Source organism: Metopolophium dirhodum, chromosome 1 (assembly GCF_019925205.1).
Source record: "Metopolophium dirhodum isolate CAU chromosome 1, ASM1992520v1, whole genome shotgun sequence".
Taxonomy (NCBI): Eukaryota; Metazoa; Arthropoda; class Insecta; order Hemiptera; family Aphididae; genus Metopolophium; species Metopolophium dirhodum.
This window is the reverse complement of record NC_083560.1, coordinates 75,907,188-76,024,662: the sequence shown is the minus strand read 5'-3', so window position 1 is coordinate 76,024,662 and position 117,475 is coordinate 75,907,188. Positions and strand designations below refer to the sequence as shown.

Here is a 117,475-nt window from a genome sequence, read left to right as displayed (position 1 = left end):
TATTATATGTTTATACATAATAATATATTATAACTGATGTACTGGTATTTAATAAATAAAATTGATGATCATAGTGTTCGTTACTGACTTCTTGTTCTATAATCACAGAAATTAATTTTATCCCTTATCGATAATATATTATACTAATGTAAGAAAAATATGTCGACGAGTTTAACGTATACGTTAGTTAACTATAGTTTAATAATTTGAACAAATATACCATCATGGATGGTGGATATTAAACTTAATAATAACTCATAAGTATATAATTTGGACACCATTGTATACGAGGTGAGGTGACTGGTGAGATGAGGTGAGGTTAGTTGCGCGTCTCGTAATATATTACATATTATATATTCATATATTATATTCATTAGGATTTGATGGATTTAGGTTCAGCTGGTTCAGGGGTTCTCAAAAAATATCTTAAATAATATATTATTTATTAATTTATTTTGGAGGAAATTTGAATATAACCTCTGGTGGAAAACTATGATGCCCCTAGTGGCATATTTAGGCCGGGGCCACCGGGGCCCCAATGTATGACTAAGTTGGGGGACTACAGGACTTTAATCATTACATTAAAATAAAATACTGAACATTTTTTTAAAATTAAAATTATGTATTTATGTTGAATATAATTTGATTTGAAAAACGATACAAAATGTACAGTGGTGGCGTTTATTATCTTGTATATTATCTAATTATTTATACGTCATTGGTTTTTCAAACTGGCGGTTAGTTATAAAATTAATAATTTAGGTATTTTATAAAATCAATGCTTGTACGCTGTAATTGCAGCACAGCTATTCTAAGAATATTCTTTCAAAGGCAGCCACCATCATGTTGGCTTCGCAGCTCTGCTATAATCTATTGATGAAATTATTATTTTGTACATCGTACGTCGTCGTCTCCTTACAATCCTCGAGCCTAGCTATACGGTTTTCCGGAAAGGCCGGACTGCGCAGTTTAACCGGCACAGTTTTACCTAATTTCCGATTACAAGGACGCGTATCCATCTTACACCCTCCGCGGTTTATCGCATAGGTTAGACTGCGCAATTTTGCCGCGATATCTGAGATATATATATATATATATATCCGATATCTAACCCGGTAGACACACAGACTTTGGCACACACGCTCCGGTGTTATGATTGCACAGGCCAAAATAATCGTTTTCCCGTAGAGTGTATTATTATTTATTGTGGAAAAAATTTCATTGGCACCGGGTGCCTTAAAGAGGACCTCTGTCTCTTATGGCCCTAGGGCCACCAAGTTTCCCGCTGCGCCACTGGTCCCGCCGGGTACCTATATGCAGACGCATACTCTATAGAATCCCATTGCGCATGCCTATGATCGATATCATGATAGTTCGACCTTTGAAAATGCCATTGAATACGTAGGTAGGTTCATCTCTGCAATGATAGGACTATGCGTGAAAAAGAAAACGTTAAGAATATTAAAATAGAATAATGTCACCCACCTCTTAATTTAAATATAATATTGAAGGAGTGAAGTAGAATACTGTTCTATAATATATTTGTATACATAGATAAGCATAAAAATATACGAAATAAACTTAAATTAAAAACCATTGAGATAAAAATTATAATTTGGGGTTGGGGGGAGCTATAGCCCCAATGCTGTCCACCTGGATGCGCCACTAGGAATGATTCTATATCGGTTAAATATATTTTATTACATCGTTGTATTCAAAATCAAATGACTGTAGGCACAAATGTTTATAATTAACATCATATAATGTAAAATCATATTTACTATGCATATTGCACATGCTTATAGGTAGATGGTATTTTCAAAATAGTTTTACTCTTTTTGAGCAATTTTTAGAATTCGAAATTTTATTAGGCCCTTTCAAACAAAAATCATGAGTTTGTTTCAAACACACCGCTCAGTACTTAAAATTAATAAAATATGATTTTAATATTTTGAGGAAAACAGACATGACTAAAGTTCAGAAAAATATGTGGATGAAAATGGAAAGTAGGTACCTATCTTTTTTTTCTGAAGGAAAACAGTATCTCAGTTTTAGAAAAAAATGGTTCCACCCTGCAAATGATACCTCCCTACGTATCATGTATATTGTATATAATAATGAACAAAATATAATATTATTAGATTTAAACTTCGCTTTTCCCGAAGAATTTAGGCCAGCGGTCCCCATTACGCGACCCCCATGTGGTCCTTTAATACATTTTGTGGGGGTCGCACTAAAACTGAATTTAACATACTAAAATCCGTCATTCTACACTTGAGTAAATAAAATAATATTTTTTAAGTTTTATAACTTATAATTGCTATTATTCAAAATGTATCTAGGAACTTGTAATCTTTACACCGGGTTCCGGAGAAAAAAATATGCCTTCGGTCAATATTATGCACAAATATAAATTACTGCATGCGGCCCCCAAGTAATTTTCCAAAAAAATATTTGGCCCTCTACAAAATCCTAGTACGGACTGCTAATTTGGACGTACACGGATACGTCATCATCCCTGCTACACATTAATAGACAATTAATATACCGATCTAACGATATTGGATTTATACGTCGGCTTTTATAAACCCTAGTTGAACCCGTCTCCGATTTTTTAAGCTAACATCAAAATTATGAACAGAATCAAGAAGTGGGAAAACATAAAATCAACCATTGCAATCGAGTTTGTATATTATTTATTTCAACTTGTTTCAGTTAAAACGGAAAACGATAGAGAGGTAAATTAATTTTAACCTGAGCGAAGTCTGGTATTACCGGCTACAGCTCGTACCTATTATTATACATCTAAATTAAAATGATGCAATATGATGGGTCATGGTTGCACGCCGTACACTGAATGTTACTACGTGTAAACCTAACCTTTTATTTCATCACTGTTTTTGAACCGATGAGTTCAACCCGGTGCAAACGATAGTTGCTCCCGGTAGGGATAGCAGCCGGCGAATTGCGCCTAGAGGGTTTTTCAACTAAAAATTATGTGTTCCTAAACTTGTAAATTGCAGTCTTAGTAAGTCCCTATACCGAAATAAAATAAACATTATTCATTAGGTATTTAAGAGTATAAAAATGTACCTATTTTGTTATAAATGTACACAGGCATAATAAATATACCTTTATTGTTTATTAAACGTTAGCATTATAATAATTATTAATTATTGTGTGATCAACATATATATATATATTTAAGTATAAGTACACTATAAAAATATAAACATTAATAACTATCAATGTTTACATTCGACACGTCATTTAACAATAAATTAAATTTTATACTTTTTAGCTAATATAGGTAAGTGTGTTTACATGTTGCATTGTTGAAATAATATTATAATGATCTTCAATTTTTTTATTTCCCCCCACCCTTTCTTTTATATTTGTTTTCTTGTTTTACCGAAGTACCTCTTGCGACGTCTACGACTTCTATTATTTATAAGTAAAATGAAAGTAAATAATATATGATTATCGATTGATTTTGGTTTGTGTTTTTACTCTGATAACATTATATAGCTATTCGAACTATTTGTTAAATATATATAATATATTTTAGGTCTTAGGGAGGCGCAACTGGAGAGTACCCATTTAATTGTTATTTCTACTGTAGTGTAGGTCTGACCTAAATCTAACCTCCAGTAAATCCTTGCTTACATAAAGCATACTACCCAGGGCACGCAGGACCTTTGTCAATGGCGCATTTAGGGGAGTGGGTGACTTAGGTCCCACATTTTAGGGGCGGGAAAAATTAAACATCTATCTAGTGATCCAAATAGTGGTGCAGCAATTATGTATGTAGGTATACCTAAAAAAAAATTTGTTGAGGCAATTTATTGATCACACTGCAGGTACTATTAACACTAAGCATTATCGATACATGTAATTATAAATATGAATTTTATCTCAGATAACCATATTGTTAGGTAGGTTTTTATAGCTATTTCAAAGTAGCAATGTACAGCTAACAGGTCACATATTTTACCTAGCCACCTAGGTATACCAAACAAAATTTCATAGTAAGTCAAATATAACGGTATAGCTGATAACATATGTTCTTCCTGTCCCTTAATTTTTTGTACGACATAGTTTACGACACATAACAGAAATCTTTTCTGTTATATTTGACTAAAAAAAATATACTTAAACGGTTTTCATACATAGGTACTTACTCTTTTGAAGGTACCTATAATATTGTGGCTCGGCATTTGAGGAATTCCAAAAAATAAATTCATAAACTACAACCTAAAAATAACATTTAAAAAACCTAAGCACTCACTTTGTTGTATAGCTTAGATTTTGAGTGTACTTTGTCATTGATTAAGTTACTGGCAGTGTAAAATATGAATTCAATGAAAATAACTAAAATTGTTATAAATAAAAAATCGTTTATCCTTCTTTAATTAATATCAAATTAGGTAGGTATACGTCGAAATTTGAACATCAAATGTCAATAAAAAAATTTATATTTTCAAATTGCTGTAAGAGGAATCTTTTATTTTACTTCCTATATCAAACATACACCTATATACAATAGTTATTGTTTAAATATTAGAATTATTGTAAATGTATGTAAAAATAACAAATATATTATTTATATATTAGGTAATATATTACCTATTGGCTGTCATTCTGTCTATAATAGAAGTTCGCAATGCCAATCCCTCCCATAAGCGAAGGGGGAATGAGAGCTGTAAAATGTTTCCTCTGGGCGCATATAGTGCCTAAAATATTGTGCTACTGCCTGTCGTCGATACGCCGCAAGTTTAGTAGACACTTGTTGACGGCGGCTGTTGCCGCCACGGCCGTAATGCCGTCGCGTATACGTCACACGACCTCGGCGACGGCTCACGATCAAGATCAAGAGATCGTGGATCGCGCCACACTGAACCAGTACCTTCAACTTGACCTGCTCACCGAACGGGTGACCCACTTATCGTGTCGTTAGCACGTAGAAAACAAATTTACTCGTCTGGAATTCCGATTGTGGTCCGCCTGCTGGTTGAATTGTGTGTGTATGTGTGTGTGTGTGTGTGTGTGTGTGTGTGTCATATGTTATATAGGTATTCAACAGACTATTTACACACACACACTCATGTATACGCTATATATATGTATGCAATATACATGTTTCGTTTGTGTCTACAATTTTTTTCTAATAAATATATGAGGCATGTCCGCGCAAATCGTTATTATTTATTTAACGCCTAGCTGTAGTTGCATTGTTATTTTTACAAAGAAAACGGTTTCGTTATAAGCTGATGACCGCATGTTTTTTGAAATGTTTTATAAAATCCACGACGAAAAATAAATGCAAAAACAGGCCAAAAATTACTGATATTGAATCTCGATGTGCGGGTCTAAAATGTGATTAAATATAAAATAGTAAAATTTTCCTATTTTGTTTCTAAGAAATAACCCAACCCTGCATCCCAAGTCGTTTTTATATTTAATTATGACCATTTGTCAAAAAACATCAAGTCCGACTTCGAGAACGAGTGACATTAAAAAAAAAAAAAATAAATAAATAATATAAATAATAATATATTCATAACCAGTTGTTATCGGTGCATCTATGTAAAAATATGTAGGTATATTATATTATTATGACATTATATATTATGTTATAAATTTATAATACTTATAATATTTTGAACTGTGAACTAAAATTATGAGATACAATTTGTAGATATTCAAACCATTAAGTCTAATATAAATCCATTATTATAACTATTTAGTATTTATAGCTTTCTCTAACACAATAATTTTTTTTTTCATTTTGAGTTTACATAGTAGAGAAGTATCATTTAGTTTTACATAAAGAAGGCCTTACTAGTGGAGTTTCCATATATCAATTACAGGTAAGTAAATAAAACCGGCGGAGTTTAAACCTTTTCATTACCTTTTTATCTAACCTTTTTATTCTGGCCGAGTTTACAATCGCCCGTCACACATACATCAATATGGTAATATATAGTACGGTGGCACTCGCAGATCAGAGGGTGTTGACGCTTTTAAAAGTTGATAAGTGTAATTTTTATTAAAAACACTTTTATTTTGAAAAAAAATTTGAAAATGTGCATGTTGTAATGCATATTGTTCCTAATACCATAAAATATTATACCAGCTGAACTTGTGAGCGTCCCTGGTAGTCTGTATACGGTATATTATATTATATGGGTATGTAGATGAGAACTACGCATGTATTATATAATAACAGCTAATAGTATACCTATAAGTTTATTTTTATTTAAAACCGTATAAGACATATCTTGTTTAAACTTGATGGACTATTTTTAAATCAACAGAAAAAAGCCAAGTTATTTCAACAGAATAAACCAACTAGGTACCTAGTTTTTTAGACTTTTCAACTATAGTTAAGGGAAGTTTGAAGCATGAAATATTTCACAATAACGTGAAACATTGCAATTTTTTTAATACAAATATTAATGATGGTTATTTTTTTATTTATCAATTATTAATTATATTATAGTCCAATAGTAATAGGTATAATCATTGATATTAATGGAATATGAGTGCTGTGGACTGTGGTTGACATATTTTTTTATTTTTTTATTGGGTAACCCGCGGCAACATGGTCCATTGGGTGTGGGGGAGGGCACTGTAGGTTTTTAAATTGGGTAGGTTGGTACACGTGTGTGTTGTGTTTTGGCAGAATTTCTAATAGGGCACCCGTAGGTTTCTACCGTGCCCCGAGTGGGGTGATGGCGGTACTTGTTCTCCGGACACCGTGACTTGCCCGAAGAAAAATGCCACCCGCGGCCGAGGTATCGAACTCGGGTCGGCCACTCCGTGATGAAACGGAAACCCGGCTAGTTAGTCATCTTATCTTATCAGGTACAAGTAGGGTTGGGATTTTTTTTTTAACTCGCGGTTATGAGTTTGTGGTCTTGTGTTGAGTTGTGCACAGACGGCATAATAACGCACGTTGTAGTATGTATAATATAAATGTGACGTAATTATTTTACGGACACGCCGCGCGACAGTCATTAGACATTAGGTACAGGTATCTATAATATTATGAAATTGTGTTCGTACTGCAGGTCTCAGGTGTCTAAATAAGTAATAGCTATAATAAATATTATATATTTTATAAGTATATTATATTACTATTATATTGGCTGAAAATCCGACTGGTCGAAGAAGCGATAATAGTAATAAACAAATAAAAATACACGGGTGCGAGGCAAAGTATATGTTGCAATATTCGATTTATTTTATTGGTAGTTTTCTACGGGCAATTGCGTTCCTTTTCGTATGCTGTCCCAAAACCATTGTGCGCACACGGCGGTAGCGTTCAAACTCTTCTTCTTCTCCTCCTCCTCTTCCATCATAGGTTTCTGTTTTAACACACGAGAAATTGTTCAGTATAATACGGTTCGGATACAAGGGTTTAAGTTTGGGGACGCGGGTGGACTCGGTCCCCCTACCTCCGATTGCACTAATATAAGGCGTCCCCTTTAACTAATTCTTCAAACGGTACGCTGAGACATTGAAGCTTAATCAAAATAACTTCTCCTCCGAGAAAATTAATCATTTATTTTCAAAAATGTATCATTTTATATTTTTCATTATTTATAAGTATATATTTTTTAGTAAAATAAAAAAAACATTAAAAAAAAATGATGAGCTTCGCAACTTATTAATTATTATATATTGATCACATTTCGTGGTGAAATAAGACAATATACTTATGTCTCAAAGGAAACATAATTTTTATTCCAATCGATATTGTTTTGTTATATTTAATTGTGTTAATTTATAATATGTAAGTGTTAAAAAACTATTTTGTCTTAAGAAGTCTTAAGAATAAAAAAACATAAAATTTATATGTTTGTATTTGTATTTGATTTAATGTACCTATACCTACAGGCATTATGATTCTATATAACACATTAATACCTATGGTCTATGCCCTATGGATATTTTTGCAACCTATTAACAAAAGAAATTTATATTTCAAGAAAAAAATCTTTTGGTTCAATAAATTAATGATCAGTTCATGTAATGTCTGTAGGTCTAAATGCATTTAAATTTAAACATTTTTTCTCCATTTTTGTAGCATAAACTGTCTATATAAAAATACGAACTTATTGATATTTTTTACAAGTTATCCTTTTAATGGGTATTTAAAACCGTTACATTTACATACATAGTATTAGTAATATTATAGGAATTGAGAAAATTAAAATATATTAATGACTATACTATGTTTTCAACAGTCCTTAATTTATCGAAAACCGTACCTATAAGATGCATTTAATTTTTTATTTGTGCATACAAATTTTACAAATCAAAATTACAAATATTTTGTATTTCTTTTAAATTAAAACTGTTTATTTTTTATGGGTTATTTTGTTTATAATATTTAAAAATATCTCGGTATCAGAAATACATGAATTTTAAAACTGATTATGTACCTATTATGTATAATATTATGTATTAATATACTTACTTCAGATGATCGATTGTGCTCTTTTTTTTGAACTATAACATGTGTAGGTGCTAATTCGTCTGGTGAATTTAAAGGTGTACCTCCATAGCTAAATGTTTGTATTAAGGTAAATCAAATTAAAACAAAATAGTTTTATTATTATAATTTTTTTTTTAACAACAAATCTACATATCCTATTATAATGATCGGTTGATCACATATCAAACGTTAATGGTTTGTGATTCGAGCATTACAACATAGACATATTTCAATGATAATATTGTTAAACTATGTAATGCCTATTTGGATACATATTCTATATCGTAGTAACCTCAAGATTTTGTACTAGGTATATAAAATCAATACTATAAATCGCAATTAAAAGTTATAATAGTTTATAACATATTTTTTTTGTTATATAACTAGTGAATATTGATAGTAATTAAAAAATGTAGAAATATCGTTAAAAATAAATAGTTGCCTACAATATTGTTTAAGTTAAAAAACTCATATTTACTATACGATACGTCCGCAAATTTTAATATGTCGATTGTAGGTACCGGATATGTATACTACCTAATAATGTAAAATAACAATGTATACAGTGTGATCCGGGGGAAGTGACCGGCCGACGTCATATGAAAGTACCAATACAAAAAAAGAACATACAAGAAATACCCTTTAAAGAGGTCTAATATTAGATTCTGAGCGAAGCGATGAATGTATTGATTCTACAATGATGTGTGTTTTTTTTTTATTTTTTTTTTATTTTTGTGTCTGTCATCACCTTTTAGGACGGTAAAAGTGCTTGGATTTTCTTCAATAGTAACTTTTCTGATAGGAAAGTGAATCTAGTTGGTACTTTGGGGGGTCAAAAGTAAAAATTTCCCAGTAGTTTTCACAAGCGACGTGAAAAACAAAAGAAAAATTAAGGAAAAACGGGAATTTTTACGCAAAATCTGTTTTCGAGAAAGATTTTGGTTTTTGGTGTAACTTTAAAACAAATGACCGTAGGGACATGACATTTTGACTGAATGTTTATATTAGCATTTTCTATACACCATAAAATTTACAAAATATTTTGACTCTTTTTGAGCTGTTTACGGCCATTGTCAGTTTTCAATTTTTTTAGTTTTTTTTTCTATAAATATCAATAAAATTTTATCTGTTAAGTAAAAAAGCTTGAAAATTTAATAGAAGGCTCCTAGGTTATTGTTTCAAAGGCAGATGAAAAAAATTAAAAATCCTTAGTCACAGTTTTTAATTATAAGCATTTAAAGTTCAAATTTTGACAAAATACGGAAAAATCACGAAAAATAGCAAATTATTTTGATGAGAATTCATAAAAATTTTCTTTTTAAATCTAAGATTTGAAAATGTAATATAAGATTACTCATAAGTTTGTCTACCTTTATCAAAAAAAAAATGTCTAGAAGAAACTTAAATTAAATTTTTATGAGCGTCTGAAATTTATGTTTTTACAACATTTGATATTTACTCGATTTCTCATGTAACAATTTTCTTATTTTATTGTAATTAAAAAACGAATGACTGTAGATACTTGAAAATTTCACTGAATGTTTATATTAGCATTTTCTATACACCATAAAATGTTGAAAATATTTTGACTCTTTTTGAGCTGTTTACGGATATTGTCAGTTTTCAATTGTTTTAGTTTTTTTTTTCTATAAATATCAATAAATTTTTATTTGTTGGGTAAAAAAGCGTGAAAATTTAATATAAGGCTCCTGATATATCGTTCTAATAGCAGTTGAAAAATATTAAAAATACATAGGCACAATTTTTTTTTATAAGCATTTAAAGTTCAAATGTTGACAACATTTATCAAATTTATAATTTATTAATTATTTTGTAGTTAAAAATTTATAAATTTTTAACTTTTATGGCTAAGGATTGAAAATTTAAAACAAGGCTCCACGTAAATAGGTTATATATAAATTACTTTATTCACAATAATATCATCAAATATACTTGGTAAAATCATAGGCTGACTGACCGTTTTCGCTCAGAATCGTTTTTCTTATACAATGATATTATATCATTGAATTCAAATTTAACACCATCCATTACAGTGACCCACTTGTAACCTACCGTACAGCAGAGCGACATACACTTATCCACCTTTTTTTATTTTTAAGTTATGAGGAAATTTATCTTTTTTTAAAATAACCAAAACTACGCCACGCATTTTGTTATGTATCTTTAAAACTATTCAACATTTTAACGTAATTTTTTTTAAATTTTAAATCTATTTAATTATCCTATCAACTAACATATGCAATTAAAACAGAAATTTACTTTTATTTAATTGAAAAAAAGTAAACATTTTTTATCAAAAATTACCTATAGTATTTTTAAAATTAAATTGCGTATTACTCCAAATAATTTAGCATTTACTACGGGTTACTTTCTAAATGTTTACTTTTTTCAATTTAATTAAAATAATTTTCACATTTCTGTTTTAATTGTGTATGTTGGTTAATAGGATAATTATTAAGTAAATAGCATTAAAAAAAAATTACGTTAAAATGTTGAAAAGTTTTGAAGATACATAACAAAATGCGCGGTAGGTTTGGTTATATGTTAAAATAAAGGTAAATTTCCTATGTATAACTTAAAAAGAAAAACTTATAGACCCCCTACTTTAAAGGGTATTTCTTTTTCATTTTTGGTATACTTTCATTAAGCTATTATGACGTCGATGCGTGGAGACCGGAGAAGAATTGTTTTGGAAGCCGAGAGCCATTATGGCCTGTAGAGTGTAGGGCTTATATGAGTAGTACTTAGTAGAAGATAATTCAATTTAACGAGGCACACGCAGTGATTACAAAACGCAGAGAAATTACATTGTGTTAACCAGTTGCCCTTACCGACTATTTCCGGCATTTTAAAAATGTAACAGTTGCCCTCATATATGATAATAATAATATAATATACACGATTTCAATAAAAACCGTAAAAAAAAAAAATAACAACGACTACCAATTACAAAAATATTAAAATGTATTGAGCTTAGTTTTTAGTGTATTTTATATACACTTTATTTATTACTGGGAAACATTTTACGTAAATATTATAAATACATTTATATTATAACATTTATAACACACAACAGCGATACAATCGTTATAAATCAGATAAGTTTGTGTTGTATCATAACTTATAAGATATTATATTATGTTAATATTACGTAGTCGCCAGTGGGTGTCCACGTAATTTTGTGTATAAATTACGGTGTGTTATAGAAATCAAATTTTGAAATAGTCAAACATTGAAATATGGAAAATAAAGTTAAGTTTATCACTTCGGAAAAAGAAACACCACTAGTACAACTGAATCTCCATAATTAATACCGACTTATAGCACTTTTTAACTTATCTGTGTAGCCGTGTAGATATGTATAAATGGTTTATCCTGCTTTACATATATATTAGATTCATTATTGAACAAATGTATTTTACCTATTGGGGTGAAATTTCTTGTTGTTATCATGCTGTGTCTGGTCGATTCATTATCAATGGCACTTTAATATATTAATATTGTTAAGCAAAAACCGATATCGAACATACAATTTATAAATATAATTGAAAACAAAAAATGGCGACATTACACAGAATATCGTACGTAATAATCGTGTTGTTTTGGGGGTCATGTTGATAACCCATTGTTTGGTTAAAATCGAACGGAATCGTGTTCCCCAAAAGGTAAAACGTACAGAGTCGAGTTTTACCGGTCAAATCATGCATACCTACGATAATAATTGCGTCCGACGGAAAATACGTAAAAATAACATTTAGTAATATACGAATATACCTATTAGCTATAATGTTTTTATTTATGAAGCAAGTCGTAATAACGATATAAGTATATAACTTATTACCTAACTAATAATAAATAAGTTTAAAGTTGGGACATAAAAATTAAACAGCTAGGGCTTAGTACCGATAAAAGTAAGAAATTTAAATAATAATTATTAATTTATTAATACATTAGTATAACATGACGTGGGTATACATAATTTATTTTTATTATTTTTATTTATGAAGTTTAAATAAAAAAAAACAATATTTTTAACCATACCAATATTATGAGTTTATATGACAGTAATGTTGTCAGTATGATACAAATAAACAATGGGAAGGAAAATATTAGTTGGGAATTGGTAACATACATTTTAATATAAAAAATACATGGACGCAATTTACATCAAAAAGGTATATTATTGGGATGTAACTTACTATTACCTATACGGCTATACTATAGGTTACCTAGGGCGCTATATTCTCAAGAACACCATGGTCACTGTGGTCACTCTCGTCGTATGTTTGATTGACGAGTGTGTATACTTGAGTTTAAAATGTATACAAACATTTTTTAATTAACTGTAGAATAATAATATGAAATTAATTTGTCAAATAGAAATGTTTTCGTAAATAACCTAACGTATAATATTTAGTGAAAATTTCATTGTACCATAAAAAAAAATCGTTATGTAGAGAGTTTTGGCTGTATTTAGAAAACTTAATTTTAGGTACGTCTGTAATGAATATTGTATTTATTATAAATAATATAAATACTAATAATTATTATTATTATAAAATCTACATACATTAGGTATATTCTATATGCAAACGGGTTTTTTTATATTCAAATGATAAATTCCCAAGTCTCTGGGAGTGGTTCTTCGTCGGAACTACAATTGTTTGTTTAAAATAATTTTAAGTACCAAAGACAAAAATAGACACAATTGTATGAATAAAAAATCAAATTTAATTAATCTTATTCACGCTCGTAACTCAATTAGTTCATTATGTACAGGAACACGTTTTGAGATCTTTATTCAGGGTGAATAAAATTATAAAAGTGACTATTTATAACTTTATATCTACTAAATGTACACACTGTGATCGTTACACAAAACGTATAATGAGGATTTTTGTAGTTCCGGATGCTGACATGCTGTGGGACGTAGTTATATTATATACATATACATCTTACATATTAAATTATCCAGTAATCTTTACATTGTATACCTACGTACGAGATAAATGTAACAGGTACCTATAATAAGTAGGTAACGGTTTAAAAAGGATACGCAATAAAATATCGTAAAAACGTATTTTTAGAAATCGAATCTGGCACAACAACACGGATTCCATTAAATAAATCAGGCAAACGCTAAAAAGTAAAAATAATAAAATACAAACGTACACTAGTATTGCAAACCGCGTATAGGTTAAAGTCCAGTGGCGCACACTAGAAAATAAATAAGGGTAGCATCATGCTACTGCCTAATAGCATGTTGAATGGGGTGCAATACGATTGCGCGCGGTCCTTATCGGCGGTGCCTTTTTAGGCGTACGATTGCGCGCGCTAAATTATTTTAACTTCTAAGCAACGTTGCCAAATATATAGGTGCACGATAAATATCGAAGGAAGAACTTAAGAAAATAGAATTTATGTGTAAGTAATACGAAGGGTATAAAAAAATAAAACGACAGAAAATTTACATAAGTTTTTAGCCATGTTGGAAATCGGTATCGCGATAATATAATAATATCGGGCTTTGAAATTTAACTTAAAAATATTAAATGTAATTTGTCAACTTTTTTTAATTTTTTACTTTTTAATTTATTTATCTATTCGAATATTTAACCATTGTTTATGAATATTTTTTTTTTTATAATAATAAGTATTTAAGTAAATGTAATTAAAAACTTCCTAAATGGATGAATTTGTATCTGTATTTAAATATAAAAATGAATTACGAAATAACTGAAATTTGTTACAAACAATTTGGCAACGTCGCATCACATTTCACGCGCAATCGTACGCTTTTGAATATTCAAAATCATGTTCTTTGTTATTCTGGCACTGTACGCAATCGTATGCACAAAAAGGTAAAACGCGCGCAATCGTACTCCACCGGTTGAATGGGAAATATATCACCCACCAAATTGTTTTCAAAAACAGACTCACGGGGTCTTCGCCCAGCACGGAAACACCACACCCCGTTAACTTCATTCTTCTAAGCATTATTAATTATTATTATTACAATGTTTATTTACTGTAATATATTAAATTTCAAACTAAATTGTAAAAAAGGCCTCAGTTTAATAATATTTATTTATTTATTTACTTTTTTTTTAGTTTTCAATTTATATTCTTAACTTAAAATATTTTTTTTGGTTTCTAACATATAATAATAATAAAAAAGTAAGAAATATTAAAATATTGAATGTACAATTAAATAAAATGTACACTTGTGTCAGTGTGCGCCACTGGTGTGAAACATTTTGGTGATTTAAATTATTTAATTACAATTTACCAAAATGTACTTTAATATATAATTATTACACAAATTAATATTTTGGTGAAAAAATATAAAATTAAAAAAATGAGAAATCTTACCCTCCGCCGATCATCAGAAAGTTTAGCTCTTTTAACAGGAATTTCAGTATTCATTTTTAACGGAGAAGATTCTGTAACAGCTGTTTCCAGAGTTCTCTAGAATAAAAAGAAAACTATTACGTTTTGTTCTACAAATACATTTTTTTTTGTTATTACAAGAGTTTTTTAACTATGGTTTACACAATAAACATAATATACTATAATGTAATGCATAATTATAACTTTGTATACTTATTTAACTAAAATTGTTTACAAAATCGATATACTTATAACATTATATAATATATTCCTAGTACTCATAGAAAAACTGAAAAAATTAAAAGGTTTCATGCAATAAGCCGTTTCACTATAAATAATATATCATATTTTTTATTTTTTGTTTATGATTGTATTTATTATATACAGTGGGTCCCGTTTTAAATGTACCACTAAATATCTCAGCCCGATAATCTTAGATTGAAATACGGTTTGCTGCAATAGCTAAGGGGTACTGAAGTACACATTTAAGGACAAATTTCAAATTTTTAACTCTTGTAGTATGCGCATGCGCAATACAAATTTTTTTTTTAAATTGCAACACCTATTTTTGTCACCGGATATGGATAGATTATTTTATTCTAAGTAATTTTGATCTATTGACCATAGTTCTAAACCTAAAATTAAATGAGTTACAGCTTTTGGAAATTTTAAAATAATTAAATTTTTTCGATTTTACCTAAAACATTACACGCTTGAATTTCATACAAAAGTAAATCATTTTTGAACTAAAATGAAATGCATTTAAATAATTTAATACAAAATTACCTAAAAAAAAAGTATAGCTAATTTAAATTTAATTAGCTTAAAAATAAATTTACCAACTAAATTGACAATGACGTTGTAATTTGCGTTATTATTGTACGATAAAAGTTATTGAATTATTTCCAGTTTTATTATTAGTACTTTGATAATAGTACATTATTTCTAATTTTATTCTTAGTACTTCGATAATTATTGTGGATATTGTTTTTATTCTTAGTACTTCGATAATTATTGTAGATATTGTTTGATTATCAAAAATGAACTAATACACGTTCACTCAGTATTGTACGTTCATCGATGACACTTATAACTTTTAACATAATACTATGAAAGATTTTTCTTTTTTTCTTCTTTAAAATGTTAAACAATAGTGAAAAAGTTGACACTCGCCATACATTAAAATCATATCAACTTTTTCACTATTGTTTAACATTTTAAAAATTATCATAAAAAAAATTTGTATTGCGCATGCGCATACTATAAGAGTTAAAAAATTGAAATTTGTCCTTAAATGTGTACTTTAGTACCCCTTAGCTATTGCAGCAAACCGTATTTCAATCTAAGATTATCGGTCTGAGATATTTAGTGGTACATTTAAAACGGGACACACTGAATACAAATAAACAACTATAATGCTACCTACTATGATAAACTGATGCTTTTCTAACCGACAACGATAATTTCAAATATAATACAAATTGTTAATATAATATAATATACTACATTGTATTTATTATATATTTAATATAAGTGATAACTATTTTATTTAATTAATAATTAATAATTTTCTGTACCTTCATTTTATTTCTTTTTTCAGGTGATGACTGTAAGTCATTGTCAGAACTAGTGTTCTTTTCCGGGCTTAGGTTTGAAAAAATACTTAGATTGTTAGTTTCTTTGGATGCTTCATATAAATTCTATAAATAAATTATATATAGTTAAATAAATAGTTAAAACACTCAAATTATAAAAGGTACCTAATAGTGTCTCAACTTACTTGCAATTCAGTTAATGATGTTGCAGTTTTCCAATCTTTGTCATTCCTAATTTTAGTTACTCTAGGGAATCTAATTGATATACCATTAGCAGTGTGCACCTCAGCTTGAGAAAATTCTGCTCCTGAAATTTCCCAAACTGGCATTTTCTACAAATAATATAAAGAGTTAAAAGAATTATGTTTTTATAATTAAAAAATAAATTAATATATTTGTGCGTAGAAACATGATTAGAGTCTTAGGTTTCCCGCTTCAAGCTTCCCATTAACATTTTGGCAAAATACTGAATTAATTAAAATAAATTAATTTGTTTTTGTGAACAGTTATTAATTTGTGTAGAATATTAACGTCTGCAACAATAATTATGAATTAAAAATAATATAGTAAAAATTGCTAAATTTATTTTGACTTTGCCAAAATTTATCAAATAACATTATAATTGTTCTTAAATAAATCTCCGCCATACTCTGTGTAAAAAAACTGCTCTAAAAGTTGTGATATTATTCTATAGGTAGCAGATTATTTTAACATAAATTATATCTATAGTTCAAAGACTTAGCTACCTATAAAATTATATCATAACTTTTAGTGCTGTTTTTATACTTAGCGGTTTTTTTTACACTGAATATGGCAGAGTGTTTTTGTTGAGATATTACTTATTTTTTGTTGATAGCTTATTAATTTAACAATGGTGTTTTTAGAGATAATAATAGTTATAGTAGAAATTAATATTATTATTATTATTTTTTTTGTTTATTGGTTGCCTAGGTGTCGAATGTAACACGGGGAATATTATCTAATAAAATGTTAAAAATACGCTACAATAATTTCTAGTTAAATTGGCTATAACTCTGTTGATATTGTTCAAAATGATTTGAAAACTACACCATGCTCTTCTACGTAAAATTTCCAATTAGATTAATGTCTTTCCAAACTTCATTATTTAACTACAAATTAGCTATGTTTCCTCAAATAATTTTTTTTCGAGAATCATGCTGCTTCTTTCGTGTTAATTTTGCCTATATTACAGAAATATCTCTGAAATATAGAATGATTTTTAACATATAACACACATTATTCCAAAAACTATTAACACTTATAAATATAATTTTTTTAAAAATAACATTATCCAAAAACAATTATATTTTTATATTTTATATCATTATCATATTTTAAATTGCTTACAATTAAAAATTTGTGTTGTAATATAATAGCATAGTATTTATAAATATATTTATAATATTATTTCCTATATGCTTAAGAATAAAACGCATAATTTATACACTCACCAACCAGAGGGAATACATTTGAACGCCATCAGTTTATAACATCTCTAAGTTATTTAACAAAACAATTCACAACAGTACCTAATCAATTATAATAAATGTTCAAATTTCTAAAAATATTTAAATCCAAAACCTCCAATTAAAAAACCTAAAAAAGACGATGACAAACATCATTGATTATTTGGTACCTATGTCATGGATGTGTAAAATCAAAACACTTAAATTTGAACTCAATGATACATCTTTGCATATGAATAATGATTCTGATTGGATATGATATGAGGTTCTCTACTTTTAAGGATATTTAATAATTAATTTATATTACTATAAGTAACACAGTAGGTTGAACTAATTTTTGCCGAAACATCACATATAATAGGTACAGTGAAATCTCAAAATAAACTGAAATTTTACACACTATTCCGAGGTGTCTGTTAGTGGAAGTTTCACTGTATTATAAAATATAACATAATAATAAATCATATATTATAGGTATTATTATTGTTACCTTATAAGTCAATACCAATGCATAAATAAGAGTAAATCGGTTTGTGGTATCAATAATTTAAAATTAGTATTAAATCTTATAAAAATTGCATTATGTATAAAAAATAAAAATAAAGGTAAACATAATGTCAAAAACTAAAAAGTTTTGAGCCCTTACGATAAATAATTATTGAATTAAAATAAAATAACTTGAGGCTAAAGCCATTAAACAAAAGATTGATAGTTTTTATTTAATATCCAATTTCTTTTAAATTAAAAAATAAATTATCATTTATTTTTAATATTTTAATAATATTTGCTGTAAGAGGAACTTAAGAGGAATCTTATAATACATTTTCAAGTTTTTTGACAGAGTGACCATTTTTACCAACATATATAAAAACAATGAATTAAAAGAATTCAAAAATTTGAAATGCCTATAAATAACTTAAAATTAGTCTAAATATTTAGACATTTTTATTGTGTATTGAAAATGATAATTTTAGTAATGGTGTATAGTATAATTATAGCGTAAGTCTCTTAAGTAGATAGTACGAAAAAAACAAAAAAATATTTGAAAATATCAAAACATTTTTTTCTAAATTATTTTTTTTCCATACATACTTTAGGATCTTCTGCTACAAAATCCGGGATCATAGTTTTAGTGCATTTTAACCACTCTGGAACTTTTTCTGGATCTTTACTAATTTTGATCATTTTTAATTCACCCTAAAATAATTAAGAATTAATATTATATTTAACAATAAACAAGCAATCATTTATAATAATCAATTCATCAACAATATAATAAAAATATAATTGAATCGATTTACCATAATATTTAAATAAAGATGTGGGTAAAAGTAAATTTATGTAAATTTTGTTTATTGAAATTGAATGAACCCCCCCCCCCCTGTCTTAAATATTTTTACTAGTGTATTAGCTTTTATTTTAGCTGTTCATTTATAATTTTTAGTACTATTTAGTATATAAATGTTATGAAAATAATAGAAACGGACATACATTCAACATTGTATTGTGTTTGAAAATATGAATAAAATAAAATAATACCTAAAAAAAATTAGAATCACTGAATAATTGGTACATTTATGTAACTTTTTATTTAATATTTTTTTTTAGGTAAATTATACATCTTTATAAAAACTCATACAAATTAATACAATAATAAATGTAATACCATTATTATCATAAACTATGAGTAAGGCGATTCTAAAATGATTCTAGGAGCATGTCAAAAATTACAAAATCCATTCGTATTAACTTAATTTGTTTAAATTTAGTCAAAAAAAAAAATTTTGTAGTAATTCATTAATTTTTTTTGTAATAATAATATTTAATATTAGTATCTTAACCCAGAGTCAAACTAATAATAATATACTAAAATATTTAAGTGGTTATTCTGAAATTATATGTGAAATATTTAAAATTGATTTTGACAATTAATTTTACCAAACAATAGGTAAATATTTAAAATTTGAAATTTAAATAAAATTCTTCTTTACCTGTAATCTTTCTAGTGTTTTATCATCGTGACCACCATGTACTTTTGTCACCGTACACCATTTTTTTTTAGCTTCATTATAGCAACCCATTAAAAATATTGACATCATACCACCTGTTTATTCAATATACACTATATATCCCAATGTTTCAATTTACAATTTGTGTCATAATATATACCTTTATTTCCAGTACCAAACCAAGCACCAAGAACAACAAGATCAGCGCTATCGGCCATAGATCCATCAAATAGGTAGTCTTTTTTTATTTTTTGCCAATGTCGCTTTCCAGGCTCATAAACTCCCTGAAATTAAAATAAATGTATAAAATATATGCAAAACAAATACATATTAATACATTGTTTATGATATAGTTTATGAACTATACTTCGTTCTAGGAGAGAAGGTACACGTTTTTTTGTTGGTCGATGTGCAACTCTCACCACTTTTGTCGTTTGGTTACAATCATCAAATGTTCGGCAGTTCGACTAGTGGTCAGCAATGACTCACTCACTGTTGGTGGTAAGGAGTGGGAAAAATTTCCATCAGTTGGATCCGCGAAACGTGTATTTTCTCTCGTGGAACAGAGTATAGATACTTAGATATTATGCCATGTTAAACGACCTTAATTTTGAGAAGTTTAAAACACTATTTATTTTTTAATTGTTAAGAGTCTAGAGAGCATGAATATCACCCACTTAAAAGTTCTTAGGTACTAAAAAAAAAATTAGGCATAGTAAAATTAAATTTATAAAAATAGGATTTAAATTAAAAACTAATAAAATGTTTTTCATTGCTTTTATTGACTTGTATTTGTATTTGAATATCTTAAAATAATAATATCTATTTTTAATTATTGTTTTAGTAAAAGATAAATAATGATAACAGTCAATTTTATATAACATTCAAAAAATACTATTGAATACTCAATGAAATTTAAGTATGAGATTTAGGTAATACTCCACAAAATAATTCATTCTAAAATTGTAACAGTAAATTCATCACCAAAAAAGATTTGAGTTTTTAAATTGTATTTTACAAGGATTATTCATATAATAAAAATATTTAGAATGCAATGATTTATTATTGATCCCTGGTAATCATATATCAACTGATAGTTGTCGCTTCTTGAGTTCTTTAAATATTATATTCTATATACTTGAATGTTGATGTTAATGTTTATACCAAATCAAAAAGAAAAATCTGACCTTTAATTAATAATAAATTATAATTTAATTTAAGTCATTAATACACTTACTGTTAGATCCTTTAATACTAATCCTTCTAGGCCTTGTTTCAATACATGTTCTACCATTAACTTAAGTTCTTTAGTGTTCTAAAATAAATGTTGAAAAAAATTATAATCATAAGTTATTATTTTACACGATTGTGCATTTTAAAATATTATACTGACGTGCAATTCTTTAACTTCTGAAAACATGATATGTCCCTTGATTGGAGTCATATTCTGCAGCAGAATTTTTCTTCGTTCTACAATTGTTCTGAAATGCATTAATTTGTTCTATATTATAGATGACAAAAGTACAATAGTACATATTATTACGGGAAAATAGTTAAATGTAAACATTAATTTCAAATGTATTAGTATTTGTAATCTCTTACCTATCTAATAATGATACACCATTGTAATACATGCAGTCAAAAACAAACAGGCAAGGATTAGCATCTTCAAATTTACTTTTCTATGAAAACAAATAATAACTGTATTAGTTAAACTTATAAATGTCACCTTTATAAGAGAAAAATACCTTGTGAATGCCTAAGGTACCAAATGGTAAAGGTTTATTAGTTTTGTGGTCATACATTAGTACTTCACAATCTAAAATAATCTCTTTTCCATGCTGAAAAGCTTTAGGAATGTACTGTTTAAATAAATCAACCTAAAATTGAAATTTATATTTAAAAATATTCAATAATTAAAATGTTGACAAACAAAATTAATATATAGAATAATATATGTATATAATATAATATTATGTCTAATGTCTATATAATAAAGATTTTTTTAATACGTTTATATGTGAAGATATTTACTTTATGTCCCAAGACAGGTTTTAGACTTCTTGAAAAAAATTTAAATTGTCTTTCACTTTTATGCAGTTGAACACGTTCACCGTCATATTTAATTTCTGAGTATATACCATTAGGACACTTTTTAAAAAAGTCATCCAAATTTTTGCATGGTTCAGCCTAAAATAATGAAATATGTGAATGGTAAAAGTTAACAAAAGTAAAAGCTTACAAGTTCAATGGAAAACAACTTACCAACATTGGTAAAATTGGTGTTAACAAAGATAATTTAATGTTCATTTTTCCATTGCTAGCTACCTTAGATGAATCACATGAACATGCATTCTGTACAACAGATTTTAAATCATGTGAAGTTTGGTATGCTTCATATGCATCAGAATGAAGAGCCCCTAAACTGAAAATAAAATATAATTACAATTAATGTGGGTCTAAATAAATATATTACCTACAACTGTAGGTATATGCTAATTATACACAATACACATTGCACATTTTTTTAAAGAATTATTTTAATTATTATTATTATTTATTCATCTATTTTATAGTGTTACTGTTAGTGTCTTACTGTAGTTGTTTTTGAGGACATTGAGGTTTAGTAAAATATTGTCAGGTATATATATGTTTATATATGTTATAAATGTATAACATATATAAACATGTATAAATATTAAATATACCTAACCAAATTGAATTGACTTTAAATAACAAAAATATTTTGATTGTGTTTGTGTATAGTGAGATCAATAACTAAAACCAAGGTAATTAAGAATCTACTATGTAGGTAAAAAAAACGCTAATAGGTCTTAAAGACTCTTCTTGACTGTCATTAACAAAACATAACATACAAATACAAAAAGTTTTTTGTCCAACTGTAATGAAAGAATAACATTTGAATAAGTCATTTAATTGGTTTAAATAATGAAATCATTATTTACATGGTGTAATAATTATGAATTATTTTAGCATTACCTACATATGTATTTTACATTTTTACCAAAAGTTTTAAATGAAAAAATTTTTGTACGTATATTTAGATAAGATACAGAGTATAGTATGCCCTAAGCAGTTTAACAGTCTAAGCTGAAATTTTTTTCGTAAATATTATATTTAGACACATGTCTACAATATCATCGATTTATAGAGTGACATTTGCTAAATTAACTTTTGACGTAAGCGCATACAATTTATGCCACCCTGATAAAGAGATTTTTACTTTATCATTATGTAAATACTTGTTTGGCTTAAAAAATAAAAAATAAAACAGAAAAGAAGAAGTAGTTAATTTTTATACATGTTTTTGTGATACTTTATTACAACAATGGGTAAATTTATGAAGTAATTATTATTTAAAAATTAAGAATTTTTAACAAATATTTATGATATTACAATAATTTAATTTAGTACTTATTGAAAAATATAACAAGAAAACTTACTTTGAAATATTCAAAATCGTCATAAATAAGCCCCAACTTTTCATGACTTAATTCAGAGCAATGATTAATTTAGAGCATATTATTATAGATTTTTAATTATGAGACGCATATATTTTTCATATCATATAAGATTTCTAGTAGTATAAGTGTTAAGTGTATACGTAATTTCATCGCGTGACACGTATGTAGGTATACTTAGTGATTATTACAATTTTTTAATATAAATAATATCATTGATTGTAAATACTATTAATAATCAATGATAATATGCATCATATTAAAAACTTTGTAAATTAAAAATAAAAACATTGGCTTAAATAGAAACATTAATCTAGTGGCAGTGTCTAGAATTGTATTCATAACCAACAGCATATAGTTATATAGTATATACTTCAAAATCTATAAAGCTATATTTATCTTTTTAAATACATTGTACCTATCATAATTTGTTTCTAGTTTCAAACCCTATTATCCACCGGATAAAATTATAAAATAATATTTGTACTTTTACATTAATCTTAATACCTACATTTTTCAAAAGTAATTTTACTTGAATATTTTTTGCCGTAGCCGGAAATTTGCACACAACTCCCCCCACCCCTGCCATGGTTTCGGCGACACTTACAAATTATAATGTTGGGATAAACCAATAATAATCGATTAACTGGAACAACAATACAGGTTACGTCCAACTAAAGTCACGTCCATAAATTATAATATAATATTCATCATTTCAAGACAGCATTACAAACCTTTAACTAAATTTTTTTTAAAAACTAGAACTTCAACAATGGTTTTTTTCTTTCGAGTCGAAAAATATGTATCGATTTGCTACAGAGGGATATGATTAGACATAGACCTTTTACTGCAAATGAAAACATACAATGACTTATTCATGTATTATTCTCGGAATCTCGTACGTAATATAGCTAAATCCACTAGGATACATAAAGTACAACATATTTTGATCTATCGTTTCAATAAAAGCCGTAACAAAAGTTACTATCGAGTATCGATAACATAGGTAATATCAGAACCGATATATAAATTATTAACTCTACACATGTAGAGTCGTTTAACCTGTCTGACATGAGATGATAAACGGCTTGAATCTACTTATCCACACGCCGTAATAAATTACAACCGATCGAATTCACGAACCAAATTCACATTACAATAATAATGTATAAAAGCGAAAGAAATCTATATTATAATATTATGTTTATATTTCACTATTTTCGATTAGGTGGAATGTCTGTTTATGTATAGTTGTAAACATTAATCTATAGGCGGTCTGTTGAGTTTACTTGTCATTAGTTGTCAAGAATGAGTAAAGTTTAATGGGGAATATATAATAAATATAATATATTGTTATACAATATTCATATGTTATAAGAATAGTATTAATTCATAAATCATAACAAAGGTCAACGAATTTTCTAAGCATAAAAATTATAACTAATTCGTGCAGTAGCGTACGCAGGATTTTTGTTCGGTTAGGGTTTCACCTGAGTAAATAATTTACATAATTTTTTTCCAAACAGTTTTTAATTTTTATACAACAAATTATAGTTAGTTTAGTATATAGATTTACAGTGTTTAACCGGGTCATCTACAGAGTCTCCTCGGGCCGTAATAAACGTGGTAATAATCGATAGACAATGATACACCATCTATTGTGGCAGACGTTTAGGAATGTTCTAGATTAGCCAAAAAAAACTGAAACTATGATTATCAACTTTGTTATATTCAACAATTAATTTTATATCTCTTAAAAATGACCAACAATTGATCTGGATATATAAAAATAGTGGTACGCAGATAGGATTTTTTTGTAGAAAAAAGAAATTTCAGGGGGGGAGGGAGGGTCGGAACCTTAGAACCCTATACCTCAACATACACCACTGAATTCGTGAATTCGTTACAATGTCATATAGATGATCTATAATAGATCACAAGGTGATCAAACTAAGTCAGATGAGTATAACTTATGAATACAAAAAAATCTAAGCCGAGTTTCAACTATAGGTACGTATTATTCAATGACGACTGTAGAAACTCGTCCGGTCAGATGTTATTTTAGTTTTTTACACATTTAACCAGTAAAAAAATACGACTATATACCGTTTATATCATGAACCAATTAAGTATGCATATACTTGGTAGAAAAAGGCGATAATATTCATTTGCATATACTATGCAGATATGTAAATGCATATAGATAATTGGCGGTCTAGAAGTTATAACCTAGGAGAAGGAATATATGTTAAATCAAATAAACAACACATTCAAAATTCGATCTTCATCAAAATTTAAAATAATATATTTTGCTCCGGAATATGAAATAAAAATGTTTTTTTTTTTTTTGGGGGGGTTTTCCGGCTTTTAAGACCATCGGAATATGAAATAAAAATGTATGCTTCGTTAAGTAAAACTTAAACAAAGTTATGAAAAAAAAAATTATTTTTAAATATCTTCAGTTATTTAAAAAAATTAAAACAAAATTGTGTTGATTATTAAAATAATCTCGGAGAATTATTAGAATTAAAAACTTGAATTTATTAAAAACCTCAATCCATCATAAATATAAAATTTAAAGATTGGTTGTTAAATTCGTTATACGTGGTGGTTAACAGCGGTGACCACCTATTGTATCCATACCACCTATAAGTCTATAAATACACACTAATGCACAATTGTACCTATACCTACTATTTGGTATATAGACCCATTTACCTACCTAACGAACAGATTTTCTAGTTGAAAGTTACACAAACCACCATAAAATAAACAAAAATATTTAGTGGTCAGTCCCTGTCCACAAAGAGATTTGCATATTATATACTATAATATACTCGAATATATTGTAAACCTACTGTAGGTCTAGGATAATTATACTTGTAAGCCATATAAGCATATATGATACAGCAAACTACAGTAGGTTTTCTAGATGTTTCAATTGAATTTATAGGTACACATTAAAAAGTATTTAACTCTTATCAAATTATTATTAAAACTCACATAAATTTTGGGCCGCAATTAATTCTGAGATCGTGCATCACTAGTCGAATTATCATTTTCAAATCATTCCCAGTACATCTGCAAAATAAATTATTTGTTTTAAATCTAAAATTTAATTTATTCTAACCTTGATGGGCAGGTTAACTTACAATGTGGCGATTGATTTGAAAAGGGCCGATTGTGCGACTTCTGTAGTTTCAATTGATAATTTACCGAGAAAACTGTTTACTTTAGCTAATGTCAAAGTTGATTTTGATGCTGGTTTTACATCGACATTGTTACTTTTTTCAAAAAATATTCTTATCGTTTCAGCAACATCTCCCTTTTCCAAATCTTCCAGCATTAAGTTTACATTTTGTTTAAACAACTTAAAACAATTAAGATATATTACGGAATTTAATAAAAATAATTTTACGTAGGTAGTATTGCTGTTCATAAAATATATGTGTAAATTTGTTTTTTTTAAGAAGTTAGAGTAATCATTATAATAACAATGTATTTATGAAGTAATGAATAAAATAAAATAAAATAATTTTTTTTACTTGACTATATAGTTTAATAAGTTGTTTTGATTGTAGATTGTAAATTCTTTTTTCTGAATTGGGCAACAACATTTTACACCATAAAAACATACTTTCTGCACGGGTCTCATTTGAATGTTCTGTATAAACACAATTAGTATTTTATCAAAAATTTAAAAAAAAAAAACAGGTATACAGGTATCTTATCTAAACCGGTATTAATACAATGATCACAATCATAATAAAGTTAAATATCATTCAATTTTAAAGTATATGCGATAAAATATTTCTATTTTACGTAGATATTATAATATTAACTCTAAGGTATATTTTAATTAGGTAACTGTCAAAATATAAAATTTAAATTTATAATACGCTCAAGATTCTAATTAACTGAGTATATTATACAAGATCAAATACCTTACGCCATTAACATTTTTAATAATATTGTATAATTAAATAATTAGATAATGAAATAGAAGCTAATTTGCTTTTTACGAGTTCACCTAAATATAAAAACAAAGACGAACTCTGAAATGCTTAAACCAAATTTTCAAGAGAAAAAATACATATTGAAATATTAAAGTACCTAATAACGAAAAAATATATAAAAGCATAAAGTAATTGTGTATACTTATATTATTTATTATCTTGAACATCTATAAATATATTACAATTTATAGAACATACCTTTGGATAAAATTTTATCGATAAATTCTTTAAAAATAGCAGTTTTTTGAAGATGGCTATTTTCCTGCGAGAGACTCAAACACAGTTTTCGAAAGTCTTTAAAATAGTAATCTTGCGTTTGTGGCAAGGACGGCACAGGTTTTGCTTTTGGTTTCTTTTTATTGGGTGTGTCTTTTTTGCTAGGCTCTTCGTCATCGTGTGTTTTAAGTTTCTCTTTAGGAACTAATATATACAAAAAAATATAGGTACTCACATTTATACACTCTTGAAACTAATTCATATACTTTTAAAAACTAATTATTTCAATATCTTACTATCGGGGAAAGTCATCAATATTTCGTTTTGGTGTTCCATGGACAGTCCGTCCCAGCCACCGATATCGTCCACACAGGTAATTTTCGCTGTCGACGCTCTCTGCTTAGAAAATACAGTTACTAAACACTGTGGATGATGCCAAGCCATCATTTTCCCATCACCAAATGGATTCGCAACAACTTTGGCGATCCTCAACGATCCTTGATTTAAGACTTCTTTACACTTTTTACATTTTGCCCTGTTGCTCTTAGATTTTTCGGCAACGAAAAGCTTGTCCTCGGACGGTTCTTCCATATTGTCAAGCTATAAAATAAATAACTAAATTGAATTGGAATAATTTAATTTGAGCAAATGAAAATATAAAGGGAAAATAACCATGCTAATGTAAGGAAATAAAGTTAACCCATATATCGACTATACCGTTCAGCGAAATTAAATTAGTTAAGCAGTCACCAAAGAGATTTCATTGGTTTAAGTCTGAGAAATAAAAATCCAATAAAAAAAATCCAGACACGATACGGAGACGGGCACTTGTCTCACTTCACATTATGGTTATAACAAAAAAAAAAACCGTCAGAGTTTGAACAGTTTTAAAATAATATTTTTAGCAATAGGTACAACGAAATAAACAAAATAATATACCGTTTTCGTTCAATTCACGTGTTAGTCGTAAATGACATTACTCTAGTTTTCTGTATTTTCCGTTATTTTATCAAAACCTATTAGACCATTTCATTTAAATGATGTACTGTTTACCATACCGATGATCAATTGAAAAGTTGAATTATAAAGCTTTTTGTTCAATACACGTGGTTTTCCGTGAATGAACTAAAATGAACTATCTATATAGTAATATATAGTAATGTACCTAACTAATAAACATATAAAGAAAACTTATAAATAATTAATATTCTTGCTCATTTTAGTTTCCTATAAAACAATATTATATGTTTATTTGTGTATTTTTCAATAAGCTAATTAGTTATAATTAAATTGAAGTAGGTAATAGTGTAATATTATAGAATAAAATAGAAGTATAAAATTACCCAAGACAAATATTAAAAATATAAATATATAATTTGTACCTTGTTTATTTTAATTTAATAATTTTTGTAATATGCATAATATGAAATGTTCATTAATAATAATAATAATATTTTATTAACGGAATAAAATTTCAATTTACAATAGTATCCTAATGAGTAATGGCAGTATATGCGTGAGTTATAGTAAAAATGTATACAAATAATAGAGAAAATATATATATATATATATATATAATATATACTTGTTAGAAATTAAAAATATAATAATCTAAAAATAGCAATTTAAAAAATTTAAAGTCATATTGAACAGGTCCAAGTTATCGAAAAAGTTTCCACATGACATTAATATAATAGCAGGGTAGTATGACATGTAGTTAGTTTTAATAAATGATAAATAAAAAGGATGTTTATTTCTTGAATTATTAACATTTACTTTGAAGTTAATACCTACGTTCTAAAATTTCTGGGCAATCAATAAAATTATGTAGTAGTTTAAAAAGAAATTTTAAATTTAACATTTTAAATCTACTGTTTAAGGGAGCAATATTAAAAAAAAATACTAATATTAATATACCCTGAATGAGGACGTTTTTCAAAATTACATTTAAAAGATAAATATCTAAAAAATTATTTTGTATACTAGATAGACTCTGGTTTTGACAAATACTATCTGAGTGCTAAATTAAAGAGACATAGTCTATATGGGAGCGTACTAGGGAATAATATAATATTTTTAAAGCTAAACTATCGTTGAAATCGCTACACATACGTTTTAATAATCCCAGTTTCATAAAAGCTTAATTACGAATAAAATCGACATGATTGCTAAAAGATAATTTCAAATGAAATTCCTAGGTCTTTAATAATATATTTACGTGTTAGATTTGTATTAAGTAAGATATAACTAACAAAGAGAGTAATTTTTTTTTATAGAGTACGATATAACGGAGCTTCCATTATTGATGCACAATTTATATAAAATATCTGAGTCGGCTTGAAGTTCCAATGATTCATCAATACACTTGATTTTTTTAAATATTTTAGTGTCATCAGCAAATAATAGACATTTTGAGCAATTTAGAACTTTATTAATATCGTTAATGAAAAATGAAAAAGTAATGAGATAAGTGATCTCCTTAGGGAACACCTGATAACATATTTATTGAGTTAGATACACAATTTTCGTATTTAACAACTTGGATACGATTTGTTAGAAAAGAGTTAATTAATAATGAATGGTTAACCCTATCGAATGCCTTTTCAAAATCTGTATAAATTACGTCTATTTGAGCTTTATCGACAAATGAATCCAAAATTGATTGATTAAATATCCATAAATTAGTAATTGTTAAATGCTTAGGACGAATGCCATGTTGTTCACTAATAAGAATATGATCACAAAGGGGGGAAATAGTTTCGTTAACAAGTTTAGAAAAATTTTTAGAAATTATAGAAATCCTAAGAGATTGGTCGATAATTTGTGACTTGAGATTTGTCTCCTTTTTTAATATAGGTGAGATGAAAGAATACTTCCATGTGTTGGGAAATATACCTGTTTGTATTGACTTATTAAATAAAAGGTTATAATTGGTGACAAAATAAATGCAGTTTCTTTAAGAAAATTTTGTGGAAATATTATCAGGACCTGTGGAGTAATTAGATTTTATGGACCATAATTCATTAAACACCTCCATAAGAGGAATATTTATTGAATTAATAGAAAGTAAAGAGTTTTCAGAAATATTATAATAACATCAAATAAATACATAATTGCTAAAATACCACCACTCAGGACCGTTTATAAAATGCGACAAAAATAATTAATTGAAAATAATAACACATGCGCTCAAGTGACCAATCAAAACAGTCACAATAGCCTCACCACTTAACATGCGGAAATTACCATTATTTTATTATTTTATTTCATTCACTTTTAATCGATTAATTCAATAATAACCAATTTCATAATAAGACTAAAATAAACAATGTTTCACAAAATATTTATTTACACCTTAACTAGTATTGTAAATAGGTACCTAGTATAGGATGTATTTTTTCAACATAAATATCAAAATGACCAAAAACCAATCATCCAATAACTAAAATATGATCATTTTTCTTATATAAAACCCATATTTTACTTACATTTATTATCACATATATTATATTATTATTTATATTGATCTTATGAAAACAAATCCTCGGGGAAATTTCAACTCAATATCTTCGACTAGCATGCGGACTGAATGATTTATGTTACAATTCAACTATGCGTATATGCAACATTATTTATACAAAATAAGTATTACAAATTATATAATATACAGTATACACATAGGTAAAATTACATATTTTTAAGAATTAAGTAATATTTTGTATATTTGATAGATTTTTTTTATATCATATTTAAAATGTCATTGTGGCGAGTACTACGAATGTTAGTACAGTTATGTACGCGCGTAACAATTATTATTATTACAACAATTTTTTGAAAACTATATTGCAAAGAAAAGTTTACTATTTCTAACTCACAGGAAAAATAATACTTAAAAACATCACATTATACTCTAAAAATCAAATGAGTACCTATAATAAGACGGTCAACGGAGATGATCATATTGAAATTATCTCCTATTGAGCCAAGGTCAAATCATAATCAATTAACATATTTACTTTCTTTAAAATTTAAAATTTACCACTTTAGTCTTAACAAGTCTCGTGGGCCGCAAATTCTACATAATATTGCCTCTATACAATTACAAAGATATAAGTTTGTATGTTGTATCGTATACAAAAATTCCGTTTATACTACACATTTAACATGATTTAATAATGTAATGGTTAAAGGCTATTCGTATTTCACATAAAAGTAGTAGGTACAAACAAGGCCACGGGTTTAACATTGGAGAGATGACTCCTTGGCTAGTTACTCACAACCTGAGTGAATACAATTTTCCTTCGTAAATACGACACAGTTTAAGGATTCCTTTTTTTCTGGTGATGTCAGGCAGTATATGATTACAATTTGTATACCAATAATAATATTGTACCTATAAATTGTATGAAAAATGTAACTTACAAGCATATTTTGTGCTCTTATATTATTAATAGAATAAACTATAAATACACTGCGATAATTATTTTAATTGCACTTGAGGTAGGTAGTTTAAATATGGGTGAAATATAGTATTTGAAAAAAAAAACAATTAAATTATTTTATTTTATCTCATCTATATATACCTAACTAAAAATAATTAGATCAAACAAATCTCGTTCGTTGTTTACTATAATGAAGCAAATGCATACTTAAAATACTAAAATATCCAAAATACCAAAATATACTTTTCAGGCCCGTTCAAAAATACCTATATTTTATTTATGTTATTTATTTTCTCGTTTTTTTAAACATGAACATCCTTTATACTTCACAGAAACGTTGTAAAAATATTAGAATATAGGTACTTTATAAAAATAAAGCTTTTTTAAGTTCCAAAAACAATATGGTACTATTTCTATTTCTGATTATAAACCACGTGCATTGTCCCTGAATAATTTCATATATTCGTGACTTATATAATAATATCTACGTGCGCAGCACTCACTAAGCCGTCGATATATGCACATCTTCAGAGGTAATTATAAACGTATATAATATAATATACATATATATTATATATATGTACAGTGTAGGTATGTAATAATATACTATATATGTGATCTCGAAAACTTTAAACTACGTTCTCCGATGCGGCAGCATAGCCATAGTCGTGCGTCGGAGTTCAGCCACCAACTCCCGAACAAGCACCCCCACACAACTAAACATCACAACGAACCGACAAACCACCACTAATACCACCGCACACACGCCGGTATTAAGAGTGTTATATATAATTGAACACCGTAGTCGTGGCGTTAACAACAAACGGGGTATACATCATTAATTTAAGGCTAGGGACTTATAGGAGTTTGAATGTTTCCTAATATTCATTAAAAACATAATTTATAGACCATAGGTAGTGATTATATAAATTCGTTTCATAACACCAGGAGACTAAAGCATTTTTTTTGTGATTTCTAAATATTTTACATTATGTAACTCATTTTTACGCGTGTTGGTGCATATTTTGTTATTTTAAGTGCTTATTTCACATACGTTTTTAAATTAGTATTTAATTTTTCTTCAAATTGGTAAAAAAAAAAATATAAATACACGTCATGAAAGAATATTAAATTTATATCCATTTATAGTTTAAATTATTAACCACCGATATTATCTTATATTTACACATGCAGACTCCATGCCTACAAGTATGTTTTGGGCGTTATTCATTGGGGCCCTAATAACTCAAAATTTACCGTAGTAGAGCATACATAATTTGGGTAAATTTACCTTTAACTTTGTATTGGAAAAACAGTCTGTCAGCCTATAATATTACTAAGTAGGTATATTTGATGATATTATTGTGATTAAAGTAATCTATTTTAACTATTGTGCATTAGTACAACAGTAAGTTAAATTCATTTTTGCTAAAAAAAATTACATTTGAAAATGTCATTGTGTATAAAAAAATATAATAATATACTTTAAATTTTCAAGTTTTTTAATCCAACGAATGTATATCATATTTCCAACGAATTGAAATTTATAGAATAAAAATATTTCAAATTTCAAAAGTTAATAAATTACTCAAAACGAGTCCAAATATTTCAAAATTATGTTTAGAAAATGATATAATAAAAATTTGATGAAAATCCAATGTCTATCTCCTAACTCTCGTAAAAAATAAATTTGACTTTCCGGTAAACAGGGGCGTACCGAGGAGGTTTTTATTGGGGGGGCCAAAGTTAGTAGTTTGGCCAACTCTAAAAATTGATCCAGGACAACTTGTTTTTGTTATTTTGTCGTCTTTTCATCGTTAAGCTGTTACAATGTTGAATTATTTAAGTAAATTAAACATTCAAGCTCTTATAATATATTCCATTAGGTAAGTACCACATTTGCAATAAAATAATAAATAATAAAAAAAAAAAACACAAATATTAAATAATAAAAATTGGGTGTCGCTCTGCTGTACAGTTAGTGGGTCACTGTAATGGATGTTGTTAAATTTAAATTCAATGATATAAAATCATTGTTTAAGAAAAACGATTCTGAGCGAAAACGGTCAGTCAGCCTATATTATTAGTTATTACCAAGTATATTTGATGATATTATTGTGAAAAAGTAATTTATGTATTTACCTATTTACGTGGAACCTTGTTTTAAATTTTCAATCCTTAGCTATAAAAGTTGAACATTTTATACATTTTTTACTACAAAATAATTATTAAATTTTAAATTTGATACATTTTGTCAAAATTCAAACTTTAAATGCTATAAAAAAAATTGTGCCTATGTTTTTTTAATATTTTTGAACTACTATTGTAATAATATATCAGCAGCCTTGCTTTAAATATTCATGTTTTTTACCCAGCAAATAACATTTTATTGATATATAAAGAAAAAAAAAATTAAAAAATTGAAAACTCACAATGTCCGTAAACAGCTCGAAAAGAGTCAAATTGTTTTCAAAATTGTATGTCGTATAGAAAATGCTGATATAAACATTCATTGACATTTACAAACATCGTTTTTTAATTACAATAAAATAAGAAAATCGTGACATGAGAAATCGAGTGAATATCAAATGTTGTAAAAATATGAACTTTAAACGCTCATAAAAATTGAATTTGTCTTTCTTGTAGACATTTTTTTTTTTTGATAAAGGTAGACAAATTTATAAGGAATCTTGTATTACATTTTCAAATCTTAGATTTAAAAAGAAAACTTTTAATGAATTTCTAACTCAAAATAATTTGCACATTTTCGTCATTTTTACGTATTTTTATGTTGTTTTTCCCGGCGCTTTTGAAAACTATTGGGAATTTTGACCTCCTCAGTGCACAAACAATATTAATTTTCCCATCGAACAAGATACTGAAGTTGAAAATCGAAGCATTATTTCAACTACTTATCGTGTACACACCACAAAAAAAAAATACCACTTCATTGTAAAATCAATATACATTCATCGCTCCGCTCGGAATCTATTCTCATTTTTCCGATAATAGACAATAGGTATTATTGATTATTCTAGTCCAGACAGTATTAGAAAATAATAATATTAGTACATTCGCAGTCAATATCAGTATATCACTATCACAATCGTATATAAATTATCAGTTGGCCATTATGTACAGTTATTGAGTTTTTCATAAATGTAAAACGGCCAACTTAAAAGTGAAGAAACCAATTATTGGGGGGGGGGGGTATTATGACAACCCTACCCCCCCCCACTAGATTCACCCCTGCCGGTAAACTTAATTTTTGTTAAATGTATAAAAAACTTAATGGGAATCTTGTATGAAAATTTCAAATCTTAGATATACATGGCCAAATTTTTATGAATTTCTAATTTGATATAATTTGCCAATTTTTGTGACTTTGATGAATTTTGTCAACATTTTAACTTCAGACGCTCATAAAAAATTAGTGTGGATTCACGCTCAACTTTTTTTTTAATTTTCACTAACGACAATAAATTTATGAGGATTACATTTAAAGTTGTTTGACTGGGCAAAATTTTTTTTATCGACATCAATTTAGAGTAAACTAGTAAAACTCGAAATTGTCTTATGCCAATAAATTGCTCAAAAATAGTCGCAATATTTCGATATTACTGATACATAAAAATTGCATATATAAACATTCAGTAAAAGTGTCATGTATCTACAGTAATTTTTTTAGTTACACTAAATAATAAAATAAAATGTATACATTTTACGAGACACGAGATAATTTAATCAATTAATGTTAGTTCGGTATTGCTGTACGTTCTAGTTTTCCCCTTTTGTGCTATCTTTAAATTTGAGATTCTTATTTTATTTTATTTTATAATAATTAATGGGTTTGAAACCCTTTTGAAAATGTTTACAAATTACATAATTACAATAACATTCATAACAGAATATCTACCGATATGGAGATATAATAATTTATCCATATACACACACTACATGTATAATTATATATATATATATATAATATATAATATTAGTATACGGTATACTTAAATCTGTCGTTGTTATAGTTCATCTTACGTGATTCGTTGTCAACATCTGGTTTTTTGTAAAAACATATATTCGCCTAAATATGCATACTATGTTTCAGAGTTCAAAAAATCAGTGTTTTTAATTCATTAATAAGAATTATTTTAAGGACAATATGAAGTTAAATGTTGTGCCAAAAAACGTTTTATCATCTCAAAATATCTAAAAGCCTTTACAATTTGAATGCATATTGATGTGATTCATCATAAGGACTCATTAGTTATCATACAATAATATAATATACTTACAACCACCTACATAATGTAGTTAATTCCAGATACTTCATTATATTAATATAGATCCATAGCCATAATCTGGTGTTACGAAAGGTTGACCTTCTCTGCAGACAAAAAAGTACGTGAGGCAATTACATCTACAGATTCTATTATTATTCTAACCGACTTTCCCCTACACAACGCTAAAGAGAAAGGAGTCTTAATTGGAGTTCAAGGCGAGTCAAGCGGACGAGTCAATCCAATTCAAACTAGGAAATTGATTTGGGAGTCAGTAGTTCAATTCGACTTCACGGATTCCACGGAGGCAGTTACGAATCATCGTTGGAAGATAAGTCACCTTTCAACAACTCCAAAGACAACGAATTTATAACTTTAAGACAGGTAAAGCAGACACATAAGCCAAGCAACAAGTACTAGAGTTATGTAAGTTATGGATTAGTTAAGTTTTAATTTAGATGAGACAAGAAGCGAGAATTTCCAGTATAATAATAATAAAACAAAACGGAAACCCGGACCACCCACAACAGTTGATCATCTTCCTAAACATCTTAAAATTAGGTAAATAATTGTAAGCCAATACAACTCACCCAAGTTCATATAGACATCTGGCGACCATTAAAGTTACCCATTCTGGTTTAAAAATAACAAGGGCAAGTAAATGTAAATAATACTAAAAATGTATTTTTGAAGGCGTCATGTTTTCCCAATCAATAAAATTAATACATATTATGGAACTTGTAAGCGACACTGACGTAAGAATACAGTTCTAAAATCCCTGATCTGTTTAGAAATGTGACGTAACAGTGTCTAGATGAATTGATCAGGTTATAATTTAAAGTATTTTTAGTTAAAAAAGCTTTAAAGCTATCGTTACAGAAGCTAAATAAATAGATAAAAAATAAATATATACGTAGTATAAACAGAACAGGGCGACTTAAAACGCACACATAGGCTGCACACGATATAACTGCCGGACAATAATAAAATTACAGGAAGCAACACGATTCACGAAAAATATTTCTAGAGAAAGCATACCAAATTTGTAGTTAAATAATGAAGTTTGAAAGTGCAATCATCTAATTGAAAATTTAACGCAGAAGTGCATACTGTATTTTTCAAATCATTTTGAACAATATTAACAGAGTTATAACCAATTTAACTAGAAATTACTGTAGTATATTTTCATCATTTTTAATAGATAATATTCCCCGCGGCCCGCATTACAATGCAGTGTCTGACTGTCTGACACCAATGGCGACTAATAAACAAAAAAAAAACACTCATTTATATTATTGCTATTATAACCTGCAATCATTTCTAAGCGTATAAACTTATTTTATAAAATAATTTTTAAAATAAAGAAAAAAACATCGTAAAAAAATATGTTCCCGAAATAATATGGTATCAACAATAATATTAATGATATCCCAACTAAAACACTCCGCCGAACTCCATGTAAAAAAAATATGCTAAGTACCTCTATAAAAATACGGCTTTAAAATTTGTGATATCATTTCATAGCTAAATCTTTGAGCTATAGATATCATTTATGCTAAAATAGTCTGCTAAATAATTGAACTTATCTTGGTGACTTAAGATAAAAATTTAAAAATATTTTATCATAATGATTACTTACATAATAATTCTACTATAATAATTGAAATAGGTATACCGTATACGTATAGTGTATTACTTATCAAGAGTTGTAAAGTCACCAAGCTAAGTTCAATTATTTAGCAGACTATTTTAACATAAATTATATCTATAGTTCAAAGACTGACCTAGCTATACAATTCTATCACAACTTTTAGAGCTTTTTTTTTTAAATAGGTACTTAGCGTTTATTTTTACATTGAGTTTGGCTTAGTGTTTTTGTTGGGATAACTATTACACCTTATAAGATTATTGCATGCAAAACGACCAATATCGCGGTATAATATACATATATAATATTAAGTAACTATGTACGATTGGTAAATATTATTCCTTGGAGAACGTAAGCGGCATGTAAGAGCGGAGACCTTCCGTAATATTATATTAATACTAGGTCTGTTGTAGTAGTGATATTAATATTATATTGCCGCCGCCGTCGTCGCGTGCGTTTTAATCGAAAACCTATTTGGCGGGGATCGAGGATAATAATACAGTTGTCGGCAACAGGTAGGCGGTAATCGCCGGGATGAGGGTCGTGAATCGAGGGAAGTCCGGCGGGAATAGAGCCAACTTTTCACGCTCGCCGCCGCCGCCGCCACCGCTACCGACGCGGCCTCTGCGTGACAACCGTTTTTAACGGTACGACGGGCCACGGCTGCCGTGTTATAAAAACTAGGGCCGCGGCATTTCCAGCGGACATTTTCTCTTTGACCGTCCAACCCTCCCCAAATTTTACAATACTTCATTATAATATAATAATTTATAGTAATTTAATAATATCATCGTTATAAACTTATCATTTATCGTCGTGATTGACGTTATTGGAACGCTTGTTTAGCGATTACATTTTTTCCCCTTTTTTTTTTTGCTTCACTTACGAATATATATTATATATTCTCGAATATTATAGAATAATTATACGCGCTTTAGAATATATTGTAACAACATTATAGCAATTAGCAATATACATCCCGTGACGAGTGCAGTCAAGCCAATACATTCCGACAGACGTACACTGAGGTAAATATACCTATAATATACATAGATATTATATAGGCATACACGATTTCCGAATAATACAAGTATTTTAATTTTAAGAAGCTAATGAAGATCTGTACTGTATGATTTCACATTTTTTCAAGACAATTATTTGATTTCATAACTGTTTTAATATTGTATTAATATTATCTAGTATCCTAATTGATTTTCGGTTTTATAATAAAAAAAAAAAATTAAATGAATACATTTTGAGCAAGTATCATGTCATTAATAATACAGTTAAGTAATAACGACAACAATTATTTTAATATAGTTGAGTAAAAATATACATTTTTAAGAATGGAATATAAATATTTTTTAAAAATGTGATATTAAAATTAATGCGTATTTCGTTAGCAGATACCTACTTATCAGCTGAAAAAGAAAATTTCCGAGAATTTCATAAACACTGTCTAAACACCACTGTTATTAAGAAATTCCCATCACTCTCTGCATATAGTTTACTGATAAATTTTCCAAACATTTTCTTTAAGTTGTTTAAATTTTAAGTTTAGACAACTTGTAAGAGGTGCATTAGTGACTTAAACCTATCATTATTTAGGGGTATCAATTTTCATCAAAACTCCAGCTAGAGACAAAACTAACTTATAACATTATTTTACATATTTAAATAGAAGAAAAGGTGTGCAAGTGGGTGTTGCCCTGCTGTACAGTAGGTTACAAGTGGGTCACTGTAATGGTTGATGTTAAATTTGAATTCAATGATATAATACCATTGTATAAGAATAACGATTCTGAGCGAAGACGGTCAGTCAGCCTATGATATTACTAAGTATATTATTTGATGATATTATTGTGATTAAAGTAATTTATATATAACCTATTTACGTGGTATATTGTTTTAAATTTTCAATCCTTAGCTATAAAAGTTTAACATTTTATAAATTTTTAATTACAAAATAATTATTACATTTTGTCAAAATTCAAAATTTAATAGCTTATAAAATAAGTTGTGCCTATGTATTTTTAATATTTTTTAACTTCTATTGTAACAATGTATCAAAAGCTTTGTGTTAAATGTTCACGCATTATTACCTAACAAATACAATTTTATTGACAATTATAGAAAAAAATTTAAAAACATTGAAAACTGAAAATGTTCCTAAACAGTTCAAAACAAATCAAAATATTTTTATGTATACAACGTATTTTATGTATATACGTTCATTCGTTTTAGAGTTACAACAAAAACCAATTTTGCGTGAAAATTCCCGTTTTTCCTTAATTTTTTTGTTGTTTTTCACAACGGTTTTGAAAACTATTGAGAATTTTAAAATTTGACCTTCTGAACGCAACAACTAGGTTCACTTTCCCATCAAACAAGATACTGTTGAAGAAAATCGAAGCAGTTTTACTGCCCCAAATGGTAATGACAGACACACAAATTAAAAATTAAAAAATATAAAACCAACACACATCGTTGTAAAATCAATACATTCATCGCTCAGCTTAGAATCTAAAATATACTGTTAAATTGTTTTGACAAAATATTTAATATTCTATATAATATGTCACTATAATATGACTTATTGAATGCAAGATTAATAAAACTAATATTACTATATTTCAGTTATGATAACCAAGGCTGGGCATTAACAAGTTAAAAAGTTAAAGTTAAGTTATAAAGTTAATTTTATTTTAACTTTTTAACTTAACTAGTTACTTTTGGCTTTTCATTAACTTAACTGTTAACTTACTAAATTTATTTCTTAATTAGAGTGAAATTAACGAGTTAATTTTTCATTTTAAGAAGTAAGTTAAGTTAATTTTTTTTGTTTTTAATTTTATAATATTTCACTATTTAGTCTATTTTGTTTTCATGCCAAAAAATATGTATCGTAAATTGTTGAAAGTTAAAAATGTATATCATTCGAATCTAACGTATATGGAAATACTGAGTGAAGTATTAACACTATATCCAATAATTTAGTTTTGGGTTGGAAAAAAATTAAGCACGCTAGCGTTGTATAAACAAATTAACTTTTTTTTAACTTAATGAAATGTTAACAAAAAGTGTATATTAACTTTTAACTTGACTGAATTAACCTATAGTTAAATTAACTTTTAACCTTTTGTAATTGGTGCATATTAACTTAACTTAACTGAGTTAAAAAAAATCATTAACTTGCCCAGCCTTGATAATAACATTTATACGCCTGTTTCAAAAATGTTCACCTACAATTTCTTTTTACACGTCCCAAACGTTTGGAAATCTAAATCTTAATATAACACTATTATAAGAATTGCATAATATATTAAGCTGATCTTCGCTATATATAATCGCCTTAGATTAGGTTAAGAATAGAATAGAATAATATTATCACATTCAATTTTATTTTCCCTATTATACATTAACATAGTGTTTTACCTTTCCCTAAAACCTGCATCTACTAATTTACTGTTCCTAATTAATTGTTAATAATCATATTATGCGGTTTTTACTTTCTATAATATGGTTCATTTAAAGAAGATTATAAAACTTTAAATTTCAAGAATCATAGTTATTTGAGAAAGAAGTAAATATTTCGAATATATATAGTAAACATCATATATATAAAATATATATATATATCGCATAGTAAACACCATAAATTAGGTTTATTTATAAAAAAAAATCATTCAACGGACTTACACAAGACCGAATTATAGCGAAGCATACCATAACTTATAAGAAAAATACTAACAACAGGTTTTCTATAATAATACGAATATGTGATATATACATACTAGGTACTGACGTAAATTTTGTAATGTCACATTTGTTAATTTTCCGGGTCTATTTCAAAAATATATATTTTTTATAAATCTATAACTATATAAATAGTTTAGTAATGTAACAATAATGACAATAACATTAATAATTATTTGATATAATTTTATAAATATTACTGCCGTAAAGTGGTAGGTACATTGTACATAAATTATTTTCATATTAATAATCAGAACTTGTGGCGAATATAATATTGATAATCCAATTATTATTTTGTATATGATAATCACACATTATTATAGCAAAACTTTTATCTCTTGAACTATTGGTACGATGATAATCTACAATTGTTAAATATACCTACTAGAGTTAATTAAATCATTATCGAATTTTAAAATTAAAATGTTATAGGTATTGATTTTAATTTGATATTATGTTTTTTAGAAACTAATCATAAATATATTATGTAATGTAATTTTTTGCATAGGACAAATTTAGTCATGTACGACAGACATAATTAAATGATAATTTAGTGGAAATTCTTTAATAGATTTCAAATTAACCATCAATATAATAAATACATAGTTAACTAAAATGCATACTCATTCTAAACAATATAAATTTTACAATGTGTTATTATTTTGTTTATACGTTCTGTTGTTAAGTATCAAAATAAATTATAATTTCATCTCATAATTAGTACACGATTGTTTTAAATGGATAATTGGGCAATGTTGTTCAACTGAATAGAGGTAGGTGGTGGGTCCGATGGTATCAAGGGACTCGTCCCCTCCACCCAATCACAAACGGTCAAACACTACCAAATTATATTAATGTTAATACTTTTAATAAAATAATAACTTTTGTAGTATTTACTCAATGTTATCAATTAGTTATTTAAAGCAAAAAAATATTTATTTATTTAAGGCTCTTAATCTGATCGCAAACCTAATAATATTCATTAGTCAACTATTATATTATAAAAGTGACGGGTAATAGCTAATATATACATTAAACAAATTAAATATAATTAAATAGTATGATAGATAGTAGACAATTTTACTAATTTACAGCATAGATACAATCATGTAGAATACATTAAAGAAAGGTACATAGTACTTGCCATATATCAACGTATTTTTTTTTAAAGATAATTTTAACAATTAACGCGAGGCATTGATACTTTTTTCCAACAAAAACGTACAGTCAATTTGGTTTTTATGAATTCTAAATTGTAAATCTCGGGTTTAATATTGTAGACTAAGTTTTCCATGGGATTTTCAATATTTAAATGTTAAGACAAATTTAATTTGTTTTAATTCAGGAAGGAATACATTACGGTTGTAGACTTGAAATCTTAACAAAACACTTATACTAGCAATTTCTAGCAATGATTTAATTTTCAAAATCATTTAGCTTTTTTTACAATTTATAGACAGATATTAGGTACCTATTTGAAATTATGTTGATAAAATGTTAGTTTCTAGGTTAAACACTTGTAACCATTTAATACAAGATTTGTCAAAAGATTTCTACAGAAATTTAAGAATATCAAAAAAATGATGGCCGTATTTATTTAAAGTACAAATTCAAGAAAATATAAATGGGATATGATGTTATACCATTATATGCATATATTATTGTTTTCTATAGAAAATGCTATTATTAAAATTTATTTTTTCACCTATTCATAGCTTTCTGCGGACTATGGTACGTCAGTATTTAATTATAAGATTGGCGATATCTTTAGCAGAATATAGTTCAACTAACCAAATTGAGAAAATAATAATAATAATATAAATATAATATAGGTATAAGCAGGTAGATAGTGACATAATAGTGGTTAGTTGTCACAAATTCCATAATTTAACTTAATATAAGTGTTTGGTTTTTTTATATGATATTTTCAAGATTGTAGGTATTTTAATTAATTGTGACAAATGCCAAAAAAAAAAAACAATTGTTTAAAAAAAGATGGAATAGTAAAAACTGTGAGAACTAGCCCGGTTTTCCCTATATAAAATAAATTATGTTTAGAAATAGATTTTAATATATTTCCTCTGCTTAGAATCGTTTTTTTCGTATACCTAAAATGATTTCAGTGTCCTACTCAAAAGCGAGGTATACTCGAAACCAACCCACTGTACAGCAGTGATTACCCGATTTTTTTCGATATTATTTAGGTATATAGACAAAAGTTTTCAGTTTAATCCTCTTAACAAATGTGCGATAAAACAATAGCATATAGTAATTATCTAAGATATATTATAGATTCTGAGTGGAACGATGAATGTATTGATTTTACAATCATGTGTGTTTTATTTTTATTTTTTATTTTTTTTTTGTGGCTGTCATTGTCTTTTAGGACAGTAAACGTGCTTGGATTTTCTTCAAAAGTATCTTTTCTGAAAGGAAAGTGAAACTAGTTGGTAATTTGAGGGCCAAAAGTAAATTTTTTTAGTAGTTTTTTTTAGAAAGTATTTTTCCAGTAGTTTTCAAAAGCGCCGTGAAAAAACAAGAAAAATTAAGGAAAAACGGGAATTTTTAACAAAATCTCTTTCGAAAAAATCGAATTTGGTTTTTGGTGCAACTCTACAAATGACCGTAGGTACATGAAATTTCGACTGAATGTTTATATTAGCATTTTCTATACACCGTAACATTTTTCAAATATTTTGACTTATTTTGAGCTGTTAACGGACATTTTCAGTTTCTATTATTTTTAGTTATTTTTCCATAAATATCATAAAAATTTATTTGTTGATTAAAATAGCTTAAAAATGTAATCAAAGGCTCCTAGTATATTATTTCAAAGGCAGATGAAAAAAATTAAAAATCCAGTCACAATTTTTTTTTATAAGCATCTAAAGTTCAAATATTGACAAAATACGTAAAAATGACGAAAATGTGCAAATTATTTTGAGTTAGAAAGTCATAAAAAATTTTCTTTTTAAATCAAAGATTTGAAAATATAATACAAGATTCCTCATAAGTTTTTCTACCTTTATCAAAAAAAAAAATGTCTACAAGAAACTCAAATTACATTTTTATGAGCGTTTGAAATTCATATTTTTACAACATTTGATATTCACTCGATTTCTCATGTAACGATTTTCTTATTTTGTTGTAATTAAAAAACTAATGACTGTAAATACTTAAAAATTTCACTGAATGTTTATATTAGCATTTTCTATACACGATAAAATTTTGAAAATAATTTAACTCTTTTCAAGATGTTTGAGGACATTGTCAGTTTTCAATTTTTTTAGTTTTTTTTTCTATAAATATCAATAAAATTGTATTTGTTGGGTAAAAAAGCGTGAAAATTTAATATAAGGCTCCTGATATAATGTTATAATAGCATTTGAAAAATATTAAAAATACATAGTCACAATTTTTTTTTATAAGCATTTAAAGTTCGAATTTTGGCAAAATTTAATAATTATTTTGTAATTAAACATTTATAAAATGCTTAACTTTTATAGCTACGGGTTGAAAATTTAAAACAAGGTTCCGCGTAAATAGGTTATACATAAATTACTTTATTCACAATAATATCATCAAAATATATACTTAGTAATATTATAGGCTGACTGACCGTTTTCGCTCAGAATCGTTTTTCGTATACAATGATATTAATCATTGAATTCAAATTTAACACTATACATTACAGTGACCCACGGTACAGCAGAGCGACATCCACTTACCCGCCTTTTTTCTTTTTTAATAAAATAAAATAAAATTCAATATCTACAAATTATAAATGTTAACTCTAACGGCATTTTAACACAAGTTATTTAGTAAATAAAACACAGCATTTGTTTTTAGTCATACTTTCTAATTAAGACTATTAGAAGTTAAAACTATTATAAGTTATAATAATGCATTTTCTTATATTTACTTAACTTGTTAAGTTGCAGTTAACATACAATTTAGTATTTACACGTCACCTTCACTAAAACCATTTGAATCCTAGAAAATGTATTCAAACTGAATAAACAATAAATTTAAATTTAAAATTACAAATTGTTTTGTGTAAGCTATTCAACGATACTTATAAAATAAAAAATTACGCACCACTCATGCGGAAAATAGAACGAGTATATAAGGCTTGGCTTGGCCAGGTGCTTGTTTCGTAGGTACTGTAAATGCCAGTTTGCAATTGCGATTTTTTTTAATGGTAAACATGTACCTACAAGTAAGATGCTTTGCATTTTATGTGAAATCGAGTATAAAAATAATTGGTTATTTGGCGCCAGCACAGGATTGGGACCACTTTTCATTCGAATTTCGAACACCTCGACGCTAAGTGATTGTCCATCGCTTCTTGGATAATTTGTTTTCTCCAGTTCCATTTAAACAATGTTGTGTACCTATCCAGTTTTGAGAATAAGACGTAATGTTACACCTTTGGACACATTGATTGAATAGCGTAACATTGAACTAACGTTATTCTATTCAAAACTCGATTTGTTAAAATTAATTAAAAATTGAATATTATACACAACGACGTGACAATTTTATTTTATCAAACAGACCATACAATAATGTACTATAGTAAATATAGGCAGCAAAATGAATTTAAAAACTTCATTACTTATCTTAGTTAGGTAGTTGCTATACTAGGTAATACCTACACATTTCCATACTCAGGATTTTTACTGATGATTACATAATATGGACTTTTCTTTACCACAAACCCCTCTTATTGACCAATAATAACCTAACCAAATTCTCACCAAATGTTTTATAATATAATTTTTTTAAATATTATCGCCAGGTCAAAACCCTTGAAAATTTCGGTAAAGCACGATTGAGCATAAAATGATTGAGCATATACCTTTTTAGCAACACGATTGAGCATAGAATATTTTAAGCGATGTTGCTACATTCACGTGGCCGAAATTTCGTAATTTATTATTTAAGAAGTTAGAATATTGATAAAGTTCGTTAAAATCACGAAAATTTGCAAATTATTTTGAGTAAAAATTCATAGAAAAATGTTCTATTTACATCTAAGATTTTGAAATGTAATACAAGATTCTTCATAAGTTGCCCTAACTTTAATTTAAACTATAACTAGATGTGTTAAATTTGAATCCAATGATTAATCATTCTATACTAAAAACAATTCCGAGTGGAGAAGAGTGTCAGTGTATATTTTATTTATATTATTCTAGGCAGGTTGAACAAATTTATGATATAATAGTTATATTACAATTGGTTTATTAATATGATATAATAGTTATTATAATATTATTGTATTCTATATTATTGTTATTACCTTATAAGGTAACACCGATGCTCATCATTAGAACCGTGTAAATAGTAATTAGTCTTAGATGATTTAAAATGTCATTATGTATAGAAAATAAAATAAATAAATAAATGTATTGATTTCAATATTTTTAAATTGCTGTAGAACAACATATATGAGGAACCATGTATTAAACTAAAAACTATAAAGCCAAAAATTCAAATGTCTATAAATAACACAAAATAAGACAAAATATTTTGAAAAAAATATCATATCTAATAGTATTATAAAATATTTGATAAAAAATTTAAGTATCTACAGTTATCAATTTTGTTAAAAACTTGGTTTTGACCTTTTTTTAGTGATTTAGGTTTTTGTTTTTCCTAACCAATGATTCTAAAAGTACCAATTAGATCAAAATTTGCTAGCATAAGCCAACCTCAAAGTTTAAGATTGAATCATTATCACTGTACCCAAAGTAGACATTAGACAAAGAAAACACACACATCGGAATACCAAAAAATACATTCATGTTTCCTTTCCAAATCAAAAAAAGTAATAGTTGAAATAATCCTAGAAATTTTTTATAAACCCATAAAAACTATAAATTATGTGAAAATAAGACATCAACAATTCAAACAAAAATACAATAGACACTTTTTAAGTTAAATAATTAGAAAAACTGTCCTTTTAATAAAACAAATATTTAATAAATACTGAAATTATACATAATAAATAGCCAAACTTAACTTAATAAAATTAAAAAGGCACTGAATATTATTATTTTAATAACCTTTCATTGTATACAAACCAAGTTATATAAACTACCTATTTGTGTATTTCAGACGAAACTTGTTATTCTTCTTCACATTTCTGTAATAAGCCTACATATATTCTATATACCTACCTACCAACAAAAAAACATTCCTTATAATAAGTTCCTACAGTAGCAATTTAAGGAGATTTAATTTTTAACAATTTCCGTAGTTACATAATAAAAAAACAATAAACTCCAAATTAATATCCTTATTTAATTTTTTGACAGAGCAGGATTAGAATAAAAAAAACAAGCAGGATGAAAATATAATTAAATAATCATCCAACGTATTTAAATTCAATTGTTTAAGAAAATTAAAATTATATCATACTTACATTTTTTTTTTATATTTTGAATAAATTGGTATTTAAAATTAATTGTATAAACCTAAGACAATTACAAATAATACAAATAAAAGAGCAGTTTCACATTATAAAATACTAACCAAAATAGAGGCAAACAGTATAATAGAATATGCAAGTATGTTAAAGTCATTCACCAGCAATGTGACCATGTCTCCTCTAAGTAGAAGCATAAATAAAAAAAGTTAAACTAAGATTAAAAAAATAATATTACATTGCCAGCAAAGTATTTTATTTAGACAATTTAAAGAATCTCTAATCCACAAAAATATATATTCAATTTTTAAAAAATGTATTGTTTATTTTAGTGGCTTACCAATTTTACTACCTAGATAATTTAAGTTATATTAGATTAATTATTAGAGTATAATTATTGAATAAATTCAAGATTGAAGTGTTTTAAAATAATGAATTCAATATTATTATTTATTTGTTATTCTAAGTTAAATTTTTAACATTGTTAGTTGTAAACATATTGATATATTAGATATTCAGATTCAGATCCTTTGAAAAAATAAATTTTTATTTTAAACTATTGTTATAACTTGTTAAAAATTATTTTTAAGTTTTTATTTGTAATTAAAATACATAGTTAACCTAGAGAGGAAATGATACAAATCAAACAATCAAAAATTTCAAACTATATAATAATTAACAGTGGCAGTCAATATTTTTCTCTTAGAGAGTGATAATGTGTTTACACAGAATTTGTTTAACTAAAAAAAACCAACCCAAAAAGCCAACTGAGAAAATGTAGAATTGAAAGATAGGGATATAAGGTTATATTAAACTTTTAGAATACTCTCTCTACTAAAAAAAATAATAATCAAAACCACAGATATCTACACCATGTATATAACAGTGATTAAAACTACTAACTAAAAAAGCAGATAATCGTAAATTTCAGCGTACTTTAATCAAAAGTCATAATCTTAAATATTAAAGGGACGCAAACATTTTTTTTCTTTAAGACTTAAATGCTGAATAACTTATTGAGGACAATTAGATGACAATATCTTACTAACCTTTCATCAACTCACTCGAACACAAATTTAAATACAATTTACATCTAACATTTAAAAAGCATTAAATATATAAAACTATTAACTTCTGTTTCTACCAATTGATTATACTCATAAATCATAATGGACAAAAATAAGTCCTCGGGTGTACAAGATTAAAACTATTGTAAGGAAAAAATAAGTAAGTCATTAAAAAAAACAAATTAACTATTCAACGTTATTAAATGTATGCCATGAATCATACATAACCAGCAGTCACATAGATGTATTTAACTAAATCTATAACTAAAATGTACTATGATAAATGATTAACTTATAAATATACAAAATTTGTTAATATCTGAAATAATAATGTGTGATTATTGCTTGAGTGCATATGCACATTTACATTTAAAATTATTGTCTATAAATATCATTTGAAAGCCTATTCAAGCTATAAAAGAAGACATAAACTGAAAAACTAAAATAATGAGAACGAGATTAAAGATAAAGTTTTTGCAATCTGTTTTATTTAACTTTGTCATAACTATAAAAACATCTTAAAACAAAATTTTTTTAATACTCCATGAAAATGAAATAATAAAATATACCTACAAAAGTAATTGAAAATGCATAATACCAAATATTTTTTAATCGATAAAATAATTTTATACGATAGTTAATAACAATATATTAATAGTATAAAAGTCTCAATTTTAAAGTTTAAACAAAGAACAAAGAATCATATTCAATACAAAGTAATGAAAGGAAAATTATCAATTGACTTATTAAGTCTTTTGTTTTTAGCGCTAAAATATTTATACTGTTTCAAAAAAATAACCCATAAACAATAAAAGTCTATATTATTAATCACTCAAAAATTTTTATATCTGTTGGTAAATATATGATTTACAATATACACAATGGCGGTTCATCTAAAAGATGGGCCATGTGCAAAAGTAAAAAAGGCTCTCTTCCCCTTTTAATTAATAATGTGTGTAAATATATGTAAATATAGGTACATACATTCTAATTTATGTAAATATTTATATTCTAAAATAGTAAAATCATATGCAAATCAGCAAGTATTATCCATTTTTATTGAAATTGAAATTACATTCAAAATAAGATAGAATTGCACACAAATAAGTAATAACATAATATTCAATTGAAATTTTGTTTGCGTGCTTTTATTTGGCATAATTATTAAATATTTTTGTTAAATTTAACTAAAGATATCGATCGTTTTCAATAAATGGAATTTCAAGTCCACTTAATCTTTCTGCATGCATAGTGCTTCGTAAATATTTTTTTATTAATTTTAATCTTGAAAATTAACATTCTGCTGTTATTACTGTTACATTTAGTGTCAAATATACCATACACACTGTACATATTTCAGAAAATGTTGTTGTCAATGTTGAGATCTCTATGACAAGTAATTCAGTAACTGCTTTTACCGTTATTTGTTTTATAATTTCTTCTTTAAAACTTAACCTGAACGATAACATTTGACCAGCAAGAGCAGTAAAATATAATTAATAATCATAATATTCTACCAATTTATTAAGGGAAATAAGTAAAGAAACTGTTGTGCTTCAGACTGAATAACTTTGATACAAAATGTACAGTTTCCAGAATTTTACCAATGAAAATGACACTAAGTATATATTGAAAATCTACCAAATTAATTTTTGAACAATTTGCTTTGAGTGTTTCATCTTTATTTTTGACTTTGAACAACAACTCACGAGACTACTAAGAGTCACAAAATAATACAACTAACTGAAATAAATAATACGTAGCGATAATATTTTAGATGTGTAGATTTGTATATGTTTATATTATACATATTATAAATAATAATATAGACATATGTGTGTAGAAAGGCCAATAAGCAATAAGGCAATGACAAAAAACCACGGAAAATGGATTGCTATTATACGTTTAGGGTCGTAATTTTAAGGTCGCCATAAATTTTTGTTTCGCAGAAGTAATGATAATACAATTTGATACAGCATTTATAACAATGATATTACTGATATCAGATTGAGAACCATGTGAACAATTTTTTTTGTACATAATTGCATTTATTTAATTTTTTTTTTTGGATTGTTAGGTGATAATGGGCCCTCCTATCCAAGGGACTGAGGTATTTGAACATATCATACGTTTGTAAGACATGCCACTGACTATACAGTAAATTTGTATTCCAAACACAATTATAAAAATGTAGGGTTGTACATTTTATTATTCTCTTTCATCCAGTTAGTTTCATTGGATATAATTAATATAGTTAAAGCTAAAATTAATTATACTTATCATTTGTTTTAAATGTCACATGCCCATTTAAAACTAATTAATTATATTATTTATTACAATAGGTAACCTAGGCATAAATTATAATAATATTTAATATTAATGACTGTCTTAATTAATTTGAATACTAGGTTCAAATTATTATACATATAATTATAGTTTATTGTATCAATATATACAATTAAGAATGACAAATTAATAATAATACTTATAAAAATTGTATATTTACAGACGATAAGAATATGGCAACAAATTGGTGGAAAATAACGGTCTTGCAAATATTGATAACTACTGTTATCTGTTCAACTGGATTGGAGATTGGTGATGATTCAAAATTGTCAAATGAAAATATGATTTCATTATTTAAACAGTTTTTAGAGGTAACACTGAGTAAATGAAATTAAAATAAACTATACCTAATAAATTAAACCTGCTACTTTTTATTTATTTGTTGAGTTATTATAAATAGGATATAAATAATCAACATGCAGTTAAAGAGAATGATAAAATAGAGAAAATAAAAGATTTTTATCAACCATCGGCATTAACATCATTAAATGGCAAATATTTTGACAAATTCACAGAGAATGAATTAAAAAATGAGGAGTTACAGCAATCGATATTTGATAACCTCCAAAATATAAAAAGTATTGATCATTTTAACAAGAAAAGTGGTAAGAAAAATCATAAGCCATAAATCGTGTTGTGAACTTTAATATAGTACCAGGCGCATCATTTGAGGAGATCAGGGGGTTGTGCATTGATATCTATTTTTTCTGGAACCAATTCTTCTACCTGCCCAAAGTAAAATAAAAGTGCCAATATGTATTTTAAATTTCATATTGAGTATTTGTATTATAAAGTTCATACATTTTTTAGTTTTCAAATACATTTTTGCAGTGGTCCAACAATTGACCAACAACCAAGGCAAAATGTATAACAGCGATATATTATATTATAAAGACAAATATTAATAAAAAAAAAAAAATTATAGATAGCATAATGTGATTGTTTGTAGAAATTACAACTATGATGAAAAAAATGTCCTAATCGTTAAACAATGATAAAAATAAATCACGAAAATTTATAATTTTCTTTCAAAATGTCAAATGTCAAAAACAAGTCTAAAAATTACATCCTATATTTTGTGCCAAGAGAGAACATTACCGTTTGGCGCATGCAGACTAACGGCAGCGACCAGTCCGAGGCATAATTTCCCCCACTTTGTGCCACAACAGTATAAGTTGTATATATATATTATAGTGTCAAGTGATGCAGAATGTTCGAACATTAACTTACCACTGTCGTTGAGTAGGGAATGGTTTGGATTCAGACGAGTTTTGGTTGGGTCATGGAAATTTTCTCTCCTGGTTACAGAGTATAGTAGTTGGTATTTAATATACAAAGTATACAAAAAGTTATATACAAAGCTATAGGCCTGGAAATTATTTAAAAATGGCATACAAACATTTTGGCACTACAACTGAAAAATGAAATGATACGCCTGTATAGAATAAATGTATGAGTATACCAGTATACCATGTATTTATTGATTTATATTATACCTAATACGTAATTCACTTTTACAGATAAATCAAATTTATGTTATTTTAAGATTTGCAACAAAAAGAAATCTGTAGACGACTATGACAAATTCATCCGTTATGTGACAAAAAGATATTATAATCCACAACAGTTTTAAATTGTCAATTTTTGATTTTATTGGAAAATAATTAATTTTAAGTAAATGTATTATTCCAATAAAATAATAACATTAATAATAAATAGTTTGATACTGTGAAGATTCACTTATCATAATTCATTAATTATATTATTATTATTCATACTTATATACAAATAATTAAAACATAGTAAATATTTAATGTATTAGTTGTCATTTAGATATTTAGATATTACGAGTGTCATTGATGAACAGAACTAAAGATATCTAATAAAGTTTAAATAGTTTTTACTACAATAGTATTATATTCCAATTTTCATATTTTTAATCATTATGCTTGAAATAAAATAAACAAAATTATTAATTTATTAATTTATTAATTAATGTAAAATATACTAGAATGTATCGTGGACAGTGGTACAAATGGAGATATTCTTATTTTAATATTTTATTTTCAGACAACTTTAGTAGATGGTATTTTTAATACCTGAGTTTAAGAAGGAACATAATATAGATAATAATATTGAGTATCTCTTATTGTTCTCACTATTAATTATGGGTACTATGTAAATAAAACCATATCAAAACTAAGTAGGTACCTACCTACCTATTTATTTATCTTTTTTGAAATGACGACCCCTCGGGGAGACTTTTGCATTACTTCTGTGACATTGTCATACCTACCTACCTATTTAAACTATGTGACAATAACAAATGAGCAATTCAATTATTGTACCTACCTATTTTACATCATTAAATCATTTCTGTTCCTAACTTACAATAACAGAAAACCAGTAATTACCATGTGTAAGAACCTAATTTTACATGAGATAATGGGTTGTGTAGAGCAAAATGTATCGAACATTTTAATAATATTTTTCATATATTTGGTACCTATTATGTTATTTAATATTTATGCTGAATTGTTTACGTGAAATTACTGAGCTATAATTGTATTCCTAATGCAGAAAGATATTTAAAATTAAAATAAAAGATTGTACATACGTAGGCTGTGTAGCTGTGTAGGTATATATTAAACCTATAAATTATAATAAAAGCAGTAAGTGTGTTAGTGTTACCTATTCGTGTTTCTCATATAATATAAAATTGAAAGTGCAACACAATTATAGAAGTTTGAGGTATAACACACAGGTCCACTGTCACGAGTGGATGGAAATTATTAAAAACGTGTTCGAAATTTCGAATATTGAAGGTTGAAAACGATTAACGACTAATGAATAAATAAGAAAATTCGAAAAAAAAAACATACTTTACATGCTAAACAGTAAGTACTCACCAGTCACCGTCACCGGAAAGTATCCAGTAGGTTACTTATTTATCAATATTATGGTACTCACTAGTCACTAGTCACTACAGACTACAACAACTGTTACCACGGACTAAGATATAATAAGATTATTAAGATATCTTACAGACTACACGCCGCAGTTATCACCTATTGACATTAATCTTATCAATCTATGAATTATAAATTGATAAAGTTAACAGACCAAAAAATAAAAAATGTTAAGGCGCTAATGTAATTTTGTCCACAAAAATACGCTCTACAGTCTACGGGAATAATGATCTGGTCCTCTCATGCACGCCCGCAGACAAGTAGTTCACTAGGTGCAAAATAATTTTAGTGATAATATAAGCCAAATATATATATTCCTAAATTCCTTTATTCACAATAATATCACCAAATTTACTTAGTAATATCATAGGCTGACTGACCGTTTTCGCTCAGAATAGTTTTTTTTATACAATGATATTGTATCATTGAATTCAAATTTAACACCATCCATAACAGTGACCCACTTGTAACTTACTGTACAGCAGAGTGACTAACCTTTTAGATTCTGAGCGAAGCAATGAATGTATTGCTTTTACAATTTTTTTTTTATTTTTTATTTTTGTGTCTGTCATCACCTTTTAGGACAGTAAAAGTGCTTGGATTTCCTTCAACAGTAACTTTTCTGATAGGAAAGTGAATCTAGTTGATACTTTGGGGGGTCAAAAGTTTCCCAGTAGTTTTCAAAAGCGACATGAAAAACAAAAGAAAAATTAAGGAAAAACGGGAATTTTTACGCAAAATCTGTTTTCGAGAAAATCGATTTTGGTTTTTGGTGTAACTCTAAAACAAATGACCGTAGGGACATAAAATTTTGACTGAATGTTTATATTAGCATTTTCTATACACCATAAAATTTTGAAAATATTTTGACTCTTTTTGAGCTGTTTACGGACATTGTCAGTCTTCAATTTTTTTAGTTTTTTTTTCTATAAATATCAATAAAATTTTATCTGTTGAGTAAAAAAGCTTGAAAATTTAATAGAAGGCTCCTAGGTTATTGTTTTATAGGCAGATGAAAAAAATTAAAAATCCTTAGTCACAGTTTTTATTTATAAGCATTTAAAGTTCAAATTTTGACAAAATACGGAAAAATCACGAAAATTAGCAAATTATTTTGAGTTGAGAATTCATAAAAATTTTTCTTTTTAAATCTAAGATTTGAAAATGTAATATAAGATTACTCATAAGTTTACGGACATTGTCAGTTTTCAATTTTTTTAGATTTTTTTTCTATATATATCAATAAAAAATTTTTTGTTGGGTAAAAAAGCGTGAAAATTTAATATAAGGCTCCTGATATATTGTTCTAATAGCAGTTGAAAAATATTAAAAATACATAGGCACAATTTTTTTTTTTATAAGCATTTAAAGTTCAAATGTTGACAACATTTATCAAATTTATAATTTATTAATTATTTTGTAGTTAAAAATGTATAAAATGTTTAACTTTTATGGCTAAGGATTGAAAATTTAAAACAAGGCTCCACGTAAATAGGTTATATATAAATTACTTTATTCACAATAATATCATCAAATATACTTGGTAATATCATAGGGTGACTGACCGTTTTCGCTCAGAATCGTTTTTCTTATACAATGATATTATATCATTGAATTCAAATTTAACACCATCCATTACAGTGACCCACTTGTAACCTACTGTACAGCAGAGCGACATCCACTTATCCACCTTTTTTATTTTTATTTTCCTTGAATTTCAATAAAATTGTTATTTGTTGGATAAAATAGCTTGAAACTAAAATACAAGGATCCTAATATATTTTTACAATGACATTTGGAAAATATTAAAAATCTAGTCACATCTGCCTGTGTTGGTCATATAATCATCCTTTGTAAAGTGAATTGAATAAATCAAATAACTTTTTGACAAATCTTAGGGTCCACATGTTTCTAATAGTTTATGAATTTGTATTGGGCCAATATTTCTATACATTTTTGACAATTAAAAATACAATTAAGCCAGCAAAAATTATTAGGATAGTTATTTTGCTATAAATACAACTTCATAAATAATCAGATTATTTAGGGGCATAATATACTTACCTGTTTAAATTTTTCGTGAATTTATGAAATGAAATCGTGAAAGGTGAAGTTGTACGATAACTCATAAGTATTACAGTATTACAGTACAGACATTTTTTGATACCATTATTACTGTAATTCACAATTTTAGCATTTATTACTACTGTTAGAACTAACACTATTGTAAGTATTGCTGATGTTATGGACTAAGGAACTTCATAATAATTATGTTAAACAATAAACAATATTATATTATAATATAGGTAAGTAATAAATAATAATTAATAGGTAATCAATAAAAGCAGGATTTTATACTGGATTAAGGAGTAAAATAGGCAACTATTATAACGATCTCGAGGGGCAATAATAACAATTTGTTCGCCACTATTTTAGCATTGTTCTGTGATTTTAGTAGGTATACAGTGTATTGTATTAGGCATCGAATATTCGTTTATATTATTAATTGGCAGTACTAAGCACGGACCACGGGGCACGGACTAATGAGACAAGCTAACGACCCGTGTCCCGTAACATTTACGTAAACCATAGAATATCGACTGAACTTAAATAAATGAGAAATTGGCGAATTGACAATGAATGAATGAAAACAATAATCTAATCCAACCTAAGAAAGCAGAAATACATTAGAAAATTAAAAATTGAAACCTACATTACAAACTGATTAAATACGTAAAATGTAAACGATATTCTTACATAAATAACAAAATACGTCATAATAAAATATATTATACTATGACAACATTTTTAAATTCTTGTTTTGTATATTATTATAATTAATAATATCGACGTAAATGCAAGCAATTAGATCCCGAGAACTCAACAGGTTGACGCGTCCTCGGCGAGGAGCGAAGGTGATATAAATATATAATATAAAAATATTATGCTTATCAATGAATCGTCGTGATCTACGATGTTTATTGTAATCAAGGTGTATTGTAATATATCAGCTGCTGTGTCTACGACGTAGATGATTAAAGAAGTTACATTTTAGCATAGAATATTTTAATATTTTATCTCATTTATATTATATTTTTCGTAACGTTGTTATTGTTAATGTGTATTGCCAATTGTGTGTAGTGTGTACCAAGAAAATATGTAATTATTAATGTATTGAGTATTTTATTAGGTATCACCACGGATTATATCTTAGTTTGTGGGTATCACGGATAACCTAAGGTTGAATTTTTTTAATTACTTTTCATACCACCATAGATAATATAAGAATATTATATTTTCTATGCATACCACGGGCCAAGATATCTTAGCCCGTGCTTTATAATCAGTACTCACATACCTTATACGAGAATAAACGCTAGACACTACATACTAAATACAAGTTGGTGTATTCTACATTTAATGTCATGCATTTGCAGTGTTTCCCATTAATAATATAATTATTTGATAATTTTATATTACACATCGATTTGTTGATGTGCTCGGGATTCGTTAGAATACCTATAATCACTTAGTCTACAATATTGTCCAATGTACTGTAAGTATCTATAATTTTATTTCCTTATGAATTTTATTAGTCAACTTAAGAGGCTGACATATTTGGTTGTCTTCGTCTTACAAGTGCGTAACATAGAAAATTATAAACTCAGCAGATCACGCTTAGCTTTGTTTGTTTAAAAATTAGTATGAATTAACCTCTAATAAAATTTAAAGATAAGATTATTACCTAAGGCATCTAATAGTCTTTTTGTTATATTTTAATTTTAAATCAAGTTATGAGTATTTTAAGATGTACCTACAAATAATTTACAATTTAACTTGCTTTAAAATTAAAATATTATAAAAAGCTTATGAGATACCCCATCATAATCTTACATTTAAATATTATAAGAAGTCAATTAACTCTAATTTTTAAACTAACCGAGCTAAACGTGAACTGCTGAGTGTTCAATTTGGTATGTTACGCACTTGTAAGACGAGGACAACAAAAGTATGTGTAGCGTCCTCGTCAGTTGACAACTAAAATTTGTTTGGAAATTTTATAATATGACATTTAAATTTTATAATTTTATCAATTTTATTACTCTCTAATTTTTAAACTAACAAAGCTTAATGTGGTCTGTTAGCGTCCAATTTTCTATGTTAAGCACGTCTTATAACTAAGTATATTTGATGATATTATTGTGAATAAAGTAATTTATGTATAAACTATTTACGTGGAGCCTTGTTATAAATATAAAGCCTAGCTATAAAAGTTGAACATTTTATAAATTTTTAACTACAAAATAAATATTAAATTTAAAATTTGAACTTAAAATGCTTATAAAAAAAAATTGTGCCTATGTATTTTTAATATTTTTCAACTACTATTGTAACAATATATCAGGAGCCTTGCATTAAATTGAAAACTGACAATGTTCGTAAACAGCTCAAAAAGAGTCAAATTATTTTCAACATTTTATCGTGTATAGAAAATGCTAATATAAACATTCAGTGAAATTTTCAAGTATCTACAGTCATTTGTTTTTTAATAACAATATAATAACAAAACTGCTATATGAGAAATATAGTGAATATCCAATATTGTAAAAATATGAATTTCAAACGCTCATAAACATTTAATTTGACTTTCTTATAGTCATTTTTTTTTTTTTTTTTTATTAAGGTTTTTGTGATTTTTCCGTATTTTGTCAATATTTGAACTTTAAATGCTTTTAAATAAAAACTGAGACTAAGGATTTTTTAATACTTTTCAAATGTCATTGTAACAATATAGTAGGAGCCTTGTATTATACTTTCAAGCTTTTTTACCCAACAAATAAAGTTTTATTGACACTCATAGAAAATAAGACTAATAAAATTAGAAACCAGAAAATGTTTCTAAACAGTTCAAAACAAATAAAAATATTTTGAAAATTTTACCGTGTAATTTTACACTGATTATTATAATGTTATTTCTTAATTGTAATCAAATAAAAATGTTGAAAACAGATTGTAACATATGATACAGAACATGTTTTAATCTAAATTACTCTACAGAATACAATCACATTATTTGAAAAATATAAAATATATAAAGAACTGTAACTATAATCTTTAAAAAGTATTCTATTCACCTTATCATATTATGTGTTAAGAATTTAAATCTATTTAAAAAATATTTATTGGGCTTAGTGTGTAGCAACAAGTAAAGTAAGGTCTAACAATGATAATGATTTTGATCCCTATTTACTTTTATTAGGTATTTATTTCAGTCAACTTGAAACTTGTACTTCACTTTTAGCAAGTTATGTCCCCCCCAACCATAACTTAATTACATATATCATATATGTTTTAGATCTTAACATTTTAACACCAAAAATAAATAAATACATAGTTATTAGTATGAAGCATAACATTTAAAACTATTTTAAATTACTTGGGCAAAAAATGTTGTCGTTAATTACATTTTGTTTGTTAATGCAAAATTCCTCCCATTCAAAACCATTTATTACCTACTTTATTTTAAGTATAACTTAATTTTAAATCTTGCACAATCTTCCACACATCCTATACTTTCTAGTTTTCATTTCTCCCACATTTTTAATACAACTTGAAAGTATTTAAGTGTTGTAATGTTAATATAATTACCTACCATTTAATATAAAGATTAATAAGATTAATATTATTTTTAAAAAATGTTCAGGAAATAAACTTGTGGTTGGTGAAAATATTTGATTGATTTTCAATATGGATAAAAATCTCGACCAAAATCATGAAGAAAACCTTAAAGTAAATATAAAATAATTAATATAAATTTATAATATTCACTTATTTAATCATATTTTTATCATGTTTAATTAATAGGTTATTTAAGAAAATAAGTTTTTAAGTTTCCTATTTGATATCTCACGAGATATCTCATAAAGTCATACTTAACTGTCATTGTACTATACTATTTTTATTTAATAATTTATTTGCCAAATAGCCAACTGGCGTTTACTTTCATTAAAACTAAAAAAAGATTAAATCAATTTAATATTATCTATACTTTAAAAATATTAAAAGAAATGAAGTACTTATTACATTATTTTTTCAATTGCAACATTTTAAAATTTATGTGATAAAGACAAATTTAATCTATTTATCCACATATATTTATTTAGCTGTTTGTATTATAATTTAAAAATGTATTTATTTATTTTTAGAAAGGACAAGCATTATTGAATCATTTAGAAGAAATGCAATATTCTTATTTCTACGGACGTCCAGAATGGATAACCTTACAAAAAAATGATCTGAAATTATTTTTAGCATACATATATTATGGCCATCCGTCTCCTAGTAATGCAATTGTTAAAAACAATTATGAAGATGAGATTAGTTCTGAAGAGTTATTTAAGTTATATACAAATGAAATTAAAAAGAAAATTTTAGATATATATGAATTTATAGAGGAAAAATATATTAATCCTAGTCTTATTAGTAATATTGAAGTGGGCATAACTATGACACATAGTATTTGCAAAAAAAAGTGCAATATCTGCCAAAATTTTCCTAAAGAAGATATACACAAATGGTTATTACTAAGATTAAAATTGATCAGCAACAAATTCATTTTTATTGATTTTCAAAACAGCAGAACATACACTGGCTGGGATGAATACATGGAAAATAATAATCTTCCTGAAGGATTTATGTTCTATCCTAAATCAGGGTTTTATGATGCTTCAAAAACATTGTATCAAACTATAACACCAGCTTCCAAAACAACTGAAACAATTTTAGAAACAGTTGACATAGCTTCATCTATATCAAATTATGTTGGTTGTATAACATTGGCCTGTGGTTCTATATTTCTTATAGGATCACCTATTGCTTTTGGATTAATATTAACGGGGTCTTCATTAATAACAGTTTCTTCTTTGTATCAAGTTAGTAGACATGTTCAGAAACTAATTGACTTGTTTAAACATAATATTAATAAATGCGGCACACATACCTGGAAAAGTTTGATTGGTTTAGCGATTTCCGCAATTGGTGCCATAACAGCACCAATGTCTGCAATAGCTGCAATAACATCCGAGGTGAATTCAACTATTCAATCAACTGGAAAGGCTCTTACTATTTTTCGAAAAAGTGCTTGTATTACTCAATGTACATTGGAAGTCTTCCGTGCTACTCTAGATTTCATAGATAACAATTTTAAAATAACATGGGATAGTGTGTTAAAACTACGTTTAGATGTGTTCATTGTTACAGGAGTATTAATGGCTCCAAGTTACATATCAGATATTTTAAAGGTACGTATTGACATGTGTTCTAAGTAATCTACATTTTTAAATAGAAGCCGAAATCATATGAATTTGTATGTTTATATATACATTTGCGGAGAGATGAATGTATTTTATAATTATGTGTCTTTTTTTACGTCTAAACATTTTTTCTAGTAGAAAGAAGTGTTCTTTTATTTATATTTAAGATTTAAAAAATCAATACAAGATCCCAAATAAGTTTTCTTACCTTTAAAAAAAAAAGTAGTATTGGAAAGTCAAATTAATTTTTTATGATAGTTTAAAGTTCAAACATTGGATATTCACTCGTAAATAAACAAATTATCATCAAACGATTTTCGTTTATTTGTTGTATTTCAAAAACAAATAACTGTAAATACTTGAAATTTTCACTAAATGTTTATTTATCATTTTCTATATTATATTATGATAAAAATTTTAAAATATTTTGCCCTATTTTGAGTTATTTATAAACATTCAAAGTTCAAATTTTTATTTTTATTAAAATCAGAAATTTGCAAATTATTTAGTTATTTAAAATGTATCAAATGTTACATTTTTATAGCTAAAGATAGAAAATTGAGAACTGTTTCTCGTTATTAGTTGATACTGATTTCTCTGAGTTCTGACTGTTGTTCAACTAGTGGGTTTGATATTTTATTTTTTAAATTCTTTAATTTGGGTTTTGATGTCTGATTAAAAGTGATGTTTAAAAGCTGTAAGTTGTGGATTTATGTGGAATTATTATTATCATTGTGTTTTATATAACACACATATATAGATGGTGCTTTTACCCCTAATTGTACCTTACGGTGGCTTTCGAAACATTTGAGGACCACTGATAAGGTAGTCGATACCAGTCCAGTATATCTTAGTATGAGGTTTTATCTAAAGTGTTATTAAACTATATTTTTTGTTTTTTTACATATTATTGGTTACATATTTTGTGTTTAAAATTTAATTGACTCAAATTATTTTTTTTTAATTGACTTACCTTTGAATACTGATTTTAATTTGTATAGTCTTTACTCTTAATAGTTTTTATTGTCAAATTTCAATAAATATTATGATGGATCTAATCGAATAATTTTTTTTAGGTATTAGCCATGCAAACCGTGTGGGTGCCTATTTACAAAACCATTGAACAAATTCCTTACTGTTTGGGCCAATACATCTGGAACTCCGTTTACTTCTTCAAAAATCATTTTGGTATGTTCGTGGAAAGTGTCACGAAGTTTCTTGCGGAAAACCTCACGGCGACCAATTTGTTGTTAGCGTGGAAAACTATTCGCTTAATTTTTGACGGCTACCAAAACCAAACTTCCAATCTGGACGTCAGTGGCCTGTTGTGGCACTTGGTGGACGACATCGCTATGCACGAAAGTGTGAAGTATGTGTTGCGCGGCCAGCACATGGTGGATCTGCTGGACAAACTGCGCGTATGCGCGCCGAAGAAACGGATCGACCGGGTCCTGATTAAGTATTGCGTGGACCACGTCCTAGGGGAGGCGAAGAAGCTGTCGGAGATGCGCGATCATTGTATGGCTGAAATAACCAGGCACGGCGAGACGCGCGCGTGGAAGGTGGACGAGGAGTTTTGCAAGTGTTACGGGCTCGAGAGGTGCGCCATGGACCAGTACGTGCTGAGGGCTATCAGCCAGGTGAATGTGGCCACTCTGATGGCCGAGTATGAGAAGCACGCATCCCGCCCGGAAAACATGTTCGACAACGAAATGGTTGTCAACGAGCGCAACAGCGCCGGTTGGTCGGCCAAGGGGTACTCGTTTGTGGCGCCGTGCAGCATCCTGGACTTGGAAATGTGTTTGCGGTTCGCAGTAAAGGTCAATCCGCAGCCGCATCAGTACCTCGATCACAAACTCGTGCAGCCCGAACCCGGCGTGTCCCTGATGTTCGGGGTTTCCGCTTATTCAGTCAATATCGTGTTCTTCGGCATCGACCTGGTTAATGGCGTGCCGAAGATGAACATCTGCTTCTTCGAGCAAGATCGTGATTCGGGCTCCTCCATCGGCAACCAAAAAGGTTTTAAGAAGTTGCAAGCGGCTTAAGTTATTACTTTTTAGGAGAGCTCACTCTTGGTCGACGGCGTCATCATTGATGCCACATTTTTTAGATCTGCCAAACTTAGCTGTGCCCTCACTCTCTTCTCTTGGCCATTCAGTAGTTTTGCCGTTTTACTGGCTCTACCTGCTCGATGAAGACTTATCAAACACATAATTTAATTTTATAATAACTATATATTTTAAATGTAATTTTTAAGTGTTGAATATTTTTTTAAGCTTATTGATTTTCAAATTTATTTTTGCATAAGTATTTTAAATTAATTGTTGCTTTACATATTAATTAATCGGGAATATAATAAATTTATATGAAAAATGTTCTCAAATTTATATATATATTTTTTCAACACACAATATTTTATTTTACAATAACATTTATTATGTTGTTTTATTTGTCATGGATGTCTGCTATAATCGTTTCATATACTGATGGAATTATAATCTCAATCGTTGATGTTTTATTTTTATATCAACAGTATCTGTAAAGACCATTACCATAATATTAATACAATAATTATCTAATGATTTATTATATATTTTAAAAAATATGAAATTAAATATATAGTATTTATTAAAAACACATTTGTATCCATTATCATGTACTGCTGTAAAAAAATGTTTACAATTAATGATTGTTTATTAACTTATTTTAATTTAATTTTTAAATATTAACATATAACCATGAACATAACGCAGAAAAGGCCAATCCCCAGCCGCATCAGTACCTCGATCACAAACTCGTGCAGCACAAAACCGGCGTGTCCTGATGTTCGGGGTTCCCGCTTATTCGGTCAATATCGTGTTCTTCGCCATCAACCTGATCAACGGCGTGCCGAAGATGAACATCTGCTTCTTCAAGTAAAATCGTGATTTGGACTCATCCATCGTCAACCACGAGGTTTTAGGAAGTTGTTAGCGGCTTAAGTTATTACTTTTTAGAAGGGCTCGCTCCTGGCCGACAGCATCATTATCGCTGCCACATTTCTTAGATCTGCCAAATTTGCCCTCACTCTTCTCTCGGCCATTTAGTAGTCTTGTCTTTTTACTGGCTCTACCTACTCGACGAAAACTGATCAAACACATAATTTAATTTTATAAAAACTATTTATTGTTAACGTAATTTTTAAGTGTAAAATATCGTTTTTAATCTTTTTGATTTTCAATAATTATTTTGCATACCTATTATAAATTGACCATTGCTTTACATTTTAATTTGCTGGGAGTATAATAAATTTACATAAGAAATGTTCTCAAATTTATAAATATATTTTTTTAACACACAATATTTTATTTTATAATAACATTTATTATGTTGCTTTATTTGTCATGGATGTATGCTATAACCATTTTTTATACTGGTGGAATTATAATCTCTATCATTGATGTGTTTTATTTTTATCAACAGTATCTGTATAGAACATAGACCTATAAACTAATGGAAGCGCCATTATCATAATATATTATACAATAATTATCTAATGATTTATTATATTTTTTTAAAAATATGAAATTAAATGTTAGTAATAAATATATAGTATGTATTTAAAACACGGTTGTATCCATTATCATTTACAGTAAAAAATGTTTTTAATAATTGATTGTTTATTAACCTATTGTAATTTTATTTTTTTAAATGTTAACATGTAACTGAACATTGGAGTAAAATGTTGACTCTATTGTTCAGCATATAGCTACTAGTGATATTATTTACTTAATATTTAAACGATTTGTAAACAATATTATTTTCGGTTATTATCTATTCTTGACATGAGTCAGACAAACACATGATTATAATATGATATGACGATCAACTAAAATTTTATATTAAAATTAGTTGATATATCTTTTTATATAAGATAATCATTTTTATTAATTACGTATATTTAAATTAAAACAAACTGCAAAATATTTGGTACCTACTTATTAGATAGGTCCTGCTAATAATAAGTTCATTATTACTAATAACTATATTATATTAAACTATATTAATTATGAGAACGTTGTACTCGCATGTGTTGTTCTGTCTTACTATTGAAAAACAGCAACATTTATGTTTAATAGTTCCATTTTTGTGTCGACAGCGTAAATATTTTAATGATTTCACTATAAGTAATTTTTTATTACAATGATCTAAACATTCACTTGTTTAGTAATATTTTATATTTTAAGTTAGGTATGACTGTATGAGTTTACAAGTTATAATAATTAAAAATGCTCACAATTTCCTTAAAATTACCAAAAAAAGGCCTCAGATAATTTTCTTAGCTTTCAGTTTAAAAATGTATTTTATTCACTCTATTATTAAATCAAAATCACACAATTGAAGTAACCAAACCTAAATTTGCAATGTTATCCATTTGTAAGACTGAGAAAATACTAATTGTGACTGTGGTATCAATCTCATAGATCTTTTATGGTATTTGCTCCTACTCTTCTTAATTTATGGTTGTCGTGAATTTAAAAATCATGTTCTTGGATTTAATTGACATTTAACCTAAATGTATAAGTTTCCCCTATATAGATACCTAAGACCAAACTGTTTTGGTAATTTGGGTGGACAGGAAATATGTTGAAATTAAACTAGGCAAAACCTCGGGACACTGGGTATATAATATAATAAATTGTATTATGTATTATATACATGTAGTTTGGTATAATTATCTGTGGGGGCTATATAGGACTAGAAAATTATAAAACATTTAAAACTATAATTTTGGATAAAATGTAAAAAATAAAAGAAGGTAGACAATAAAATATATTAAAACTAATCCTGATACACTAGATACGCACGCAGTAGGTACATATTATTTAATACATCTATACTGTACCTAAACTAAATTGTAATAATAATTTCATAAAATGAAAACTTAATTTTATGATATTATGCAGAAATTGTTGAAAAATACTGTAAGGTGCAAAGCGGATTGCAGTCAAATATTTAAATGTTGAACATATAATATTAGATAATCAAATAAATGTTAATGAATACCTATAATGTTACCTCTTGCCCCTTCTATAATACGTGAAAAACAAAAGAAAAATTAAGGAAAAACGGGAATTTTTACGCAAAATCTGTTTTCGAGAAAATCGATTTTGGTTTTTGGTGCAACTCTTATAACAAATGACCGTAGATACTTGAAAATTTCACTGAATGTTTATATTAGCATTTTCTATACACGATAAAATTTTGAAAATAATTTGACTCTTTTTAAGCAGTTTACGGACATTGTTAGTTTTCAATTTTTTTAGTTTTTTTTTCCATAAATATCAATAAAATTTTATTTGTTGGGTAAAAAAACGTGAAAATGTAATGCAAAGCTCCTGATATATTGTTACAATAGCAGTTGAAAAATATTAAAAATATATACCTAAGCACAATTTTTTTTTTATATATAAGCATTTAGTTAAAGTTCAAATGTTGACAACATTTATCAAATTTATAATTTATTAATTATTTTGTAGTTAAAAATGTATAAAATGTTTAACTTTTATGGCTAAGGATTGAAAATTTAAAACAAGGCTCCACGTAAATAGGTTATATATAAATTACTTTATTCACAATAATATCATCAAATATACTTGGTAATATCATAGGGTGACTGACCGTTTTCGCTCAGAATCGTTTTTCTTATACAATGATATTATATCATTGAATTCAAATTTAACACCATCCATTACAGTGACCCACTTGTAACCTACTGTACAGCAGAGCGACATCCACTTATCCACCTTTTTTATTTTTATTTTCCTTGAATTTCAATAAAATTGTTATTTGTTGGATAAAATAGCTTGAAACTAAAATACAAGGATCCTAATATATTTTTACAATGACATTTGGAAAATATTAAAAATCTAGTCACATCTGCCTGTGTTGGTCATATAATCATCCTTTGTAAAGTGAATTGAATAAATCAAATAACTTTTTGACAAATCTTAGGGTCCACATGTTTCTAATAGTTTATGAATTTGTATTGGGCCAATATTTCTATACATTTTTGACAATTAAAAATACAATTAAGCCAGCAAAAATTATTAGGATAGTTATTTTGCTATAAATACAACTTCATAAATAATCAGATTATTTAGGGGCATAATATACTTACCTGTTTAAATTTTTCGTGAATTTATGAAATGAAATCGTGAAAGGTGAAGTTGTACGATAACTCATAAGTATTACAGTATTACAGTACAGACATTTTTTGATACCATTATTACTGTAATTCACAATTTTAGCATTTATTACTACTGTTAGAACTAACACTATTGTAAGTATTGCTGATGTTATGGACTAAGGAACTTCATAATAATTATGTTAAACAATAAACAATATTATATTATAATATAGGTAAGTAATAAATAATAATTAATAGGTAATCAATAAAAGCAGGATTTTATACTGGATTAAGGAGTAAAATAGGCAACTATTATAACGATCTCGAGGGGCAATAATAACAATTTGTTCGCCACTATTTTAGCATTGTTCTGTGATTTTAGTAGGTATACAGTGTATTGTATTAGGCATCGAATATTCGTTTATATTATTAATTGGCAGTACTAAGCACGGACCACGGGGCACGGACTAATGAGACAAGCTAACGACCCGTGTCCCGTAACATTTACGTAAACCATAGAATATCGACTGAACTTAAATAAATGAGAAATTGGCGAATTGACAATGAATGAATGAAAACAATAATCTAATCCAACCTAAGAAAGCAGAAATACATTAGAAAATTAAAAATTGAAACCTACATTACAAACTGATTAAATACGTAAAATGTAAACGATATTCTTACATAAATAACAAAATACGTCATAATAAAATATATTATACTATGACAACATTTTTAAATTCTTGTTTTGTATATTATTATAATTAATAATATCGACGTAAATGCAAGCAATTAGATCCCGAGAACTCAACAGGTTGACGCGTCCTCGGCGAGGAGCGAAGGTGATATAAATATATAATATAAAAATATTATGCTTATCAATGAATCGTCGTGATCTACGATGTTTATTGTAATCAAGGTGTATTGTAATATATCAGCTGCTGTGTCTACGACGTAGATGATTAAAGAAGTTACATTTTAGCATAGAATATTTTAATATTTTATCTCATTTATATTATATTTTTCGTAACGTTGTTATTGTTAATGTGTATTGCCAATTGTGTGTAGTGTGTACCAAGAAAATATGTAATTATTAATGTATTGAGTATTTTATTAGGTATCACCACGGATTATATCTTAGTTTGTGGGTATCACGGATAACCTAAGGTTGAATTTTTTTAATTACTTTTCATACCACCATAGATAATATAAGAATATTATATTTTCTATGCATACCACGGGCCAAGATATCTTAGCCCGTGCTTTATAATCAGTACTCACATACCTTATACGAGAATAAACGCTAGACACTACATACTAAATACAAGTTGGTGTATTCTACATTTAATGTCATGCATTTGCAGTGTTTCCCATTAATAATATAATTATTTGATAATTTTATATTACACATCGATTTGTTGATGTGCTCGGGATTCGTTAGAATACCTATAATCACTTAGTCTACAATATTGTCCAATGTACTGTAAGTATCTATAATTTTATTTCCTTATGAATTTTATTAGTCAACTTAAGAGGCTGACATATTTGGTTGTCTTCGTCTTACAAGTGCGTAACATAGAAAATTATAAACTCAGCAGATCACGTTTAGCTTTGTTTGTTTAAAAATTAGTATGAATTAACCTCTAATAAAATTTAAAGATAAGATTATTACCTAAGGCATCTAAAAGTCTTTTTGTTATATTTTAATTTTAAATCAAGTTATGAGTATTTTAAGATGTACCTACAAATAATTTACAATTTAACTTGCTTTAAAATTAAAATATTATAAAAAGCTTATGAGATACCCCATCATAATCTTACATTTAAATATTATAAGAAGTCAATTAACTCTAATTTTTAAACTAACCGAGCTAAACGTGAACTGCTGAGTGTTCAATTTGGTATGTTACGCACTTGTAAGACGAAGACAACAAAAGTATGTGTAGCGTCCTCGTCAGTTGACAACTAAAATTTGTTTGGAAATTTTATAATATGACATTTAAATTTTATAATTTTATCAATTTTATTACACTCTAATTTTTAAACTAACAAAGCTTAATGTGGTCTGTTAGCGTCCAATTTTCTATGTTAAGCACGTCTTATAACTAAGTATATTTGATGATATTATTGTGAATAAAGTAATTTATGTATAAACTATTTACGTGGAGCCTTGTTATAAATATAAAGCCTAGCTATAAAAGTTGAACATTTTATAAATTTTTAACTACAAAATAAATATCAAATTTAAAATTTGAACTTAAAATGCTTATAAAAAAAAATTGTGCCTATGTATTTTTAATATTTTTCAACTACTATTGTAACAATATATCAGGAGCCTTGCATTAAATTGAAAACTGACAATGTTCGTAAACAGCTCAAAAAGAGTCAAATTATTTTCAACATTTTATCGTGTATAGAAAATGCTAATATAAACATTCAGTGAAATTTTCAAGTATCTACAGTCATTTGTTTTTTAATAACAATATAATAACAAAACTGCTATATGAGAAATATAGTGAATATCCAATATTGTAAAAATATGAATTTCAAACGCTCATAAAAATTTAATTTGACTTTCTTATAGTCTTTTTTTTTTTTTTTTTATTAAGGTTTTTGTGATTTTTCCGTATTTTGTCAATATTTGAACTTTAAATGCTTTTAAATAAAAACTGAGACTAAGGATTTTTTAATACTTTTCAAATGTCATTGTAACAATATAGTAGGAGCCTTGTATTATACTTTCAAGCTTTTTTACCCAACAAATAAAGTTTCATTGACACTCATAGAAAATAAGACTAATAAAATTAGAAACCAGAAAATGTTTCTAAACAGTTCAAAACAAATAAAAATATTTTGAAAATTTTACCGTGTAATTTTACACTGATTATTATAATGTTATTTCTTAATTGTAATCAAATAAAAATGTTGAAAACAGATTGTAACATATGCTACAGAACATGTTTTAATCTAAATTACTCTACAGAATACAATCACATTATTTGAAAAATATAAAATATATAAAGAACTGTAACTATAATCTTTAAAAAGTATTCTATTCACCTTATCATATTATGTGTTAAGAATTTAAATCTATTTAAAAAATATTTATTGGGCTTAGTGTGTGTAGCAACAAGTAAAGTAAGGTCTAACAATGATAATGATTTTGATCCCTATTTACTTTTATTAGGTATTTATTTCAGTCAACTTGAAACTTGTACTTCACTTTTAGCAAGTTATGTCCCCCCCAACCATAACTTAATTACATATATCATATATGTTTTAGATCTTAACATTTTAACACCAAAAATAAATAAATACATAGTTATTAGTATGAAGCATAACTTTTAAAACTATTTTAAATTACTTGGGCAAAAAATGTTGTCGTTAATTACATTTTGTTAATGCAAAATTCCTCCCATTCAAAACCATTTATTACCTACTTTATTTTAAGTATAACTTAATTTTAAATCTTGCACAATCTTCCACACATCCTATACTTTCTAGTTTTCATTTCTCCCACATTTTTAATACAACTTGAAAGTATTTAAGTGTTGTAATGTTAATATAATTACCTACCATTTAATATAAAGATTAATAAGATTAATATTATTTTTAAAAAATGTTCAGGAAATAAACTTGTGGTTGGTGAAAATATTTGATTGATTTTCAATATGGATAAAAATCTCGACCAAAATCATGAAGAAAACCTTAAAGTAAATATAAAATAATTAATATAAATTTATAATATTCACTTATTTAATCATATTTTTATCATATTTAATTAATAGGTTATTTAAGAAAATAAGTTTTTAAGTTTCCTATTTGATATCTCACGAGATATCTCATAAAGTCATACTTAACTGTCATTGTACTATACTATTTTTATTTAATAATTTATTTGCCAAATAGCCAACTGGCGTTTACTTTCATTAAAACTAAAAAAAGATTAAATCAATTTAATATTATCTATACCTTAAAAATGTTAAAAGAAATGAAGTACTTATTACATTATTTTTTCAATTGCAACATTTTAAAATTTATTTGATAAAGACAAATTTAATCTATTTATCCACATATATTTATTTAGCTGTTTGTATTATAATTTAAAAATTTATTTATTTATTTTTAGAAAGGACAAGCATTATTGAATCATTTAGAAGAAATGCAATATTCTTATTTCTACGGACGTCCAGAATGGATAACCTTACAAAAAAATGATCTGAAATTATTTTTAGCATACATATATTATGGCCATCCGTCTCCTAGTAATGCAATTGTTAAAAACAATTATGAAGATGAGATTAGTTCTGAAGAGTTATTTAAGTTATATACAAATGAAATTAAAAAGAAAATTTTAGATATATATGAATTTATAGAGGAAAAATATATTAATCCTAGTCTTATTAGTAATATTGAAGTGGGTATAACTATGACACATAGTATTTGCAAAAAAAAGTGCAATATCTGCCAAAATTTTCCTAAAGAAGATATACACAAATGGTTATTACTAAGATTAAAATTGATCAGCAACAAATTCATTTTTATTGATTTTCAAAACAGCAGAACATACACTGGCTGGGATGAATATATGGAAAATAATAATCTTCCTGAAGGATTTATGTTCTATCCTAAATCAGGGTTTTATGATGCTTCAAAAACATTGTATCAAACTATAACACCAGCTTCCAAAACAACTGAAACAATTTTAGAAACAGTTGACATAGCTTCATCTATATCAAATTATGTTGGTTGTATAACATTGGCCTGTGGTTCTATATTTCTTATAGGATCACCTATTGCTTTTGGATTAATATTAACGGGGTCTTCATTAATAACAGTTTCTTCTTTGTATCAAGTTAGTAGACATGTTCAGAAACTAATTGACTTGTTTAAACATAATATTAATAAATGCGGCACACATACCTGGAAAAGTTTGATTGGTTTAGCGATTTCCGCAATTGGTGCCATAACAGCACCAATGTCTGCAATAGCTGCAATAACATCTGAGGTGAATTCAACTATTCAATCAACTGGAAAGGCTCTTACTATTTTTCGAAAAAGTGCTTGTATTACTCAATGTACATTGGAAGTCTTCCGTGCTACTCTAGATTTCATAGATAACAATTTTAAAATAACATGGGATAGTGTGTTAAAACTACGTTTAGATGTGTTCATTGTTACAGGAGTATTAATGGCTCCAAGTTACATATCAGATATTTTAAAGGTACGTATTGACATGTGTTCTAAGTAATCTACATTTTTAAATAGAAGCCGAAATCATATGAATTTGTATGTTTATATATACATTTGCGGAGAGATGAATGTATTTTATAATTATGTGTCTTTTTTTACGTCTAAACATTTTTTCTAGTAGAAAGAAGTGTTCTTATATTTATATTTAAGATTTAAAAAATCAATACAAGATCCCAAATAAGTTTTCTTACCTTTAAAAAAAAAAGTAGTATTGGAAAGTCAAATTAATTTTTTATGATAGTTTAAAGTTCAAACATTGGATATTCACTCGTAAATAAACAAATTATCATCAAACGATTTTCGTTTATTTGTTGTATTTCAAAAACAAATAACTGTAAATACTTGAAATTTTCACTAAATGTTTATTTATCATTTTCTATATTATATTATGATAAAAATTTTAAAATATTTTGCCCTATTTTGAGTTATTTATAAACATTCAAAGTTCAAATTTTTATTTTTATTAAAATCAGAAATTTGCAAATTATTTAGTTATTTAAAATGTATCAAATGTTACATTTTTATAGCTAAAGATAGAAAATTGAGAACTGTTTCTCGTTATTAGTTGATACTGATTTCTCTGAGTTCTGACTGTTGTTCAACTAGTGGGTTTGATATTTTATTTTTTAAATTCTTTAATTTGGGTTTTGATGTCTGATTAAAAGTGATGTTTAAAAGCTGTAAGTTGTGGATTTATGTGGAATTATTATTATCATTGTGTTTTATATAACACACATATATAGATGGTGCTTTTACCCCTAGTTGTACCTTACGGTGGCTTTCGAAACATTTGAGGACCACTGATAAGGTAGTCGATACCAGTCCAGTATATCTTAGTATGAGGTTTTATCTAAAGTGTTATTAAACTATATTTTTTGTTTTTTTACATATTATTGGTTACATATTTTGTGTTTAAAATTTAATTGACTCAAATTTTTTTTTTTTTAATTGACTTACCTTTGAATACTGATTTTAATTTGTATAGTCTTTACTCTTTATAGTTTTTATTGTCAAATTTCAATAAATATTATGATGGATCTAATCGAATAATTTTTTTTAGGTATTAGCCATGCAAACCGTGTGGGTGCCTATTTACAAAACCATTGAACAAATTCCTTACTGTTTGGGCCAATACATCTGGAACTCCGTTTACTTCTTCAAAAATCATTTTGGTATGTTCGTGGAAAGTGTCACGAAGTTTCTTGCGGAAAACCTCACGGCGACCAATTTGTTGTTAGCGTGGAAAACTATTCGCTTAATTTTTGACGGCTACCAAAACCAAACTTCCAATCTGGACGTCAGTGGCCTGTTGTGGCACTTGGTGGACGACATCGCTATGCACGAAAGTGTGAAGTATGTGTTGCGCGGCCAGCACATGGTGGATCTGCTGGACAAACTGCGCGTATGCGCGCCGAAGAAACGGATCGACCGGGTCCTGATTAAGTATTGCGTGGACCACGTCCTAGGGGAGGCGAAGAAGCTGTCGGAGATGCGCGATCATTGTATGGCTGAAATAACCAGGCACGGCGAGACGCGCGCGTGGAAGGTGGACGAGGAGTTTTGCAAGTGTTACGGGCTCGAGAGGTGCGCCATGGACCAGTACGTGCTGAGGGCTATCAGCCAGGTGAATGTGGCCACTCTGATGGCCGAGTATGAGAAGCACGCGTCCCGCCCGGAAAACATGTTCGACAACGAAATGGTTGTCAACGAGCGCAACAGCGCCGGTTGGTCGGCCAAGGGGTACTCGTTTGTGGCGCCGTGCAGCATCCTGGACTTGGAAATGTGTTTGCGGTTCGCAGTAAAGGTCAATCCGCAGCCGCATCAGTACCTCGATCACAAACTCGTGCAGCCCGAACCCGGCGTGTCCCTGATGTTCGGGGTTTCCGCGTATTCAGTCAATATCGTGTTCTTCGGCATCGACCTGGTTAATGGCGTGCCGAAGATGAACATCTGCTTCTTCGAGCAAGATCGTGATTCGGGCTCCTCCATCGGCAACCAAAAAGGTTTTAAGAAGTTGCAAGCGGCTTAAGTTATTACTTTTTAGGAGAGCTCACTCTTGGTCGACGGCGTCATCATTGATGCCACATTTTTTAGATCTGCCAAACTTAGCTGTGCCCTCACTCTCTTCTCTTGGCCATTCAGTAGTTTTGCCGTTTTACTGGCTCTACCTGCTCGATGAAGACTTATCAAACACATAATTTAATTTTATAATAACTATATATTTTAAATGTAATTTTTAAGTGTTGAATATTTTTTTAAGCTTATTGATTTTCAAATTTATTTTTGCATAAGTATTTTAAATTAATTGTTGCTTTACATATTAATTAATCGGGAATATAATAAATTTATATGAAAAATGTTCTCAAATTTATATATATATTTTTTTAACACACAATATTTTATTTTATAATAACATTTATTATGTTGCTTTATTTGTCATGGATGTATGCTATAACCATTTTTTATACTGGTGGAATTATAATCTCTATCATTGATGTGTTTTATTTTTATCAACAGTATCTGTATAGAACATAGACCTATAAACTAATGGAAGCGCCATTATCATAATATATTATACAATAATTATCTAATGATTTATTATATTTTTTTAAAAATATGAAATTAAATGTTAGTAATAAATATATAGTATGTATTTAAAACACGGTTGTATCCATTATCATTTACAGCTGTAAAAAATGTTTTTAATAGTTGATTGTTTATTAACCTATTGTAATTTTATTTTTTTAAATGTTAACATGTAACTGAACATTGGAGTAAAATGTTGACTCTATTGTTCAGCATATAGCTACTAGTGATATTAATTACTTAATATATAAACGATTTGTAAACAATATTATTTTCGGTTATTATCTATTCTTGACATGAGTCAGACAAACACATGATTATAATATGATATGACGATCAACTAAAATTTTATATTAAAATTAGTTGATATATCTTTTTATATAAGATAATCATTTTTATTAATTACGTATATTTAAATTAAAACAAACTGCAAAATATTTGGTACCTACTTATTAGATAGGTCCTGCTAATAATAAGTTCATTATTACTAATCACTATATTATATTAAACTATATTAATTATGAGAACGTTGTACTCGCATGTGTTGTTCTGTCTTACTATTGAAAAACAGCAACATTTATGTTTAATAGTTCCATTTTTGTGTCGACAGCGTAAATATTTTAATGATTTGACTATAAGTAATTTTTTATTACAATGATCTAAACATTCACTTGTTTAGTAATATTTTATATTTTAAGTTAGGTATGACTGTATGAGTATACAAGTTATAATAATTCAAAATCACACAATTGAAGTAACCAAACCTAAATTTGCAATGTTATCCATTTGTAAGACTGAGAAAATACTAATTGTGACTGTGGTATCAATCTCATAGATCTTTTATGGTATTTGCTCCTACTCTTCTTAATTTATGGTTGTCGTGAATTTAAAAATCATGTTCTTGGATTTAATTGACATTTAACCTAAATGTGTAAGTTTCCCCTATATAGATACCTAAGACCAAACTGTTTTGGTAATTTGGGTGGACAGGAAATATGTTGAAATTAAACTAGGCAAAACCTCGGGACACTGGGTATATAATATAATAAATTGTATTATGTATTATATACATGTAGTTTGGTATAATTATCTGTGGGGGCTATATAGGACTAGAAAATTATAAAACATTTAAAACTATAATTTTGGATAAAATGTAAAAAATAAAAGAAGGTAGACAATAAAATATATTAAAACTAATCCTGATACACTAGATACGCACGCAGTAGGTACCGTGTTTGTGGGTGAATAGAAACTGATGGGTGAATAGAAACAAAATTTCGAAATAAGTTTCATTGACCAATAACTACGGTCTAAGTATAACTATTTTTATAAGTTGTTGATGTATTACATTAGTTATGTTATGAAGAATCGAATTCAATTGATACATTTTTACCTCCATAATAATTGTCGATAAGAAAATTGATAAGAGTAAAAATTATTTTACCTCCAAAGAATGTGTATCAACTTTGTTATCATGGTTCTCGTGAACAAATTGTGATAACTCCAAAATTTTTTTTTTCACTTTTCGGCGTTGTTGTGGAGAATTAATTAACGTAAGTATCAATCCTGTTTAATGAATTGCTGATTTTTTATAATTTTTTTAATCATAACATTTTGTTTTATGGGTGAATAGAAACATGCCAAAAGTATATAAGCCAGATCCGCGCGGCAAGCGTTATCAAAAACCTAACAAATCTGATTTAACTAATGCTGTTGCTGCTGTCAAATTCAAGAAGATGTCCTACAGAGAAGCTGAGTCAGTTTACGGTATCAATTATTCAGTTATTTACAGACATGTTAAAAACCCGGAGATCAAAACACAAGGAGGCCAAACATCACTTTCTAAAGAAGAAGAGAATTTAATTGTATCAGGTATTTTGTTATGCGCTGAATGGGGTTATCCGTTTGGCAGATTCGATTTAAGATTATTAGTTAATGGATACCTTGAACGCCGGGGAAAAAAGGTTAAAAGGTTTAAAAATGGTACTATGCCTGGTCGAGATTGGGCAGATAGTTTTCTCACCAGACATAAAAATATTTTAGCTGTTAGAATGTGTCAGAATATAAAACGTTCTCGGGCAGGTGTTACAAGAAGTACAATCAATTCATATTTTGATAACCTTACAAATTCACTTGATAGTGTACCACCATCTAATATATTAAATTACGATGAAACAAACTTAACAGATGACCCCGGTCGTCGAAAAATTATAACTAAACGTGGTACAAAGTATCCAGAAAGGGTAATGAATAGTAGTAAAACATCAAATTCTATCATGTTTGCTGGTACGGCAGATGGTATATTGCTCCCACCTTATACTGTTTATAAGGCAAAAACAATATCTGACAGTTGGCGCTTAGGTGGTCCAAAAGGATCAAGATATGCATCAAGCCAATCTGGATGGTTTGACAGTTACTCATTTGATGACTGGATTAAAAGTATTGCTATACCATACTTGAAAAAATTACCTGGGAGAAAGATATTAATTGGTGACAATTTATCCAGTCACATTTCAATGGAATCAATTAAAGCTTGTAAAGAACATAATATTTCATTTGTTTTTTTACCTGCAAACTCTACTCATCTTACCCAGCCACTTGATGTTGCCTTTTTTAGGCCACTGAAGTGTCATTGGCGTATTATAATGGAAAACTGGAAAAATGGGGATGGAAGGAATGAGTGTTCGGTACCTAAAGATCGTTTTCCACGACTTCTCAATATTTTGATGAAAAAAATATCAGAAAATTGTGCTAATAATTTAAAATCGGGTTTCGAAAAATGTGGAATATACCCTCTAAATCGTGACAAGGTATTAAATATGTTGCCAGTAGAATATGATGACCCAGATGTTTCTGATCATGTCAACAGTAGTTTAAAAGAATTTTTAAAAACTATGAGAAGTCCTGAAACAACAAATGTGCGTCAAAAGAGAAAAAAATTGAATGTTCAACCAGGACAAAGTGTTGAGGTTGTGAGGAGTTCTAATTCTGAACATGAAGATCAATCTGATTCTTCCAGTACAGTTGACCAACCAGAAGATGTTGTTGATTCTATTATATCCCCAGCAGTAATTTCAGATGATAGCTCAGATGAAGAAGATGATAGCTCATATGAAGAAGATGATGGTGATGTAAATATTGAGACTTTACCACATGTTATAAAATACAATCAACGTTTTGACAATGTCCATCCTATTTCTCAAATGGCTGATGTAAAAGATGGAATGTGGTTACTAGTTAGTTTCGAGGTCATATCAAAAAAAACAACAACTAGTAAGAAAATTTATAAGTATTATATTTGTAAAGTTTTAAAATGTGATCATGGTGAGTTTATTGGTACATCTTTAAGAAACATCAATACAAGAGACCATTTTGGATTTATATATGGGTTCCCAAATGTTACAGACGAATTTACATTTAGTTTCTTCCAAATAATTGGTAAGCTGGATGACCCTAAACCATATAAAAGAGGTTTATTTAAATTTAAAATTAACTACAAATCATTATAAGTATTTGTTATATAAATTGTACATTTGTACTTACCTATATTCTCAATACCAAGGTGGGTATGTTTAAAGTATCCAAAGAAGGCTTTACTTTAATAAGTTAATATAAGAAAAATAAAGGCTATTAAATTCAAAGACTGAATTTATTATTTTATTTGTTAAATTGCTTAAAATGTTGTTTTGTAAGTTTATATAATTAAATTAGTTAATATAAGAAACTTAAAAAGACTATTAAATTCAAAGACTGAATTTATTATTTTATTTGTTAAATTGTTTAAACTGTTGTTTTGTAAGTTTATATAATTAAATTAGTTAATATAAGAAACTTAAAAAGACTATTAAATTCAAAGACTGAATTTATTATTTTATTTGTTAAATTGTTTAAACCGTTGTTTTGTAAGTTTATATAACTAAATTAGTTAATATAAGAAACTTAAAAAGACTATTAAATTCAAAGACAGAATAAATTATTTTAATTGTTAAATAAAAAAAAATACTGTTATTAAAATAAAATATGTTTAAAATGTTGTTTTTCATAAAATAAAGGCTATAAGTAAGTTATTTGAACGCCTTTTTTTTTAAAAAATTCAAAATTATGTTTCTATTCAACCTCAATACAGTTGAATAACAAATTCTATGAAAACTAAGCAGCTGTTTTTTTTCACCCACACCTGCGGGTGAATAGAAACAGCGTACTTAAAAAAATTTATAAAATCAAATTTTATAGTTGGATAACCGTTGAAAATTCTATCATGTAGTACTCGGTGAGACCCAAATTTTGATGTAATTCACAGCATTGTACATATTTTAGATCCAGAGATATAACACCTGAAAGGTGTAAACCTGTTTCTATTCACCCACAATTACGGTACATATTATTTAATACATTATACTGTACCTAAACTAAATTGTAATAATAATTTCATAAAATGAAAACTTAATTTTATGATATTATGCAGAAATTGTTGAAAAATACTGTAAGGTGCAAAGCGGATTGCAGTCAAATATTTAAATGTTGAACATATAATATTAGATAATCAAATAAATGTTAATGAATACCTATAATGTTACCTCTTGCCCCTTCTATAATACGGTCATACGACAATACGCGGAAAGCTTTTCCAAACAAAGAACAGAAAAAACAATAACTATAAAGATAATAAATATTTATATTATTAATTATAGTATACTCCTACAATCCTCGAGTATCCTCAAAATATTACTCCTTCGTCGTATCGATAACGATTTACTTTGTACTATGGCTAAATTTAGATATAATTTTCCAAATAACTGATGATAGAAATAATATTAATATTATACATGTGTAGTATATAACAATAAATGTATAGATTTATAATTTTTTAGTATAAAATGTCAATGTGTTTCGCGGTATTAATATTATCATCTTAAAAATTAATTAAAAATCGCGGGGCCCTTTAACAAGCGCGGGTCCCTGGACATATGTCCCATTTGTCCTCCCCTAGTGCCGGCACTGAAACTAGGTACCTACTATTGAGGTCTCAAATATGTCACATTTGTTTAGTTGGTCTGTCAACTCTATCAATTGAAAAGGTTGTATGAAACAAATTGGACATGGAAGAAATAATACAAGAGTTTGCAGCATTAAAAGCCAGAAAAATTGAAATGATATAGGTAGGTAACAAATAAAAATGTTGTAAAGAAAAAGTATTATTTTAAGTAAGTTTATGTCAACAAAAATTTGAACTATTTAAATATATTAAAAAAAAAAATTCTTCTCCTTTATAGTTGAATGAAAAATGATTTAGTGAATTATAACTTAAAACTTATAGTCAGTAACCAGCTAGTGCCAAGTTTGAAGTGGACATGAATATGTTTGAGGATATTACGGTTAATGAGACAAGGGGTAAATAGAGAGATTTAAAACGAAAGGGCGGCAAATTTGGATTTTGCTTGTGTATAAATTTTGTCTAGAGGCGGCCCTAATAAGACACTTTAGATTCTGAGCGGAGCGATTGATTTAACAATGATGCGTGTTTTTTTTTATTTTTGTGTTTTTCATTACCTTTTAGGACAGTAAAATGCTTAGATTTTCTTCAACAGTATCTTTTCTAATAGGAAAGTGAATCTAGGTGGTACTTGGGGGGGGGGGGGAAGGGTTAAAAGTAAATATTTCCCAGTAGTTTTCAAAAGCGACGTGAAAAACAAAAGAAAAATTAAGGAAAAACCGGAATTTTTACGCAAAATCTGTTTTCCAGAAAATCGATTTTGGTTTTTGGTGCAACTCTTATAACAAATGACCGTAGATACTTGAAAATTTCACTGAATGTTTATATTAGCATTTTCTATACACGATAAAATTTTGAAAATAATTTGACTCTTTTTAAGCAGTTTACGGACATTGTTAGTTTTCAATTTTTTTAGTTTTTTTTTCCATAAATATCAATAAAATTTTATTTGTTGGGTAAAAAAACGTGAAAATGTAATGCAAAGCTCCTGATATATTGTTACAATAGCAGTTGAAAAATATTAAAAATACATACCTAAGCACAATTTTTTTTTATATATAAGCATTTAGTTAAAGTTCAAATGTTGACAAAAATTATCATATTTAAAATTTAATAATTATTTTGTAGTTAAAAATTTATAAAATGTTCAACTTTTATAGCTAAGGATTGAAAATTTAAAAGAAAAGTACTAAATATAATAAAAATATTAATGAAATAAATACATTTTAATACGTTCTAGTAAAAATATTGAATAATAAAAATAGGCAAGTCTGTTCATGGTACTAAATTTTTATTTAACATTTATTTTTTATATGATTGACGTTTGGGCTGAACGGCGATTGTTATTTTAATCAAATCAAATATACGGCAATTAGAATAATTTGTTATTTTTTTACTAAATAAATTAAACTTTAAAATTTGGTACCTAACGACTTGAATTTTTTTTTTACTTGGTGAATTATTTATTCTTTTTTAAGTTGGTCACATTTGTTGCACTTCTAGGCTTGGCGATTGACAACCCACTGACGCAGTTGCTGTCGGTAGACTAAAGTTTTAAAATACAACGATCCAGAGTGGAACGCCCGGCTCGTATTATTATTTTTTATTAATTTGCGACCGATCGCTATGGATCGCTATGACCGAACAAAGGAAGTGCTTGGATTGAAAGTAGACTGAAAAAATGCTTGCTATGGTATATTGAACAGATACAAAAAAAAGTCGAGTAAGTGGGCGGCGTATTTCAATGTATTATTATGTAATATGGATGGTGTTAAATTTGAATTCGATGATAAAATGATATCATTGTAGGTATACGAAAAATGTATTCTGAGTGGAGACGGTTTGTCAACTAAGGATATTTTATACTATATTTTATACAATATTTATATTGTTGTTATTAATACGGAAGCCGGTACCTATAAGTTGAATTAATATAATTTGCATAATATCATATTTGTATAATATGTATATATGTACCTATACCTAATGATATACTTTATAAACTACTATAGTGGCTTGGTGTGGCACGGTGGGCAGCCTCAGTTAGAAACGTGTTCTTAGATCAAACATCAACCAATGTCGCTAGTTCCCGGATGGGTGACCACCCTGGTTTTAGTAACAAATCCTCGTCACATATACACGTATTCTAACCAACCGTACCATACCGTCCATACCCCACAGTTAAAAAATCTACTAAATAACCTTCAGGCCAATAGCTAATGATCATAGATGTTGAAACCTTACTCAATAAAAGCATAAATATATATATACTTTAGAAGTTTCAAGTACCCACGAAAAATATTTTTAAATTACAACACAAAACTGAAATCGTTATTCTTCATTTAAATATCTAAATACGTCGAAATTTGAACTTAAAATAACTATAATAAAAAACTGCGCTTATATATTTTTTAAAAATGTCGGTTACAATATGAAGTAGGTAATGAACCTTTTTTTAAATTTTCAATCTTTAGCTACCTTTACAAATTTTAATCTTAATTAATTCGTTTTTAATTGTTGTCAATGCAAAATGTTTTCGCTGTGTCTATAGTTTTGAAAATCGGGCTTTGATATGACTTGCAAAATGTTTTCTTCTTTTAAATAAAAAAAAAAAATTAACGAAATCTGACTAATTTACAGGTGTGAGAGTTTTTCCTGTAAGACATGTTTTTGTACTAAAAAACGCACCGGCTCCGATACGCCCCTAAGTTATTTACCGTATTTTTCATAGTAGATATCGATTATCGGATCCATCCACAGAATATAATAATATTGGTTTAATAATAGTATTACAAATTAGCAATAAATTACTATAATAACATTTAGATCCATCTAGAATATAGTTGATAGTATAAAGTGTTTTTTTTTTATACATTTGCGATTTCAAATATACTATATACCCTAAATGTTGTAATTTGTTTTAGTAAAAATATTTTTCATTTTAGTAACAGGTAAGTAGATGTATAATACTATAATTATAATATTATGTTAAAATATGTAGGAATGTGGGTGAGAAAAAAAATTATAAATATAGATAAATCTACTATTTAGTAGGTAGGTAATGTATTTTAAAGGTATTTGAATCGACAGGGGTGTGGGTGGAGAACAGTGACGTAGCTATCACAAGTAAAAGTTGGACAGTGCCTTGGGCCCCCAAAATATTACATGTTTATTTTGAATTTTTACAAAGATAATATTCGTTAAGGGGGAGGGGCTAGTTTATTTACTGCCTAGGGGTCCTTTGTCATCTAGCTACACCAGTGGGGTAGAGCCACTCACGGTTCTGTTTCAATCAAATATGTAAAATTCCTATACAAGTCAAAAACTGAAATTGCGCCTATAGTTATAAACTATAATATGTAGGGTTTAGATTTATATGCACTATCTATCTAATAATATATTATACACCAAAAATGACTAAATATGCTTGTAAAAACCACGTTTTATATAAAAAAGTATGTTTTTGAATTTTTTTATTATTACAATAGTGTGCAAATATGAAAGGTGAAAGTATGGAAAATAAATGAAAATGATAAGTTAAGCCGTTAAGATTTCCAAAAGGATACAAATTAATTGTTATTAATTTAGTGCCAAGAAAGCCGAATTTACCAAACTCGGACCAAAATAAATAATATTGTAATTTTGATATAGATGACTAGTAAGTATATATACGTAAATATTGTATGCATAATACATATAATATTATGATATATAAAAGTATATAATTTAGCCAGAGGTGTAAATAATAATAATAGTCCTTGGACTATTATTAATGATACCTACTAATAAATTCATAATTGTAAAAAATACTTTTTACAAGTACCTTCAACTTTCAAGTACAGTTAGAGAGATTCAGGGATACAGATACTTAAATTGAAAAGTTGGTACCTAGTAAAACGAAGTATTTAACATTCGTATTCGTCATTTGAGTAGGTAGGTACTTAAAAGTATTCGAATACTTTTATTCATGTTGGTACCTTTACAAGACTGACTATATATAGTATAATATATATTTACGTACCCATATATATATAATATATTATACTATAATATTTTAAACCATGGTATACAGATGTACATAGGCGAGTGCAGACCTGAGTTTCAGGTACACCAAGTGCATACAATACTTTTTGTACTTTTTCTTAATTTGGGTCTTTCTTAATAAGTCAATTAACTTTTATAAATTATTTCAGATAGAGAAGTATTATTTTAATTTTTGTTATTATATATTATATTTAGATGCAAGTATACAACAATCCACCAATTATTATTTATTATAAATACATAATTACTTATAATTACATACATATGCCATTTACTTACATTATTAAACTCGTTATATCTAAATCTACATAAATACATAATATTATTATGAACTTATTTAATTTTTTAATAATAATTAATCATATGTTTCCTCTAGTCAAACTATGATTTTAAATTAAACCGAACTTTAAATTATTTTTTCTAACCCGGACCGAACCGAACCGATTCAAGAATCATTTTAAGTCGAACTCGAACTCAAATTCAACAATTATATTTTGAGTTTTCGTATTACCTACCTATTATAGAAGTATAGAATGTAAATTGTAAACATGCTTCTAATTTGTTATCAACAACACAGCCAAGGTATATGGTAACCCTGTGGTAATAGTTTTAAGATATAGATATAAATTAACTTCATTCAAATTAAATCAGTATTTTAATAAACCAAATTGTAACATATATAATATTATACAATCGCTTATTAGTGGAAAAATTAACGAACGGTAACTTTTGTCGTAATTGTTAGATACAATTTTATTAAATTATTATTTTTAATTTACACTCAAACTTAGTATAAGAACTTAATAGAAAAAAAAGGTGGGCAAGTACAGCCTCTGATTTCCCATTAAACAAGATGCTGAAGTTGAAATTTGAAGCATTATTTCGACTATCTACTTATCGTGTACACAGACATAAAAAAAATTTTTAAAAAAAACACATATCATGGTAAAATAAATACATTCATCGCTCCGCTCACAATCTAAAATGTTAAACCAATCAATATATAGTATGAAGGTAGAAGGTTGATAGTGAACAATTCAAATTGAAAAAATATTCAAAGTGGATTCCCAACATTTTATTTTTGTTGTTGTTGTAGTATTTATAGTCCATTTATACATATACGAATTTTATAACACCACCAATTTTAATACTAGCAATTTATCCTGGGTAGAATAAATCAAAAGATCCTATTTTTTTTTTAATTAGCATCTTTTGAATTTAGTGGGATCCCTTTAATTCGTAGTTGTAATTCAAAATAAACTTTAAAAACAATAGTCATTACAATGCTATTCAATAGCTATTCTAGACTAGAATTTCTAGTTATATTCTAAATATATTTGTACAACAGCCTATTTATATTAATTTAATTATTATAATATTAACACATTTGAATCCCTTCTCAAAAAAAAAAAAAAAATGGTAGGTACATTAATTAATAAGAAGAATAAATATAGGTAATAAAAAATTTGATTGATTAAAATGACTAAAAAAAATTTTTTTTTTTTGATAAATAATCCAAATTGTATAATTTTTAGAGGTGAAGACACCTAATGATTTTGAATATTCGGATTTTTAAATCATTAATTTGACGTTTTTGGATATTAAAAATATTTTTTTTGTTGAATGCAATGATTTTGTATTTGGATATTAAAAATCAACTTTTTAAGGATTTTGTCCAGCTCTGATATGATACCCATTGCGGGCTTAGTGTGATTTTGTGGCTGTATATTGTATAAATTATATGAAACGGATATGTAAAAGATCGAAAAAGTTTTACCTACCTTGCAAACAAAAAGGTTGCCAAAAATACAGTCAGTCCGCAAAAGATGAAAATAATATAGATAAACGTGGAGCAAAATGGTGACGCCAAGGTTAGGTTTTTCATAATATGGCTAAATAGTTTATTTTTTTGTAATATTCTTTTAATTATTCAAATATAATATGATTGTCATAAAATGTTAACTATAAAATTATCAAGAGTCAATTTCTATGACTTTATTTTTGAATATTGAGAAATACAACAGTAAAAAGTCGATCAAACCTATCAATGTATTATTTATTATATTATGATGTAATGATTAATGTATTATGTTCTAGTTAAAAAGTGATTGTCCATATACGATTAGACTGGGAGGCGTTCAAAATCCCGAAAATTATAATCCCGACTGGTCAAAAGCCCGACAAATCGAAATCTTGATAGTTTAAAAAACTTATTTTATTAAGTATTATTGATTTTTATTTTATTATATTGTAGATACCTTTTAGGTATCATTTTTATAAAATATACCTTTTTGTTACCTATGTATGAAACATTTTAAATAAGTACCTACCTACTTTTATCGCAATATTAATTAAAAAAATCACCAATGACAAAAATTCAACTTATTAAACAAAAAAACAAACAATACAATTTTAATGAAATATTTAAATGTTAAAATATTTCATTAAATGTTCAAACTCATAAAATTTGTGTGTAATGTCCACGTGTTAAGTATACGGCATGTCCGGCAACGCCTAATTTTGAGTCTGTGCATTTTATAATTATTGTTATTATCTCATTTCATTGCTTATAATTTATATAAATTATTACATATTTTTTAAGTGCGCGAACGGGTGCATTGCTCATTCCACACGGTCAACGTCCAAGGTCACCGTCACCTCGACTGACCGCTTACCTGTGTTGAGCACTCTCCACCCGGTATAATGTGTTTAATAATATATTAATACCTATTATAATGTATGCGCGATCCGGATTTCGTCCTTTCGAACGGGCAACGCCCTAGCTATACGTAGACGCCGGAACACCCACCCTAGGACAGTAAGATATGGGTACCGTCGACTGTAAATATATAAGGACCACGGTACCAGTCATCGGCACCGCACTACATCTCTACATACATCAAGTATACACAACGACCACAGGTTGAAGTTTGCAGATTCGTTGTACATATAGACAACGCAAGAAGAAATCATATCAAACACGAAATGGCTTCTTTCAAGTATCTGGTGAGTGACTTTAAGAATACAATATCACGGCGCATGTGTCTGCACTTGTACGGCCGTTAAATTATTATTTTTTTTTTTTTTTGTGGCTTTACAGAATATATTATTAATTATTATGCACGACTTCATGGTTTTATATTGATTCTTATAATATGAATGTAAAATATTCTCGCTTCAGCTATACGCCGATGAAATATTTTTTCAAAAGATCTTGACTCCCGAAACATTGAAACAATATTAGGTACATATTATTAATATGTCGCATCCACTTAGTGTAATAATAATATTCATTAAATAGAAATTCTTATTTTACACTTGGAATAATATTTTTAAACGATTAAAACATATAGATAATTTTTCGTAAAATTGAAATAATAACATCGTCAGCTTATGCTTATCTTATTTTTTTTTTTTTAAATAAACCATTTATTAAATATAATATAAATGCAAGTACAAGTATACTGAACAAATAATTTGGTTTACCTTCTTTAAGCGAAGCTTGAGTTGAAGGAAGCGAGTTATTTTCTTAGAAATTACACGGCATATACAATTTACAATTTATAACAAAAATAACAAGCAATAAATCTTATTATACAAGTATATTTTTTGTTTATTTTAATATTGGTTTACGTAGACAGAAGTGCAAGATGAAAAAATATGAACAGAGTTTAAATTAAATTACATTTTTAAACAATGCAATATAATTATATTATTTATTAATTATTATTAAAATTGATATCTTTTTTATTAGGTAGGTACTATTTAGTATTTATTATTACAAAAGTAATTATTTTGGCATTGTTATTATGCGTGATTATCACAAATTTATCCATATTATGATGTAATTAATTAAAAAAATTAAACACAAAGTAAAATAAGCGTTACCATTTCATACAATATTTTTGTTTTTCCGTTTATTTTGAAAACTACAGCTATTTTTACTTTTACCCTTTGCCCTCTCAAATTACCAACTAGATCAAATTTGCTATCAAAAACCACCCCCAAAGTGGAAAATCGTAGCATTTTAACTGCCCCGAAATGTAATTATGACAGACAGAAAAAAACACAAAACACATAATTGTCATAATTATTATAAAATTAATACATTCATCGCTTTACTCAGAATGTAAAATGAAATAATAATAAATTACAAAATACATATCGCATAGTGATTCGTGGTCGAAATTCTGCACTGCAGTATTTTACTCATGATATCAAATTCGAATTGTTTGCAATTATTATTATCACTATATACTATAATACGGTCTATATTATTATTGTTACTTATACAACCTACTCTTTACAGATATTCATCGCCTTGGCCGTATACTCCGTTGTCGCCGAAGAAGGAGTAAGAGCCAAGAAACACGCCTACGTCGCCGCTGCCCCAGCTCGTGAGTATACCTACACCGATAATATAAATTATAAGACGATAACACACTTTACTTTTTAAGTAGGTACTTATACACTTATATAGTCCTGGGTAAACGTACAGGCAAAGTAGGCACGCACCTATAGCCCAACATAGAGCAAAACAATCGGGGGAGCTATTTCTTTTTAGCTATTTGTGGATAATGGTAATCCGAAATTAAAATGTCATATACAAAACAAAAATGCGAATCACTTATCAATAATTCATTTTGTATTCAGATATCAAATTTTTTATGTAGATTTATTAGTTATGATAAGTTCCATAAACACCATGGTATATATTATTATATTTTATTCCAACGTTTAAATAGTACCGGTAGTATTGTAGTACAATATTTTCACAATGTTTACCTATCTTAAAAAAAATAGCTGGATAGTTCTTTTCCAAATCTTATAATAGTTGTAGGTAGATACTTAAAGTGACAGTAAATGGTGCTAGTTAATGTCACGGCAGTAACTGTCTTGAAACCGTCATCGTGATAAATAATTCGATAGTAGCTATCGTGGTAGTATGACTGTACTATCACAATATCTAGTCACGCTTACATAGTTAACATTTACTATCACGGTAATGCTACCACGACAGTACAACTGTCATCGTGTAAAAGGGGCCTTAAGAATTTTTTCTTATTACCTAGTTAATTGTACTGGATAACATTAATTTTCAGTTTTAAAACGTGTTAAAAGTGCATGCGTTCCACAGGTCTACCATGACAGAAAACAGATCGAACGCTTTAGCATTATTATGCCATTATTGACAATTGACAATGATGTTGAATACAATATTGTTTTAAATAAAATTATAAATTACTTTTGTTCTCAAAAGCTTTGAAAAGCTATCATACCTATCTTGTACCTAACCTAATAAAATACTCAAGTTTGTTAACATTTATACTTAAGTAATCACAAAAAGTTGTATTTTGTGTTGGGTCTTGGGTTCTGTAAACAAAATAATAAACGTTAAAAATCTATGAACATTTTTTTTCCAAGATGACTTCATAGTATGAATATTACCTACCTTATAATGGAATATTAAAAAAATGTGTCCCAGGGCCTTAAGCTCATGCTCAATCCAGCCCTGTACCTATATGAAATTTCGTCTAAATTTGAAATGGTTTCTAAGTAAATCCAATCTAGTGATATTAATCAATTATTTTTTTCCCACAGCGGTTTTGGGTTACTCTGCTTCAGCCCCAGGATCGTTCTCGTATGGATACTCTGATTACACCACATACCCAGTAGCAGGAGCATACCACGTACCAGCCGCCTACCCGGCAGCGTACCCAGCAGCATACCCAGCGTACCCAGCTACGGCTTATGCCGCCCACGAAGACGATGGCCAATACTATCCCGGCAAATACGAAAAGGCTTCCATCCCAGCAGCGTACCCAGCAATAGCTTATGCCTCCCACGAAGACGACGGCCAATACTATCCCGGCAAATACGAAAAGGCTCCCATCCCAGCAGCATACCCAGCAACGGCTTATGCCGCCCACGAAGACGACGGTCAATACTATCCAGGTAAATACGAAAAGGCCTCCATCCCAGCACCTTATGTGATCGGACACCCGAGCCACCACGAAGATGACGGTCAATACTTTCCCGGCAAATACGAAAAGGTCTCCGTCCCAGCAGCGTACCCAGCAACGGCTTATGCCGCCCATGAAGACGACGGCCAATACTATCCCGGAAAATACGAAAAGCCTGAATCCCACTACTGAACACTCTCACACAACAATGATTCTCATCCTTCCGTAGTCTTTTCATTTGACTTTTAACAATAAAATTGTGATCTTAATTTTTCAACAATTGGTTTTCTAGTTTTTTTTCCTCTCTCTCCAGGTTTTGACGTACAATATTAAAATATTATATTAATATTGCACGTATTATACGGTTTATGTTTGTATTCAAAAACACTTAAACCGCTTCCTCAAAATTTTAAAAATCCCCCTCAAATATCCTATATACGCAAGCTATATAATTTCATATATGGGTACTAAAAGTATTTAATCATACATAATACATTTTTATTGAATTTCTCCTACATGGTTTACTTATAAAAAATATTGGAAGTCTGATCCTAGCCTGAGAATTTTGGCTATGGAGGGATACAAGTTCATATACTTGACAGTAAATCTCCTAAAAGGTTCATAGATCCGAATACACGAATAATATTCAATGTAAGTATAAGTGTTGTAAGGCTTTCATAACTTAAGTGAACAACCTCTTCCATACCTACTAAGAAATAAGATAAACAAAAAGATAAATGGATAATTTGATCAAATTGATGATAATTAGTAAATAGCTATACGTGGACAATTTTTTTTTTTTTTTAATTGAACATTTACAGATAAGTTGATATAGTAGTAATAATAATGGTAGTGTATAGCATAAAATGGCATAATAATATAATAATAATTTTAATCTACTCAAAAAGAAACAATGTGACTACAATAATATATAATTTGTTTGCTTAATTCTTCCAACGTAACAATGACCAATGAAAAATAATAACCTATACTTATATACGTAATACGAATGGCATAGCCGTATAGGTATACTACTTATGCATTTCATCTCAATTTCCTCGCAGTTTCTAGTGCGACTAAGCCACATGTGTGCGTATTTACGGCACCTAACTGAGCTGAATCAGTAGTGCCCGAATCCGGTTAAACTCCGTAGTGCGGGGCTTTACTACATTCCTTAACTGTGGGCACATTATTAAATATTCTTGTAGCTATTTCAAATACCTGCCTATACTTATTTATTTATAAATAAATATACGGATAGATTCCAAAAAAAAAAAATAGTTTGGCAAAGACCTAACCAAGCTTACCGAACATTTTAAACACATTTTTATTTATTTATTTTTCTGATTATTTTAAATAGAAGGTACTGAGAATTTTTAATTTCGATATCCCTAAAGAATCAACTATAGATCCAATTTGCTTCTAAAAACCTCCATAGAAGTTGATGATCAGAGCATTTTTTCTGATAGAAAAGTTGTACAAACATTTTCAAATACCTCACCTAAACGTTTGCAATTATTAGACTTGTCAAAATAAAATAAAATTGTAATTCATTTCCAACCCCCCCCCCCCCCCCTCATTGAAAAATCCTGCATACCTATGTCACTGGGGAACACAACACCTGTCCTACCTACTCAATATACAATATTTTTAAAACCATCGATATTGAATCTATCTAAAATTAAAATTAAATAAGTTAATATAACATGCAAACATATGTACCTAAATAATATTTAAAAACAAAATGTAATCATCGTAATTAAGCTAAGAAATTAAATAACCATACAAATTAAATATTAATGTCAATATAAATATAATTGTAGGATAATCACCTAGCTGTTTAAGCCTTTATACCTAGTAAAAAAAATAATAATTCGATATTTCCAATAAAAGCACTCTCATCGATTTCATTAAAATTTAATATTTAATATATCCTTCCACTATAAATTATATTAAAAAAAAAATCAAATTGTAAAATGTCATTCGGAACTCCAAGCTGCGTAAATGTGTTGACATGTAGGTACAATAATATGTGGATCAATCGTCACAATCGTCAATAGCTGATAAGTAAGATTATTTTATAATATTACTAGCCCTCCGGTCTAGTTTTATAATAATATGGTGTTTCAGTGATTGCGCACCAATACGAGATAAGATTTATTAATCATATCGTACAAAAATCACCAAAATTCCCGATACCAATGTGCTAGTGTGCTTCATTCCATATATTAAATTTCTAAATACCTAGGACTTACCTACATAATAATAATATGATATCGTTCAAAATCGTCAAACGTATATGGCAGATATTATTCTTGAGAGGATGTGGTACCCACATGTGTAGTTATCTCCGTTTTACAAGTAAGTAACATAGGTAGTACCTACATTTTAGGCTCAGCAGATCACGTTTGGCTCTGTTAGTTTAAAAATTAGAGTAAATTGACCTCTTATAAAACGTAAAGGTAATATTGTTAACTAGGCAACCTCTTATTCTTTTTATTATACCTTAATTTTAAAGCGAGTTATAAGTATTTTAAAACTGTAAATAATCTATATTTATTATTTATAGGTACATTGATTTAAATAAAAACATTTAAAATAATGTACCGTCATCTAAGTACACATCACAATATTCAGTAGGTAATCATCTCGAATCCGATACATTTTTTTTGCATGTTACAATATCAATTTCATCTGCTTTGTAAACACGAGTCATATTTTCATTTTGGGTGGGATAAGAATATTAAAATTATTTTAAACAAGATGTAGTGCTTCTACCAAACTTTTTGGTTAACTTGGTAAAATACTAAAATAGTTATTGACGTTCGTAATACGTCTGCAGGTTTGTAGATGAAAATTATTGTGTAGCTTTAACGTCTTCAACCCACACCACGTATGTGGCATTTTGATATATACCTACTTAAACCGAACCGATAAGTGTGCGGTTTTTGGATGCAACCGTACCTGTAAAGCGTTAAGTGTATAATGTGTATAATATTATATTGTATTATAGTTTAGTCTGTATTATAATAGGGTAGAGCCTATTAGAGATCAATACATTATTTGGAAATAAAAATGAACTATTTTGGAAGGTATAAGAGGCACATATCTTATAATTAACTATTTATACACATGAGTACATGACAATAATATTATGGGCACCTAAGTATACCGAGGACTGCAGTGCGTACGGTAAACAGTTCACCGGTACTGCACATGGATCGTCGTACCTATAATATATAATATAATATATATTATAATATTATTTAGACGCGATGGCTGTTGTATACTATTTCAATGATTCATATCGGCAAAATAAAGAATATATAAATGAAACGACTGTTGACTGTATGCCTATTACCTAGTCTACCTGTACTTATATAATATAATTATATAAAATATAAACCATCTTCTACCTATAATAATATAACGACGAGAATCGGATAAGTAGGTTCATTATATTTTAATTATAAGATTACGCATAAAATATAATATAATAGGATCACTGAACGTTGGACTGCTGCCATTCATCACTATATTATTATTATTATTATTATTATTTATTGTTGTAGGTACCAACTTTTTTTTTTACCGATAAGCCCTGCGTATGACGTCGTCTGTATGGTTTACACTATAATATAATATCATATTGTAATAAATGATTCTATTGTGCGTACGGCGGGCGTACCTATATATGCATAGGCAAAACGTAAACTATAATGACGAGAAACGCCGTGTTAAAAATGTGCTAATGATATTACAATATATTATAACATTTATTAAACATAATATACTGTTCCGTGTTCGATTTCTATAAATTATTATGATAGCGAGTAATATAATATTATGATGGATATTGTTGGTACCTATACGTCGTATTTACAAACACCGCTTGAGGTATATCGATTTAATGTCTACATGAATAATTGTTTGTTTTCACAGTTCATCGTGCATGCTCCAATTTATTATAAAATTAAAACCGACTATTTAATGTTTATTATATTATACCCATTGCATTCACGTATATAATATGACGTATATATAGATTATAAGTTAATATAATAATTATATGTATTCCTACTCCAATAATCGTTGCCTGCTAGATTGATGTTTTTGAATATGATTATGTTTTGTAATCGGTCGCGTATTTACAATTTATACTGTCGAAGATAAATAAGCGGTTAAAAGCTTAATATATAAATACTAATAGTAGGTTCTAAAAGTACTAGCTTGTAAATAAAATATAAAAAATGGTTTAAGACACACATGATGTGAAGTTAATGATTGGAATAATAATATTATGCACACATAAGTTTAAAATTATACCTACTGTACAACAGCAATGCGAGATAATGTCGACTAAATATTGTACTAAGTATAGGTATAAAAAAATGTTCACTCATTTTTCGATTATAAATTCATACATAATTGTAAAATTTAATATATATATATATATATTGTATTATACTTCATATTAGATTCTGACCGGAGCAAACTGCGAAAAATGTATTGATTTTACAATGATGTGTGTGTTTTTTTTGTGCCTGGGGAGACAAATTTTCTAGTATACAAATTTTTCTGATCATCAACTTCTGAGAAGTATTCTTTTAGCAAATTGGGTTACTTATAGGAGGGTCATAAATAAAATTCTCAGCACTTTTTTAAAATATTCGGGAAAAACTACAAAAAAAAAATAGGTTGACCAGTAGTTAGTGGGACAAACTGTATATTAATATTGTCGAGCTCGTCATTGAAATGGACGTGTTAGATTTGAATTCAATGATACACCGTTGCATACGAAAAATGATTTTGAGCAGAGACGGTGTATCATCCTAGCATACGTTAATACGCATCATGTATGAACAAATAACAATCAAACTTAATAATTAAAAACCGTTGAATATCGAAGAAAAATTTTAAATTAACGCTCAAGAAAATTATTTCACTATATGTATGAAAAATGCTAATACCATGTATTTAGTGAAATACATTAATTCAAATGTCTACAAATATTAGTTTTTGAATTACAACAAAATATTAAAAATCGATCAATTGGAATTCGATAATTTACCGCTGAATATCAAATATCATAAAAAAAATTTCAAACAATCATAAAAAAATGTATAATGTTACGTTTCACTAAACTTTTTTGTTTGTTAAAGGTAGAAAAACTTGTGGGAAATCTTCTACTAAAAAATTCTAATATAAGCTATGAAAAGAAAAAAATTGTATATAGTTCTATTAGAAAAGATGCTGGTGTTAAAAATTGTATTAATTACCTATTACTCAAATATTTATTGAAAAGATATCAATTCAGTCTCTTTGTGTAATGGGTGAATGGCTGACATTAAAACCGGGACTATTTCGTCGATCAACTGAATTGTATTGTTTTTAATAATACCTAATAAATTGTTGTTTATTTAATCATGGGTTTATAAATTTGATTGTGTGAGACGTACCAAGATGTTGTCCACGCAGTGAACTAATTACCAGGCTATAATATTTAAAACACATACGAAATTAAAATTAATAGTTGATCAATTATATTGCTATGTTATAGCGTAGCTATACTGAACTATATTATTATACACCGTCAATTTCGGTAAAATTGGAAATTAAAAAAAAAAATGTGGTTAAGTATAGATGTCACTCTGCTTTACAGTATAGGTTACAATAGTGGGCCACTATATTAAAATGGATGGTAATAAATTTGAATTCAATAATATAATATCATTGTAAGTATATTATGAAAAAACGATTCTGAGGGGAGACGGTTTGTCAATGTTGATATTTTATATTTTACCTATTTATTATTAATATGGTAGGCGGTAATTTCAATTAATATTATAAAATTATAACAAAATAACTAAAACTGTTATTCTTGGTTATTTTATTTGTAATTTCGTCCAAATTTGAACATAAAATAACTATAAAAAATTAGGTACATATTATTAATATGTCGCATCCACTTAGTGTAATAATAATATTCATTAAATAGAAATTCTTATTTTACACTTGGAATAATATTTTTAAACGATTAAAACATATAGATAATTTTTCGTAAAATTGAAATAATAACATCGTCAGCTTATGCTTATCTTATTTTTTTTTTTTTTAAATAAACCATTTATTAAATATAATATAAATGCAAGTACAAGTATACTGAACAAATAATTTGGTTTACCTTCTTTAAGCGAAGCTTGAGTTGAAGGAAGCGAGTTATTTTCTTAGAAATTACACGGCATATACAATTTACAATTTATAACAAAAATAACAAGCAATAAATCTTATTATACAAGTATATTTTTTGTTTATTTTAATATTGGTTTACGTAGACAGAAGTGCAAGATGAAAAAATATGAACAGAGTTTAAATTAAATTACATTTTTAAACAATGCAATATAATTATATTATTTATTAATTATTATTAAAATTGATATCTTTTTTATTAGGTAGGTACTATTTAGTATTTATTATTACAAAAGTAATTATTTTGGCATTGTTATTATGCGTGATTATCACAAATTTATCCATATTATGATGTAATTAATTAAAAAAATTAAACACAAAGTAAAATAAGCGTTACCATTTCATACAATATTTTTGTTTTTCCGTTTATTTTGAAAACTACAGCTATTTTTACTTTTACCCTTTGCCCTCTCAAATTACCAACTAGATCAAATTTGCTATCAAAAACCACCCCCAAAGTGGAAAATCGTAGCATTTTAACTGCCCCGAAATGTAATTATGACAGACAGAAAAAAACACAAAACACATAATTGTCATAATTATTATAAAATTAATACATTCATCGCTTTACTCAGAATGTAAAATGAAATAATAATAAATTACAAAATACATATCGCATAGTGATTCGTGGTCGAAATTCTGCACTGCAGTATTTTACTCATGATATCAAATTCGAATTGTTTGCAATTATTATTATCACTATATACTATAATACGGTCTATATTATTATTGTTACTTATACAACCTACTCTTTACAGATATTCATCGCCTTGGCCGTATACTCCGTTGTCGCCGAAGAAGGAGTAAGAGCCAAGAAACACGCCTACGTCGCCGCTGCCCCAGCTCGTGAGTATACCTACACCGATAATATAAATTATAAGACGATAACACACTTTACTTTTTAAGTAGGTACTTATACACTTATATAGTCCTGGGTAAACGTACAGGCAAAGTAGGCACGCACCTATAGCCCAACATAGAGCAAAACAATCGGGGGAGCTATTTCTTTTTAGCTATTTGTGGATAATGGTAATCCGAAATTAAAATGTCATATACAAAACAAAAATGCGAATCACTTATCAATAATTCATTTTGTATTCAGATATCAAATTTTTTATGTAGATTTATTAGTTATGATAAGTTCCATAAACACCATGGTATATATTATTATATTTTATTCCAACGTTTAAATAGTACCGGTAGTATTGTAGTACAATATTTTCACAATGTTTACCTATCTTAAAAAAAATAGCTGGATAGTTCTTTTCCAAATCTTATAATAGTTGTAGGTAGATACTTAAAGTGACAGTAAATGGTGCTAGTTAATGTCACGGCAGTAACTGTCTTGAAACCGTCATCGTGATAAATAATTCGATAGTAGCTATCGTGGTAGTATGACTGTACTATCACAATATCTAGTCACGCTTACATAGTTAACATTTACTATCACGGTAATGCTACCACGACAGTACAACTGTCATCGTGTAAAAGGGGCCTTAAGAATTTTTTCTTATTACCTAGTTAATTGTACTGGATAACATTAATTTTCAGTTTTAAAACGTGTTAAAAGTGCATGCGTTCCACAGGTCTACCATGACAGAAAACAGATCGAACGCTTTAGCATTATTATGCCATTATTGACAATTGACAATGATGTTGAATACAATATTGTTTTAAATAAAATTATAAATTACTTTTGTTCTCAAAAGCTTTGAAAAGCTATCATACCTATCTTGTACCTAACCTAATAAAATACTCAAGTTTGTTAACATTTATACTTAAGTAATCACAAAAAGTTGTATTTTGTGTTGGGTCTTGGGTTCTGTAAACAAAATAATAAACGTTAAAAATCTATGAACATTTTTTTCCAAGATGACTTCATAGTATGAATATTACCTACCTTATAATGGAATATTAAAAAAATGTGTCCCAGGGCCTTAAGCTCATGCTCAATCCAGCCCTGTACCTATATGAAATTTCGTCTAAATTTGAAATGGTTTCTAAGTAAATCCAATCTAGTGATATTAATCAATTATTTTTTTCCCACAGCGGTTTTGGGTTACTCTGCTTCAGCCCCAGGATCGTTCTCGTATGGATACTCTGATTACACCACATACCCAGTAGCAGGAGCATACCACGTACCAGCCGCCTACCCGGCAGCGTACCCAGCAGCATACCCAGCGTACCCAGCTACGGCTTATGCCGCCCACGAAGACGATGGCCAATACTATCCCGGCAAATACGAAAAGGCTTCCATCCCAGCAGCGTACCCAGCAATAGCTTATGCCTCCCACGAAGACGACGGCCAATACTATCCCGGCAAATACGAAAAGGCTCCCATCCCAGCAGCATACCCAGCAACGGCTTATGCCGCCCACGAAGACGACGGTCAATACTATCCAGGTAAATACGAAAAGGCCTCCATCCCAGCACCTTATGTGATCGGACACCCGAGCCACCACGAAGATGACGGTCAATACTTTCCCGGCAAATACGAAAAGGTCTCCGTCCCAGCAGCGTACCCAGCAACGGCTTATGCCGCCCATGAAGACGACGGCCAATACTATCCCGGAAAATACGAAAAGCCTGAATCCCACTACTGAACACTCTCACACAACAATGATTCTCATCCTTCCGTAGTCTTTTCATTTGACTTTTAACAATAAAATTGTGATCTTAATTTTTCAACAATTGGTTTTCTAGTTTTTTTTCCTCTCTCTCCAGGTTTTGACGTACAATATTAAAATATTATATTAATATTGCACGTATTATACGGTTTATGTTTGTATTCAAAAACACTTAAACCGCTTCCTCAAAATTTTAAAAATCCCCCTCAAATATCCTATATACGCAAGCTATATAATTTCATATATGGGTACTAAAAGTATTTAATCATACATAATACATTTTTATTGAATTTCTCCTACATGGTTTACTTATAAAAAATATTGGAAGTCTGATCCTAGCCTGAGAATTTTGGCTATGGAGGGATACAAGTTCATATACTTGACAGTAAATCTCCTAAAAGGTTCATAGATCCGAATACACGAATAATATTCAATGTAAGTATAAGTGTTGTAAGGCTTTCATAACTTAAGTGAACAACCTCTTCCATACCTACTAAGAAATAAGATAAACAAAAAGATAAATGGATAATTTGATCAAATTGATGATAATTAGTAAATAGCTATACGTGGACAATTTTTTTTTTTTTTAATTGAACATTTACAGATAAGTTGATATAGTAGTAATAATAATGGTAGTGTATAGCATAAAATGGCATAATAATATAATAATAATTTTAATCTACTCAAAAAGAAACAATGTGACTACAATAATATATAATTTGTTTGCTTAATTCTTCCAACGTAACAATGACCAATGAAAAATAATAACCTATACTTATATACGTAATACGAATGGCATAGCCGTATAGGTATACTACTTATGCATTTCATCTCAATTTCCTCGCAGTTTCTAGTGCGACTAAGCCACATGTGTGCGTATTTACGGCACCTAACTGAGCTGAATCAGTAGTGCCCGAATCCGGTTAAACTCCGTAGTGCGGGGCTTTACTACATTCCTTAACTGTGGGCACATTATTAAATATTCTTGTAGCTATTTCAAATACCTGCCTATACTTATTTATTTATAAATAAATATACGGATAGATTCCAAAAAAAAAAAATAGTTTGGCAAAGACCTAACCAAGCTTACCGAACATTTTAAACACATTTTTATTTATTTATTTTTCTGATTATTTTAAATAGAAGGTACTGAGAATTTTTAATTTCGATATCCCTAAAGAATCAACTATAGATCCAATTTGCTTCTAAAAACCTCCATAGAAGTTGATGATCAGAGCATTTTTTCTGATAGAAAAGTTGTACAAACATTTTCAAATACCTCACCTAAACGTTTGCAATTATTAGACTTGTCAAAATAAAATAAAATTGTAATTCATTTCCAACCCCCCCCCCCCCCCCTCATTGAAAAATCCTGCATACCTATGTCACTGGGGAACACAACACCTGTCCTACCTACTCAATATACAATATTTTTAAAACCATCGATATTGAATCTATCTAAAATTAAAATTAAATAAGTTAATATAACATGCAAACATATGTACCTAAATAATATTTAAAAACAAAATGTAATCATCGTAATTAAGCTAAGAAATTAAATAACCATACAAATTAAATATTAATGTCAATATAAATATAATTGTAGGATAATCACCTAGCTGTTTAAGCCTTTATACCTAGTAAAAAAAATAATAATTCGATATTTCCAATAAAAGCACTCTCATCGATTTCATTAAAATTTAATATTTAATATATCCTTCCACTATAAATTATATTAAAAAAAAAATCAAATTGTAAAATGTCATTCGGAACTCCAAGCTGCGTAAATGTGTTGACATGTAGGTACAATAATATGTGGATCAATCGTCACAATCGTCAATAGCTGATAAGTAAGATTATTTTATAATATTACTAGCCCTCCGGTCTAGTTTTATAATAATATGGTGTTTCAGTGATTGCGCACCAATACGAGATAAGATTTATTAATCATATCGTACAAAAATCACCAAAATTCCCGATACCAATGTGCTAGTGTGCTTCATTCCATATATTAAATTTCTAAATACCTAGGACTTACCTACATAATAATAATATGATATCGTTCAAAATCGTCAAACGTATATGGCAGATATTATTCTTGAGAGGATGTGGTACCCACATGTGTAGTTATCTCCGTTTTACAAGTAAGTAACATAGGTAGTACCTACATTTTAGGCTCAGCAGATCACGTTTGGCTCTGTTAGTTTAAAAATTAGAGTAAATTGACCTCTTATAAAACGTAAAGGTAATATTGTTAACTAGGCAACCTCTTATTCTTTTTATTATACCTTAATTTTAAAGCGAGTTATAAGTATTTTAAAACTGTAAATAATCTATATTTATTATTTATAGGTACATTGATTTAAATAAAAACATTTAAAATAATGTACCGTCATCTAAGTACACATCACAATATTCAGTAGGTAATCATCTCGAATCCGATACATTTTTTTTGCATGTTACAATATCAATTTCATCTGCTTTGTAAACACGAGTCATATTTTCATTTTGGGTGGGATAAGAATATTAAAATTATTTTAAACAAGATGTAGTGCTTCTACCAAACTTTTTGGTTAACTTGGTAAAATACTAAAATAGTTATTGACGTTCGTAATACGTCTGCAGGTTTGTAGATGAAAATTATTGTGTAGCTTTAACGTCTTCAACCCACACCACGTATGTGGCATTTTGATATATACCTACTTAAACCGAACCGATAAGTGTGCGGTTTTTGGATGCAACCGTACCTGTAAAGCGTTAAGTGTATAATGTGTATAATATTATATTGTATTATAGTTTAGTCTGTATTATAATAGGGTAGAGCCTATTAGAGATCAATACATTATTTGGAAATAAAAATGAACTATTTTGGAAGGTATAAGAGGCACATATCTTATAATTAACTATTTATACACATGAGTACATGACAATAATATTATGGGCACCTAAGTATACCGAGGACTGCAGTGCGTACGGTAAACAGTTCACCGGTACTGCACATGGATCGTCGTACCTATAATATATAATATAATATATATTATAATATTATTTAGACGCGATGGCTGTTGTATACTATTTCAATGATTCATATCGGCAAAATAAAGAATATATAAATGAAACGACTGTTGACTGTATGCCTATTACCTAGTCTACCTGTACTTATATAATATAATTATATAAAATATAAACCATCTTCTACCTATAATAATATAACGACGAGAATCGGATAAGTAGGTTCATTATATTTTAATTATAAGATTACGCATAAAATATAATATAATAGGATCACTGAACGTTGGACTGCTGCCATTCATCACTATATTATTATTATTATTATTATTATTTATTGTTGTAGGTACCAACTTTTTTTTTTACCGATAAGCCCTGCGTATGACGTCGTCTGTATGGTTTACACTATAATATAATATCATATTGTAATAAATGATTCTATTGTGCGTACGGCGGGCGTACCTATATATGCATAGGCAAAACGTAAACTATAATGACGAGAAACGCCGTGTTAAAAATGTGCTAATGATATTACAATATATTATAACATTTATTAAACATAATATACTGTTCCGTGTTCGATTTCTATAAATTATTATGATAGCGAGTAATATAATATTATGATGGATATTGTTGGTACCTATACGTCGTATTTACAAACACCGCTTGAGGTATATCGATTTAATGTCTACATGAATAATTGTTTGTTTTCACAGTTCATCGTGCATGCTCCAATTTATTATAAAATTAAAACCGACTATTTAATGTTTATTATATTATACCCATTGCATTCACGTATATAATATGACGTATATATAGATTATAAGTTAATATAATAATTATATGTATTCCTACTCCAATAATCGTTGCCTGCTAGATTGATGTTTTTGAATATGATTATGTTTTGTAATCGGTCGCGTATTTACAATTTATACTGTCGAAGATAAATAAGCGGTTAAAAGCTTAATATATAAATACTAATAGTAGGTTCTAAAAGTACTAGCTTGTAAATAAAATATAAAAAATGGTTTAAGACACACATGATGTGAAGTTAATGATTGGAATAATAATATTATGCACACATAAGTTTAAAATTATACCTACTGTACAACAGCAATGCGAGATAATGTCGACTAAATATTGTACTAAGTATAGGTATAAAAAAATGTTCACTCATTTTTCGATTATAAATTCATACATAATTGTAAAATTTAATATATATATATATATATTGTATTATACTTCATATTAGATTCTGACCGGAGCAAACTGCGAAAAATGTATTGATTTTACAATGATGTGTGTGTTTTTTTTGTGCCTGGGGAGACAAATTTTCTAGTATACAAATTTTTCTGATCATCAACTTCTGAGAAGTATTCTTTTAGCAAATTGGGTTACTTATAGGAGGGTCATAAATAAAATTCTCAGCACTTTTTTAAAATATTCGGGAAAAACTACAAAAAAAAAATAGGTTGACCAGTAGTTAGTGGGACAAACTGTATATTAATATTGTCGAGCTCGTCATTGAAATGGACGTGTTAGATTTGAATTCAATGATACACCGTTGCATACGAAAAATGATTTTGAGCAGAGACGGTGTATCATCCTAGCATACGTTAATACGCATCATGTATGAACAAATAACAATCAAACTTAATAATTAAAAACCGTTGAATATCGAAGAAAAATTTTAAATTAACGCTCAAGAAAATTATTTCACTATATGTATGAAAAATGCTAATACCATGTATTTAGTGAAATACATTAATTCAAATGTCTACAAATATTAGTTTTTGAATTACAACAAAATATTAAAAATCGATCAATTGGAATTCGATAATTTACCGCTGAATATCAAATATCATAAAAAAAATTTCAAACAATCATAAAAAAATGTATAATGTTACGTTTCACTAAACTTTTTTGTTTGTTAAAGGTAGAAAAACTTGTGGGAAATCTTCTACTAAAAAATTCTAATATAAGCTATGAAAAGAAAAAAATTGTATATAGTTCTATTAGAAAAGATGCTGGTGTTAAAAATTGTATTAATTACCTATTACTCAAATATTTATTGAAAAGATATCAATTCAGTCTCTTTGTGTAATGGGTGAATGGCTGACATTAAAACCGGGACTATTTCGTCGATCAACTGAATTGTATTGTTTTTAATAATACCTAATAAATTGTTGTTTATTTAATCATGGGTTTATAAATTTGATTGTGTGAGACGTACCAAGATGTTGTCCACGCAGTGAACTAATTACCAGGCTATAATATTTAAAACACATACGAAATTAAAATTAATAGTTGATCAATTATATTGCTATGTTATAGCGTAGCTATACTGAACTATATTATTATACACCGTCAATTTCGGTAAAATTGGAAATTAAAAAAAAAAATGTGGTTAAGTATAGATGTCACTCTGCTTTACAGTATAGGTTACAATAGTGGGCCACTATATTAAAATGGATGGTAATAAATTTGAATTCAATAATATAATATCATTGTAAGTATATTATGAAAAAACGATTCTGAGGGGAGACGGTTTGTCAATGTTGATATTTTATATTTTACCTATTTATTATTAATATGGTAGGCGGTAATTTCAATTAATATTATAAAATTATAACAAAATAACTAAAACTGTTATTCTTGGTTATTTTATTTGTAATTTCGTCCAAATTTGAACATAAAATAACTATAAAAAATTGTGTTTTATATTTTTGAAATAATGGTTACAAAATAACGTACTTACGTGGAACCTTGTTATACATTTTCAATCCTTAGCTATAAAATATGAACATTTTATACATTTTAAACTATATACAAAATCATTTTTAAATTTTAAATTTGATAAATGTTGTCAAAAGTTGAACTTTAAATGCTTATATTATATTTTTAATATTTTTTAGCTACTATTGTAACAATATATCAGAAGCCTTGTTTTACATTTTTAAGCTTTTTGACTCTTCGAATAATATTTAATTGATACTTATAGAAAAATAACTAAATAATTGGAAATTGAAAATGTCCGTTAACAGCTAAAATGAGTCAAAATAATTTGAAAATTTCATCCAGTAAAGGAATTGATATAATAAACATATGGTGTAAACTTCAAGTATCAACGGTTATTCCTTTTTGAAATACAGCAAAATAAGAAAATCGCTACATAAAAAAATCAAGTAAATATCTAATCTTGTAAAAAGTTAAACTTCAAACGTTAATAAAAATTGAATAAGACTTTCAGACAGACTATTTTTTTGATAAAGGTAGAAAAACTTATGAGGAATCTTGAATTACATTTTAAAATCTTAGATTTAAAAAGAAAAATTTTTTTGTATTTCTAATTCAAAATAATTTGTACATTTTCGTTATTTTTACGTATTTTGTCAAAATTCAAACTTTAAATGCTTATAAAAAAAAATTGTTACAATGTATTTTAAATATTTTTCAACTGCCATTATAACATAATATATTAGAAGCCTTTTTCAAATTTCAACCTTTTTGGCCCAACGAATAAAATTGTATTGACATATATCGTAAAAAACCCTTAAAAATTGGAAACTGAAAATGCAAGTAAACATTCAAAACAAGTCAAAATATTTTGAATATTGTATGGTGTATAGAAAATGATAATATATACATTCAATGAAAATCTCATTTGTCTTAGATTTACATCAAAAACCAAAATCGATTTTGTCAAAAACCAATTTTGCGTAATAATTCCCGTTTTTCCTTAATTTTTATTTTTTCCATGCACGTTTGAAATCTATTGGGAATATTAATTTTGATCTCCCGAACGCACCAACTAGATTCACTTTCCCATCGAAGCTGTTTTATTGTTCCAAACGGTGAATACAGGCACAAAAATAAAAAATACATATCATTATAAAATCACTACATTCAGCGGAGCGCTCAGAATCTTAAATATAATACAATATTCCTCATTCGTTTTTTTACCTATAGGCTATAATAAACAAATAACTTTACCGGAAATTCACATTTTTTTATGAGTGTTTGAAGTTTTAATTTTCATAACATTGGATATTTATCCGTAAAAATGTAAAATTAATATTCTCCTCAATCAGTTTTTGATATTTTGTTGTAATTCAACAACAAATACGGAATAACTGACGTTACTTAAAATTTTTACCAAATGTTTCTTTTATAATTTTCTACACTAGATAAAGCTATACAATTTTTTTAAATATTTGATAAATTAATAAAAAATATAATAATAAAAATAAATTACCTTAATAGCAATATCAAAAAACATAATACCATGAAATATACCTACCTATTATTGATATAGAATGACAAACCGTCCCCGCTCAGAATCGTTTTTTGTATTTCCATTTTATAATAATATATTATTATCATTGAATTCAAATTTAACACATCCATTACAGTGTCCCACACGACACCTACAGTTACAGTACATTGTACAACACAAAACTATCCACTTGCCCACCTTTTTGATTCGAGTTCCTATAAAAACCTAATTTCTATATTGAAATAAATGTGATATTTGATTAGCTATTAGCGAGTTATTTCGGCTTAGACACGTGGTCTGCAGTTTTTACACGATAGGTAGGTACTATAATTTTATTCTTGTGGAATTTAAACAATATTATGTTAATCAGTTGTTGGTACATAATAAAAATCGCTCGACGAATGGGCTTATTAAATTGAGTATAACATTAAACATTCCGTAATTCTCAAAATAATACCTACTAATAATTATAATAATTGCCCATGTATAATTATTAAATTATTGTAATTATCTTAATGTCAAATAATTCGCGTACAACGAGCACAATACACAGTGTAACACTGTGGAACGGTATCACCCACTGTATGTCTGTATAGCAATATTATTATAACAGAGGGGCCTTCGGCCTTCGACCTTTACACAGTAGGTATATATTGTATATTTGTGTAATAATATCGTTTGTCGCTATGTGTAATTAATAGTAAATACTATACGTTGTTGAGTTAAGCCTAAAGGTAGCCGTAATCCGGCAAGCCGTTACCAATAAGTTGAATACTTGTATAGTTGTATATATTATATTTTAACATTTAACTTGAAATACACGAAGCACCGCGAAGTACTGTGAAATCTCTATAAATTGTAATACTAATAGTATAGTACGTACACCAGAGGTTCCCAAACTTTTTACGGATGACCCATTTTGGAAAATGTTTAAATTTTAAAAACCCACAACATACTATAATGACCGTTTTTTTGTTGCTATTTCATTGATGATCGGTATCTTTGAGATAACTTTTAGTAAGAAAATGTTGTGGCTACAAGACGTCACTCTCTCCGGTGTACACACCTAATTCTCGCGAATAATGATAAAATAATTCAATAGTCACATGGGAACTTAACTGCGTTTAAACCAAAGTAATACATTTAGGTACAATATATAGTTAGTACAAGAAAAATACTCATATTTTATTGATAAAATATATTTTTTCTTCTTTATATAGTATATTATATTTTATAGTTATCTAATATAAAAAAGTTATATTATATAAAATATATTTGCAAATTTGTCAAACACATAACTGCGACCCACGGTTTGGGGTATATAGGGTATCTTATATACCTACTCAAAATACTGCAATACATTGAGTGACGATTATAATATTATAGACTCGTGATAGTCGAGAAATAGGTTAGGTTACCTACATAATATTATCGCCCGTAAGCAGTCGCAGTCTTGGAAAGTATTTGGATAAATGTATTAATATATATTTATTATATAACTTATTACTTTTGTAGTATTTAGGAATACATTTTAAATAGGTCTTATTAAATTATATTTATTTGAAGAATATTTTAAATACTGTCTTAGCCGTATATATACATAATATGTGTTTTTGAAACTCGAATACCTAATTGTTTAATATTTATAGAATATAGATAGTAAATACATTTCAAAGATTAAAAATATCATTCATCACATTTCAGATTGTTTTTTGATAATAATTATACTATTTTATTTACATGATTAAAGTTAAATGTTTAAACGTTTATTTGAATATTTTTTTATTTTCTATTTCATTAACAACCGTTAACGGTTTTTTCTTTAATTAATATTATTTAAGTATTTTAGAATTTAAATAGGTATTACACATTTTTATTTAATTTTATTTTTCAGTACAAAATGAATTAGGTACCGATTTCTGATAGTAAAAGTTCTGATGATAATGAAATGTGACATTACCATTTTAAATTAGCAATAATTAATTAATTGTCCAATATTGTTCACGTTATTAATAGTCCGTGTTATTCATTCACGTTATATTTGCTTTAGCACATATGTATACACAATTTATCAAATGAATAATGCCAATAATTTAAATAGTTTAAAGTGTGCCACAGATTGTATAATATGCCATCTCGTTCTCTGTCGTTTCTTACAGATTACTAAAATTAATATTTAGATGTGGAGCAAACTACATGTTGGTTTTTTATATTTTTCGGCATATTACTTACATATGCGGTACGCACTTAAATGTACCAATTGTTGGCACAAATTTCAACTGCCCAATGAAATTGGGGCAAAAAACCATCAACCATCCCCCCCCCCCCCCCTAAAGAATGTCAAAAACAAGTGAGCCCCTTTTTCCGTGTGAAAATTAGGCCCTATGTTATAAACGGAAAAAACATTATTTTATTATTGAATCAATTGGGCCTTTGAGACTTTGGGAGTATATATTTTTAGAACTGAACACCCAAAATATTGTCTAGTGAAAATCTGCAATTATTAGAAGGCACAATAAAATACGTATTTTATTTAAAAATTGAGAGTATAATTTATCATTATCAAGAATCACAATAATAATTCACGTTTGTATAATGTGAAAATTTTTAAAATAATATCTTATTAGTTATTACTACATGTTAATATGTTATTAAAATGTAATGTACAAACTAACCTAACGAGGCAGAAAAAAAGAAAAAATAATTATATATTTGATAAAAATAATGTAAATTGTAAATCAGTAAATAATAGTACTGATTAGAGAGGATAGTTTTTCAATAACTTGTATTGGTAGTTTAATTTAAAATACATGAAATATAAATTATTTTATACAGTCGTATACAGATATTATATTATAGTAATTATTTTTTAAATGTTATTAATTATTTTATAACTCTTATTAATTTTATATATTTATACACCGGTTATTAGTGTATATCCCATTTTAATTTAGGTGGCATATATACTAGGCACTGGCACAAATTATCAGAATAAATTAATCTAAAAAAACCAAAATCTAATTTCTTTGAACACAAATAATACTTATATATACTTAGTATTATCTATAATAGAGTGTATTTTACAACCATTTAGTTGTTATACTAAAATATTACATATTGTATTACCAATAATAATAATATTATAATATTATAATATTTTTGCACGAACCATTATTAGATATTTTATTTCTGGTCATAGCTGATTATCAGCGGCCGGTATTCGGTTTACCGCGACGACGTGATGTAAATAGTTCATACTATAGGTAACACCTATAACATATATTATAACATTTAGGGTACCTACATGGCTATATAGTACATATGCATTGAATCAATTAATAAAATTTAGATAGTATTATAGTCGAATATACGCCGACACTTTGCACTCTGTACCCGCGACGGCCCCAAAAACAAACACAAACCATTGTGATTATAATCGATACCTACTTGTGAGTCATCATGACTTCCTGACTTGTAACGGATACACGAAGATACGAAACTGGCAATTGATAATATTATAAATTATAATACATATAGGTATTATTATTATTTGAAAAGACAGTAACGCGTATTTTGGTACCTTTGCATTTTAATGCAATAATCTTGTTCCCGATAGGCGGTAGCTAATTGGAAGTGGATTCTACTTCAGATATAATTTTTTTGTCATCGTTTACATATTGTAATAAAGAGGAACAGGATTTCAGTCCTTCAGTATATTTTTGCGTGTTTCATTAAGCAATGATTCTATTCTGGGAATCTAGGAAAAATAATCCCCAAAGCTATACCTGTTGGATACAGTTGTCAAAAATATAATTAATAAAAGTAAAAAAATATAAAACTTCAATGGTAATTATTATATAATATTATATGATATGATATTGCTATATAAATATTTATTTATTAATGGGTAGGTACCCTTTAGTAATAATAGTACAGTAACTAGAATTTCAATTTGGCAAATCTAACAGTAAAGTTAAATAATATTATGATGTTTTAAATGAGTAAATATTTTTAAAAATTTAAAATTAGTCGTTTTCCTGTTTATGAGTCCTAACATCTTAAATGATTTTTTAACTAAAGTAATAGGTATACTACAATTATCAATTTTATAATTATAAATAATAACATTATCCAGACAAGAAAAAGTAATAACACTACAATAATTAATTATATTTATTGGGAGGTAATTTTGACGACTCTAAGTCACAAATTTGTCTACATTTTACAGTAACATTAATAAGTATCAGTTGGTTACTGTTAATAGTCAAACATATATAATATTTATTTATTATAATATGACTTTGATATATGATCGGAAGCAAATTAACTAATAGTATATAAAATCGATCTATTCATGAAAAGTTGTCCATTTTATGAAGTGGAAACGATAAATAATATACTGTGTCCCCACAAAAATACAGTAATAAATTATATAAATATTTAAGTCATTTTAAATATAAAAACAAAAAATATTTATTTAAAAAAACAAAAATGTTACGCTCAGCAGATCACGTTAGTTTAAAAATTGGAGTGAATCTTATTAAATTTAAAGGTAAGATTATTATCTAGGTAATATCATAGGCTTTTTATTAAATATTTTAATTTTAAAGCGAGTTATGAGCATTTTAAAATGTACAATTATATATATATATATATGTATTTGCTTTGGGGATTTTTTTTCCGATTACCTATTCTGCAATTATTATTGTTGTGTTCTAAAACGCTATTTAGTCATAAATAAACTGATAAAAATCAAAATTTTCTTATATCTATACTTTATATTTTTTTGTTTTTCATAACGCTTTTAAAAACTATAGGGAATTTTTATTTTTGATTCAAATTTTTAATATCTAATTGATTTTCAAACTTACTATATTTTTTTTTCCGTTTGTTACTGAAGAAATATATAAAAATAATGATTTAAAAAATCAATGGTCAAAGTCCTAAACTCAGAAAATGCCGGAACAAAACGCTCTAGATTTTTTGAAATCTTTACCCTCATATTTTATTCCAGTGATCAATTAGTTCTTATTTTATACAATAGAAAATTAATTATAATATATAGCAAAGTTGCTTACTTCAAGTAATCCTTGACCACGAGCTAACTATTCAAATAGGGGGTTTCGCGGTATAGTCATCACTCATCATGACCGGAAACTTTCAAATAAAGTTATCGATCTCTATGTCAACTATTATACCACACACAGTTTTCCTAAAATCACATCGTTCAATACCACACAACTGCAGTCTGCAGATATGTATCATTGTATCAATAGTGTATACATTTATCTAAAATACGACAAAGCCACCGTTAATTCAGATAATAGGTATTATCGTAAATAGGTACTAAGTAAATAAGAATGAAAAATAAAGAAGTGTACATTTTAAATGAATAGTATATGATTGATAATCGTACGATTCATTGTAATGATTTTCAACAGTAGACAAAATGTGTGTGGTATTGAACTGTGTAAAATGTGCGGTTATGACTTATGAACGGTAAGTGCAGTGCTAGCGGGCAGTACGTGGTTTTGAATGACGTCCGGAATTCGGAAACCCCCAGTTTTTTAGTTGAAATTGCACTTGTTGTAATATAACAATAATTATATTATGCAAATTTAATAATAATTCCTAATCATTAAAGGTGCAGCGATGGATAAATGATAGATGATAGTTGACCACTTGATGACACCATGACGGATATCATTAGTGTACTATAATTGACCATAACTATATATTATATTCATTATCCTTCAGGGCTGGGGACTTTATACATTTGCATATTAGTTAGGAAAATAATAATACGCATATTATATAATAATTAACCACATTTATAACCCACTAGGTAGTTATATCCGCATAAAGGAAAGGTATGGCAACTCAACTAATCAGGCTTCAATTAACAACATAAACATGCTAAAAGCAGTGTAATAGCTCATTATTTTAATTTAATGAAATAATTCAACTTAAATCACACGTACCAAACCGGGAAAATATGGACCCGGTTGAACACCAAAATGGGAAACTGGTCGTATAGAATGCCAATTATAATAAGTACTATTACAAGTCTTGCAGTACCTGTATACAATCATTTTTTAATAAAACAGTACCTAGTATTGTATTATGCAGTCCATTGTCCATCAAAAAAGCTCGGCAGACTGCTAGCCGTTTGATATCTATTATGAAACTAGGTCGAAATATCCAAACTAAAATATCTAATGTTCAAAATATGCATGGACTAATTAATATCCAAATTTAAAAATGTAGAAAAACGTTTATATAAATAAACAGACATATTAAAACGTCGTTATATACCCAAATAATATAAAATAAAATACAAGTTAAAATGTAAAATAATTAAATTCGTAGACTAGTATAGAGAATAGTAGATAACACTATATTTTCTAATAAAATTAGCTCAAATATTAAAACTGCAAGCACAGAAAAAGTTATTTAGGAAATAAAAAGATATAGGTATACATAGATTTTGCGTGCTTATTTTGTTCATGTAGTAAGCTATAGAAGCTTTTAACCAGTATCGATTCAGTCTGGTTCATGATTGGGCTCCCAATAAAAAATTGTATGTGCCCCGACGTCCGATACAATAACAAAAAAATCGAACAGCCATTAAATTACAGACAAATATTTTAATTTATAGTTTAAAAAAAATGTAATACCTACTTTAAAATTATTTTATATTATAATTCTATAAAAAGCGGATAAGTGGATGTCGCTCTGCTGTACAGTAGGTTACAAGTGGGTCAATGTATAATGGATTGTATAAACTTGAATTTAATGATATAATATAATTGTTTGAGAAAAACGATTCTGAGCGGAGACGATTTGTCAGTCCGGATATTTTATATTGTTATTATTTATTATAGCCTGTAAGTTGAATTAATAATATTATAACATTATTATTAGATTCTAAGTGAAGCGAGGAAGCTTGTGGTTTTACAATGGTGTTTATTTTTTTATATCCAGTATATAAATTTTCTACCGGAAGGAGTGCTTTGATTTCAACATATAGTACCTTAGCTTTCAGAAAATTGGATCAAGATGGTACTTTAGAGAGGTCATTTTTCGATTTTCTCAATAGTTATTTAATGCCACGGAAAAAACTACTGACAAAATTACGAAAAACCACTTAAAATGGGATTTTAATTTCTAACGATTTGTTTATCACCGTAGCGACGAATAAAAAATTATAATATTATAATATTAATTCAACTCAAAGGCTATAATAAATAATAAAAATGTAAAAAATCCAGACTGATAAACCGTCTTCGCTCAGAATCGTTTTTCTTGTACAATGATATTATATCATTGAATGCAAGTTTAATACAATCCATTATACATTGACCCACTTGTAACCTATTGTACAGCAGAGTGGATGTCGACTTACCCACTTTTTTTATTCGTTTCTGTAGTGATCAACAAATCATTAGAATTTTAAATCCCGTTTTTACCGGTTTTTCGTAATTTGTCGATGGTTTTTCCAGGAGCATTAAATATTTATTGAGAAAATCGAAAAATTATCTCTTTAAAGTACCATCTTGATCCAATTTTCTAAAAGGTAAGATACTATATTATGTTGAAATCAAAGCACTCCTTCTAGTAGACATTTTGTATACAGGATAAAAAAAACACTATTGTAATCCTTTCAGAATCTAAAAAAATTACGACCCACAGTGATTGTTTTTTACATTGTGTAGTTTCATACACTTAAAAATTGAAAACAGAAAAAAAATTTAATAAACACAAATAACATAAATTAATAAATTATATATTATTATAAAAGTATGGTATAGGTAGTTTTTAATTTATGGAGGATCCTAACATAATATATATATTAATAATTTCAAATTTGTTTATTAGTTGAATGATGTCTTTTTAAGACAAAATAAAGGATTCTGCAGGTTATTATGACGTATTATTGAATTATATTATGTATATTGTACAATTATTGATTTGCATTGTATATTATTGTTTAATAAACAGTAATAATAGTTTAATAATTTAATAATTAAACTTTACATTTTTTGTCCGGTGGGGACATTGTCATGTTCGGGGAGGACGTCCTAGAATCATTATATAGTGGGTACTGGGTGTTGTAGTTATACATTTCAGGGTTTGTTCGTAACACCTCTCACCATCTTAAATAGTGACTTACAAGTTACAGAATATTATTATCGTAATTTTATTTAAAAGTATTAATTTAATAAAGATAGGTGTGAGCCGCGAGGTGCCTATATTTTTACTGGAAAAACTACAATGTTCAAATTTTAATTATATTTAATATATTGTAAACTCTTCTTGCACTATGTTTAAATAATATGTAATCATTATTCACTAAACTAATTATTCATCATATGTTTTGTTATACTGTACACTATATTAAATATTACTATTTTAAATGGATTTATTCCTTAAATAAATAAATAAAATTTTCATATTTTATACGGGCTTACATTTAAGATACAACTATCAGTTGGCAGTTAACAATAATTTAGGAAAAATCTGATTCGATATCGATACAGATTTGTTTTGAGAAGTATTTATTTTGGAATGGTTTAAATTTTTAAAGCGCATAATATGTTTGCATATTTGTATGTCATGATGACTAAACACCAGATGGCAATAATCGATTATTCATTGATTTTCATGAATTTTATTAAGATAAGATTATAATATCTATTCGTGGTATTTAGGTGGGTACATAGAATGGACATTGGTAATATAAAGATATACATTCTTATAATATTATATTATACATATGTGTATAGAGTTATTAACATTTAATGGGTATATATATAATTCTATAATATATTCACTATCTACATTATCTATAGACTTTAATAATATCATTTATTATCTGTGCCTATACCCTGCAGTGGCGTGCTGAATAGATTTTTTTTGAGGCAATTGCCTCAGGGAAAATACGGGTGGGTATTAGTTACTTATTAGTTACTGGGCACTAGTTTGATCGTACATTTTAAATATCATACAAATGTTTAACAATTTGTTAAAGTATCAATTGAGTACGAAAAATCTGATAGTGGTAGGGTGGGTGGTCAAATTGTATAGCTTGCCTCAGGTCTGAAAAATGTTCTGCACGCCACTGCCTATACCTATTTACGACTTTACCACGTCGTGTACGTACTGCCAGTGGCGACGTCACGAACATATTTTTTCGGGGCAATTGCCCAAGACAATCTTAGGTGGATGGTTAATTTTTTTTAGGTGTACAAGTATTTTTTTGTAAAATATATCACGTCATTGTACGAGTTTTGGATTGTAATTTGTAACAGACACACAGTCATCGTGAGAGATATTCGTTATCCGATTATTTTTTTTGTTCTTTTATCAGTTATCACTTATCAGCATTCAGCCGCCGCCGATTAAATTGTCATAGTCATCGTCGCGTCGCGGTTGTCGTCGTCGTTTACTCTATGGGCCTATCGGTGGTGGGTGGGCCGGTGGGGGCGGTGGTTGTCGTCGGCCGTCGGCGGGGACACGGTCAGCTCGCTTCTCGCACTACGCTCACTATAGCGTCCAGCGCGCAACGGCGCCACATTGTAGTCACTCCGCGTCGTCGCAATAACGACACAACAATCTTAACAATAATAATAATAATATATTTTATTTATCATATTGTGATTTTTTTTTTCGTAAATCCCGTTGTACTCGCCGAGTCCGTTTTCCCGTTTCCGCCGACGTATTACCAACCCGCAACGGCGATCCACGCGGCGGCAGTCGATCTTTTTTCCCTTCTCGAGTCTCGTTCGATTCCCCCTCACCCCCCTCGTCATCGTCGTCATCGGCTCAATTCGTGCGCTGTTTGTTGGAGGAGCATCGGAGGTGGTCCACGCGGAAAACACTTATTTTTTTGATGGACGATTCCCGTCCGTCGATGTGCCGTTACTGTCGTGTCGGTTGATATTTAATAATTAATTATCTGTCACCAGTGCGATCGTACACCTAACCAACAGGGCGAAAGTATTTCGCCTTACGACATTCGCTTAGCGTTCGAGTGAGTACCTATACCTACTTTTTTTTTATACCTATCTACCTTTCATATTTTGTCGTCTTCTCAAATCCATTCGATTTCGCTTTTAACGACCGCGGACACTTGGTAACGTTGTTTTACATTTTTTTTTCTCACTTCATGTTTAAATTTACTCACGAACACATTGAATCCGGTGTAAAAAATATGCGCCTACATTCCTACCTATCGCGTTACATTTTATTTACCGAATACTGCTCGAAAACTAGGTATCTAATACCTATCCAAAACCCATTGATAATAATACCAGAGTTTTTAGACACG

General features: G+C 27.8%; 8 protein-coding genes across 13 annotated transcripts in view; 7 read left to right on the top strand and 1 right to left on the bottom strand.

Moving 5' to 3' along the window:
* Positions 1 to 7,100: 7,100 nt before the first annotated feature.
* Positions 7,101 to 54,754, bottom strand: LOC132934507 (DNA ligase 3). Of its 2 annotated transcripts, none has more exons than XM_061000817.1 (21): positions 54,604 to 54,754; positions 28,016 to 28,319; positions 27,702 to 27,923; positions 27,033 to 27,151; positions 26,640 to 26,857; positions 26,491 to 26,568; positions 22,271 to 22,430; positions 22,040 to 22,195; positions 21,754 to 21,885; positions 21,608 to 21,687; positions 21,399 to 21,486; positions 21,243 to 21,320; positions 20,166 to 20,289; positions 19,988 to 20,100; positions 19,089 to 19,193; positions 16,695 to 16,841; positions 16,492 to 16,614; positions 14,897 to 14,992; positions 13,581 to 13,663; positions 8,486 to 8,573; positions 7,101 to 7,370 (listed from the first exon to the last, which is right to left on the bottom strand). In XM_061000817.1, exons 2-21 carry the CDS (start codon positions 28,308 to 28,310, stop codon positions 7,248 to 7,250), a joined length of 2,628 nt encoding a protein of 875 aa, XP_060856800.1. In that variant the 5' UTR covers positions 28,311 to 28,319; positions 54,604 to 54,754; the 3' UTR covers positions 7,101 to 7,247. The 2 variants fall into 2 exon arrangements, with proteins under 2 accessions (XP_060856800.1, XP_060856801.1); XM_061000818.1 differs by having other exon boundaries at positions 54,665 to 54,684.
* Positions 36,547 to 53,642, top strand: LOC132934508 (uncharacterized). Of its 3 annotated transcripts, none has more exons than XM_061000821.1 (4): positions 36,547 to 36,870; positions 51,857 to 52,005; positions 52,095 to 52,299; positions 53,215 to 53,642. In XM_061000821.1, the coding sequence occupies exons 2-4, from the start codon at positions 51,868 to 51,870 to the stop codon at positions 53,325 to 53,327; spliced, it is 456 nt and encodes a 151-aa protein (XP_060856804.1). In that variant the 5' UTR covers positions 36,547 to 36,870; positions 51,857 to 51,867; the 3' UTR covers positions 53,328 to 53,642. The 3 variants fall into 3 exon arrangements, with proteins under 3 accessions (XP_060856804.1, XP_060856802.1, XP_060856803.1); XM_061000819.1 differs by having other exon boundaries at positions 36,553 to 36,828; XM_061000820.1 differs by lacking the exon at positions 36,547 to 36,870 and adding an exon at positions 38,525 to 39,120.
* A 2,924-nt stretch (positions 54,755 to 57,678) lies between the features above and the next one.
* LOC132934712 (uncharacterized) lies at positions 57,679 to 65,581 on the top strand. Of its 2 annotated transcripts, XM_061001047.1 has the most exons (4): positions 57,679 to 58,219; positions 60,368 to 60,453; positions 60,870 to 61,964; positions 63,053 to 65,581. In XM_061001047.1, the coding sequence occupies exons 2-4, from the start codon at positions 60,412 to 60,414 to the stop codon at positions 64,019 to 64,021; spliced, it is 2,106 nt and encodes a 701-aa protein (XP_060857030.1). In that variant the 5' UTR covers positions 57,679 to 58,219; positions 60,368 to 60,411; the 3' UTR covers positions 64,022 to 65,581. The 2 variants fall into 2 exon arrangements, with proteins under 2 accessions (XP_060857030.1, XP_060857031.1); XM_061001048.1 differs by lacking the exon at positions 60,368 to 60,453.
* Positions 65,582 to 69,089: 3,508 nt separating this feature from the next.
* Positions 69,090 to 76,252, top strand: LOC132935039 (uncharacterized). Of its 2 annotated transcripts, XM_061001474.1 has the most exons (4): positions 69,090 to 69,628; positions 71,773 to 71,858; positions 72,275 to 73,369; positions 74,459 to 76,252. In XM_061001474.1, the coding sequence occupies exons 2-4, from the start codon at positions 71,817 to 71,819 to the stop codon at positions 75,425 to 75,427; spliced, it is 2,106 nt and encodes a 701-aa protein (XP_060857457.1). In that variant the 5' UTR covers positions 69,090 to 69,628; positions 71,773 to 71,816; the 3' UTR covers positions 75,428 to 76,252. The 2 variants fall into 2 exon arrangements, with proteins under 2 accessions (XP_060857457.1, XP_060857458.1); XM_061001475.1 differs by lacking the exon at positions 71,773 to 71,858.
* A 1,001-nt stretch (positions 76,253 to 77,253) lies between these two features.
* On the top strand, positions 77,254 to 79,535 carry LOC132935236 (uncharacterized). Its single transcript, XM_061001714.1, has 2 exons — positions 77,254 to 77,537; positions 77,618 to 79,535. Exon 2 carries the CDS (start codon positions 77,622 to 77,624, stop codon positions 79,491 to 79,493), a length of 1,872 nt encoding a protein of 623 aa, XP_060857697.1. The 5' UTR covers positions 77,254 to 77,537; positions 77,618 to 77,621; the 3' UTR covers positions 79,494 to 79,535.
* Positions 79,536 to 87,869: 8,334 nt separating this feature from the next.
* On the top strand, positions 87,870 to 91,264 carry LOC132936318 (uncharacterized). Its single transcript, XM_061003020.1, has 3 exons — positions 87,870 to 88,027; positions 89,331 to 89,418; positions 90,623 to 91,264. Exons 1-3 carry the CDS (start codon positions 88,007 to 88,009, stop codon positions 91,174 to 91,176), a joined length of 663 nt encoding a protein of 220 aa, XP_060859003.1. The 5' UTR covers positions 87,870 to 88,006; the 3' UTR covers positions 91,177 to 91,264.
* A 6,556-nt stretch (positions 91,265 to 97,820) lies between these two features.
* On the top strand, positions 97,821 to 99,924 carry LOC132941565 (uncharacterized; the record flags this gene model as incomplete). Its single annotated transcript, XM_061009675.1, has 2 exons — positions 97,821 to 98,079; positions 99,283 to 99,924. Coding segments are annotated over 2 exons (813 nt in total), but the record flags the coding sequence as incomplete, so codon positions are not given.
* A 16,712-nt stretch (positions 99,925 to 116,636) lies between these two features.
* Positions 116,637 to 117,475, top strand: part of LOC132936662 (uncharacterized) — a 4,278-nt gene continuing 3,439 nt past the window's right edge. The window contains exon 1 of the mRNA XM_061003424.1: positions 116,637 to 117,178. The gene's annotated coding sequence lies outside the window, so the exon portion shown is untranslated. The remainder of the gene's footprint in view (positions 117,179 to 117,475) is intronic.

Excerpts from the sequence above, each read along its gene's own strand:
- LOC132934507 (XM_061000817.1), bottom strand. The coding sequence starts at position 28,310 with ATGGAAGAACCGTCCGAGGACAAGCTTTTCGTTGCCGAAAAATCTAAG. Across the intron at positions 20,290-21,242 it reads TAGTATTAAAGGATCTAACA|GGAGTTTATGAGCCTGGAAA; the intron begins GTAAGTGTATTA and ends TTTTAATTTCAG. Across the intron at positions 13,664-14,896 it reads TTTCTGATGATCGGCGGAGG|CGTTTGCCTGATTTATTTAA; the intron begins GTAAGATTTCTC and ends TTTACTTTTTAG.
- LOC132934508 (XM_061000821.1), top strand. The coding sequence starts at position 51,868 with ATGGCAACAAATTGGTGGAAAATAACGGTCTTGCAAATATTGATAACT. Across the intron at positions 52,006-52,094 it reads TATTTAAACAGTTTTTAGAG|GATATAAATAATCAACATGC; the intron begins GTAACACTGAGT and ends TATTATAAATAG. Across the intron at positions 52,300-53,214 it reads TCATTTTAACAAGAAAAGTG|ATAAATCAAATTTATGTTAT; the intron begins GTAAGAAAAATC and ends TCACTTTTACAG.
- LOC132934712 (XM_061001047.1), top strand. The coding sequence starts at position 60,412 with ATGGATAAAAATCTCGACCAAAATCATGAAGAAAACCTTAAA. Across the intron at positions 60,454-60,869 it reads ATCATGAAGAAAACCTTAAA|AAAGGACAAGCATTATTGAA; the intron begins GTAAATATAAAA and ends ATTTATTTTTAG. Across the intron at positions 61,965-63,052 it reads ACATATCAGATATTTTAAAG|GTATTAGCCATGCAAACCGT; the intron begins GTACGTATTGAC and ends AATTTTTTTTAG.
- LOC132935039 (XM_061001474.1), top strand. The coding sequence starts at position 71,817 with ATGGATAAAAATCTCGACCAAAATCATGAAGAAAACCTTAAA. Across the intron at positions 71,859-72,274 it reads ATCATGAAGAAAACCTTAAA|AAAGGACAAGCATTATTGAA; the intron begins GTAAATATAAAA and ends ATTTATTTTTAG. Across the intron at positions 73,370-74,458 it reads ACATATCAGATATTTTAAAG|GTATTAGCCATGCAAACCGT; the intron begins GTACGTATTGAC and ends AATTTTTTTTAG.
- LOC132935236 (XM_061001714.1), top strand. The coding sequence starts at position 77,622 with ATGCCAAAAGTATATAAGCCAGATCCGCGCGGCAAGCGTTATCAAAAA.
- LOC132936318 (XM_061003020.1), top strand. The coding sequence starts at position 88,007 with ATGGCTTCTTTCAAGTATCTG. Across the intron at positions 88,028-89,330 it reads TGGCTTCTTTCAAGTATCTG|ATATTCATCGCCTTGGCCGT; the intron begins GTGAGTGACTTT and ends TACTCTTTACAG. Across the intron at positions 89,419-90,622 it reads CGTCGCCGCTGCCCCAGCTC|CGGTTTTGGGTTACTCTGCT; the intron begins GTGAGTATACCT and ends TTTTTCCCACAG.